Source organism: Anarhichas minor, unplaced genomic scaffold (genome assembly GCF_050575085.1).
Source record: "Anarhichas minor isolate MPS153535 unplaced genomic scaffold, ASM5057508v1 ptg000006l, whole genome shotgun sequence".
In the NCBI taxonomy this organism is placed as follows: domain Eukaryota; kingdom Metazoa; phylum Chordata; class Actinopteri; order Perciformes; family Anarhichadidae; genus Anarhichas; species Anarhichas minor.
The window spans coordinates 1,400,600-1,518,661 of record NW_027466452.1 but is presented as its reverse complement, the minus strand read 5'-3'; the positions used below and the strand labels follow the sequence as shown (position 1 = coordinate 1,518,661).

At 43.7% G+C, this 118,062-nt stretch overlaps 3 protein-coding genes and 1 pseudogene across 5 annotated transcripts; 2 read left to right on the top strand and 2 right to left on the bottom strand.

The window, feature by feature from the left end:
- Nucleotides 1-14,918: 14,918 nt before the first annotated feature.
- LOC142933824 (choline transporter-like protein 5-A) lies at nt 14,919-78,728 on the top strand. Its single transcript, XM_076078068.1, has 22 exons — nt 14,919-15,006; nt 40,791-40,839; nt 44,148-44,221; nt 51,065-51,149; nt 56,893-56,977; nt 58,940-59,068; nt 59,882-59,942; nt 60,223-60,346; nt 61,466-61,549; nt 71,796-71,908; nt 72,006-72,137; nt 72,676-72,775; nt 72,864-72,956; nt 73,122-73,209; nt 73,436-73,704; nt 73,810-73,904; nt 74,008-74,111; nt 75,074-75,147; nt 75,315-75,385; nt 77,357-77,445; nt 78,022-78,106; nt 78,631-78,728. Exons 1-22 carry the CDS (start codon nt 14,919-14,921, stop codon nt 78,726-78,728), a joined length of 2,190 nt encoding a protein of 729 aa, XP_075934183.1.
- A 2,304-nt stretch (nt 78,729-81,032) lies between these two features.
- atg10 (ATG10 autophagy related 10 homolog (S. cerevisiae)) lies at nt 81,033-87,666 on the bottom strand. 3 transcript variants are annotated; one of them, XM_076078941.1, is made up of 7 exons: nt 87,394-87,666; nt 86,510-86,616; nt 86,253-86,405; nt 85,921-86,107; nt 83,528-83,625; nt 83,338-83,432; nt 81,033-83,258 (listed from the first exon to the last, which is right to left on the bottom strand). In XM_076078941.1, the coding sequence occupies exons 2-7, from the start codon at nt 86,612-86,614 to the stop codon at nt 83,132-83,134; spliced, it is 765 nt and encodes a 254-aa protein (XP_075935056.1). In that variant the 5' UTR covers nt 86,615-86,616; nt 87,394-87,666; the 3' UTR covers nt 81,033-83,131. The 3 variants fall into 3 exon arrangements, with proteins under 3 accessions (XP_075935056.1, XP_075935057.1, XP_075935054.1); XM_076078942.1 differs by having other exon boundaries at nt 87,427-87,666; XM_076078939.1 differs by having other exon boundaries at nt 87,531-87,666.
- A 7,704-nt stretch (nt 87,667-95,370) lies between these two features.
- Nucleotides 95,371-100,891, bottom strand: fam110b (family with sequence similarity 110 member B). The gene is made up of 3 exons (XM_076078056.1): nt 100,769-100,891; nt 98,334-98,737; nt 95,371-96,913 (listed from the first exon to the last, which is right to left on the bottom strand). Exons 1-3 carry the CDS (start codon nt 100,889-100,891, stop codon nt 96,031-96,033), a joined length of 1,410 nt encoding a protein of 469 aa, XP_075934171.1. The 3' UTR covers nt 95,371-96,030.
- Nucleotides 100,892-105,655: 4,764 nt separating this feature from the next.
- Nucleotides 105,656-108,730, top strand: LOC142934052 (uncharacterized; annotated as a pseudogene).
- The last annotated feature ends 9,332 nt before the right edge of the window (nt 108,731-118,062 follow it).

Below are 118,062 nucleotides of genomic sequence, written 5' to 3'. Positions count from 1 at the left end.
TTGACATACTACATGCAACACTTTACTATATTAGAGGAGTAGTAGTAATAGTTAGAGATCACACAGGGAGCTGGTTTATGACAGCATCGGTCTCACTGGTATGTTCAGAAGGTAATGTGTCTTTTTCCTGTGGATGAAAAAACATTTTCAAACCCGAAGTATAGGTTTTTTGAAGTACTATGTATGAATTTTGCACTTAAAATATAATTTCCACATTAGTGGTCCTATCATTTACTACTACGTAATGGTGATATTATAAAGGTTATAATATATATGAGTCCATAACCTTTGTTTTAATTGACGATGTTCCATTATTAATATGTAACAGATTGCCATCATATGTGTGTGTATCATTTGTAGTTGATGTTTTTATACTGAACACAACTTCTGTAAAAGTCATTTTAACTACTCATCTATGGATATGGAATGGGTTTTAATTAAGAGTAGCATCTGTTGCCTTAAATCATGCAAACAGCTATGAAGTCATGAAGAAAGAGACCATGTGGAGATATGTATCTAAAGGTACATTTGACTGCATGTGATGTGTTTTCAGAGCTATCTCACAGTGTGAATGTAAACCATCTGGAACTGTTTGAGAATTCTGATCAATAAATTCCAATTTCAAATGTTTTACATCTGTGTTTTGGGTCTCTTGTTCAGCATTATGGCTGAAGTGAGTTATCTTCTGCTTACAATTTGTCAAGTCTTGTTGGGTCATAATTGAATTCAGTGGTGAATGATGAGGATTCATGGAGCACCTTGGTAGCGCAAATAGTTAAAGCGCCAACTACAACGTCTCAACGGTTAGTATCCAGCCGGGAACCTTTGTTGCATGTCATACCCTCCTCTCGTCTCTTCACTGTTAACAAAAGAAGAAAAGAAAATATTTGATTTCATGTGTTTACATTGTAATTTTACCGTTTGAGGTCCTCAATGATAAATTATTGATTTTATTTCAGATTTTCACTTTGATCAACAGCTTTTTTTTTTCACTCACTCACTTTTTATTTCGTTTTCAATAACATAACAACATGCGTTTTCAGATAATTTCTTTCTTTGTCCATTTTTCAGCTGTATGTAGTCTTGGTGCACATGGTATTCAGGTACAGTGTACAATGCACAGAAGGAACAACAAACATCAAATGGTGCTCACTCCAGGAGGAAAACAGGGGGAATAAGAATAGATAATTGATCACATGCATCAATAATAAAATTAAAAAATTTAAACAAGGGATGAAATAATAATAGTCCACTCCTGAATGTAGTATCGTAAGTGCTATATATCATTTTCAGAGAGGATGGTGTATAATGAGTGTATAGAGGGAGTTAACAGGTAACAGTTGGGGCTAAGTGGAGAGCAGGTTCGATCCCCGGCTCCGCTAGTCGCATGTCGATGTGTCCTTGAGCAAAACACTTCACCCCAAAAGTTGCTCCCGCAGCTGAGCCTACGGTGTGATAGAATCTGAATTGTAAGTCGCTTTGGATAAATGACTGTAATGTAATGATATCCATAGCCTCTGTTTTTTCCACATTTACCTTGTATCCTGAGTAGTATCCATACTGTGACATGAGTTCCTTTAGATGTGGTATTGTTGAAGCAGGTTGCGTCAGATATAATAATGCATCATCAGCGTAAAGAGATATGTTGTGCTCTTCTATATGTATTACAGTTCCTTTCATTTTGTTGTCATCTCGGATGAGCTGGGCCAAGGGTTCGATACTAATTGCAAACAGCAGGGGTGATAAAGGGCAGCCTTGTCTGCAGCCGCGTTCCAATGTGAATCTTTGTGATCTATGTCCATTAACTCTAACAGCTGCCTGCGGTGATGAATATAATGTTTGTATCCAATTTAAAAAGTTGGGGCCAAATTTGAACCGTTTTAGTGTTAGTAAATACTGCCATGATACCCGGTCAAATGCTTTTTGAGCATCTAGGGACATAATCATTGCTTCTGTTTTCTCTTCTTTCTGATGAGATATTATGTTTAATAAGCGTCGTAAGTTATCGCCATAGTATCTTCCAGTGATGAGATTGCTGTTAGAATGCGCAGGTCCCCGTTCAGCGGTGATATCGGTCTATAGGATTGGCACTCTGTGGGGGCCCTTCTTTATGAATTACCACTATAGTTGCCTCAGTCCAAGACGGTGCCATAGTTTTAGATTCTAATGCATGGTGGTATGCTTTTAGCAACAGTGGTGATAACATATCCTTGAAGGTTTTATAAAATTCATTAATATATCCATCTGGTCCTGGGCTTTTATTATTTTTGAGCGTTGAGATCACCTGCTTGATCTCCCATTCCTCAATAGGCTCATCTAATTAGCTGCTGATTCTGTCAGTTCAGTTAACTTTATAGGATTTAGGAACTCTGTAAGTTTTGCATCATCAGAGCAGGTATCCGTGTTTTTGTATAAAGATTCGTAGAACTCTGCAAAGGATTCTGCTATTTCATCTGGTTTTGTAACAAAGGTTTCTTTTGATTTTATTTTCTGTACCGTATTAGATGATTGCTGTTTTCCTAATCGAAATGCTAATAATCTGCTTGCCTTGTTACCGTGTTCATAGTATCTTTGGTTTGTGAATCTTAAACTTCCCTCAATCTGATCTGATAATAGGCTGTTGAGTTCTCTCCGGGTTGCATTTAGGTCGTTTAGGAGACTGTTTATCTTCTAAGTCTTTTATTTTATCTTCCAGTTCTCTCTGTTTAGCCTCTTTTCCTCTTCTCCTAGCAGAAGTAAATGAAATAATACGGCCTCTGATGTATACTTTGCCACAATCCCACAATGTAAGAGGTGTCGTTTCGGCCGAGAGATTGATATCCAAGTATTCCTTGAGTTCTGCTGTGATAAAGGAGGTAAATGCTTTATCATTAAGGAGAGAGATGCATTAAGTCTCCATTGTTTAGATGTTGGTCTTTGGCCTATATCCCATTTTAATGCCACAGGTGCGTGGTGGGATATAGTTATAGGCAGAATCTCAATGTCCACTGTCCTGTGTAGATCTGCCTTAGTGGTAAAGAAATAATCAATCCTTGAATAGGATGTATGTCTGCTTGAATAGAAGGTGAAATCCCTGCTTCTCGGAAACTTGCTTCTCCATATATCTACAAGGCCTGCTTCTAGGGATTGGTATTTGAGCATTCTACTCATTCTAGAGAGTGGAGCTTTAGAGGCAGGTTGTCGGTCCATTAATTGTGACATTACGCAATTCAGGTCTCCTCCCATAAGTAGCAGCCCTGAACTATATTGTAGGATCTTATTGAACAACGTCCTGATAAAGCCCGGCTCGTCTTCATTAGGTGCATATACATTTATGAGGGACACTTCTGTGCCATCAATTAATCCATTAACTAAAATATACCTCTGTGTCTTTATGTACTAGTGTTTGTGTGAAATGAATTTGTCTGTGTATGAGTGTGGATACTCCCTTTTTTTCTCCCTGACCGGTGTGAAGAGTAATATACTTTATCTGCCCAAGACCTTTTCAACTTTGCATGTTCCGCGTCAGATAAGTGGGTTTCCTGAAGGAATGCAATGTGATAGTTGCCTGTTTCATCTGATGCAGAATTTTCTTTCTCTTAATAGGGCTATGGAGACCTTTGACATTATAACTTATAACTTTTAGTGGGTCCATTACGTACGGTATGTAATTTGCATATTTTGGGAGTTTGTGTAGAGAGATGGGAAGCAGAAGCAAACAGGCATCACATGGGTCATGTATCTTGTTATGTGGAGTGTGGAGAGTTGGACTAGATAATGAAACCAACGGGGGTGGGGTAAAAAAGGATATTTAAAACCTCTATAGCCCGAGCGAGCCCCATTTGGGGTTCGAGTACCGGTACCGAAGTTCCGAATGGACTTTTCATCAAGAAATATGAAAAATGGTCCAGACATGTAAAATATCAAAAAAAAAAAAGAAAAGTCCGGGTAAAATCATCATGGAAGCCATTTTACACAATTATACACAGTTATACACAAACTAATTCAATACACTAGAAGATTTATCACAATATCAGGATTTAACTCCAAAAAATCCGCCAACTATGCATCCGAAATTCATCTTTCATCACAAAGCCGGCAGCTATAATGACGGATGGATACATGATTTCGCATGAGGGCTCGATACGGCGTCGACCCAGCGTGTCCAAATAGACCTCCGACAAAGCATTCAAAAGTCACAGGACAAACCCCAAGAAACCACACACTGCTCTCGAGAAAAACAAATTGAAAATCGACATACCTTTTGGCGATTTTCGTCCGGGAAAAAACAGTTAATCCAATGAAAGTTGCTGCAGCGCTGTAGTGCATTTCCTGCTCTGTCTGCCTGCATTGAAATGAACATGCTGTGACCTTTCATGAGAAAATGGGGCGCATTTTTCGCCTGGACCAATCTATTTTTCGCATGGGGGTTGAGCCCACCGTATCAAGATTTTTACTGACTAATGTCCCTCAAATTTACAAATAACACCCCTGACGGCTTTCAATGGACTATTCCGGACCTAACAACGTGTCATATGATTAAATCCGCCAATCACAGGCCTTACAAATCCCACATACACACTGAGTCAGAGCAGGTTTTTTTCATGGATGAGACATATGACATCTGGAAATAACTGAACATGGCTGAAAATGATTGCAAACTGCTTTATTACGATGTATTGAACACTCTTAGTGATAAAGCAAGTGAATATATAGTTAATATGTAGTTATATAGTATATAAAATTAGAATAGAGCAGTGCAAAATCTGGTTCCAAAAATGAAAATTTGGCTTGAAATTCTGTACTCGGACCTCATTTATGCTGGCCTGCTAAGTAAAATTAGCTTGGACAGACCACAAACCTTTTGTGCTATGACTGTGGAGTATTTTTAGGCTTCAATCTGCATTATTTCAAAAAAAATGTTCAATAAAAGTTTTTTTTTTTCAGGTGAACCTGAAACTTTTCAATTTGAGCTGTGTGCCATCTTCATTCACTATTAACCAGTAACATATACACAATATTTACACATCTGAACATGTCTCTCACAAGTTTTACCTGTATTATACCATCAAAATTATTAAAATAGACCTTGTAGTTTCAGATCTACAGTCTAAAAGGTATGGGTATGCAATTTTCGGGCAGAGGCCTAAAAATAGGGCTAGGGCTATAAAGGTTAAGATGTCCGCTTTCATTTGTTCAGCGGTCATACCTGAGCTTTCACTTCAGATGGGGGAAGGTTGGTCCGGGTCACCTGGCGGGCTTTGTCTCGTGGTTCTTGTTGGCCGCGATGAGCTACCGCCGGATTTATATTTGTATTTTTGAAGCTTTTCCGCCATTCAAAACAACGTAGCTTGCATCAATCAGCTTTTGGCCTCTTTGAGTTGTCCTCTGTGATCTTTGAGGGGTATTTCTGTAATAGTAGCTGTTTTTTGATAAAAAATATTGTCGGTTCTGCAGGAGCACACATACCTTGCTCACTAGCGCCCCTAAACATCCCCTTTAAACATGGGACTACACTTCTTGGTAACAGTCCCAACCGATCAACTGCACCCTCACACAGTAAAGGAAGTATTACACTCTCATTATGTTTATGTAAGAAGAACATCTGTTTTTAACCTGCTGCTCAAAGTTTTGAAATGCTTTATTTTTTAATAACAATTTGAAAGAAGAAAATAATAGCTATGTATATCTGTATGGCCTCTTAAAGGGCCATTCAAAAATGTGTATATCAGTTAAAAATGTGTGTAAGAAATACTGCAACCTTCTAATGTATATGCATGTAGTGTGCTGGAAATGAGTCAGAAAGCTCTCAGAAATTAGTCTGGTTCTCTCGTCTCGAAGTCAATGAAAAGGTTTTTTGGTTAGTTGCCTGAAATGAGGTCTGTGGTTAACACAAGCTGAAGAGATTTCAACAGACCGGTGTGATGCTAACTTCCTGTTGGCCTACAAAAGTATGTCAGCCCTGCAGGCCTGCATACTGTGCTGTTGGCATCCATAGAGCCAAGCAATCACATGATCAGCACTCAGCCAATAAAATGAGTGCTGATTATGGTTTCGACTCTAATTTTTTTGTCCCCTTTATTTCAAAATGATTCAAGATCCAAGATCATCCAAGACTGTTGCTTTCTTTCCTATCTGATTCCGGGTGTAGCCCAGTCTCTTGTGTCTGCCTGGAGATCCCATCGCCAGGTGCTTCTTGGCCGGCCTCTTTTCCTCTTCCCTTGTGGGTTCCATGTCAAAGCCTGTGTGGTGGTCTTTGACACTGGTTATCGTGAGTGCCTGATGCATTTCCATCATCTTCTTCAAATTGTGTCTGCTGCGGGTCGTTGTTGTGTCCTTGTCCACAGATCGTTGTTGCTGATCTTGTCTGGCCAGTGGATATGAAGAATTCTGCTTATGCAGTTGTTCAGAGCATTGAATTTACATTTGATTTGAAGATTCTTAATTTTGTATGTTGCTATATCCCTCTAGAGCGCCAGATGTGCTTGAGCTGTCCTCTGCAATTCTTGCTTTGACGTCTGCAACTCTACCTCCATGTTTGTCAGTGACTCTCCCCAAGTAGGTCAAGGACTCTACCACTCCGAGCCTGATGCCTTCCGGTTTATTTGGTTCAACCCTGGTTGCATTCATCCTCATGATCTTCGTCTTTCCCTTAGGTTAGGTCCTACTTGTGAAGACGTGTTGTGGTCTTATCGTGCATCTGATGGGTGTTGCGTGACAGTACAGCTGTACTGTGTAGTTTAGTAACATGTAGTGAATTTACAAGGAGGGTCTGAACAGTGTGACGGTGCATTTGGCAGTGAAAGATGCTCTCAGTTGGAGAGGCAGGCTCCACAGGCTCTCTGTGATTGAAACGTTACACAACATCATTTTGACAGTCTTTGTGTTGAGGCATCACGCCTGCACGACAGTGCTACTTTTAAAAGGAGGAGTAAAAAAATACTGAGTTGTTTCAATAGAGATTGATCCACTTGTTCATGTGTTATTCAATACTACTAAACAGTAAAACCATCTAAAGAATGGCACATTGCATAAATGTGTTGTTAAGTCTGGCCCAACCTTTAGAGCCCATACAACATCATATTATATAATCATCATAGGGCTCTAAATGTTGGGCCAGACTTAACAACACATTTATGCAATGTGCCATTCTTCTTCTACGCTCTTTGTACGATTTGACATAAAGCTTTCTGTAAATTCACCTGGAACAGTTGTCATAGCAGCAGGTCCTTAAACCCTGAAATGAAACAATGTAGCTAGTGGATCAGGACCCAGACAATTTGCTGTGAGCCACAACACATTGAGTGTTGATATGATCATGATTTTAGATAAGGAGGTGCAGGTTATTGTAAACTTACCATGATCTGTTCATCACAATTACATGTCCATATTGAAAACGTGCCTATCCTTATACTTGATAAAACTAAATAACATATACATTTATGAAATGAAAATAAATAAAAGTTGTAGTACAAAAAATAATCAAACTAAATATAGTTTGAGAAACTGACTAAAAAGACATAAACTCAACTAAATGATTGTAACTTAAAAACAAACAAACAATGGGGCCAGAACATATGGTATTTAGTTTGACATAGGTCATTCATCATTTGAAGCTAAAGCTACATGTCACAGTGTAAACGTGAACCACCACATCACCTGGAGATCCAGACAGACGACAATGAAATAAAGGAACAATTGTTCCTCTTTATTCACTGTTACAATCATTAAAAAGCAGAAGCAGCATGTAGACATTTAGAGTATACCTTCAGTAAAAAACCTTCAATAAAAATGCTAACGCTAGTTAATGATTTGCTAACATACTCTGCTAATGTTAGGTCAGCTTTTTACTTAGAAAATGTAAAAACGTATAAATCTCCTTCCAACCTCTCCGGGTAACGAGTATCACTATCACACGTTTAACCATGACGAGCTCCAAATCCACTACACCAGCCTGAAGATGAAGAACATCTGAAGCCACTGATGAGAGTCTCTGGAGCAGAGCGGGATAGTTGTTGGGCCCTGGTCGGAGCTGGACGATGCTACGTTATGATTGGCCAGTCTGCGTTCTGAGGGCAGGACTTAGCAAAGGGTTCGTTGTACAGAGAGCAGGAACAGGGAGTGAAGATTTAACTTTCAGTAACTGTCTGTTTCAAACATAAAGATCTTTATCCTTGTTTGATAAGTAGTATGGTAAGTAAGTAAGTAGTCTGTTGCTACACCAGTGCAATTTATTTTTCTGACAGACATCACTCAAAGTGGATCAGCCAATCAAAATGTGAACCATGTGATGGTTCTGATGTTAAACAGTTTTGGAAATCCAGTGTACACCTGGAGCCGGGACAGGGAGTGTTATTAGGCAAATTGGCTCATGAGTGGCACCATGCATGGATAATGAGAAGCTATTACACAGCCACCCACTACAGAGCCACATTACTAATGGTATTAATAAAGTATCGAGCTATATTTCAGAGCTGAGGTGTTCCTCATCCTGAGGTATGTAAACCATATGTGGTCCCTGCTGACTGAGAGCAGATGAAGAGGTTTGGGTGGGGGGTTACAGTCCCTCTGTCTCTCAGCTGGACTGCTACTGCCCTCCTGTGGAACCTTTTCCATAACAACCTTGAGCTGAAACATTTCTCTTGGCTCAGACCTGGGCATTGTAGGCCCGTCAATGGAAAATTAGGAATAAAACGTAAATAATTGTACATCTTGCACGGAATACAGCTGCATTACTTTTATTTTGAAGGCGACTGCTGCTGTTTTTTATCTCAATTTACATACATTAGTACGTTCGTGGATGTGTGCGAGCAGCAGCGTCACTGCAATCCCAATAATAGCAGTGTCGGCAGTCGGAATCGGGCCGGTGTATTTGGCCCGATTCTGGGGCGTCATTCATCCCGAGTCTCAGCCGAGTCAGCCCGACGTGTTTCTTCCGGCATGCCGAGCTTACTCCGGAGCTGGGTCAGGTCATTTCAGCTACCCGAGATGTGACGACAGATGCAGAGCGGACACGGACATCTGAGGCTTTGTAGCGAAGCTGCTAAAGCAACATGCTCAGAAGATGTTGGTTCTCTTTGGATCGACCTCCATATGTGAACAAACATTCTCTGTGAGGAAGTTGAATTAATCCAGATCCAGATCCTCTCTCACTGACCATCAGCTGTCAGCTGTCCTTCACATCTCCCCTCACACATTCAACCTCACTTCAGTCACTCCTTCACTGAACTGACAAACAAAAAGTGAGGTCATTGGACTACAACCAATAGTAATACAAGTACTAATGTATCAGAAACATGATCCCTGTCAGTGTTTTACTATTCTATATGGATATTACATATGTACATTTGTTTGGATCATTATTCCTGCTGTTTAAAGTGCAGCTCATTTTAACTCCTTTGTACTCTGTTGTTCAGTTTGGGTAGTTAGGAAGGGTTTGACAAATGATAATGTGCAAAGTAACTAGTACCTAAAGCTGGCAGACAAATGTAGTGGAGTAAAAAGTACAATATTTCCCTCTGAGATGTAGTGGAAGTACAAAGTTGAATAAAATAGAAATAAAATAGAGTACCTTGAATTTGTACATAAGTACAGTACTTAAGTAAATATACTTAGTTAAATTCCACCACTGATCATGATATTTACACTCACCACTCATAGCTTATCAAAACCAATTTACTTTTTTTAAAGAGGTGGAATAATATAGAGCAGTTCAGTCTGTTGGTCAGGCCCTCCACAACAGTCCCTGTTTCTCATGTGGCCCCTTGGGAAAAAGAATTGCCCCCCCTGGTGTTGGGTCAGCCTGATGTTTCGTAAGCTCATCTTTCTCCATATGAAGAGCTGACTACACACTTTGACTCAAACTGAGTGAATACCGGTGACAAGCGACAAGAGAAGATGTTATATCTAGTTAGATAATAACCTTATTAGCTCACTCTGTTTTTGGTTAAAATATGCCCATACAGCATGGAGTTTTGTCAGAATTTGTTTTTTTCTGTTTTCTTTTATAATTGCATTGTTTTGACATCAAATTAATTCAATGACCACATCTTTAACAGCTTTTTTTTTTTCATGACACTTTTTAAAAACTCTTCAAATTAAGCTTAGCACAAGTTTATTCAGGAAGACTTTTATGCTTCTCACTAATTCTCTCTCTCTCTCTCTTCCAACTGAATCAGCTGACTGGGCGCTCATGGGCCTCATGAAGGAAGCGATGTAAGAACAACTTTCTTCTCATTTATGTCCGTGTCCGCGGTTTGTTCTTATTTCCTCAGAAGTAATGGAAAGTGTCAGCGAGCTAGGCTCCAAATCTTGAACAGAATCGGTACACGTAGTGGAAAGGACAGAAGTAACAAAGCACCGGCACTCACAGATAAAGGTTTTTTGTTTATTGTGTGCAAATAAACAAAATGGGTTAAGAGGGTTGTCTGGTAACCGCAGGGTCAACGGTTCGATCCTCGACTGGGACGTGTCACGTGTCGAAGTGTCTCTGAGCAAGACAGTGAACTCCCGGCTCCCCGGGTGCCTCATTGGCAGCCCACTGCTCCATATATACAGGGATGGGTCAAATGCAGAAGGCAAATTTCGTGTATATGACAATAAAAATGGTTTCTTTCTTCTTCTTCAAAAAAAACAAAGCCATCATCAGCATTATGATCCATTTTTGCCCAAAACAACAACAAAAAAGACAATTTACCGGTGCCGGTGCTTTGATTCGTCTTGTTTTGTTGGTAGTTTCTGGGATTCACCAATGTTCTCTTATTTTTGATCTTCTCTTAGGTAAGAGAACATTGTGCGACTGGTCCAGAGCACTTTTTTTCTTCTTGGTTTCAGAGTCCACAAATTGTCCAAAACAAGGAAATATACGTTTTGAATTTGAGGAACATGAAAAAAAAATGCATGAATATAATACTATCAAATTTAGAGTAATGTAGGTTTTAAAGTAAATAGAATGCCTTTCTGTCTATTCATGGCATCTCTTCCACCTAATAATCATTTTATAACATTATAATGTAGTCTATACCTGCTGCATGGCAATATAGTTATGTTAACTCTTACTAAAGTCTCTCCTGATTGAACTCAAATTTAACCAGCGAATCCTTTTATATCTACAGTCCGCATGTTTATATACTATTGTAACCATTGTTAAAAAAAGAAAACATTCAAAACACAACATAGCTCACAGCTTAGACTGACTTTCTACATCCTGCTCCATCTACAAAGGAATACAAAATATAAATATGTCTAAATGGATCACAGAACTAAATGAGACATTACACGCAGGGATAATACAATTGATCATGAATGTTAAACTGAAGGAATTTTAAAAATATATTCACCATTTATTTATTTTTCTTGAACAACACACAAGTTAAAGACAAACTTAATCAGTAGTGAGACGGGTTTATTCCCCTTTCTTGTTTTCTTTTTTCTTTCTCTGTCTATTCTGTTTTATTCAGTAAATTATGTCAACATTGAAGCAGTTCCCTATTTTGTACAAATGCCAAACGTTTTGCAAGAATGCTTTCAATAAGGCAGCAGGTGCAGCACACCTTTTTATTTGAAAAATAAGCCATAACTCACTCAACATTTAACTTCTGTGTCAAAATTAAAGCTACTACGAGGAACTTTCACATTGTGCTGCTTTTGGCGGTTCTTGTGGACAAAAGCGGTAGTGTTTCTGAGCACCAGACTCCCTTTAGAAATCCTCTTAACTCACTGCATCAGGCTGTGACACTCTGCCCCATTCAGTCCTGGTTCTTGTTCCCTGCCCTCCAGCTGGTCCAGCAATAGGGCCTGGTCCTGCAGCAGCGAGGTGTCGGTGTTGGCTCCCAGCGGACCAGCGAGGAGAAGCTCTGCTCCTGGCCGGGGGAGGAGAGCTCTGCTGCCAGGAGCAGAGCTCTCCTCCTCCCACCGGAGCTGCGACTGCAGGTTGAAGGCGGCGGCAGCTTTTGGTGAATCTGCAGGATTTAATCTTATGTTGTGTGGAATCCGATCCCGGTGGCATCAATGACCAGCATAAAAAATGATTTTTTTTAGAAATAGCCAATCTTCTGGTTGATGGTCTTGTTTACTTATCGATGTCATGTAGAGGCATCAGTATTAAATTGAGACTGTTTCATAACCAATTAAAAGCTCCTCACAGTTACTTTGAAGAATGTGAAGGTGTGATGTTGTCTAAATCACTACATTCTGCATTAGAAGCCACATATCACACTTTGCCAAATTTAGCTTGTAGCCCTAGAACTGAGTTTTATAGAACTATGGCACAGTCCCTGAACAGACAACAGAGAGAGAAATGAGCCCCACAAATGAAAGAAGGAAGCTGTGTAACTATAGTCAGTACTGTATGTGTTAGTATGTGGTGTGGACTGAAAGCAGGACACCTGCTAGGGAATTACCCACAAATCATTGCAATGTGACGTTAAACACGGGGTAACCAGTGGACGCATGGAGACGTAAAAAAAAAGGTAAACAAAGAGGACGGATCACGTGTGTTCAGCCTGGAGTATTACATTTACTCAGAAACATTAAGGGTTAAAGATGGAACAAAAAATAAATATGAAATATACTGGGATGTTTGCTGAAATTGATAGTGTATTGATAGGATGGTCCTACCTAGAAAATGTCCCACCAGCCGCCATTGACTGCTTCCCTTTCCCGCTAGTCTGCTGTCTGATCAGGTCAGGCTGATCTTGGATCAGCTCTTTCACTGCAGTTTCTCTGCAAAAGCTCTCCTCTCAAACGGGTCTTGGAGGAGAAGTGCTCGCCTGTGGAGACTCGTCCTGAGGAGAACATGGCTGAATGTATTTGAGGACGCTGATTGGCTAAATTGTATGTCACACATTTATATCTTTAATCAGCAATTGGCTAAACTGCTTCATAGACCCGCCTCCTGTGGGCAGATTCTCCAGCGCCCCAGAGCAGCTGAGATGTGCAGACAGGCAGAGAGGACGAGGAAAAGCATATATTTTGCGCAGATATCATATTTTACTAATATTACTGGGTGCATTCCATATTTCAAAACCACAAATATTGACAATTTGTATAATTAAAAAAAAATTAAAAAATTTGTGGCTCAAGGGGGGGGGGGGGGGGGGCGGCGCCCTAGCGCCCTCTATTGGCCAGCCGCCACTGCTCTTGAGACCACCTCCTCCTGGTGGTCACAGGCAGCCTCTGCACCAGAGGAACATACTTGGTTGTTAACAGGATCAGGTTGGGATCAGACCTGCCAAGGGGGGGGGGGGGAGGGCAGTGGCACTGTATGCATCATTCGCATTTGCATACAGAAGGTCCAGAGTTGTATTGTTCCGTGTGGGGCAGTCAACATACTGGTGAAAAGTTGGCAGGGCTTTGTCCAGGGTTGTGTGGTTAAATTCTCCAGTAATTGCCAGAAATGCACCAGGATGTTGACTCAGCAGTCCAGACACAGTGGAGTGGATGGTGTCCACTGCTGCCTCTGCGTCAGCTGATGGAGGGATGTACACAGCCACAACAATGACGGATGACAATTCCCTCTGCAAATAATATGCACGCATCACCACGGCCAACAGTTCAATGTCTGGGCTACAGAAGTGTTCCTTCACCCACACAAGGTCAGGATTACACATTCCATGTAAAAAACAAAAGCAAGATATTTAATTTGTTCATCACCAAGAGTACCCTATATGTTACTGGTACACTCACATATTGAAAATCTGGGTAAAATCAATGAGAAACGCACACATAATATGATAGAAATCGATATTTGTATTGTCTCTACTGTTAATGCCATCCTGTGGAAGCTCTTGGCATGACACCTTTTGATCAAAACATTCTCCAAATAGCCCCGTCACGCGCTCCTTGTCTGGAGTGGATATCTGGAGTGAAGCCTTAGCAGGGGGAGAGATAGTAACGCTTTCATGTTCCACTCCTTCAGTCTACATGTGAGACCTTTATTAATATAATGTATGAATGTTATTAAATGTCAAATGTCTGTACAACAAAATATCTGTGATATTATTTTGAAAATGCCAGCTTCTTGACGAGGTCAAATTTAAAACTGATCTACATACACAAACTCTAAATATTTACAGGTAAATGATTTCCTGATAGACGTGGAGTTGACTGATCAATATAACGTGCAGCCTGACCTCATGGTCCCAGCGTCGCATGAGAAACGCAAGACACGAATGCAGAAGGAAGATCATTGCTGAGTGTGTTACTGATGTTCTGCCAGCAGGGGGCAGTGGGGCACTGCTAGGCAAGCTTCAAGGCTGCGCTGACGGGAGAGACGCTCGGTACAGTGAAGCATGATGGCTGAGTCTGTGACTTTAATGTGTCTTTAACATCACAAGCATAATAAGACACGAGGATGACCCAATCTAGCTACATGTTGATACACATCCATCTAACACAGCAGACCACGCGCCAAGCTGTTTGCACAAATACAGTGCTGAAGGAATGAATGGATCAGTCCATTTAAAGTATACTTGAATGTAGTTTTTCTTTTTAATAAATCACTAGTTCGTTTTAGTAATTAAGTAAAAATAAAAAATACTAGTTCAAATGTGAATTTTCTGCTTGGCTCGTGACTGGTTTCCGGTTTCTTTTTTTGTCAGATTTATTTATAATCTGAAGCCTGTCAAACATTGAGACCTGTATTGGAGGACCATTACGATACGGAAGCTGACTTTTTCTTTTTCTTTATCCAGGCAGTATCTAAAGTAATGTGCAGTGGAACTCTACGGGGCGCGCGCAGGTGCAGCCTGGCCAGGCACACTTTGGCGTGACGTCTCTGCAAAGGGAGCGCGAGTGTATCGGAGTAGGTCTCGCGGGTTAGAGAGGAGAGGAGGAGAGAAGGAGAGGAGCCGAGGAGCTGAGGAGCGCTATAAACTACTCCACCAGCCGACTGTGTCTTCATTCCTCTGTCCCTTTGTCCGCAGACAGCAGCGCGCGCCATGGCGCCCCGCCGGTACGCGCCGAGCCGCCGAGCCGCCGTTCAGAGCGAGATGGACGCTGGAGCTGCACTGCCGGGTCCCTACTACGGTGAGTACCCGGATTATAATGAGTAGTTTAATTAAGCTAATACGTGGACATTATTGTCTGCGTTACCTGACTAAATAAAAACATAACAGAAACCACAAACTTATGCTAATGTAGGCTATTGAGATGGGTTAGGGTTACCTGGTTTTATACTTTTGTTGTTTCTTTGACTAAATAGATTCATAACATGACAAAGAGGTTCGGCCACGACGTGCTATCTCTAGTGACATCTATGCAGACTGCAGCCATGCTCTGAACACTATGGATTATATAGTTATAGAAATAATATAATAATAATATTCTGTTAAAACACCTACTATGTGTGTGTGTGTGTGTGTGTGTGTGTGTGTGTGTGTGTGTGTGTGTGTGTGTGTGTGCGCGTGCGTGCATTTCTGGATCCCTTCACTCTCTGGATGCAGTAACGTTACTTTGTACTTTATTTTTTTTAGAGTTAAGTTTAATTTCTAGCTTTTCAAAAAAAAAGCTTCTGTAAAAGACTCAAACAAAGCAATTCACTGTTTGTTTTTTGACATAACAAAACAAGTCGACATTTGTTTTGTTTTTCTCGGTGAAACATGTCCAACCATCTTGTTACAGTAACCGCACCTTAAAGCAGGCTAACACGTGAAACTATCAAACCCACAAATAGGAGCAGATGTAAATAGCGGTGTTGCTCAAAGCCAAGGACGCTTCCTCGGTAGGACGGATAGTAGAAGTCACAGTAACGTCACACATTGGTTTGTGGACTACGGCTGAAAAGAGCCTCTAGTTCGGCTTTTTGGCAGCTGCCATCTTGTTTTTTTGCCACCAGAAGTGACATGAGAGGGTCGGGATAAGTACAACACAACAGTGAATACTGAGGTAATAAATGAAATGTAAGTAGAGTCATTTTCTCATAGACATCTATACAACCGGAGGAGTCGCCCCCTGATGGTCAGTAGAGAGAATGCAGCTTTAAGGACCGTTGCTTGCTGTCTGGTGTGGATCATGGATGCATAGAAATAACTGGATACACTGTTCATTGACTTCATTCCTATGAAAGTTGCTCAGTGGTGCATGAGGCAAAAAAAGTTTGACTTCCAAGTCTAAAAGTACCCGGATCTTGCAGCGATCTTCTGCATCCATTGGGCCCAAAGAGCAAGGAAAATAACTCTGGATTCAAACTGTTTGGACACTTTGCTTTAACTAAGAGTTATTCAAGTGTTCGTGCTGGGAAGTTGATCTACCTCAAGAGAAATCATCCGCTGAGTTACAGACGTCTCTTTCCAAATGTACGTCTAAGGGAAAAAGTCTTTTTGAGACCAATGGCATCACGTGATGGACCTGGAAGTTATAATTCCACCGCTTGGTCACTACGTACATTTTTCTATTCTAGATGGAATTTCTAGTAGGAATATTGATTTTGCATTCCTCAAAACAATATAGACAGATTCATAACACTCTCCTCAAAGCTACCAGACTCCATTGATAGAAACAGTAATTCTATCTCGCCGACTGTAAAACACACTTCATTCAAGCTTGACAGGAACAAAAGAAAAGGCATCAAAACTGTGGTGTTGGTGCTTCGTACTGAGCAGACTGTGGCTATTTTGGTCAGCAGCAGGATAAAGATTAGCCGAGTATTACTGTGCACTAATGCCATCAGCTGACCTCAGGTTTGTTTATTTCAACAAGGATGTTTCTTACTCATCCTGTCCTGTCTTGTTGTGCATTAACTGCCTCCTGTACACTGGTTTATCAAAAATGACTTCAAAAGATGTTGAGCAATAGAATAGATCCTGTGTGTGTGTGTGTGTGTGTGTGTGTGTGTGTGTGTGTGTGTGTGTGTGTGTGTGTGTGTGTGTGTGTGTGTGTGTTGGTGGGAGGATCTATAAGAGCGTAACAGATAAGTCCTTTATGATGAGACCGGGCTAAACTAACACTGTCAATTAGGTGTGTGTGTGTGTGTGTGTGTGTGTGTGTGCATTTAGATGGACTCAATACACTTGATGTTTGTGTACTGTTCACTGGTATTATTGTTCCATACTGCATTATACAAAGAAATGATAGAGCTACTCACAGCTTGAAAAATGTGCGCTCAGTGGTGAAACAACTCCACATAATGTACGTTAAGATTTATTTATAGAGAAATGACGGAAAAACTGCCCCACCTGTCAGTTCTCATAGATTTTTTGAGCAGTATATTCACAAACAGTAAGATAAAAATGTTCTGACAGATTTGATGAACGGCTGCTTTATTCCATAGCTTTTTTGATCTGGATGGACAACATGGCCAAAATCTTCTATCACCTCTAAGGATAAGTGGTAATAGATAATGATACATGGATGGACTGATGGATAGATGGATGGATGGATGGATGGATGGATAGATGGATGGATAGATGGACTGATGGATGGATAGATGGATGGATAGATGGATAGATGGATAGATGGATGGATGGATGGATAGATGGATAGATGGATGGATGGACGGATGAATGCATGGATGGACTGATGCAGTGTTTTTCAACCTTTTCTGAGCCGCGGCACATTTTTTACATTAAAAATATCCCGCGGCACACCAACAACCAAAAACGTTACAAAATGACACCTTTTAGCATAATACAGCATACTTTATATGCAGGGGAGTCAAACTCAATCCCAGGGAGGGACAACATTAAAAATTGTGACTACGTTGAGGTCCAAATAGAGTCACCATTTAATAAACAGGATAGAAGGGATATTGGACAAAGTGCAAAAAGAAATAGGCTACATTATTTTATGCATACGTACCAGAGCCAGATGTTTGGCATCTTTTCTTGGCTGCCAGTTCATTAATGTCTGGGGTTAGGTTCTGTGGAAACCCTCAAGATTGAGTGAAGGTGTGCAGCAGTGAGACAACTCCTGTGTGGGTTTTTGTTCCTCTTCATCACACAGAAAAGCTGCTCACACAGGTACATGTATGTGCTTCCAAACATGCAGAGCATTTGAGCAGCATGTAGGCGGAGTTAAGGCATCGTTTCGGGGGTGAAGCTTTGAAACTGTGCAGCGTCCTCAGAGTCATACTTTGCCTTGAGTGTGTCATCACACTGGAGGTCTATCAGCTCCACAGGTGCTCTTTCCACGTCAACTGCAAACGGATTGCTGAGCAGTTCAAATTAAAATTTCTGAGCTGCAAAGTTGACAAATCGCCGAGTGAACTCTGTGCCAAGTTTATCAGCAAAATGCGCAGTCAGGAACACAGCGGTGGAGACTTTTACTGCCTCACACATGTCTGTGATCACACGTCCCTGAAGCTGGAGGTTTAGAGCAGTGAGATGTTTCGTTATGTCGCACAAAAAGCCAGCTCACATCGTCACTTTTGGTCCCGGAGCTCTGTGGTGTGGCGGGCCAGTTATGATAAACATATGATATTTTCTGGCGGGCCGTTGTACCGAGGGCCGGATATATGTCTCTAAATGTGTTGATCCTTACGAGGCTTTTCATCTGGGTTATTTTGTCCAGGGCCCAGTTCAGAGTCTGCATTTTTCCTTTTCAAATATTTCTCCATCGCTGTTCGTCTTGTCACCACAACCTCTCCCATCATTTACTTCTACTGTTCTACGGTCATTATTGCGCTACCTACATCCACCCACTGGCATGGAAGAGTATTTATTACTTAGCCAGCTACTATATTGCAGCTCAGACGCTCAACATTGGCAAAGTATTTGCAGCAAATAAATAATATTTTATTGGACTCATTAAGTGAAATTGGACATTTTCCCACGGCACACCTGACGATCTCTCACAGCACAGCGGTTGAAAATCCCTGCACTGATGGATGGATGAATGGATGATGGACTGATGGATAGATGGATGGATGAATGCATGGATGGATTGATGGATGGATAGATAGATGGATGAATGCATGGATGGATGGATTGATGGACTGATGGATGGATGGACGGATGAATGCATGGATGGATAGATGGATGGACTGATGGATAGATTGATGGATGGAGGGATGAATGAATGCATTGATGGATGGATGGATGGACAAATTAATGGATGATGGACGGATGAATGCATGGATTGATGTATAGATGGATGGATGATGCATAGATGGATGGATGGACTGATGGATGGATAGATGAATGGACTGATGAATAGACTGATGGATGGATGAATGCATGGATGGATGGATAGATGATGGACTGATGGATGGATGGATGGACTGATGGATGCATGGATGGATGGATAGATGGATGGAGGGATGAATGAATGCATTGATGGATGGATGGATAGATAGATGGATAGATGGACTGATGGATGGATGAATGGATGGATGGATCGATGAATGCATGGATGGATGGAATGATGGGTGGATGCATGGACTGATGGATGGAAGGATGGATGAATGGATGGATGGACTGATGGATGAATGGAGGGATGGATCGATGAATGCATGGATGGATGGAATGATGGGTGGATGCATGGACTGATGGATGGAAGGATGGATGAATGGATGGATGGATGGATGGACTGATGGATGAATGGAGGGATGAATTAATGCATTGATGGATGGACGGATGAATTAATGCATGGATGGATGATGGACTGATGGATAGATGAATGCATGGATGGATGAATGGAAGGATTGATGGATGGATAGACTGATGGATGGATGGATGATGGATAGATGGATGGATAGATGGATGGATGGACTGATGGATGAATGCATGGATGAATAGATGGATGGATGGACGAATGCATGGCTGGATGGATGGATGATGGACTGATGGATAGATGGATGGATAGATGAATGCATGGATGAATGGATGGATGAATGGAATGATTGATGGATGATGGATAGATGGATGGATAGATGGATGGATGGACTGATGGATGAATGCATGGATGAATAGATGGATGGATGGACGAATGCATGGCTGGATGGATGGATGATGGACTGATGGATAGATGGATGGATAGATGAATGCATGGATGAATGGAATGATTGATGGATGGATGGATGAATGGAAGGATGGATAGATGGATGGATAGATGGACAGATTGAAAGTTCATTATTTTTATTTTTTTTCATCTGTGAAATAGGATCATTTTTCAAAGTTTTTGTCGTAATACTCATTTCTCCATGCGCTTTCAACACAAGGTATAAATATAAGTTATGTAAATTAAAACTCTCCTGGAAGAAAACAGGAATGCTTTTATCTCTTTTTGAAAACACATGTGAGAGAAACTATTTAGATCAGATTCAGAAAATGGATCACCAGAATATTTTTTTCTCACTTGTCTCTCAGGGCTTCTGTAATGCTGTGAAGTTTGAAGTGAGTTTAAAAATTTGGGAATGAGTTGCTCACACAGAGTCATGTAAAAGACGGTGGAGACATTCATTGAGTTATCAGCATATAAGAAAACTAAATTAATGACATCAATAGAATTATTAATGTCAGTAAGATTATTAACGATTATTAATAAAAAACGGGGCACCACCCTGCGAACAGGGACCAATAACTAAACTATAAATTAAGTCTCATAATTATTATTCACTCACAATGTCAATAGTCAAAATACTATTCCACATTCAGAGTGAAAGTGAAGGTTTAAGTTCGAGCACAGACCACATATCAGCTGCTCTTTAAAGTATAACAGAGTTTATTAAGTTCCAATAATAATGGTCAACTAATATCTAAAACTAACAACTATACATTCATGAGCACGCTATCTAAAATCAACAAACGGGGGTAAGAGGGAGATTGTGTGTGTGCATGCATGTGTGTGTATGTGGGGGAAGAGAGAGAGCACTGCTCAGACAACGTATGATGTAATCTAAACGTATAGCTACGTCACGTGAACTACACGTTGAAGGTAGGCCGAACTACCAAAATGGAGTTTGCATGTGACCACCTCGCAGGATCATAAAATGGCGCGAGACAATAGATATCGTTATCTGCACGTGTCTGAGCCGTTAGCTCACCCTGAGCTACATGTAGCTTAACGCTATATGTGTGTGTGGGTTAGTAAAAAGAGAGAAAGCAAATGAAACTAAATAAATCCTCCAAAATCAAAAGATCCCCCCCCCCACGGTGGAGTACGGAAGATTGTTCTCTCATCTACAAAAACACAGATGATGATCTTTGAGTCGCACAGCCGCGGGTCTGGCCTTTGAACTGATGAGAAACAACTTCCGGCCTCACTAACGGTGAATTATCTCAACACGATTGTAGCAGATACCCGGTAACTTCTACGCAACTTTAACAATCTCGATCACGTTATAAAAATGACACAGTAACTTAAGCAACACAAACAAGATACACAATAACCTAACTCTGCCCAGACTCTTTGTCTTACTATGAGTTGATTTCGTGGTTTGAACGGTCGGTCCTCCGGCGGCGCTACTCTGTGCGTCGTGCAATAAATTCTCTGCGTAGCTCATAACTCGTAACCGGCATGAATCGACTTGAGGAGAAAGGGACGTTGTCCTTCTCTTTCTCTGAAGAATCCGTTTCTTCACTGTCCGTTTCCTCTTCCAGGAAGCGAAACAAAAACAAAACAAACAAACAGTCCAGTAGATTCATCCAGCGAATATAAAACTGTTCAAACCTAGGATTTTCTTTTTAAAGACAGAAAAGTTGTGTTGTGCTTCCTTGCCCGACGGAGGTCGAGGGATAAGCGATGCGTTCAAGCGCGCTCAGTAGTTTTGTAAGTGAGTCGCTTCCGGCCGTGAAACCGGAAGTCCCGCCTCTGCATCCCTGGTCTTGTCCAATTAGATCGCAGTGTTGCATTTGGGTGAAGAGTTCACACCCTGATGTGAACTTCTTTCTAGTGGGGGTTTGAATGCTTATCAAACCCAAATCAGGCTCCAGGTTGCTCTGCAAAAAGGAAGGCCTGATCTCTGTGTCTCAAAGCACATGGCGAGGCCAAACACATGGGCCCAACATTTAATATTTAAACATTTCTTCTCACACCAAGTCGGAGGGAAAATATACAACACAGTACACTCCCAATGGGACCAGCACTTCGAATATATGAACATCACAGAGTCTTTATAGTCTGGTTCCCTTGACGTTTGAATTTAAAAAGTAACAAATGAAATATAGAAGAAAGGAGTTTTGAGAAGTAGAGAAAGTCAGTGCAGAGGTAAGAGTTGATGTACAAGTAAAATGCAATGCTGTGTATAATGGAGGACACTCATCAGAGAAGTGATAACGATGCTGAAACAGATTGAAAATTTTGTTTCATCAAACCAATTTATACTAAGTTATGGAGAAAGTGACAAAACTATTAATTATGGATTGTAATGTAATGAATTGCAAATAGTGCAATAAAGCAGAAGAGTGGGGAACAATAGAGAGACCGTAAAGGCCCAAAGCAGTAGGTCACATCAGCTGTGACTGTAAACGTGTGCTCTCTGCAGGGCGCTGTCTCTACACACAAACAGTGTGTATCAGGTAAAAGAGAAGTCTCACTGTTTAGCTCCACTGGACAACAATAAGCGGACTGAGTGGTCTTGCAGTCCCAAGAACTCCAACAGAGTGATAGGTCCTCCACCTAGCGGATCGCGTGACACCACTTCACATTATCTAGTTAAACTTTCATTCACATCGTATCAATAATTCAAAAGATGAGATGTTAAAGTGGTATCTAATATACAAAAATGACCTTTTCCTAAAATACTGCTGGCGTTGGCATTTCAGATCTGACTCATGCAGTGTGTCATAGGAGCATCAAATGAGGCGCTTATCGCTTTCAGAGCGCTTTTGGGCATTTTAAAGAGAAACAGTAGAACATAGATCATAGAAACAGATCATTTTTACATTTCTGGACAACTTTGATGCCATTCCATGATTGGAGTTATTCTCGTTTTGGCGCAAAAGGGATTTGGATTGTAAATAATACAAATTAACTTTCTTTATCAAGCACAATTCATGCATAGAAATTCAACACAAAGTCCTTTATATGAGAGCAAATAATTATAACATTTACACTAAAACAAGGATAAATATAATAAGTGTCATGGTGTTCATTTTTTGTTGGTACTAATTCTGGTTTTCCCTCACATAATCATCACTTATTTGATGTCATGTTTGTGTCCAAATGTAAATTCAATATTTACTCACTTTTAGCTCCGTTTTGGTCTCCACCAACTCATGAGAGAAATGTCTGTCTATTTAGCTGCTAAATGCTCCAGAGCTAGTCTCTAACTCAGTCTGTCTGCTGTGTGGTGCAGAGGAGGAACTGTGCAGTGGCCTTCTAGAGCTTCTATGAGAGGGGTGACATAGGGGATGGCGATATATCAAATATACTCGATGTACAGCATGTTCCATGTGGAATGTAGTGGCGTATTAGCAAGGATGTGCGTATGAGGTGTATTATTTTGTATCTGTAGGGAAAGAGTCTGGAGAGAGCGAAAGAAGGGAAGCGCCAAAGCAAGTGATGAATGATGCCCGCCTCCACTTGGAAAAAGACGGTATAATGACACATTTTCCTGTCGCATTTCCCCCCGTTGATGGAATGTAACGGCCGATATTTAATTTAAGTCCAGCAGCGAAGTTGCTTGTCGCACTTGTTAGCGTTCCTCTGGCAGGGTAGGAGCACGGGTTGCTAGGCAACAGAGCACTGCCATTCTGCCATGAGGTGGTTCGTCTCCCCTGTTCACGTAAACGCCATCGTCGACAACTGATGACGTGTCAGGGTCTCGATTGTCCCATTTCATAGGGGAGGATTTCAACCACTATTCTTTTTTTTCCCCTCGTAGAGTGGATCTCCATGGTGCTTACGCACCACACCACACTACCATTAGACATACGGAATACACCGTGTTAGCCACAGGACATTACACGCCCATTTTACTCAGCTTTTATTTGAGAATTGACCCTTCGCTAAGTCCCGCCCCTCAAACGCAGTCTGGCCAATCATAGAGTAGCGAACCGACCAGGGTCTAACAACTATCCCGCTCTGCTCCAGAGACTCTCATCAATGATTTCAGATGTTCTTCATCTTCAAGCTGGTTTTGTGGATTTGGAGCTCATCATGGTTAAACGTTATAGTGATATAATAGTGATGCTCGTTACCTGGGGAGGTTGGAATGAGATATGCGTTCATAAAACGTTACATTTCTGCATAAAACCGGTGGAGCTAACGTTAGCAGAGTACATTAAGACATCAATACTAGCATTAGCAATTCTATGCTACGCTAGCTACTGAAGGTATACTGAATATCTACACATGCTGCTTCTGTCTGGATCTCCAGGTGATGTGGTGGTTCACTTTTACATTGTGACATGTAGCTTTAGCTTCTATCTTTATCTTTTTAACATGTTTTCACTGCTGAATCAGTTTGACATTCTGGATATATCCTTCAAATGCATATTATAGACCCTTCTGTCCCTTTAGTGCAGTGGTTCTCAAACTTTGTCTGTCACGCCCCACTTTGGAGGAAGAAAAATGTTCATGCCCCACCGCCCCAACACAACTGTAACAAAATGGTCCATGTTGAACTTTTATTGAAATAACATTTTGTGACTCCTCCATCTGTGCTTTTTCAAATAACAGAATAAAGAAAATTGCAATCACTTTCAAGTCAACCAGATTGCTCCATCAGACAAAAACAAACACAATGTGCAATCACTTAGAACAATGCAAATAAAGTTCTCTCTGTGCAAAAAAGAACTAATATTTGGCAAACAACAGCTTATTGTGGCTGCAATTCAACTGTTTTACACTGCATATCTTTTCAAAACAACAATAACGTGCAACCTGTGAAAAACTAAACTAAATGAGTGCAGATATGTGTGAGCCATCAAGTTGTATCAGTATTAGTGGCTGCAATGAGCTGCTTTCAACTACAGATCTTTTTAAAACGGGGTTGCAGACTTGATACGACCATTCTCAATTCATGCTCAATGTTGAGCTTATATCTGTATTTTGTTTTGAGAGAGGCAACAGCAGAAAAGCCGATCTCACAGAGGTAGGATGTGGCAAAGGGAAGCAGAATGCCCACAGCCCTCTGTCCGATGAGTGGATGCTCCCTCTGCACACCGAGCCAGAACTCACTCAGTGTTTGAGCTGTAAACCTCAGCCTCCGGGTAGAGTCGGACGTCATCTCTATAATGTCTCTTCATTTTGCACACTAAGCTACAAATGTGAGTCGCCAACAATCTTAGCCGTCGCGCACGCGCAAGCGTAACCTGTATACGGCGTAACGTAAACATTTACATGAAAGTACAGGCATTACGCCATGTACGTATTAATGACTTAGTTTTATGTCCGTGTACTTTGTACTTTGTAATATGTGAAGTTCTCAATTAATTTCCCCCTGGCCCCACCTGTAATACCACTGCGCCCCACAGTTTGAGAAATACTGCTTTAGTGTGATACTATTTATTCAGGGAGTGTACTTAGTGACAGTGTGGCTCCGTGGCAGCAACATATTACAGTGTTTCACAGAGTTTCAAGCTACTCTCTTACTTTAACTGACTTCAAGCAGATTGCCGTGTCTGTGGGGTTTCACTGTGAAAACAGATCTGAAGGAAGCTGAACTGACACACACAAACAGTAGCACACAGTAGTAGTAGTACACTGCCCTTAGGTTTAACAGTAAACACTTGATTTGAGTGTGTGTGTGTGTGTGTGTGTGTGTGTGTGTGTGTGTGTGTGTGTGTGTGTGTGTGTGAGTGAGTGAATGAATGAGAACGATCTGAATTCCAGATTTCTGCCTCTGTATATGTTAAATAACGGATCTGCCACTGGAGATGGAAGGCTGTAAGCACAATGTGTCTGTGTCTATAGTGTGTTTGTGTGTGTGTGTGTGTGTGTGTGTGATGAAGAAGGTGATAGAAAGGGAAAGAGCAGACAGCTACACACAGTTCTACTTTCTGAAATACTGCCAATGAGTCATGGAATTGTATTAGTGCCACTTGAGAGGTCCCAGTTCGATTGACTGTGTCTCATAGAACAGAGGTTACTTTACAACCTCTCATGGCTCACACCTGTGGATGAAAAACAACTTTTCAAAGATGTGTATTTATTCATTGTGGTTATTTATTTAACATTTAACATAGGAAGTGTACAAGAGGAAACAAATCTATCGTGCAAATTCGGCGTTTAGGTGCAAAGCAAAGTGTAAATTATTTTCCTCAGTAGGAGGAGGTCTAAACTAGCACCACTGAATGCTGAAAATAGTCATTGTAAAACAGAAGATTCTATCTTATTATAGTGATTGAGTGTTTGTTGTTACACAACTAGTGAAAAGTGTGTTCAGATAGAGTCAAATACTCAAATACGTTGAGTCTGGTTCCTGTATTCCTCCTAGTGCACCTTCCTAGTGTGACACACTGTGAATAAAATCCAAACAAGAATTACCAAAGTGTTGTATGCTTCCGCTAACCAGTCATGATGCAGTTTACATCCATGTCTGTCCAAAATGTCATCCCTTCAACATTTTATCCTATTAGACTGTGTGAAAGTTCCTTAATTAGCATATTAATTATTAAGTTAAATAGATGGATGGATAGATGAATAGATGGATAGATGAATAGATGGATGGATGGATTTCCCTTGGACTCTCCAAAGTTAGACCTGTGAACACATATTGGCACACAACACAAGCAAACAAAATACATTAAAGAGTACAGAGGAATACAATACAGGTGATTCAAGTATACACATACACACCTTGAGATTAATCAGTGTGTAGTTTTTATGTACCCTCCACTTATTTTAGGCCACTGTTTAAATTGACATCTTGTCCCGGGACAAAGGAGTTCTTCAACCACTGACAACGTGATTTGTGAGGTCACAGTGAACTTCAACAAAAATTCTGTGAAACTACGACTGAACTGCAGGCTGCTGAACACAGAGCATTAAGGAGAGAGGCTGTAGGTAGGGGTTGTAAAAATGTAAATAGTTAAATATTAAAAGCACATGGAGTCTCCCCCCCCCCCCAACATTGGTAACACTTGTGGGCACTTGGAGAAATGTTGAATATATAGATTCCATTGGTTTCCAATTTTTGAAACTGCTTTGGGTTCAGAGAGACATTTTAAACTTATCGGTACAAATAAAATGGGGTTTTGTACCGTTTTTAACGGCAAGGTATTGCGATACTTTTCTAGTAACGGTATATCGTTCAACACTCGACACAGTTATGTGAAATACCGCCCTTCCACCTCTCTCTTTCTCTCTCCCTCTCCATCTCATGTACTCGTCCTCCTCTCTCACCCCATTTACTCCATCGCTCCTTCAAAGTTCTTCTCTCTCGTACTGCTGAATAACCTGAATATATCTACATTCTCTTCCTTTGTTTCCCTCTCTGTTCTTTCTGCCTTTTCATCAATTGTGTCTCTTCTTGGAAAAGTCCCCCTTCCCCCACACACTTGTAAGTCCTCTGTGATTCTCAGAAGGACCGTCTGACAGGCAGCCTCCTGGGCTCTCTACATTTCAGCTTCCGTCTCTTGTGCTTCCTTTGTAGACCAGTACTCACTCTAGGAAGTAGGTGTGTGTGTCAAACAGGAGTGCATCCAAACTCAAATGGTAGTCCCTCATTTCTCTCTGTATCTATTACCAGGCATCAATCAGACCCAAAAAACAGCCATTTTTAATATGGCCGTGTTGTTTCAAGAAGATTAAATAGAAGGAAGGGAAGGTCAGTTTTGAGTATCTGATCCAGGGGTAAGTATGCAATATTTAAAATGTGAAAGCTTGCCATGAGGTTGTGTCAGCGACACTTTTCGGGCCTTTATTCTTCTTTATGTGCTCCGGACGAATCATTAATGACAACAAGGTTTCTTATCATAGCTATGCTGATGACAACCAGATCTATATAGCCCTCTGGTCCCCTAGGATCTCTCTGTCGATGCATTGACCAAGTCAACAGCTGGATGTCTCAAATTTCTCTTCGTCTGAATAAGCACAAAACTAAAACAATTCTATTTGGGAAAAACAATGAGAGACTTAAGATTGCTAAACTACTCGACACAAAAGGACAAACACCAAAGGACTCGGGTAAAAACCTTGATGTCTTTATCGATTACGATCTCAGTTTTAAAAATCATGCAAAAGCGACGACCGTTTAGCAAACATAGTCAAACTTAAAGGCCTTATCAATTAAATTAAATTTCAATGTTTTTTATTTGAATAGCCCAATATCACAAATTGCCTCAGAGGGTCTTACAAACTGTACAGCATACGACATCCTTTGGCCTTGAACCCTCGCATCGGAGAAGGAAAAACTCCACCCAGAAAAGTTTTAAAGCATTATTTTGAAAAACTCGTTCATACTTTTATTTCAAGCAAGGTTGGCTTTGTCTTTTTACAGGCCTTCCTAAAACGACCATAAGACAACTTGTACAAAATGCAGCTGCTTACGAACACTAAAAAAACCAACCACCTTGCTACACTGACTTCAAGTCACAGAATGAACCTTAAAGCCCTGCTGCTGGTTTGTAAATCATTAAATCCTTCTGGCTACGAGTCTCCCCCATTTGGGGGCACTCGGGCTCAGCAGCCCTGAAAATATTGTTCGGAAAATAGCCTTATTGTTCGCCAGTATTGTGGATTTGTCAAGTTTTTTTTCCGGATTAAACAGCAACGTATGGGCAACACTATCATATAAGTCACTTCTTACACACTCCAAACACAACTATAGACTACTAATATAAGCATCTAGAAAACGTGGCATAAAAGCATGAAATCCTGGCCAGAAATCACTGTTATGTGTACGGCAAATCAATATTTGCACCCTGATGCTAGCGGCTACCAAGCATTGCAATGCATTTTATAGCGTTAGCACACGTGGCCGAACACATAAATACCTTTGGTTTTTCTCTCCGTCGAAGCAGTAGACAGCTGTGAGTGGACAAAGGTGCCATCATACTGCCCTCCGCCAAAACAAATCGTGGGTTTTTGGACCCGTTTTATGAAAAATGAGGACAATAACGTCGCAGATTATCCGTTTCAAAGCTGGAATCATTGTTGCCAACTGCATCCTGTTTACTTCCGAGCTGTTTCCAGAATAAGAGCGGTCAATCCAGCTTGGGCGAGCGGTCAGACTTCTGGCGAGCGGAAATTTACGCTCGGGGAGACGTGGCACTTCTTGCTACTTTACTGGTTGAAACTTATGTCAATCAACACCAAATTCGACACACGCCTTCCTGAGACTCTGACGCGTCGAAGGAGAGCTTATTGACTGAAATCGACCGATGATAGGCTGAGATACAGCCCCATACAAAAACATGAACTGAGAAAATCCTATAGATGACAGCCAGAAACATGCTCTAAGAGGACCATTGCTCTCAAAATCATTTCAAACAGCTGTATTTGGATGTATTGAATAATATGAGTGATAAAAAAAGTGAAATATATAGTTATATAGTATATAAAATTAGAATAGAGCATGAGAGAGAAATGAGAATTCGGCTTGAAATTCTGTACTCAGACCTCCTATTATGCTGGCCTGCTTCACTCAATCTAAGTAAAATTAGCTTAGAGAGACCACAAACCTGTTGTGCTATGACACAGGAGTATTTGTAGGCTTCACTCTGCAATAATTCCAAAAAAATGTTCAATGAAAGTGCTTTTTTTTCAGGCGAACCTGAAACTTTTTCAATTTGAGCTGTGTGCCATCTTCATTCACTATTAACCAGTAACATATACACAATATTTACACAATTGAACACATCTCACAAGTGTTACCTGTATAGACCATCAAAATTATTAAAATAGACCTTGTAGTTAGAGCTGTGGACTCTCTTGAGTATGGGTATGCAATTTTCGAGCAGAGGCCTAAAAATAGGGCTAGTAGTTAAAAGGATTATTAAATGGAGCAGGACCAAAATACCCCTCAGATATGTTTCAGCAGTACACACCTGCTAGACCCAGAGGGGAAAGTAGATGGAAATTTGTGCCAGTGCTACTACCCCAAACTTCATATTGGTCTCAGCTCATGTGCTCTGTTTTCATTTGACACAATATGCAAATGAACTAACTTTCCTAAAATGATAATAATCTGGTTTGTTTTTCTTTCGATGACATTAAATACATAACTAATAATGTTTTGATAAGAGATAAGTTAACATGTTGCTCTGTTTGTTTCTTACACTGGTTTATTCAGTAGGTATCATGGTAAGTTATATACAGGTGCTGGTCATATAATTAGAATATCATCAAAAAGTTTATTTATTTCACTAATTCCATTCAAAAAGTGAAACTTGTCTATTATATAGATTCATTACACACAGACTGATATATTTCAAATGTTTATTTCTTTTAATTTTGATGATTATAACTGACAACTAAGGAAAATCCCAAATTCAGTGTAACAGAGTCCCTGCTACCCGGTGGGTCTGGTGAGCACAAGGATGCCAGCACACGGTTAAATGACGGTTTCAAATGTTCTTTATTGTCATGGAATCTGACTAGCTTGGCCGTGTGCTCTCCTGCCTTGCCTCCGAGCACACGCCGCGGGAGGTTTGCAGTCCTCTCCCGTCCTGTCCGTTCCAGTGTCTCACTGTGCTCGTCCCGAGCTGTCCCTCTCGCCTCTGTCGCTACTGTTGATTAAATACAGCTGAGAGTGAGACAATCAGGATCAGTTTCAGCTGCGCCTAATTAAGTCTCTTCCCGGCACCGTTCCCTGAACCACTCCCACACTCCGTCCCCTCCACAGCTGAGCCACCCACGCCCCGCCACCACATTCAGTATCTCAGAAAATTAGAATATTGTGAAAAGGTTCAATATTGAATACACCTGGTGCCACACTCTAATCAGCTAATTAACTCAAAACACCTGCAAAGGCCTTTAAATGGTCTCTCAGTCTAGTTCTGTAGGCTACACAATCATGGGGAAGACTGCTGACTTGACAGTTGTCCAAAAGACGACCATTGACACCTTGCACAAGGAGGGCAAGACAGAAAAGGTAATTGCAAAAGAGGCTGGCTGTTCACAGAGCTCTGTGTCCAAGCACATTAATAGAGAGGCGAAGGGAAGGAAAAGATGTGGTAGAAAAAAGTGTACAAGCAATAGGGATAACCGCACCCTGGAGAGGATTGTGAAACAAAACCGATTCAAAAATGTGGGGGTGGTTCAGAAAGAGTGGACTGCAGCTGGAGTCAGTGCTTCAAGAACCACTACGCACAGACGTATGCAAGACATGGGTTTCAGCTGTCACATTCCTTGTGTCAAGCCACTCTTGAACAACAGAAAGCGTCAGAAGCGTCTCGCCTGGGCTAAAGACAAAAAGGACTGGACTTGCTGCTGAGTGGTCCAAAGTTATGTTCTCTGATGAAAGTAAATTTAGCATTTCCTTTGGAAATCAGGGTCCCAGAGTCTGGAGGAAGAGAGGAGAGACACACAATCCACGTTGCTTGAGGTCCAGTGTAAAGTTTCCACAGTCAGTGATGGTTTGGGGTGCCATGTCATCTGCTGGTGTTGGTCCACTGTGTTTTCTGAGGTCCAAGGTCAACGCAGCCGTATACCAGGAAGTTTTAGAGCACTTCATGCTTCCTGCTGCTGACCAACTTTATGGAGATGCAGATTTCATTTTCCAACAGGACTTGGCACCTGCACACAGTGCCAAAGCAACCAGTACCTGGTTTAAGGACCATGGTATCCCTGTTCTTAATTGGCCAGCAAACTCGCCTGACCTTAACCCCATAGAAAATCGATGGGGTATTGTGAAGAGGATGATGCGAAATGCCAGACCCAACAATGCAGAAGAGCTGAAGGCCACTATCAGAGCAACCTGGGCTCTCATAACACCTGAGCAGTGCCACAGACTGATCGACTCCATGCCACGCCGCATTGCTGCAGTAATTCAGGCAAAAGGAGCCCCAACTAAGTATTGAGTGCTGTACATGCTCATACTTTTCATGTTCATACTTTTCAGTTGGCCAAGATTTCTAAAAATCCTTTCTTTGTATTGGTCTTAAGTAATATTCTAATTTTCTGAGATACTGAATTTGGGATTTTCCTTAGTTGTCAGTTATAATCATCAAAATTAAAAGAAATAAACATTTGAAATATATCAGTCTGTGTGTAATGAATGAATATAATAGACAAGTTTCACTTTTTGAATGGAATTAGTGAAATAAATCAACTTTTTGATGATATTCTAATTATATGACCAGCACCTGTATGTGGGTAGGAGGAGGGTTAAATGGTGGAAATGCCACAGAATAATTTGTGAATGTTGACAAATCGTCTTTCACAATCATAACAATTCGTTTTATTTTTAATAATAAGAAAATCATAACTAAATTAATTGACGGCAGTAGAACAGTTTACAAGCTCCGTGTGTGTTGTGAAGTACAAATGTGCACAAACACCGTTATGAGTTACAGACGTCACATAGCGTGTTTGACCTGCTGTCATTGTACTTGTTTTTTTTTAGAATGAAACCACACTGCCAAAAACCCACAGCCCTCGATGTTAACTTCTGCTGCAGCTGACTGTCTGCCAGCTGCAGCAGAAGTTAACATTTGCCAGCAGTAGACTAAACAATGTTGGGAAGGCAGCGAGCACGGATTTAATACCTGCAGGTCTGGGCTGGACACAAACACACCGACACTGGAACACTTTAGATTCAGTTTTTAAGAAAATTAGAATGGAGCTCCTCAGATGGATTCCGTTTTCCTCAGTTAGGAAGTCGTTCTTCCGACCGAGCTTTGAGTCGGGTGATGGAAACAACGTGGACGCCACAAAGAATATGTGTTGTATTTTATTGTTTCAACAACACATTAGCTGTGTTCGACTTGTTGTTCCGATTTGAAGGGGTAGTCACGTGAATTATCCCGGTTTGGAGCTAATTATTCGGATTATTCCGAAACTACTATGAATGCAGCACAATTGCAATGTTCATGAATGGGAAACGTACTGTACAAGCAAGCAGTTAGTAAACCGGAGGTAACTAACTGTATGTTGAACAAAGGATAGCAGATGTGTTTTCTTGTGGGAAATGGGATCATGACAGGTTGTTGTAGTGGGTTTTGGGTTTTGAAAGGCAGTTGCTGTCCCCTCATCACGGCACTGAATCCTTTAGTGCTACAGAAAACTGGACCGTACCGGACTACTTTCGCCCCTGGTTAGACCTCTCAGAAGACTGTTTGTAATGCCTACTGTCAGACTTAACACGGTGTTGAAGCTTTTATCTTCCTGATTGTTTCAAAAGTGCACCAACTGTAGCGACTTTCAAATCTAGACTAAAAACCTGACAGTTCTCAGAAGTTTTTGCTAACTGAAAGAATGCACTTTGCTTTCTATCTGTTCTTTTAGCTGATATAATGCACTCTTCCTGTTTTCATGTGCTTTTTTTTTGCTGTTTGTGACACGTCGCTGTCACCGCCGTGGATCCTGTCAGCACAAAGAGTCCGCACACACTCAAATGGCGTTAGCAATGTTCTTTATTTAGTAGTAATGCAGTTACTTAAGCTCTCGGCCGTGCGCTCTCCTGCCGTGCCCCCGAGCGCACCGCCCTGTATGCGTCCGTCAGGCTCGTCTCTCGTCCTGCCGTCGCTCCGTCAGCTCCTGACTCCTGCTTACTCCTTTCTCTCTCGCGTCTCCGTCCCTACTACTATTCATATAGGGAGAGAGACAATCAAGGCCCCGTTTCAGCTGCGGCTAATCAAAGCTCTTCCCCGCACCGTTCCCTGAACCACTCCTCCCCACTCTGCCCCCTCTGCAGCTGCGCCCAACCACGCCCAGCCACCACATACCCCCACCGCCCGACTTAGGCCGGGGAGCCATCCGGCCTAACCTACTCCCCCCCCCCCCCCCCCCCCCCCCCCCTTGAGGACGGGAGAGGAAGTCGGCCACGACCATCTGCGCCCCCGGCCTATGGACCACCTTGAAGTTAAAAGGCTGTAAAGCCAGATACCACCGAGTGATCCGGGCGTTAGTATCCTTCATGCGGTGAAGCCACTGGAGCGGGGCGTGGTCCGAACAGAGGGTGAAAGGGCGTCCCAGGAGGTAGTAGCGCAGGGAGTCGACCGCCCACCGGATGGCCAGGCACTCCTTTTCCACCGTGCTGTACCTGGTCTCCCTCTCGGATAGCTTCCGGCTGATGTAGAGAACCGGGCGGTCAACCCCCTGTACCTGCTGGGACAAAACGGCCCCCAGCCCTCTGTCCGATGCGTCAGTCTGCAGAGTAAAGGGAAAAGAGAAGTTAGGTGTATGAAGGAGTGGTTCCCCACAGAGGGCTTGTTTTACCTGCTCAAATGCCAACTGGCACTGCTCCGACCACTGGACCGGATCTGAGGCACCTTTCCGGGTCAGGTCGGTCAAGGGGCTGGTCAGATCTGCGAAGTTTGGGATGAACCGCCTGTAATAACCCGCCAGCCCCAAAAACCCCCTAACCTCTTTTTTTGTCTTGGGTGGCGGGCTGGCTGCGATAGCAGCAGTCTTGTCCACCTGAGGGCGCACCTGCCCGCCACCCAAGTGGTACCCCAGATACCGTACCTCCCTCCGTCCAACTGCACACTTCCCCGGGTTGGCGGTGAGCCCCGCCTGCCTCAGGGACTCCAGCACTGCGCCCACCCGCTGCACATGCTCCGCCCAGGTGGTGCTGTGAATTATCACATCATCCAAGTAGGCGCCAGCATATGCAGCATGCGGACGCAGCACCCGGGCCATGAGGCGCTGAAAAGTGGCAGGGGCACCGAACAACCCAAAGGGAAGCGTGGTGAATTGGTATAACCCAAACGGAGTGGAGAAGGCCGTTTTTTCCCTGGACTCTGGCGACAGAGGAATCTGCCAGTAGCCCTTGGTTAAATCCAGTGTCGTAAAAAACCGTGCAGTGCCCAGTCGGTCCAGGAGGTCGTCGACCCGGGGCATTGGGTAAGCATCAAATCGTGACACATCGTTCACCCTGCGATAGTCCACACAGAACCGTATAGACCCATCCTTCTTGACAACAAGAACAATGGGGCTACACCAGGCACTGTTGGACTCTTCTATTACCCCCATCTCCAGCATAGCAGCTAATTCCCTCTGAACCACTTTTCTTTTGTGTTCAGGTAACCTGTAGGGTCGTAACCGCACCGTCACTCCCGGAGGAGTCTCAATTTGGTGCATTATGAGGTTTGTGCGCCCTGGCAGGGGAGAGAACACATCAGCAAACCGTTCCTGTAACTGTGCAATGTCTGTCCTCTGGGTCGCGGAGAGATGGGCTTCACAAAGGAGCGAGGTTGGATTGGAGGACTTTGGAACCTCCGGCCCCAGCTCCTCTCTCTCAGGTATCGTGGACACCAGAGAAACAGACTCCGCCTCCCTCCATGCTTTTAGGAGGTTGAGGTGGTAGATCTGTGTAGCTCCGCCCCTGTCCGAACGCACCACCTCATAGTCGACATCCCCCACCCGCCGTGTGACCACAAAGGGCCCTTGCCACTTGGCGAGAAGTTTAGAGCTGGAAGAGGGAAGCAATACAAGTACCTTCTCTCCCGGTGTGAATTGTCTCAGCTTGGCCCCTCTGTTGTACAGCCGTTGTTGACGTTCCTGGGCCTGGAGCAAATTATCACGTGACATTCGACCCAGTGTGTGAAGTTTTGCTCGCAGGTCCAGGACATATTGAATTTCATTTTTCCCGGTGCTCGGACCCTCCTCCCAGTTTTCTTTAATCAGGTCGAGCACCCCCCGTGGTGTCCTGCCAAACAGTAGTTCAAAGGGAGAAAATCCCGTGGAGGCCTGGGGAACCTCCCGCACTGCAAACAACAGAGGATCAAGCCATTTATCCCAATTTCGTACATCGTCGTGAATAAATTTACGGATCATGGATTTTAAAGTCTTATTCAGACGCTCCACCAGACCGTCGGTCTGTGGGTGATAAACACTGGTCCGAATAGATTTAATGCCCAGTAATCCGTAAAGTTCTCTCAGTGTGCGTGACATGAACGAGGTGCCCTGGTCAGTCAGAATCTCTTTCGGGATTCCGACCCGGGAGATGACCTGAAACAGAGCCTGCGCGACACTCTTTGCAGAAATGTTGCGCAATGGCACTGCCTCGGGATATCGTGTTGCGTAATCCACTAGGACTAACACAAAGCGATATCCACGTGCACTCCGGTGAAATGGCCCGATGAGGTCCATGCCGATTCGCTCGAACGGGACCTCCATTAATGGCAGAGGACGCAAAGGCGCCCTCGGAATGGCCGGCTGGTTTACCAATTGACACTCCGGGCAGGATGCACACCATCGGCGCACATCCCCCCGAATGCCTGGCCAATAAAATCGGGTCATTATCCGGTCCAGTGTTTTCTCATATCCCATGTGGCCAGCCATCGGGTTATAGTGAGCCGCCTGGAAAATGATTTCCCGACGGCTTTTCGGCACCAACAACTGGGTATTTTCCTGACCTGACTGAGTGTCACGACTCACTCTATACAGTCTGTCCCTAATCAATGAAAAGTGCGGGTATGACTGTGCTGCGTCAGGGCGCACCAACTGACCATCAATTCGTATCACTTGGTCAAAGGCTGAGCGTAGAGTATCATCCCGAGACTGCTCAAGTGGAAAATCTTCCATGGAGTGTAGTTCGGGACCCAGCAAAGTCTCCACGGGAGGCTCTGCTGGTTCCCCCTCCCCGTCTGCAGCGTCGGACAACCTCGCGTCACCGCTGAGCACAGCACACATACCGCATGACCCTGTCTGCCGTGAACGCACCCCTGCACCGTGCCCCACTAATTTATTAAATCCCGGCCAGTCTGTTCCCAAGATCATAGGGTGCGTAAGGCGGGAGCTAACCGCAGCCTTTACACTATGTTTTTTCCCCCTGTATCTAATTTCTAGTGACACTATGGGATACTCGTGAACGTCCCCATGCACACACCTAATTTTCCCCCATAATGCCTCCACCAATGCCCCGGGCCGAACCAGGCTCTGGTGGATCATAGACTGTGTACAGCCAGTATCCACCATTGCCTGATGTACACCCCCCTGGATTCTTACCGGAACGCGGTATGTCGCTCCTGGACCGGGGGAGGGTGTTGGAGGACCGGCAACCCGGACCACTTGGCCCACCTCCATAAGCGGACACTCCCTCCGGAAATGTCCGGCCTGCCCGCACCTCCAACACTCCTGCCCTGACGGTTGAGGGACCCCCTGTAGGTTGGGAAGAGTGCCGGTGTTTGCTGGGGTCGATGGATCGGGGAACTGACGGAGGGTTGCCAACCCCGGAGCTGGTGGGGCCCGCGCCAGGGCCTGCGGATGTAGCCTCCTCCGAGGGGCGGCCACTGGCCGGGCTGCAGCCAGCGGGCGACTATTGTCCCCCTGGCCGCTTGGGTGAACCGCCAGGTGGTCCTCAGCCAGGGTGACGGCGGTCCCCAGTGTCGTAGGGCGGTGGTATCGGACCCATGCCGATGTTCGGGCCGGCAGCCCCCCCACGAATTGCTCCAGGACCACCTTCTCTATCACCTCCTGCGCGTCTACTGGACCCCCTGGTTGCAGCCACCTGGTTGCGGCGTCCTTCAGCCGTTGCACATATGCGAAGGGCCGGTCCTCGGGCCCCAGCCTGGCCTCGCGGAACCTTCGCTGGTGGTCCTCCGGGGACAGGCCCAGTCGGTCCATAACGGCCTTTCGCACGTCCGCGTAACTATGCCTGGCTGCCGGGGGCAACCCCAGGGCCGCTGTCTGTGCCTCCCCTGTCAGAAGAGGCAAAAGCCGGACCGCCCGCTCCTCCACGGGCCAGCCGCACGCCTCCGCTGTTGCCTCAAACAAATCCAAGAATGACTGCACGTCATCTGCTGCAGTCATTTTGTGCAGAACCACCCCGGCCAACGTAGGGGGGCCCGGTACCGGTGGAGCTGCAGCGGTCCGTGCCGCGAGCTGTTCTAAGGCGTAGGCCTGCCTCTCCGCCTGGACCTGGAGCGCCCCCAGGAACTGCCTGTTCATCTCCGCTTGCTCCCTCTGCATGGCTGCGATCCCACCCAGCATCTGCCCCAGCGCAACGATCGGCTGGGTCGACCTCTCCTCATCCGCCATGTGCGTAATCCAAGTTGGGCTCCAGTGTGACACGTCGCTGTCACCGCCGTGGATCCTGTCAGCACAAAGAGTCCGCACACACTCAAATGGCGTTAGCAATGTTCTTTATTTAGTAGTAATGCAGTTACTTAAGCTCTCGGCCGTGCGCTCTCCTGCCGTGCCCCCGAGCGCACCGCCCTGTATGCGTCCGTCAGGCTCGTCTCTCGTCCTGCCGTCGCTCCGTCAGCTCCTGACTCCTGCTTACTCCTTTCTCTCTCGCGTCTCCGTCCCTACTACTATTCATATAGGGAGAGAGACAATCAAGGCCCCGTTTCAGCTGCGGCTAATCAAAGCTCTTCCCCGCACCGTTCCCTGAACCACTCCTCCCCACTCTGCCCCCTCTGCAGCTGCGCCCAACCACGCCCAGCCACCACACTGTTCTTTCATCATTTATGAACTGTGATCATAGACTGTGTATAAAAAGTGGACGTAGTCATCATGACGTCACACATTGGTTTGCAGACTGCTGTTTTGAAGCCTCGGGTTCGGCAATTTGGCCGTCGCCATGTTTTTTTTTGCAACCGATAAACGGAAGTTGCCATATTTGGAATGTGGAGGAGTGACGTAGAGACGCCGTATACAGCTCTGGCAGTGGCAGCGACCTGTCAATCACCGCGTATAGCCCGCCCTAAAGCATCCCCTGCTTTATGGTCTGTGTGACTCTAAATGGACCATAATGTACTAAATGAACATCATGCTGTATTGAAGAAGACTTGAAACTAGAGATTGAGACCATAAACTCATGTTTACAATGTTTACTGAGGTAATAAATCAAGAGAGAAGTAGAGTCATTTTCTCATAGACTTCTATACAACCAGAGGAGTCGCCCCCTGGTGGACATTAGAGAGAATGCAGCTTTAAGGCACCTCCGCATTGGCTTCACCTCCTTCATAAGAGGAGATCGATGCCTCGGAAGACAGGGTGGGCTGATGTTACATAACAAAGCATGACTTTGATTGCTGACAGGAAGCAGGGAAGATGAAATGTTTTTCTCCCTCTAAATATTTCCTGTGAGCCCTGAGATGTAAATTTGACAGGAAGTGTATGTGCGTACGTCTCTTTCCTTATGTGTGTGTGTGTGTGTGTGTGTGTGTGTGTGCCTGTGCTGTCTGTTAGTGTGCACGTTATTACTGATGTGTGTGTGTGTGTGTGTGTGTGTAACTATGAAGTATGATGCAGCTGATGTTTAAATCTTGACAAGCATCGTCTCATTTCCATATCTTCATCTTCAAGAACACTCAGCGTCTCTGCGAAGGAGGTGGGAAAAAGGTTCTGAAAGAGAGAAGAGAGAGAATAAACGACAGTCTCATTTACATGTTCAGCTGTAAACCTCAGCTGTCCAAAGGAAGTCTCATAGCACCACACATCACATTATGCACGGTGTTTGCACGTCCAAAAAGGCTGCTGGTGTCACCAAGTATCCTGCATTATACATACAGATGCAGTATATAACTTCAATTTAACTTCAGCTTTTGACTAAGTGTAAGTCTTGAGTTGTTGATATTATTTATTATTAATACAGACGGCCGACAACAAAAGCATGCATATCATTTTACATAATGAACCCCCAAATGTTCAACATTGAATGAATATAAAACACAAATAAACTATCACATGAATTAACTGTTTTAACCATATAAATAAACCAAGAGAGAATTAAAGAAATTATTAAAAGTCATTATCATGAAACGTTATTTCATCATTGCATTTCATTATAACTGAATTATAGGCTATATAATTTTTGTGACAGACGTTTTATTTTAAAATGCCCCTTTTCTGCTTTTTATTTCATTTCCCAATAAACAGTGTTAGCGTTGTTAGGTAGCTCTCATTGACTTGAGCATTCATAAAGTCAACGCTATGAAGGTAACTCTGATTTACTCTGTCTCTACTCTCACAATGTGAAATAATAAACAATATTAATGATGTATTTAATATTCAACACTTTATTGCTCCATGGATGTGCAAGTCTGTCTCTCCTTCCTTATTTCCTGTCTGTCCTCTGCGGTGACAACCATCTAATAAAGGTGAAAAATGCCTGAATGCTCAAAACACAATAAACAGGCTTTTCACAGCCTTTATGAGAAAGGAAATGCTCTCAACTTGTGTTTTAGATCTCAAGGATACACACATATCACAGCAATACAATGTGCCTTGATGAAGAACACTGGATGGCAACATGAAACTCCAAAGGGCACCTTTAAATGGCAATCGCTTTGTTTTTTCGATTAGCTTTGATCCTCTTTTTTTAACTCTTTCACCTCAACTAATGTAAACTTTTCTCCAATTATTATTATTATGTTACGGTTTTATTTATGCTCAATTACAATTACAAGTACCCTAGTTGTATGGTGTTCCATATTCATTTACTCACACAATACACACAGTAAGGACGAAGACGACTCATTTCACAGTGAAGAGAAGTTGACTTAGCCCTTCCTTATGGTTGTCAGAGAGTTGCCATAGCAACATTAAATTGATTTGCTGGCAGCAGGATTTGAGGTGTCACTGGTGGGATTTTCAGGGTTCCTAATGGAGGGATTAACAACAGGAGAAAGGTGCACACAGTAAGGTGCATATCTTTGCCAGGTGTGTCATGTGGCCATAAATGAGGACCCAAAACATTTTGCAGCAGTTTGTGAGATTAGCCGTGGACAGACACAGAGAGGCATGCACGCACGCCCCCTCTCACGCACACTACATGACCGATCTCATTATCTCCAGGCGGAGATATTAATAAGGAAATACTTTCATGAAAGTCTCAGCACCTGTTCACTATTTTGCTCTCCTTTTTCTTCTTCCAGGAGAACCACACAAGTTTGATCCTTCCTTCAGAGGTCCAGTCCACAGGAGGTAACTCCATACTTCCATCTTTACATGCAAAGCAGAAGCGATGCATTATTCTTTATAGTCTGTCCTAAAGTATGTATGTATATATGAATATACGGTATATGCCCACACTAAGCCATCCAATATTATAACACTGTGTCTTCACTAGTATTTCCAGGATACTCCAGGATAAAGCTAAGTAATGGCAAAACAGCTAAATCTCTTCTTCCTGGTCCTCTTTTCAGTCAGTAAATAACATAATTGTGCATAACAACCAGGCGGCAACTGCCTTAAAGCTGAATTCTCTCTAATGTCCATCAGGGGGCGACTCCTCTGGTTGTATAGAAGTCTATGAGAAAATTACTCTTTTTTGCATAGATTTCACCTTTGGTGAGCTCTCAATTTCTATATCACCTCGGCAGGTGTCACTCGCCTGCATTCACACATGTGTGGCCCTATTATGCCTTGTTCTGAATGTATCATCTTACATTAAGACATGAGGGATATGCTGATATTATTCGGGTTTTAGGAGCTGTCTTTGTACATAGCGCATTTGATATATGCATAACAATTGCTTTAGAGCAGGGGTGTCAAACTCATCTTCACTCTGGGCCACATCAGCATCACGGCCTCAAAGGGCCGGTTGTAAATGTAAGACTGTATAACTGTAACTACTCCTAACATATTGGTAAATAACTGTCTCTGCATTTGATTATTGTTTATTCAAGTGTACATATTGTACATGCAGTTATATAAATGTATAAATATATTTAACCACATTTGTGTTATTATAACTTAAATCCTTTTAATTTAGGGTTAAGAAACCCACATTACTCTATCAAAGATCAAACTATTAAAGAAAATAGCAAAGACAAATATCAAACAAGTTAATACAATAATTTTGTTCAATGCTTAAAATCCTTTCAAGGGTGCGTTTGCACAATCCCACGTGAAGTGTTTCATCTGTTGTAAAGCCACGTTTAAAGTAGTCTTCAATGTACTCACAATACATTTCATGTCAAGTGTACAGTAACCAGCCAAAGAGCTGCTTCTGTGACTGTGTGTTTAAGTATCTCATAGTTATGACTTTCTATCTCATCATTTTGACTTTCTATCTCATAACTTCGACTATGGGGATATTTTTATTATCAAGTCTATCAAGTCTTTCAATTTAAAACATTTTTTTTTTTAAACAATTTTCTTTTTTTTTGCTGGCGGATTCGCGGGCCACATACAATGACGTGGCGGGCCGGATTCGGCCCACGGGCCTTGAGTTTGACAGCCCTGCTTTAGGGGTTTACCACAGGGATGCATGCCTAAAAGAAAAGCCCACATTTCTGGTTGGAAGGAGAACACACACCTATTAGTAAACATTAGGAAAAAATGGACATCAACAGGTTTTTGGGTATGCACAAATATCGCAACGCCGACCTTTTAAAGAAGTTGGTTGAAGGTGTGAAAGAAGGAGGCTGTGTTCGCTAGCAGCTCATCGGAATATGCACGGCTGCATTTGAACAGAAATATTGGTGGAATATTCATTTTCATTAGCCATGTAAACATCTTAGTAAGAATATTGTTGTTGTCTTTCTTTAATAAGAATAAGTGCATGTAAATGTAGCCATTGGCAATAATGTTGAGTTGGCACCATTTGTGTTCATTTTGTTACATACTCAGAGTACACTGCCGGGGGAGGGGGGATGGAACTCCGCTGGCAGCAGCTTAGAAAGCGTCCGTTTTCCCTTCAAAACCTTTTTCAATAGAATTTTTAGGGTAGCAGACAGACAGCTTTATGGCTTTATGAGTGTATTCAGCAGCTCCAAAGACAAAAGATTAATTTAACATATAAGTCAATGCATTTTCAGTCAATTAGGCAGACTAATCGCGGCGGCACTAAGAACTCAGGAAACAATGTCACAAAGAGAGGCGTGTATGGCTCTTCTGCTCTAAACACCAAAATCCAGTCAACAAAACAACCATGTCTCAAGAAATTGAGACATCTTTACGCCTGGACAGTCTCAACCTTCCCTGTCATCAAAGGTCACTGTGGCCCTTTCAAGTTATTCAACAGATAATGTAACAGTGACAAGAACACCTTTCCTCACTGAGAAAGACACGACAGGATGTCCATGTTGACATGGTGTCTTTTTCCAAAGAGAGACCATAGAGACATTGGACTATGAAGACCAAGTCTCAATGTCTTGCACTGTGAAGTTGTCTAATAGTAAGATGATTTAATGGAGGACATAAGTGTATGGTTGTACCTGAGACATCACAGGCTCATAGATGGTATTTATATCATCCCACCCAATGATGTACAAGACTCACATTTTTAGGTTTAAGGACTTGTGATAGACAGATTACAAGGTCCCATATTGTAGAAAGTGAGATTGCCATGTCTCTTTTTCAATTATAAAGCAGGTCTAGGTGCTATATAGATACTGTGAAAGTATCCAAACCCTCCGCGTATACGGAGAAAAGCACCCAGCCCATATTCAGAACCCTTTAAACGAGCCCTCAGGACTTGGTTGAGGTGGTGATGTCACAGCTATACTGTCACCGGTGGAAGTGACGCTACACACTGAGTCCGCGGCTGCAGGTACGATGTGAAGACGACTACAACAGAGATATGGAAAATGCTGACTAATCAGAGCAAACTGGGCTTCTGCGATCTTAAAGAGACAGGTGCTAAAATGGAGCATTTCAGACAGAAGAACACTAACAATGACGATGACACCAGAATATTTGAAAATGTCCGTTACACATCGTGTTTGGAGGTCTCAAATGAAGCTAATTTCTGGTTAATCAATCTGTAGCGGAATGAAACTAGTTTTCCCCACATCAACCAGAAATCTGACTTCAGTCCTCGCAGTAATTAGCTTTCACACACACAACACACACATTCTCACAAACACACACACACGTGTAATTTTGATCTATAATTGCATCTTTTCAGCTGTGCGACTGGGAGGAAATCCGCAGTTGTTCCCTGGTGCTCCATCTATAACTTCTCCCTCGCTCCTTTCCTAGAGAGGAATAAGCTCTTCTTCATTAAACTCTGAGCTCTCTTTGTTTCTTTATCTTGCCCTCACCAGAGCCAGAGACACAAATCATTAAAGAATAGAGAAACACATTCTTCACAGTAGCAGCATATGTATCACATGTTCTTATCTAAACACTACGTTTGCCTCATGATGATTTTCAACGAGAGTCAAAGTTGTATCAAAATCTGTATAGTATATTGTATGAAGAATATTATTCCAAAAGTTACAGTTGTATAAGCTGTTTTGTGAATATGGCTGCTGTGGTTGACGCCTTATTTTCTGTCTTTTCAGAAGCTGCACTGATATCTTATGTTGTTTGATCTTCATCATTGTCATCCTCTCATATGTGGCCCTGGGGATAGTGGGTGAGTCAGTCTACACACACACACACACACACACACACACACGAACACACACACCCCCAGTGAGTGTGGGAGAAAGCGTCTTTGATCAGTCTCTTCTTGCAGTGCATTGTCTGGTGAATAAACACACACCGACAATCTCTGTTTTTTCTTGATCTCTCAAAATATTAGCCACACACACGACGATGCTGTGTTTGTATGTGTGTGTGCGTGTGTGTGTGTGTGTGTGTGTGTGTGTGTGTGTTTGCATGCAGCGAAAAACAACAACTCCCTATTCAGTCATGTAGGACAGTCGGTGGTGCTCTGCGGACCTCTAGGTGAGACGTTCTCTCAGTGATTCACTCACACACTGCAAGGGCGGGAGCTCATTATTCAACTATTGGGATATTCCTTTGTGGGGGAGCTTGGTGTTTAACTTTGGAGGGGTCTGTTGGTAATGTGTTTGTGTTTGTCTACACTAGTTGCCTGCTCATTTCTTCCTTCTTATGTTCAACGTCCGGCCGCTACTAGTCCACAAGTTAATTGATCGCGAATGTCGTTGTTCTGTCGTTTTTGTTAATGAGAACAAAAACAAAACAAAAATGTATTGTTTTGCAATCGCAAAAATACACTTCACACGAAGTTAGGTTGAGCCAACAAAACCACTTAGCTCGATTTAGGAATGACATTCATTTCTCAGGACACAAACAGCGGCCTGTGTTTGTTTGACCCATCTACATCTCTTACAAGAACAAACCCTTCATTCAAAACTATATTAAACTCTTTTTATCACAACACACAGACACAAAATAAATAGCTATTTGCACATGCCGACTGCACACTGATGTGCCTAGTATAAAACACTTTTATCTAGAGAGGCTTTTTCATGTGTAGCATGCAGTATAGACTATGAACACAAAGGAAATGTGTTCATTTTCAATACTCATACAGTATCAGATACAATTCAATACAAAGATGATATGAACATATTACTGTATTGTACTCTAAACTAAATACAGCTTATTATAATTACAGTCCTCTAACTCTCCACAATGAGCCTCCATTGTTGTTCACACCAGAGTAAACCTGAATCCTGTTGAAAGTGTTCAAGCTTTGTTTTCTAAGTGATCTAATTGGAGACAGGTGTTTTCACAGGTGCATTCTGAGTGCATGTGATTATTAATTGTGTGTGTGGTATTTCAGTGTTTTAGTTGTGAATGTGTCTAATTAAATGACAACACAGTGTGTTCTCAGTTTATGAAAGTTTTTTAATTAACTGTAATATTTTGTACGCCTAAAAATGTCTTATTCAGCGTTCTGTTTTACTTCTCCTCTCCTGTCGCTTCTGGTTGCCAAAAAAACAAGATGGTGACGGCAACAATTCCGAACTAGGGGGCTTCAAAAACAGTAGTTCATTGGGACGTCACAGTGACTACTTCCACTTCTTATATACAGTCTTTGCATTCTATCAACAATGTATCAAAAGCACCGTGTGTAATGGGAAAGGTGTTCCGTAGTGATGAACCCAGAGAGAATCATCACCGAGCTTTTTAGCCTATTTTGGACCACTGTTTAAGTTTTCTAGCTTGCAAACTCTGTTCTCATATTACATATTCTAATGCAGTGCCTCTGAAGTTATGGACCAGATGATTGTTGCTTCATGTAGAATTTCTCCGCTTCTGTCATTATCTCTGTCTTCCCGAACAATTGGTTTTCAACTGTTTCCCTGACTTATGTCCTCTATGTCCGTGCCCTGATCACATTGATTGTTTAACTGGCCGGTGGTTCAGAGGAGGAGATGAAAGGAGAGACATTGGGAAAAGAAAGAGATAAAGTGTAGAGGGAGAGACAGCACACTGCTGGCTTATCTGAGAGATAGAGCGAGGTGTGAGAAACCGAGGCCGTGGAGGAGACAATAAGCCAGCAGAAATCACAACAGAAATCTCTTTGTTGCCAAATGTTCAGCAGCCCCAGAAGTCACAGCAGGAAGTCGAGGGGGAAGCTGAATTGAAGCATTTGATGTTCTGGAGCACAGCTCCATATAAAGCACAGTCTTTGCTTACTCTGATACTGTTCAGACACTTTTAAAGCTACAGTAGCTTACATTATCCAAGGTTTTCCTATTGAAGCTACAGTTGCCCTGAAAGCTCAAATTACAGCCACTTTAAAAAACACATGCATTCAAAAGAAAACACAACCAAATACAGAAATCAATCTATACAGAAAACACATTGTCAATCTCGTACTAAACCAATTACAAACAAATACAGAAACACGCTTTAAATACAGAAAACGACGAACTCTACGATACTGTAAAGCAGCAGGCAGAGCTTCTGCTTCAGCAGTGGAGGAGTATGACATCATCTGTGTCCCAACAGGCAGCCCCTAAATCCCATTTACTAGTATGATATCACCCAATGGTGAGATCACTGGGAGCTTTCACATCCTGGTGCTGAGTTCATTTCTTACTTTATTTTATATTTATGTGCAAAAATGGCCCAACTATTCAATAATTGAGTGGAATTTGTCTTTTCAATATGCAAAGTATCTGAAACAGCTGATGTAAACCATCAGGGACAGAACTGATGGCATACATTTAGATGTTTAATAACCAGGCAGCAACCTGTGCTGGGCACCAATGGCCACCAATCAGTGCCCATGGAATGGCAGACCGGGGTGGTGGTTCCCATCTTCAAAAAGGGGGACCGGAGAGTGTGCTCGAATTACCGGGGTATCACACTACTCAGCCTCCCGGGGAAGGCTTATGCCAGGGTGCTGGAAAGGAGGCTCCGACCGCTTGTCGAACTTCAGATTCAAGAGGAGCAGTGCGGATTCCGTCCCGGCCGTGGAACAGTGGACCAGCTCTTTACCCTCGCAAGACTACTGGAGGGGCTCTGGGAGTTTGCCCAGGCTTTCGACCGGGTCCCTCGGGGGATCTTGTGGGGGGTGATGCGGGAGTATGGGGTGCCGGACCCGTTACAACGGGCGATCCGGTCTCTGTACGACTGCAGTAGGAGCTGTGTCCGCATTCTCGGCAATAAGTCAGACACGTTCCCGGTGGGTGTTGGCCTCCGCCAGGGCTGCCCTTTGGGTCCTGTTCGTGATTTTCATGGACAGGATATCTAGGCGCAGCCTGGGGGCGGAGAACGTCAGTTTCGGGGGTCTCGGGATCGCCTCTCTGCTATTTGCAGATGATGTGGTCCTGTTAGCCTCCTCGGATCGTGACCTCCAGCATTCACTGGGACGGTTTGCAGCCGAGTGTGAAGCGGCGGGGATGAGAGTTAGCACCTCCAAATCTGAGGCCATGGTGCTCTGCCGGAAACCGGTGGATTGCTCCCTCCAGGTGGGGACGGAGTGCCTACCTCAAGCGAAGGAGTTCAAGTATCTCGGGGTCTTGTTCACGAGTGAGGGTAAGATGGAGCGGGAACGTTCCTACCCTCACCTATGGTCACGAACTCTGGGTCGTGACCGAAAGGACAAGGTCGCGGCTACAAGCGGCCGAAATGAGTTTCCTCCGTAGGGTGGCCGGGCTCAGCCTTAGAGATAGGGTAAGGAGCTCGGTCATCAGGAGGGAGCTTGGAGTCGAGCCGCTACTCCTTCGCGTCGAAAGGAGTCAGCTGAGGTGGTTCGGGCATCTAATTAGGATGCCTCCTGGACGACTCCCACTGGAGGTTTTCCAGGCACGTCCAACTGGGAAGAGACCCCGGGGAAGACCCAGAACACGCTGGAGAGATTACATCTCCCAGCTGGCCTGGGAACGCCTCGGGATCCCCCAGAATGAGCTGGAACATGTTGCCGGTGAGAGGGAGGTCTGGGTCGGCCTGCTTGCCCTGCTGCCACCGCGACCCGACCCCGGATAAGCGGTGGAAAATGGATGGATGGATGGATGGCAGCAACCTCTGAAAAGTGGAGCCAATATTGAAGAGCTTTAAAGCTGCATTCTCTCTACTGTCCACCAGGGGGCAACTCCTCTGGTTGTATAGAAGTCGATGAGAAAGTGACTCTACTTCTCTCTTGATTTATTACCTCAGTAAACATTGTAACATGAGTTTATGGTCTCAATCTCTAGTTTCAAGTCTTCTTCAATACAGCATGATGTTCATTTAGTACATTATGGTCCATTTAGAGTCACACAGACCATAAAGCAGGGGATGCTTTAGGGCGGGGCTACTTTGTGATTGACATGTCTCTACCACGGTGTTGTCCTTTCACAGTGTGTTTTCAGTTCATTAAAAGTTAGTTGTAACATTTTGGTCCACCCTCTAGTGTCCCTACTGGTTGCAAACAACAAGGAGGCGACGGCCAAAATAACAAACTTCATGATTCAAAACTTCAGTCCACAAACCAACGGGTCCCGTTGTAACAATTCACCTAATTATATGAACCCAAAAAGGGAAAAGTACATACGCTAAAATGAAAGGGCACGGGCGGATCTGAATTGGTCAGGTATACAGACACTACATCTGACTGCGTAACAGTTGAAGGTACAGAAAACACACTATTATTCACTATGAGGACAGACCACATCAGACACAAAAGAAACCACACAGCCAGTTAAATATAACACAATATAATATAAATCAAATTCATTCGGCATACGGGATGCAGCAAAACAAAACAATCGTGAGGCTCCCGCTCTAGTCCGTGCCGAATCCCCGTGCAGAGTCCCGCTTTGTAATCCCAGGAAAGTTCCTTTCTGGTCCGTTGCTGAGCAGTCACCGGCAAATCGTTCTCTCCGAGTCCACTAAACACCGACGGCTTCCCCTGTCGGCGCGCACCTTCTCCTCTCGCGTCACTCCCCCTTGTCACCATTAATACAAACCAGATCAACTAAACTAATAACAATACCAGACCCTATTCATATCCTCTGTTAATCATTACAGGCAACTAATAGCATTCATAAATACAGCACTTTTAAATATGTGAAGGACAATAACTCATAGGTTCGCCATTCATTATTGCCGTACCCAAAGGCAGACTTTTGCGATCATTACACCATCACAATGACAACGTCCACTTCTTCTATCAGTCTATGATGATAACAGTCAAAGGTTTAAAAGGCTGTTAGAGCCAGAATTGCCTGGTGATACATACGTGCTAGTACTATTTCAATCTATTGATGCTTTTGCTTGAGCTGCTAGTGCTATTCCTACTACCACTCCTATTCCTGCTCCTATAGATGGGGCTCTTATTGCCACTACCTCTCAAATGTGTGCGTGTGTTACTGGGGGCTACTGGCTACAAGTGACATCACCCTATAAGGAGGGCATGAATCCACAAATCCCACTGTACACACAGACATGCATGCAATAACCACACGAGCCGTCACACCACACCATAGTGTGTGTGCACACACTCTTACACAAAGAATCACTCCACTCCACTCTGCTACTACCAAACACTGATGACATCATTCCCGATGACATCACCCTCTCTCTCTTTCTCTCTCTCTTTCTCTCGCATGCACCGTCTGCACCTTGTACTTAGCCCCCATCTCTTTTTTGTCTCATCCATCCTTATTTTCAGAGCCACACACACACTCACACTCACACACACACACACAGTATGAACACAATCTCCTTTCTCTTCACTCTCTTCATTGTCATTAACTACACCAACCACTGCGCTGTAGATATATGAATGTCACAATGATGAGACGGTTTACTAGTGAGGAAAGGCAGGTTTTCAACACAAGCTAATTCCTTTGTGTAGAAAGGATAGTCAACTTCTCCAATCCACCACTAGCATAGAAACAACACAAAACCGGGCTGTCAAACGATATGCACCTGTTCATTTTTTTGAATACTTCTTCCTTTCCAAAAATATGAAAAAAAAAGGATTGAAACAGTTAGCTTGAGGCACAGGTGCAAATGCCGACCAGCATCTGCACAAAAGAGAACGGTCGTATCTCTTTAAAGGTATAATGTGTAACATCTGGCCACAATTTCAGTTTCAAACATTCAGAAAACGAAGGCTGTTCACTTGTATCAGCTGGTCCCAAATAAAGGCCTACTGAAGTTCTCTCTGCAACTGAGGGGAAAAACGACCCTGGCCTTTATTTGAGAATAACTTTGGAGCACCACTTGATCAACTTTTAAATGCATCTTTATGCATATCAAATGACATTAGATTGGTATATACAACTAAAATAGGAGTCGTTTCTCGATGTCTTGCCCTCTGCTGCTAGTTAGTAGTTGTTTTGTTTTTTTATAACTTATGACTGTAGATTTAGTTTGTATGGACCTATAGTAGTAGAGGTGAGTTGCCGCCCCCTGGTGGCCAGACATTACATATTGCACCTTTAAAATCACTTTGTATTACATATTTATTTTACATTTTACATTGATTTCATGTTTCAAACGAGTCATAGCTTCAGCAATGATGTAATGCTTAAGGACAACATACAGATTATGTTGTAATGCACTGTAGTAATGAGGTTCATACGAGCATACTAGTACAAACTAGAAGATAACAGTAATACTAATGACTTAGGCAAAGACAAACCAAGTGCAGGAACTCAAAACCTAGTACAGTAAATCACAGTATTGAGATTTATTCTTCTAATTTTATGCCACGGCACTGTTTTGGCACAGAGGGATGACGGATGATTGAAAATAAGCAAACACACACACACACACACACACACAGATTCCTCCCATGGCTACTGGATGTCTTCGTGCCTCTCTGTTGTGTTGTACATCAGGGGTAGATGGATTTCGACAGCTAAAAAAGATTTTTCTTCGCAAAGCTACGAATAGTTTAAGGTCTTTTAGTAGCTTTAATATCTATATCTATATATACGTATATCCATACTGTTTCTCTGCTACAGTGAATGATCTGTCCGTCTTGTCTGTCTGTGTCGTCCAGCCTGGTTACATGGGGACCCCAGGAAGGTGCTCCATCCAACAGACAGCTATGGCCAGTTCTGTGGTCAGACGGGGACTTCCAACACGTAAGTCACTGTTACACTCTACACACAGATCCCTTTACACCTACAGTCCCCCACACGTTCACATGTAGTCACTCAAATGATCTTACTTCAGTGTTTATTTATGTTGCATATTTGCCTGAAAACATTGGAACATATTGGTTAATCATAATTTATTTTATCTGTTGACAGCATTGTTATGGAAAAAATATGGAAATTATTTTTAACCTAATTATTGTGTGTAAGATAAACTTGGAAAGTTATTGCAGCTAAAGAACTTACCAACGAACAAGAAAAGAAAAAAACACACATGTACCTTGCATCATGTGATGATATCAATGTGGGACAGTGCTGATAGGACGCACACTGTGGTTGGTCCCATCAGTGAGAATGTCTTTGGAGAACCTTTGGAAGCATGATCTCATCCCTACTTGTAACATTTTGCCGCTTAACTAATTACATTCATTTGTATTACCGTAACAAAGTCATGTTGTGTGTGTGTGTACTTGTACTTTTTAATTTCCATATTTCAAAAATTCATAACTTTTCTTCTATTCAGGACTTTTTTTTCAAGTATTGCACATCGCTACATTTGAAGTTGCATCCATCACAGAGAATACCAGTCACAACGAACAGAAAGACCTACGACACAGAACAACACGTTGTTCATGCTGCCAATATCATAGAATCGTTGCAGAGCGTGAACTGAAGAGGCTCAGGAGATTATTCTTTTTACAATTACTTGCCTTGTTTTTCGAGTGCAATATGAGCTGTTTGTGAACACACGTGCACACATTGAAGATCCTCACAGACTGACAGTGATGTCATTGTGTGCTTGTTTACAGCCCAGAAGGGTTCTAAGTCTGTACATGAATGTAGAAATAATCCATCAAATTCCGATGACCTTCACGTTGTAGCGCGCGGTGCCCCCGCACGCTTTCTTAATTTTATTTATTAAAAAATTATTTTTTCTCAAAAAAAATGTATTTATCAAAAAATAAAAAGCAATAAATAAATAGGAGGCCTTTTGTTTGAAATGAACAAAAGTGGAACGAGGATCCCTCAGCAGTGTATGAGCGAACTGAGAGGACCTCGCCGACGACGGGCAGACCCGAGCTGCCGCCAGGGTGACCCCGGATCCACGGGACTCGTGCCCCGCTGTCCGGTCGCCCCCTGCGAGCGCCCCTGTTGCAGCAAGAGACTGCGAGAAGGGGAAGAGAGGCAGAGTTCAGTTCTCTCTCTATGTGACTCGCTCACCTGACCTGAGGGAGAGTGGCTCCCGCTCACTTCTCCCTGATTTGCCTCCATTGCCTCCGCTTAAGAGAAACTTATCCCGGTAGCCGATTGCACTAAATAGTAATAAATCGCCAACAAAAGCACGATCGATAGCTCGTTTGCTTTCTTTTCCAAATCGCCAAACATTGATATACTAAATAGTATAATCGGTTGCTCGAATAGCCGTCGGTTTTATAAAGTCTTTTAAAATGTGTTCTTCCCTGCTCAGAGCCCAACAGATATAAAGCTCTTTCAAACTCAAGCGGGACTTCCCCTGGTCTCTCTTAACTATAGAAAACGGATGCTAGTATGTGTAGATGTGTGTGCGCATAAAGTATGCATCAGTCGTGTGCCGTGCTGGAGCTCCGTCAACTTACCACAGGGGCTGGGAGAGTCTCCTAATCGGAGGAGACCTCTCCTCTTTGAGTTCCCAAGACAGATGAAGAAAAAGAGTCGGTCGCAAAAAGTTAAATTGTTACTTATTTATTTTTGTCCAATTCAAAGTATATTCTTTTGGTCCAAATACAGAGAAAAAATTATTAACATAAAAATATAAAAATCAACAAAGAATTTAAAAACCCCTGAACCCTCAGTGAGCAGGCTGTTTTCAAATGTCCAGAGATTTGTAAAAAGTTAAAGATTAACCCAGCGCAGGTTCAGACCTGGTGGAATTTTCCCCCGACTAAGCCCCGATCCTTTAAAACCGAGAATATTTATACTCCCCTGTGGGTCATGACAGCGTCATGTTAACCCCCCTTAAATTTAGTCATACATGGATGAACATACTGTCCATCCAGGTCAAATTTATATGTCAACAATGACATCTGCTGGTACTCAGGACACATGACACACCTTGCTCACTGATTGATGATAATATTCAGATACATATACATGCGTATTCAGCGTATGTTCCAACCGGGTACAGGGATACATGATAATCCAAACAATACATGATATAAAACATAATACACCTTTTTTGCCCAGCGTAAGATTAATACCAGGGTATTCTTATATATATGTTCCCATTTGCGTAAATTGCGCCTATGTCCTTAAGGGATGCTTACGCATTAAGGGGCAGGAATGCAGACACGGTCCAATGACCCCACCCGAAGCTTAAAGTAACCATAAAGGATAATAAGTAGCTCACGTGAGTGCCGAGATGTGATCAGGCACCGGTGCTTAAGGCAGAATGCCAATAACGTGAGTGCAGCTGTGCAAACATCACTTCACCTCCACCTGTCCCCCTGAAAGTGGGTCACAACTCTGGGTCACTGTGTCACGAAAGTAGGTCATTAACCCAATCACCAAGAAATCGCCACCTGGATAGCCTCACGAACGTGAGTGTGTGTGTGTGTGTGTGTGTGTGTGCACCCCCACCCACACGTCCGTGCGCAGAGGGTGTGTGACAACAGAAACATGTCTATGCAACAGGTACAATTTTACAAGAGTCACAGCTCCCTATGTTTCTCTCGATTTCATTTTTGTTTTTCTAAATTTTTTATTTGTTGTTTTTAAGGTGCTTGTTAACACCTAATAACCAGGGCATTCCGTGTAGGGCCATCACAATTTCGCAAAACACTCCAACCTGTCTAACAACGTCTAGAAATAACATTCAGCTCTTGTTCCCTTGTAATGCGCACAATCATAGATGTTCTAATGTATATATATTGACATAACTCCATTATATCCCCAACATATTGGACACATATTTTTGATACATTTAAGATGATACACTGTGATTTGAGGCTCTAGCCATGATGGAGATGGAGAGAAAATGTTGCAAGTAGTTTAGCGTAGCCTTCGGCTAACCTTCTCATTCATAATGGCTGCTGCACTGAAAAAGGCAAAACTATTAGAGAGAAGAAAGAATGGCCTGCTGTTGGGATCATTTTCTGTAACCAGTGTAGCATGAAAGCACGGTGGAATTAGCTCGATGGTCCCACCGTGCTTTCATGCTACACTGGTTACAGAAAATGATCCGAACAAAGTTGTCACTTATCTGCCGATAGCAATGTGCTTTCCTACACTGTGACAGTGTGTAGATAACATGGCCCTGTTGGTTTATATATTTGTGTTTGTACCGGGGTGGTATATCACGTGTCTTATACATTTAGTATGATGGCTATTTACTGGGAGGCCTTTATTGAGTTCTTTATTATGGTGGGTGTAGGTTTATACTCCTTTAGATCCCATCATCATCTCTATTCAGCTTTCTGTACTTTTTTATGTAATATTCATGTAGCCTTGATACTGTCGGTGAATATATTTCATGTTGTGGTTATCACAGCTCAGGGGCGTTGTTTGGCCTGATGCGTAGCTGTGATATAATCACAACATATCGCAGTCAGCAGTGAGCTCAGAATGGCAATATGAAAGTTATAGACACATTACAATCCAAGTCATTTTTGTATTACTATCTAATTATGTTCACAATAAAATTAGCAGCTAGCATATTTCTTTATCATTATTTTGATGTAATTATTGTTCATTATTATGTATTTACAAAATGTGTATGTTGCCAGTTATTGTGCAGCAACTGAGAAACTGACCAGCGTCGATGACGATGACTTTGATAACTACTTGTACAAGGCTCGTCTTTATTTGTCGGGTGGAGATGTGTTGCTTGGTTTTGGGATGTTGCTTCACTTTCTCCTGTCCCTGTCAGAGTGTTGGTTGCCAAAATCTCCAGAGAGAGTTTTTACATTTGCGTCTACTTAAAGCCTTATCTATCTGGTGTCAAAACCTGCGTCAGATAGTTTCAGTCTTTGTGCTACAGAGGCAGCAGCTAGCTAACATTAGTGTCAAAAATAACATTCTCAGCCGCTGGGTGATACTGTAATAGGAGTTAGATATCATGGTATGTAGATACTTTATCATGGCTATGAACCAATCTGATTGCTTGGTTTGAGCTACCCGTTTTGTAGCTAGATATACTGTTTCCATAAAACTTCCATTTATCTGTATCTGTCTGAATAACATCACCAGGCTCCATTTAACAATTCAAAGGAATACTGTGCAAAGGATTATGGGATACCGAAGGCTGTTATTATTAAACTAGTTCGGTGAATGATAGCATGTACCTGAGCAGGCTGCAGGAGAATGATGAGAGGATGTGTCTGTCAGTCTCAGAGGATTCAGTGGGATGAGTGGCTGAGACCAACACACAGGATGCTTTTCTTGTGTGTGCTGCCATCTACTGGTCATTCATTGTTGCTACATGCTGACGAGTTCTGTTCTGTCTGTTTATTCATATCATACAAACAATATGTGACACAGAAGAGGAGCCCACTGACATTAACATTTTTAAACCTTGTCTTGATTCTTTAGGTTCACTCCCTCACACATGCATGTACATACATATGCATATCCCTCTACTACACTATCACTGGATTACTTTGACACTGAAGAAAAATAGAAAATGTGATGATTCTCAGTCAAATTCTGGAATCTTAAGGAGCGTCTTTTCAATGATTTCTTAGCAGATTTATTGATGTTTATTTGCCTTTAATGGACATCAGAGGTAATGATAGCTGGGGCTAGGGGCCACCTGCCTATCAGACTAACTCATTCACACACCGTAGGCACGGGAGTCATTTTGGGGTTAAGTGTCTTGCTCAAGGACACGTCAACATGCGACTAGATCGAACCGCCGATCCTCTGATTGAAGGACGACCCTATGAGTTGTGTATGCACAGAAGAGGGTATTAAACTTACACAAATACAAGACCAAATACAGTTCTAACAACTGAAGTGATTGGCATGAAAAAAGAAATCTACGGAATAAAATACTTAATGAAGGCTTGGAAAGAGGGTTGAGGAGTAATGTGGTTACTTTATTTAGTTTTTGTGGCTGGTGTTCTTAACTAAGAAGGTGCAACGTTACACTCAGATAGTTGCAGTGTGGTTAGAGCTTAGTGTGAGAGCAGGTCATGAGTCATCTTCATTTTACGTACATCTCCAGGAAACCACTTCCCCCCGTGGATATTCCAGTTTCTACACTCACAGTATGATCAATATAGTCAGTATGGGCTGTCAAATACAGCATGTTGCACCAACTGTCACAGTTTTGTCGAGCAGGCAGCAGGGGAAGGACCCAAGCGCAGACCAGCAATAAAGATAGTCGACTCTTACACTTAGTGAAATATATTCAAACCCAAGACTCAACGGTTATGTTTTCACCACCATTCCATCAAATGGAAATAGAGCTGCATCCATCATTTTTAAAAGCTTTAGGATCTGCAGTAAAAATGCTAAATCTGTTGGTTTGAACAACGGACAGCTGCAAATACAAGTTAGTGAGGTGTAGCTACTGAAAGGATTTCAGAATTTCATAATTGAAGTAAATAGAGCAACAGGGACCAATGCACTTCGACCCAACAATCTTTACTCTTTGCTTCAAGGCATTCTGGAACATGAAATCACTAACTGGAAAAGAAGTGCACACTGGAGAAATGTGCACTATCTGTGTGATTTTGATTTTTTTTTTTTGCAGGAAGAAACCCATCCTATTCTATTTCAACATCTTGAAATGTGCCAACCCGGCTATACTCATCAACCTGCAGTGCCCCACAACGCAGGTACTCCATTTACTACGACTGCTGCAGTAACACAGCATCACTTTATCTTACGCCTGCTGCTATGCATTTATCGTGTCAGTTTAGAACAACACTGAGATATATTGAATTGAATACATTCTCACTTCCAACTCGTCAAATGTAGATGTTTGCTCAGAGGTCCTACGCTTCAAACTGTGACACTCTATGTTTCCCTCTAGCCTTTGAGAACAGATTGTGATTGGGGTAAAAATAAGTAATGTTTGTTAAGTAAAATAAGTTTGCTGGTTACTTGAAATAAGTATACTTGTTACATAACTTAAATATGCGATGTTAGCTAAGAATGTAAGTTACATAACAAATGTAAAAGAAGCAAACATTGGCTAAGTTTCACAGCGATCTCCTGGGTGAAAGTCCTGTGTTTGTTTGACCTATCCATCTGCCCATCCTTACACTGACTCTCTCGCTTATTATACTGTCATTGCTCTCAGCATCTAATAATTCTTTATGTCATAACAGATGGGTTTACATTGGAGTTAGGTAAAAGCAGCAAGGCCTTCTCTGCTGGCCCTGACAAAATCACAAAATTATAGCTATTTTATAATTTCATTATTTTTCATAAATACACTACATGCATTCTAAATATTTTTCCCATTAACTTATTATCTCATTGCACAGCTACTGTCTTCCTCAGTTGCGCTTTTAAGTAGAGCTTTTATCCAATCAGATTTCGCTCTCCAAAAAAAAATCTGCCCGAGGCCTTCAGAAGTGAATCTCTTTGCAGAAATAAATGGGGACGATATTGTTGATTGTCATAGTCTTCAACCAATCAGCTCTTTAGTTTGACATGTTGGGCGTATTCTTTGACGTGTCAGAGCTTCTAGCTGGCCTACAAGTACGTCATCATTAACGTGCGGCTTGATTGGTCAGTGGGCTAGCGTGACTGTTGTGAAGTTAGCTAGCAGAACTTTGTAGTAGTAAGAGTTAAAGTTTAAAGATATGTAAGACGTTTTTACGTGACATTACATTTTTAGTATTTAGACATGTTCCCAATATCTGCTGCCTCTGTCGAGGGGACATTTTCAGCCCTCAAACGCATTAAAACGTATTCAAGAAATACAACTGGGGAGGCTCGACTGTCTTCACTGGCGTCCATGAATCGAGAAAGACTTCTTACTGGAACTGAACCGCACCGATGTTCTGTACGACCGTGTCATTGAACTCTTTGTAATCAAAGAAAGGAGGATGGACTTTGTCTTTAAGTGAACAGCAGCTTTGGTAAGTGAACTGCTTTTGTGTTTTTACATCTACAGTAGTGTTACTACTGTGTTCATTTTTATATCGTGTCGTTTTTATGATATGGTTAATATTGTTCTCTCTGATGTGAATAATATTTGAATGGTGCTCTTGAGTGTGTGGATGAATGCGTGTTTTCGTGCCGCAGTTTTGCTGGAATGTGCAGAGGCCTGATGAATCGTGTTATTTGGGTTTTATGTTATTCTACATGCTTTGTTGTCATATATGTGACTGGTTCTTGTGAGTTTGTTCTTGTCATTGTGTTAATTACATTGATTTTGACTCTATGTATTCTCCATTAATGACGAAGCATCCCATCATGCTGGCGTCATAATGAGGTTATTAGGAGGTGGTTCACTGAAGGCCCAGGTATAAAACACACGGGTAAAAGTCTGGTTGATATCACACGACGAGGGGCACTGACCAATCGTTGGTATTTGACGAGTTGGAAGTGAGAGTGCGGTGGTCACGGCGTACGGGTTAGGGTTACAAAAAGTGCCACATATTGTCTAGTGCTTATTAACTTAGACAAGATTGCAGTTGTTAATAAAAAAAAGTATTTGTAACTGAGATTGATGTTTACTAGCTGACTGCAACTTTGCGTTGGCATTGATGAAGGTTAGATCCACATGTCCATTAACAGTAGTCTATCAAATCACAAACGTAATGTCAGTGTGCATTTTCTTCCAGATGTGTGTGTCAAAGTGCCCGGACAAGTTTGCCACCTACACTGAGATGCAGCTGCAACACAAACTCAGCAGGAGTTACTGGGAATATTACAGACAGTTCTGCAAGCCTGGCTTTAATAACCCTGACAAGGTACCAACACTGACGCATTGTATACATTTATTACTAGAGTACTTGATGTGGTTTGATAAGCTGTGATTAGGTGAAGACCAGTATTGTGAGGGTCAAAGAGGATCCTGCTTGAAACTTTAATAGACAGAATCTTAAGGTATTGCCAAGGGGCTAAAAAGTGAAGCCAAACGCCTAATGGACCTTTTAAAGCCGGCGTCTTTAAACATTTGTATGCATGTCGGCAACAGAAGTGGCGTTTTGCCTCAGCCATCCAGATGTCTAACCGAGCTTTAAACATTGAATTAAAAGGTTTACCAGCATCAGAATGTCTGGTTGTTAAGTGTTCGCTTGTCAGAATCAACATTCCAACAGCGGACCCAAGTTCTACAGAATTCTAAAAAGGATCACAACCGTTTCAGAGTAACAGGTGTTTCAGTTTCATGAGTGACCATGTTTATCTGGTGACTTTCAGCCAAATGCTTCCATTGTGGCTCATAGTAACTTACGTAATACATACGAGTATGTATTTTAAATTGATGGAAGACCAAGATGGCAACGTCAAAAATGCTGAACTTAAGGCTTCAAAATCATAGTCCACAAACCAATGGGTGACGTCACGGTGACTACATCCACTTCTCATATACAGTCCATGGGTGCAGTCCAGTATCGGACTCTCAAATACATCTCGAATACATCTTGATGAAACCTGAATTCCCCCTTTTCCAAAGTTCAAACTAACTTTGTGTGTGTGCTGACCAAAAGTCTTCACCAAGAACCAGAACTCTCATACAGGCTGTCATTGTAACCCTCCTGTCTCTCCGCTGTTTCTTCCAGCCAGTATCTCAGGTTCTACGAGATGAGGACTGTCCCTCCATGATTGTACCCAGTAGACCATGTAAGGATGAGATACCCCCCCCCCCCCCCCCCCCCTCCCACATCCTACCTAAAGTTAACTAGTTTTGTCAATGCTTCAATTTTAAAGTAGGTTGTATAAGTCAAATTAGATGTTTTTTTCGCAGACCAAAGTCATAAAAAAATAACGTGTCAATGGGCTCATCATATAAATCCCATTTTATTTACATAATAGATGGAGTGGATAATCAGTTGAATTGTGGATATTAGTCAGTGGAAAGCCACGATGCATGTGTGTGTGTGTGTGTGTGTGTGTGTGGCAGTTCTCCAGAGATGTCTACCAGACTTCATCACTCAGAATGGGACTGTGACTGTAGCGAACAGAACCAGCTTTAAAGACGCTCTGGAAATGGCTCGTAGTGTAACTGAACTCCAACATGCTGCCAAGTACTGTAACTTCTACTACTTCTTGTTTTTCATGTCTGTCTTCTGCTGTGTCCACTTGTCAAAGATCACTCAACAGCACTAACGAACTAACTGCACTTCGTCCAACCGACACTTTTCCCTCCCCTCCACCGTAGCTGTGCCTACGGTATATCAGTGGCGGGCCGTGCATTTTATACCTGGGCCTTCACTGCTGTCCTGCAGCTGAAATACCACCTTATAACCACATTGTGGCACCACAGCTATTATTCATTTTTAAGGCTGTAACTATGAACATCTTCGGCCCGCCACTGCGGTATATGAATGAGTTAGTCCGATAGGCAGGTGGCACTTAGCCTGCCATCAGTGTGTGAATGGGTGAATGATGACAAGTAGTGTGAAAGCGCTTTGAGTGGTCGGAAAGACTAGAAAAGCGCTATACAAGTACAGTCCATTTACCATTACAAGAGGGTGACTTACCTTCATATGTTTTTCTGCTAGTTTCTATTTTAACTTCTACATGTTTAGATATTATCTGCAAAAATGAATGTCAGACTTTGAGTGTGGCAGTGAGGGGATATTTCATATGATGGCGTGTAGGGCAATAGAAACAACAAAAAAATTGTTTCCGAGATTATAGTCGTAAATTTACAAGAAAAAACTTGCATATTCTCTGAGATTGCAGTCATAAATTTAAAAGAAAAACACAAGACTCTGAATATAGGAAGTGCTATAGGAAAGGCATTGCATATCTGTAAATCAAAATGTAAATTTGTCAGTTTTTTCTTGTATGACTTTGTTTTTTCTCTGAATATTCCCCCCTTCCCCTGCTACCTAATTTTGATTATGTATTACATTTTTTTCTACATTTGCCCTAATAGGCCGTCGTAGTTTCATTAGAAATTTTTTATTTTTTATTTAAGCTATATACAGAACAATAGCTCATCAAGACCTGGGATTGAAATGTGTATAGTCAAGTGTTAGCATCTGGCTGATGGACAAAGATCCTACAAACCTGGCATTTCTCTGTATCTTAGTGTCTTTGTCTTTGTCTCTGATGTAACATTGAAAGAACCGGTCTCTGTTTTCTTACTCTGCTTCATTTCTGCTCAAATAACTCCTCCCCCCCTCTCCTCCATACAGGGGTATAACAGGACTAGTGGACACTAAGGAGCTGGGCATGAAGATCCTGGAGGATTACGTCAAGTCATGGGCGTGGATACTCATGTAACTACACAAACAGCACACACAGAAAAGCCACAACACGTGACTCAAAGATATTTAGCTACCGTTTAGCCTCACAGCTAGTTGTGTCTAGACATGAACAAGTATCAGTAGCAGCTATGCTAAGTTTTGAAAACGTTCCTGATCAGCAGTTTGTTGTTGTCACCATCACTTACCTACTAAATAACATGCACATTTACTTGATTCATTATTATTTGACGGTTCATTATTAATGTTACCACTCCAGTAAAATGAGCCTAAAACGCCTATCCAAGGCATACCCAAAGTAAATTGAAAGCTGTTCTTGAACCATTTGGAGTACATGCATGGTTTTGGTCTCTTTTGAAAGGTAACACTCTGAAGTTTCTTCCCCAACAGAATCACTGTAAGTGCTACTGGTATTGAGTAATAGAAGTTTGAACACACTGAAGTAGAAGGTTTTTATTTCCGCCTGAATATTCTTTTGCAAACAGATGCCTGCAGATGACTATAGCTGGAACTTATTAGCTAGAAAACACAATGGGACCGCAGCATGAAGCCTTACCTAGTCCAAGTTCAAATTTTATAACAATACCACAGAAAATTAATATTTTACACATGTTTTACTAAGGGTATGTCTAGGCGCTTTCCAAAAAAAAGACATTTGGGAACCCATGATTACCATGGTAACATACCTAGGCTGTGTAGAAATGTGTATTCATAATTAAAACTATAGCTTATTTTTGTCTAAATACAGTTATCTATAAGTTATTTCACCATTATTTACTCTCCTAAATTCTCCAAAACCACACTTTGCATTTATCGCACAGACACAGCGACCTGACTCGCGGTTTCGCAGGCGACTTCCACGTTCTGCCTCTAAATCCACCCCCTGAAGCTGCATATCATTGTTTTCGAAATTTTATTGGCTATACAATCAGTTGCAATTGGCTCGAGCGTTACACGAAAGAAGAGGGGCAGGCACTTTCATTCAACACGGACTCTTGTTGGCTATTGTAGGCTGTGGACAGGACAAGGAAGCTCCTAATAGGTCAAATGAGGTGTCAATCAAAAGGTCAGAGTGCAGCTGTCATTTTGAGACACAGAGTTTGCATGCAAACTGAAGTTACGTTCGAAAATACATAGATAGTTAGGCATATCTGCCGGCTAATTTGAAATGATGCAACAGCAGTCCATGGGTATTTATGGATGTAATAATGTGTTTTGGACTAAATATTTTACTGGATTGGATCGTCTGGACCTTTGACAATGTAACAAGACCATTTTTGTTGGAATATTATCGAGAGGTAGACTTCTATAAAGCTTCATCGGTGAGTTGCCTCGATTTTGTAACTGCTTGTTTGTGGGTTGGTGGTCTGACAGAGGCGTTGAGTGTACCTGCTGTTGTGATTGTATCTTGAAATGGTTTGCATAAATCGAATCACAAGAATCGTAGCTTTCCAAAGAGATGTCTCATCAGAACCTACCTATAAATAGCGGTTGTGTACATGTTACAGGTCCCAGCTTGAAGTTAAAGCCTGATAACAGATTTATGACTGAGAAAAACAGGAAATAATAAGACAGGCAAACGTGTGGCTTCTTCATTCAGCGTCTTCTCAAGCTATTTTATTTCACACTTCAAGTGAAAACAATCTCCTGTATATCCATCTATCCATCCATTTTCCTCCACTTATCCGGGGTCGGGTCGCGGTGGCAGCAGGCCAAGCAGGCTGACCCAGACTTCCCTCTCCCCCGCAACATGTTCCAGTTCATACTGGGGGATCCCTCCAGTGTGTTCTGGGTCTTCCCCGGGGTCTCCTCCCAGTTGGACGTGCCTGGAAAACCTCCAGGAGGCATCCTAATTAGATGCCCGAACCACCTCAGCTGACTCCTTTCGACGTGAAGGAGTAGCGGCTCGACTCCAAGCTCCCTCCTGATGACCGAGCTCCTTACTCTATCTCTAAGGCTGAGCCCGGCCACCCTACGGAGGAAACTCATTTCAGCCGCTTGTAGCCGCGACCTTGTCCTTTCGGTCACGACCCAGAGTTCGTGACCATAGGTGAGGATAGGAACGTAGACCGACCAGTAAATTGAGAGCTTTGCCTTCCGGCTCAGCTCCCTCTTCACCAAGACGGTCTGGTGCAGCGCCTGTTTTACTGCTGCAGCCGCACCGATCCGCCTGTCGATCTCCCGCTCCATCTTACCCTCACTCGTGAACAAGACCCCGAGATATTTGAACTCCTTCGCTTGCGGTAGGCACTCCGTCCCCACCTGGAGGGAGCAATCCACCGGTTTCCGGCAGAGCACCATGGCCTCAGATTTGGAGGTGCTAACTCTGATCCCCGCCGCTTCACACTCGGCTGCAAACCGCCCCAGTGAATGCTGGAGGTCACGATCCGAAGAGGCCAACAGGACCACATCATCTGCAAACAGCAGAGAGGCGATCCCGAGACCCCCGAACCTGACGTTCTCTGCCCCCGGCTGCACCTATATATCCTGTCCATGAATGTCATGAACAGGACCGGTGACAAAGGGCAGCCCTGGCAGAGGCCAACACCCACCGGGAACGTGTCTGACTTATTGCCGAGAATGCGGACACAGCTCCTACTGCAGTCATACAGAGACCGGATCGCCCATGGTAACGGGTCCAGCACCCCATACTCCCGCAGCACCCCCCACAAGAACCCCCGAGGGACCCGGTCGAAAGCCTTCTCCAAGTCGACAAAGCACATGTAGACTGGTTGGGCAAACTCCCAGAATCCCTCCAGTAGTCTTGCGAGGGTAAAGAGCTGGTCCACTGTTCCACGGCCGGGACGGAATCCGTACTGCTCCTCTTGAATCTGAGGTTCGACAAACGGTCGTAGCGTCCTTTCCAGCACCCCCAGTGGTTACCCCGGTAATTCGAGCACACTCTCCGGTCCCCCTTTTTGAAGATGGGAACCACCACCCCGGTGCCAGTCCATGGGCACTGATCCCGACCCCCATGCAACATTTAAGAGGCGTGTCACGCGCACATACAAGTCTTGGGTCGCAAGGCGGAACCACAACGCTGCACTGGGCATAGATAGAAATACGCTTCTAAAGGAAGTTTTATTATGATTAGCAAATCACAGACATTCGTTCAAATATAATGAATCAAATATTCATCAAATAACAAAAATGTGACCATACGTTTTGTGTGCGTCACATACATAACACAGATGTACAGTTACCCGGGCCGTCGGAGTGGTAACAGGTTTTAAAGTGTATTCCATTAAACAATCAGTGCCTCACAAATCTGTCACAACTTGAAGGGTAACTTTGTGTTAGAAAAATTCGCTCGAGGCCGATGTAAAAATCATTAAATCACAGGACATTTAGAGACAGAGTTGAAACACATACAGAACATGGATCAAGGCTGCTCAGAGGTTTGTCTCTGAGTCTCTGTCATATATATACTGCTAAACACAAGCAGTGTGGTGGTACAGGGTAATTTACGATAAGCTTGTCACACACGGATAACATACACACGTATTGCTTTTCACACAGCGTAATCTTCACAAAACCTGGAACAACACTTTAACAGTTTGTTCTCGTACAAAGGTCATTCTATGAAATCAGGAAGTCTTGGTAGCAAATCAGCTCTGCTCAAGTATTGACGTCTTCAACAGTTTTATTGTCTCTTATTTAGGACAAACATCTGCTAGCCCCCAAGAGGAAAGATATCTGAGACGCTTGGTGTCAGAGGAAGTTTCAGACACCCAGACATACGAGGACACAGGCCTCGAAAGTTCACATGAGGACATAAGTCTTTGTAAGTCAACATACTTCTTTAGTCATTAGATTTTTCCAACACTTTGGTATTTTTTTCAACCTTGACCCATTTCCCATTTCTTTGTGTCCAAGTGACTGATAGGGATTGTTACACATCACAGTTTTTTAAACCGGTCCAGAACACTATAGACAGCAAAATAACAAACAGAAAGTTAAAAGGTAAAAGAAAAAGGTTTTATTTCTGTGGAGGGTTCTTTCCATAATGCTGTCAGTCACTTAGAACAACATTTTGACAGTCAGTGACAAAAACAAGCACTTTTATTAGAACATTGACTAAGCTGAATTGCCCCATTAGGATTACGTTGCAGCCCGTTTAGCGGCTGCCGTCAGCAACAATATCTCTCAAGCCCATCAGTCAGTCAGACACAAAAACATTACAAAACAGGGTCCAGGTGTCAGGATCCCTGTCTGACCCATTGTGTGTTAACCTCTGTTTCCCCCCAATCTCCTCTCCTCATGTGTCTGTCTTTCCCCTGTTTGTTTTGTTGTGCCATGTGCTTGGTGTTGTTTTCTCGGGCCTGCCTCCAGACACCTCCCATTGCCACCGCCCTGATGGATGCACAGCTGCGGACAATCTGGCTCGTTACCCAGCAGCATATCAACCCTGGTCTTGCAGGCCTGGGTTGTCAGTCCGTATTGTCTTCTGCCTCGGTAGCCTCCACCGCCGTTCCGTAAATTGAACCCCGTTGTTTCTTCCTGAACTAATCTCTCTCCTCTCTGCTACGGGGTAGAATACTGGTCGATCCGCGTACTCTCCGGTGTCGAGCCACGGGACTCACACCGTCAATCCGCCTGCCCTCCGGTGTCGGACCACGGGCTCCACACCTTCACACACCTTCAAAATAAAATCTGTTACATCGGACTCTGTATCCTGTGGTCTTGCGTTTGGGTCCTATCCGTGAACTCCCGCGACAGAACGGACTGACCAAAAGATGGATTCAGCGGCCACAGGAGCAGCTATGCTGGCCGGACATAGCACACTGCTGGAGGAACACCAGCGGATGCTCATGGAGATGCATCAAGCACAGCGATCCATCGCAGCTGAGGTCTCTCAGATTGGCCTCATCGTGCAGGAACTGGCTCGGACAGTCCAGCCTCAGCCGGCTCCAGCACCGGACCTCGCACCTGCACTCCCCTCTCCAGTCCTCGCCCCCGCCGGTTCGGGAGTCCCCCGTGCCATCTCCGGATCCCTATGACGGTACGCTGGGGAGGTGCCGGGGCTTCCTGTTTCAATGCAGGCAGGTGTTTGACCGCCAGCCCCAGACTTTCGCCTCGGACAGGTCCAAGGTTTCTTTCGTGGTTGGCTTACTGCGGGGAAGGGCTTTGGACTGGGCCACGAACACTTTGAGTGTCGACCAGCCTAATTTCGTGGATTATGTGAACTTTGTGGAGGATCTGAGGAGGGTTTTCGACCACCCGGTGGACTCCGAGGATGCAGCTCAGCGCCTTCTCCGCTTACGACAGGGCCAAGCGAGTGTAGCGGAACACTCGGTGGACTTCCGCATTCTCGCCACCGAGTCCGGGTGGGGAGAGACGGAGCTCAGGGGAGTTTTCCTTCATGGACTATCCGAAGCCGTGAAAGATGAACTGGCAACCTGTAATAAGGCCGGCTCATTGGAGGAGCTGATTAAACTCGCGATCGGGCTGGATAATCGGATGCGGCAGAGGCGACGTGAGAGGAACTATAGGTTCCAAGGGGCATCGCCCGTGACGTCATCCTCTTCCAGCTTCCGCCCTCGTGCTCCTGCGTCAGCCTATCAGGACGAGCGGATAAGTCCTCAGGCTTCGGGTTCGTCTCCCTCTTCCACCTCGGAGGTGGAGCCTATGCAGCTCGGCCGTGCTCACCTTTCGCAACAGGAGAGAGATAGGGGGATCAGAGCAGGCGAGTGCCTGTACTGTGGCCGCCTGGGACATTCCATTTCCTCCTGTCCAGTTCGGTCAAACTGGGGCGCTCGCCAGTAATGGTTGGGATACTGGTGAGCGGACCCGAGCCTTCTCTCAACTCTCTACCAAGACTGTTGTTGCCTGCGTCTCTCTCTCTGCACTCTCGCTCTCTCTCTCTCTCTCGGCTCTGGTGGACTCTGGAGCAGAACAAAATTTCATGGACCCTGAATTTATAGCCAGAGCCCAGATTCCCTTGGAGATGCTAGAGTGTCCGCTAGTGGTCAATGCTCTAGATGGCAGCTTCCTGGCCAGAGTCACTCACCGGACCCAGGAGCTACAGCTCATCCTGTCTGGTAATCACAGAGAGGGACTTCAGTTTTACGTTTTTCCTTCTCCGCAAAACCCCCTAGTTCTGGGCCACCCTTGGCTCAAAACCCATAACCCTCAGATTGACTGGGCAGCGGGGAGGATTACCGCATGGAGCCCCTACTGTCACGCTAACTGCCTAAGATCTGCGCTACCCCCTGGAGGACCTCCTCAGGGCTACCACGAGCCTTCACCAGATCTCTCCTCCGTGCCCACCGCCTCCCATGACATTGGGGAGGTGTTTAGCAAGGCTCGGGCCCTCTCCTTACCACCTCACCGCCCCTACGACTGCGCTATTGACCTACACCCGGGCGCTTCGCTCCCTTCCAGTCGGTTATATAACCTGTCGAGACCTGAGAAGGCGTCCATGGAGGAGTACATCTCACAATCTTTGAAAGCTGGAATCATTCGCCCGTCATCACCACTCGGAGCCGGATTCTTCTTTGTCTCTAAGAAGGATAAGAGCCTCCGGCCCTGCATCGACTATCGGGGTCTGAACAGCATCACCACCCGGAACAAATACCCTCTGCCACTGATTAATTCTGCATTTGAACCCCTGTCTGGAGCCACAATCTTCACCAAGCTTGACCTTCGCAACGCATACCACCTTGTGCAGATCCGAGCAGGGGATGAGTGGAAGACAGGGTTCAACACCCCCCTCGGTCACTTCGAGTACTTGGTCATGCCGTTTGGACTAACCAATGCCCCAGCAGTTTTCCAGGCGTTGGTAAATGACGTACTCCGGGACTTCCTGAACCGTTTTGTGTTCGTATACATAGACGATATCCTCATCTATTCTGCGGACCTTCAGGAACATCAGCGCCACGTTCGGTTGGTCCTCCAGCGCCTACTGGAGAATAAGCTGTTTGTGAAGACAGAGAAATGCGAGTTCCATGTGACCTCAGTTCAGTTCCTGGGATTCATCATTGAGAAGGGTCAAGTGAGGACGGATCCAGAAAAGGTCAAGGCTGTAACTGAATGGCTCCCTCCTCCCGGAAACAGCTCCAACAATTTCTGGGGTTTGCCAACTTCTACCACCGATTCATCAGGAACTACAGTAAGCTGGCGGCCCCACTCACTGGGCTCACCTCTTCCAAGACCATATTTGTATGGACACCGGAGGCCGGTCAGGCATTCCAACTCCTCAAGGAACGGTTCTCCTCTGCCCCCATCCTTATCCAGCCCGACGACACCCGACAGTTCTTCGTTGAAGTGGACGCCTCTGACACAGGCGTGGGGGCCATCCTGTCACAACGTTCGGACTCGGACTCTAAGCTTCGCCCTTGCGCCTACTATTCCCGCCGGTTGAACCCAGCAGAGAGGAATTACGATGTTGGGAACCGAGAACTGCTGGCAATTAAGCTGGCTCTCGAGGAGTGGAGACACTGGCTAGAGGGGGCTGTTCATCCGTTCGTGGTCTGGACGGACCATAAGAACCTGGAGTACATTCGGACGGCCAAGCGGTTAAACTCTCGCCAGGCTCGGTGGTCACTATTCTTCCGACGTTTTGACTTCTCCATCTCCTACCGCCCAGGCCACAAGAATACCAAGCCTGACGCTCTCTCTCGCCAGTTCTCTCCCGAGGGTCACTTCTCCAGTCCTGGTACCATCCTCCCTGCAACCTGTGTGGCAGCCTCTCTCACCTGGGAGATTGACTCAGTGGTGCAGGATGCTCTCCGGACCCAGCCAGACCCCGGAGGCGGGCCTCCCGGCCGCCTCTTTGTTCCCCTGTCCGCACGCTCCCAAGTGCTCCAGTGGGCGCACACCTCCCGGTTCTCCTGTCACCCTGGCGTCAGACGCACCATTGATCTGCTTCGGAGAACCTTTTGGTGGACATCGCTGGAGGCAGACACTAGAGCATTTGTCCTCGCCTGCTCAACCTGTGCCCGCAATAAAACGTCACACCGACCTCCCGCTGGCTTGCTGCAACCCCTCCCGACGCCACATCGTCCCTGGTCCCATATCGCCCTGGACTTCATCACAGGCCTGCCACCCTCTCAAGGAAACACGGTCATCGTTACGGTGGTTGACCGCTTCTCCAAGGCGGCTCACTTCCTCGCTCTGCCCAAGCTCCTTCAGCTCAGGAGACGGCTGACATCATGGTCAGCCAGGTGTTCCGTCTGCATGGGATCCCTGTGGACATTGTGTCAGACCGAGGCCCGCAGTTCATATCGCAGGTCTGGAGAGCCTTCGGCCGGGCCCTCGGTGCAACCATCAGTCTGTCCTCTGGGTTCCACCCCCAGTCCAACGGGCAGACAGAGAGATTTAATCAGGAGCTCGAGGCCTCCCTCCGCTGCGTGGCAGCATCGAATCCCTCCAGCTGGAGTACTCACCTGCCTTGGGTGGAATATGCCCACAACTCCCATACATCATTGGCTACTGGTCATACTCCATTCGAGGCCTCCCTGGGTTACCAACCACCTCCGTTCCCCGCCCAGGAGATGGAGATAGCCGTTCCCTCAGTTCAGCTCCACCTTCGTCGCTGTAGGAAGGTGTGGAGGGAGACCCGGGCCGCTCTTCTCCATATGGCGGAACAAAATAAACGTTTGGCGGATCGCCGCCGCATCCCTGCTCCACATTACCAAGTCGGTCAAATGGTGTGGCTCTCCGCCAAGGACATCCCTTTAAGGACCGAATCCCAGAAGATGTCCCCCCGGTTCATCGGCCCTTTTGAGGTCCAGGCCATTATCAACCCGTCCGCGGTTTGTCTGAAACTCCCCTCATCCATGAGGATCCACCCGACATTCCACGTGTCACTGATCAAACCAGTGTCCACCAGTGCCCTGTGCCCTCCGGCCAGACCCCCACCACCCGCCCGACTCATCGACGGAGGCCCGGTGCATACGTTCAACAGACTTTTGGATGTTCGCCGCCGGGGTCGGGGTTTCCAATACCTCGTGGACTGGGAGGGATACAGTCCTGAGGAACGCTCATGGGTGCCCCGCTCTAGGATCCTCGACCCCACTCTAATTCGGGATTTTCATCGACTGCATCCGGACAAGACTGGCAGACCGCCTGGAGGCTCCCGTTGAGGGGGGGGGGGGGTACTGTCAGGATCCCTGTCTGACCCATTGTGTGTTAACCTCTGTTTCCCCCCAATCTCGTCTCCTCATGTGTCTGTCTTTCCCGTTTGTTTTGTTGTGCCATGTGCTTGGTGTTGTTTTCTCGGGCCTGCCTCCAGACACCTCCCATTGCCACCGCCCTGATGGATGCACAGCTGCGGACAATCTGGCTCGTTACCCAGCAACATATCAACCCTGGTCTTGCAGGCCTGGGTTGTCAGTCCGTATTGTCTTCTGCCTCGGTAGCCTCCACCGCCGTTCCGTAAATTGAACCCCGTTGTTTCTTCCTGAACTAATCTCTCTCCTCTCTGCTACGGGTGTAGAATACTGGTCGATCTGCCTACTCTCCGGTGTCGAGCCACGGGACTCACACCGTCAATCCGCCTGCCCTCCGGTGTCGGACCACGGGCTCCACACCTTCAAAATAAAATCTGTTACATCGGACTCTGTCTCCTGTGGTCTTGCGTTTGGGTCCTATCCGTGAACTCCAGGTTGTAAAATACCAACATTACCCTTAAACATGTCGCAGATTTGTGAGGCACTGTGACAGATTGTTTTGTGGAATAAACTTTTAGAATTAGAAATAACATATTTTATGTATAATAGCAAACTTCAGATAGACATTACTGAGTCTGTTCACTGACTTTATGACTAGGACTGCCCCCTTTTAGTCGATTACTCCATTAATGGGTTGTGTTGGTCTTAGTCGAAGATATCTTAGTGGATTAGTCATTTTCAAATGCTTTTTCATGCTAAATAACTTTTTTCCAAGCACATCTCTGTTAAACATAAGATTTAAAGTGGTGCTTTTGAATGATTCTTCGTGGAGAATCTCAGTTTTACACATCTGTCGATTAAATCAACTAATCGATTAGCCGACTAAGAACTTCTTCGGTCCAGGACAGCCCTATTTACAACTCTTCTCTGCTTGTGTTGCTATAACACTACATCTTAGCGTCCATCCTGTAGTAGCTACTTGTGACTACACACAGTAGCTGCTTCACAGTATGTGATGTCATAGTTCTTTTCTCTGTGCTTTTAATCACTGTGACAAACCTCAAATCATTTCGTTTTAGAACCAGTGAGACAAGATCCGGGTGATCTATGTGTTACCATATTGTTGTGAACTCTCGTGTCTGTGACAGAGGCCTGCTGATATCCTTGGCTGTCAGTCTGATCTTCATCCTGCTGCTGAGGTTCACAGCTGGGTGGCTGCTGTGGACTACCATCATCACCATCATACTGCTGCTGGCATACGGTGCGTTGTGTCGGGATGATTCACATCTTAGCTCGTCCTTTACTGCCTTGAGGAGAACAACTTCCTTATTTCATGAAGTGTCCGTGTGTGTGTGCAGGTATGTGGTTCTGCTCCGCGGAGTTGTCCCGGCTGAGACACAGACCAGGCTCTGATGTCACCATTGTAGAGGTGGGGCTACAGACTGACCTGCAGGTCTATCTGCAACTCACACAGACATGGATCGTACTATGTAAGTCTGTCTGCTTTGGGAGATTTCACAGGAAGTCATTAGAACATAGATTCTGACTTTTGAATATATTCTTGAGTTTTCTTCTCCTAAATGTATCACTTTAATCTCAGAGAATAGCAGATTTTTTTTTTTTCCCTAAATGTACGACTTTCCTCTCATGAATATGTTTTTTATATATACCCCCTTACACCGGCTCCTTGATTTATTTTTTATTTATTGTTTACATACAAATGTTCCTAATACATAGTGTGGGTCTAATTCAACCAATTGGTCAAATAATGTGTGCTTGTGTACTTTATAAGGGAACTTAATGTTGTATTAATATCATTGTGTACTTTTTTTATTTTGATGATTTGGCAACATTGTTTTTTTTTTACTTTCATGCCAATAAAGCCACATTGAATTGAATAGTAATTCAGACTAAGAGAATCAGAAATAATTTCTATACATTTCCAAACTAATCTTTGGGGGATTAAGAAAGCAAAAAGGTAAAAAACTGAACATATAACGAGCATGACCTCTTGTTTGTGTTTGTCAGTGGTGTCTCTGGGGGTGACAGAAGCTTCCATCTTGTTGATGTTGATCTTCTTGAGAAGAAGAGTGCGAGTGGCCATCGCCATGCTCAGAGAGGCCAGCAAGTATGAACTCTACAGACATCTGCAGAAATCAGATAATAATAAGAAAAAACAAAGAATTGTATGATGACAGGTTTCTCTGTTGTTGCAGAGCCATCGGTCACATCATGTCCACGCTTTTCTTTCCAGTCATCACCTTTCTCCTCTTGACTGTTTGCTTCTCCTACTGGGCGGTGACTGCCGTGTATCCTTCACTTTGACGAGAAACAACAATGTTAACTTCTTGTAGAGCAGAGAGTTAAAATATGTATCTGTAAAACTCTTCAGTGTCCAGAGGATAGGAAATGTAATTTCTAGTTCATCAACCAGCTTGTTATTTGTGTCTTTAACCAGCACTCTGTGGGACCAGTTACCTAGCGTCCTCAGGTGAAGCTGTCTACAAAGTCATGTCTCCTGATGTCAGCTGTCCCCATGCCAACAGTACTTGCAACCCAGAGGTACAGTCATACAGTAGTATTACTGTAGTAGTAGGTGTATTGACTTAGGTTTTAGGGCATTGTGGGGTACTAATCAGTCAGCTGTTAGCTCTGTTACCCAAACACACTCTGCTGCTAACTAGCTCTCCTTCTACTGACATAAGACGGCGTCGTTTTAGTTGCGCTCATCATTTGCGAAGCAGAGATAACAACTCTCCTCTGTTCTTGCCCCTCACTTCTCTGTCAGACCTTCAACAGAACCAACATCTCCAAATCAGTGTTGTGTCTGGGTTCTCAGTGTCTGTTCGCCTTCTACGGTGGGGAGACGTCCTACCACCGCTACCTCTTCCTGCTACAGCTGTCCAACCTGCTGGTCTTCCTCTGGCTGGTCAACTTCAGCCTGGCCCTGGAGCAGTGCACCCTGGCCGGGACGTTTGCCAGCTACTACTGGGCCAGGAGGAAGCCTCAGGACATCCCGCCGTGTCCACTCTTTTCATCGTTCAGCAGGGCCATCAGGTCAAGACCGAGCCTGGGATTCATCATGTGTCACATTGTATGCAAAACAACACAGACAGCCTTGTGCGTAGCAACGTATTGAGCTCTTTCTCTGTCCTTCTTCAGGTATCACACGGGGTCTTTGGCATTTGGAGCTCTAATTCTTTCAGTTGCCCAACTGGTCCGGATCATACTAGAATACCTGGAGCAGAAACTAAGAGGTTTACACGCAAGCGCACTAACACGTATACACAGTGTGACTTACTACTACTATAATTACTACCACTATCACTGTACCAATCTTGTACATGTGTATCCATGTAGGTGTTGACAACAGCCTGTCCAGGTTCATGATGCACTGTCTGCAATGTTGTTTTTGGTGTTTGGAGAAATTCATACGCTACATGAACCGTAATGCTTACATCATGGTGAGTTGATTAACTGCAATGTTTAAGATGTGGCCAGAGGTATCTACTGAAATGAGCATGCTAACCAGCTAACCCTGGCCTGTCCTGTCTTGTAGTACCACTAGTACCTCGGGAGGCGATAGTGAGTGACTATAGCGTCCAATCTGTCCTCAGTCCACCACGAGAGGACCAAGAAGTAGAGCTGCCCCGAGGGCTTGTCAATCACATTTAACGTTTTAATAGCTTGTTTATTCGATTAAATCCAACTCGCTCCCTTCGCTTGTTCCTCCCGGCCACCACGACACAAGTGAGGAGAGTGTGTGATGGCTCTGGGAGACGGACCCACAGTCATCAGTTAGCTTGAATTCAGCCAGTGAAAACCCCAGCTCTGGTTCTGATCACATGGGACTGCCTCGACTCTCTGCCGCAAACTTGCTGTTGCTGAGGTCACACAGCCCAGACCCAGCGTTCCACCAGCCCGCTGATCCGAGCCGCCACAGCCACCAACTGAAGCTCTGTCCCCCGGTGCCGCCGCACGTTCCCCGGGGAGATCAAAATGAAAACATGAGACGTTCCCTCGTCTCAGCTACCCTAAACCCAAGCCAATAAACACACTGTCAAAGCTACACGGATCGTTCAGCCCCGGTTAGTGTCACAGTAAACACACAGATGGCTAACTAAACCACAGGCCGACACCACGTGAAAATTATAAGATGGCAGTGTTTTATTGATTGTCTCTAAGAGTTTCAGCAGTTTGGTTGAATTTTGCGTGGTAGCTGTTTTTTTTGTTTTTTTTTAACTGATGACTGTACTAGAGGTGAGACTGCTGCCCCCTATTTGTTTGAAGCATGTGGCCACATCTTACACATTGCTCCGTATATAAAGTGCTTTTCTTTCTAACCAAAGTCATATGAATATCACTGTTGACACTGTCAACAGCCCTGTGTTGTTATGAGAGCTGTGTTCTGTCTCTTCTCCACTAGGTGGCGATCTATGGTAAGAGCTTTTGTACCTCGGCCAGAGAAGCCTTCTTCCTGCTGATGAGGAATGTGGTCAGGTGAGGCTTTTTTCACAGGCTTATAGTTTGGATACATGTTTGTGATGTTATTATAGTCTTCATAAGAGAGGCTGTTTATGATCATTAAACCCTGTGAACACACTCTGTGGCTGACTGTGAGCAGCACTGGTACTCTGTTCAGATGAGAGGTGACTGTGTCTCCACAGGGTTGCCGTTCTGGACAGAGTGACGGACTTCCTGTTGTTTCTGGGCAAAGTTCTGATAGCAGGAGGAGTTGGTAAGTGACAGTGCACGGCTCAAGTCTGAAGGCCTTCACAAATGTAGAAGGGCGTGACGAATAAATTACCTGAAAATGTGAAACACTCACCAACAAATATGTTGCATCAAAACTATTCATACCAGCTGCAATGCGAATCAGCAAGGATCCCGTTGACCCAGAGCAGCTTCTTTATTGACTTTCCTTTTAGTGAAATGAGTTTGAGTTCCCTCTGGTTAACAGTTATACAGTGGGTACGGAAAGAATTCAGACCCCTTTAAAATTTTCACTCTTTGTTTCATTGCAGCCATTTGCTAAAATCAAAAAAGTTCATTTTATTTCTCATTAATGTACACTCGGCACCCCATCTTGACAGGAAAAAACAGAAATGTAGAAATTTTTGCAAATTTATTAAAAAAGAAAAACTGAAATATCACATGGTCATAAGTATTCAGACCCTTTGCTGTGACACTCATATTTAACTCACATGCTGTCCATTTCTTCTGATCCTCCTTGAGATGGTTCTACTCCTTCATTGGAGTCCAGCTGTGTTTAATTAAACTGATTGGACTTGATTAGGAAAGGCACACACCTGTCTATATAAGACCTTACAGCTCACAGTGCATGTCAGAGCAAATGAGAATCATGAGGTCGAAGGAACTGCCCAAGGAGCTCAGAGACAGAATTGTGGCAAGGCACAGATCTGGCCAAGGTTACAAAAGAATTTCTGCAGCACTCAAGGTTCCTAAGAGCACAGTGGCCTTGGTGAGAGGTAAAGAAGAACCCAAAGATCACTGTGGCTGAGCTCCAGAGATGCAGTAGGGAGATGGGACAAAGTCAACTATCACTGCAGCCCTCCACCAGTCGGGGCTTTATGGCAGAGTGGCCCGACGGAAGCCTCTCCTCAGTGCAAGACATATGAAAGCCCGCATAGAGTTTGCCAAAAAACACATGAAGGACTCCCAGACTATGAGAAATAAGATTCTCTGGTCTGATGAGACCAAGATTGAACTTTTTGGCGTTAATTCTAAGCGGTATGTGTGGAGAAAACCAGGCACTGCTCATCACCTGCCCAATACAATCCCAACAGTGAAACATGGTGGTGGCAGCATCATGCTATGGGGGTGTTTTTCAGCTGCAGGGACAGGATGACTGGTTGCAATTGAAGGAAAGATGAATGCGGCCAAGTACAGAGATATCCTGGAAGAAAACCTCTTCCAGAGTGCTCTGGACCTCAGACTGGGCCGAAGGTTCACCTTCCAACAAGACAATGACCCTAAGCACACAGCTAAAATAACAAAGGAGTGGCTTCGGAACAACTCTGTGACCATTCTTGACTGGCCCAGCCAGAGCCCTGACCTAAACCCAATTGAGCATCTCTGGAGAGACCTGAAAATGGCTGTCCACCAACGTTCACCATCCAACCTGACGGAACTGGAGAGGATCTGCAAGGAAGAATGGCAGAGGATCCCCAAATCCAGGTGTGAAAAACTTGTTGCATCATTCCCAAGAAGACTCGTGGCTGTACTAGCTCAAAAGGATGCTTCTACTCAATACCGAGCAAAGGGTCTGAATACTTATGACCATGTGATATTTCAGTTTTTCTTTTTTAATAAATTTGTAAAAATTTCTACATTTCTGTTTTTTTCTGTCAAGATGGGGTGCTGATGGGGGGCTTTTATTGTGAAAGGTAGGAGTGATCTGGTCTGCACTGCCTTTGTCTAGGTTGAAATGAGTTATACATTTTGCCTTCTTGCCTCCATATTGTTGTACATTTTGATTATGTCCCTTCCACACAACGTTATTGTTTGATGTCTTTATTCAAGTGAAATCTCAGAAATAAAATTGACCTTTTTCAGAAAAAATTAGGTTTTTGGTGTAAAAAACTTTTCATGTTAAATGTTTCACACATTTCAAGCAACCTGCAACTTATTTCTGAATATAATGATATGGTTCAGAAAAATAGTACAGAGGTGTGTGTGTGTGTTTCAGGTGTGATTGCATACCTCTTCTTCACGAGGAGGATCCCTGTTATCCAGGACGAAGTGCCCAATCTCAACTACTACTGGGTCCCCCTGCTGGTCAGAGTCTCTCTCTCACGCACACGCACACACCCACACACATTGTGCATACATGGACATGTATGATGTCTTTTGGCATTATTGTTAAAAAAATGTGTAATTCTCGAAGCACCTCAAAGGGTGAAATGCACCTCTAACTTTGCTGCCAAGCAAATACCATCTTGGTGCTCCTTTTTTAAAATTTGCTCCTTTTTTTAAATTCACACAAATTTAAATTATGTAATTGGGTAAAAATATCATCAGTGCAATATCATTAGTGAGTGGGACTTTGAGACGGGGCAGATAGTGGTTGCAAATTATGCGCAAGTCATGGTGCTATCAGCGGCTGCTAACCATTTTTTATGAACTCACCCCTGATTTGGGGACAACTTATTAGCTGCAACTTGTGTCAGGGAGACACCCTAAATCTGAACAGTAATCAACAGGATAATGAATGATACCAACAAGCAATGAAAATACAAAGAATGCATATATAAAAAATATACAGTGGATTGTTAAGACAGTCCGTTTTTTACGTCATTCTTTCGTCTAATCAAATCTGCTGTAGTTGTCCAACACATGTGTCTCTCTCGTCAGACGGTGGTGGTCGGTGCCTACCTGATCGCTCACGGCTTCTTCAGCGTCTATGCCATGTGTGTTGACACGCTCTTCCTCTGCTTCTGTAAGTAAACACGGCCATTACTGTGTTCAGGACTGGTGCTTTGTAAGACATCATAAAATAGTCCAGGTCAAGTGTACAAACCGTGGACGAACCCTGTGTCTGAGTTCGGCACACGGTGTTCACACAAATCAAATGAACTGGACTTTGGGGTCAAGTGTACTTGGATCAGAACCCCATCCCTTGATGTGAAAGCCTCGTCTGTCTCAGCTGGTCTTAAATTCTAGAAAATAATTCTAATTGCCACACTGTGTAGTGTGAATTCTGTGGTCACATGATGTTCATCTCCTCTGCATGTGTCTATTTAACAACACTAACGTCTCTTTCTTTTTGTCTCTACTTCCCATCCACACATCTCCATTTGACCTTTGGCTTCAAACTTGAACTCCATCCTGGACTTGCTCGCCCTGCGTCATACCCATCCCTCCACACGTTCATCATAATCCATCTACCCATCATCCATCCATACCTACTTTTTCTCCCACGCTTCCATTTGATCTGTCCCTCCATTTAATCGATCCAACCAGGTGATGACTTGGAGAGACATGATGGTAGTTCAGAGAAACCTTTCCTCATGTCCCCAGAGCTGCACAGAATTCTGGGAAAATCCAGTCAGTCGCGTTGATATCCGATCCTCCTACCCACTGTGTCAGCAGCCAGTCTAGTCGGTCTTCATCCAACAGTCCTGCACAGACGTCACCTGGCCCATGTCTCCACAATAGAAATTAGAGACTACAGAAGGACGACGGGTCTGATCCTCTGTGGAGACCCTGTATACTACGTTCACTACCAATAAACCTGTGTTGACAGACAGGAGAGCAACTCCTCCTGAAATCTAAATGTGAACAATGTATTAAACCAATACTTCAATCAGAAAGGAAGACTTTTTAAAACACAACGAAGTCAGAACCAGATGAAGGTTAAATGAGGCTCTGCTGGATCCAGGGGGTTCTGCTGGACCGTTTCCCTCTGCAGCAGATCCCTGCTGCACCAATGCACTGACTTACTGCCTGTGTTTTTAACGCTGTGCCATTCTTGGTCTCATGTAATATTTAAAACCTCAAACAAGTAAGTGAGAAGAATGCTGTTTTGTATGAAGATTCAGGAGTGAATTCACAAAAGGATTGTTCTGCGAATAAGACGTAAAGAAACTGTGTAGTTCTCAAAGCACCTCTAACTGTGCTGCCAAGCAATAGTGTGTCAGTGCTCCTTTTTTTATTTATTCAGACATATTTGATTTTTATTTAATAGGGATAATGTAATTTAACAGTTTCAATACAAAGCATGACACTGATGTGCTACAGAGAGTTTAACCCTATTTAATTTTCAAACTATTGTCCCTAGTTGGGTTTTCACGTTCAAATGTAATTACAATATATATTCACACTATTGGAGCAAAATTGGGCCCTTTTTATGCAAATGAGCTTCAGTGCAAAAACAGTCCAATTCACAAAGATCAGCACTGATAGACACACACACAGTTACAGTGAAATTATTTGCGTCTTTAGGAAGTTTGTGATAATAGAAGCACATTTATTTGTGGGATGCAGTGACAGTTGTATCATGAAAAATGAATGAATAAAGCGAAAGACACATTTATAGTTTCTCCTGCGCTGGGATCGCCGCAAATGTTTAATAAACTCAAACAATGTACTCTTAAAAGAAGAGATAAGTAAGTAATCTGTTTTCCTCGTTAATGGTGTATTATTTCACCAACCAGCATATGTGTGAGAGGCGTATACAGGCACAATGGAAAGAAAAAAGTGAAATGAGCCCATGTCCGACCCGAGCCCGGCTCAGTCGTCTGGTGTGGCGTGGCCTGGACTGTAGATTCACCTGAGACCAGAACACAGTACAGTGCAGCTGGAGCTTCAGCCAGCCATACTGAAGACCTCAATACACACACAGTCACAAACTATCACTGTAACATTCCTCACTTGTGTGACAATAGTATTTAATATTGAATCAGTATACTGTATAACAACATCTCTCTGAAAACCAAGAGTCAAACCCACGAGGTCTTTAGGATTTGGTCAAATTCTGGATTAGTGCTTCCTTTTCAGTCCAGTCTTGATATATCCGTTTTTTATGATGTAACAGAGGAAGTTCTGCAAACATTTTATTTTTATTTAAAAGGGACCATCATAGCTTTAAGCTAATTTGCATCTGTAGTCCCATGGCAGGTCAAAACAAGGAAAGCACCATAGCAAACAGTACAAGGTAAAGACATGATACAAAGATATACAAAACAACACACAAATGTATGTTTGTCAGATAAAAGCAAGTCATAAAGACCATCAGACTCGAGGTCAGTGACTACTAAAGATATGGATTTACACAGGGCGATTGTGGCTAAGTGGATAGCAGGGCCGTCTTTCAATCAGAGGGTCGGCGGTTCGAACTCCGGCTCCGCTAGTCGCATGTCGATGTGTCCTTGAGCAAGACACTTAACTCCAAAATTGCTCCCGTAGAAATGTGATAGACTCTGAATTGTAAGTCGCTTTGGATAAAAGCGTCTGCTAAATGACTGTAATGTAATGTAACACAGAGACAACAGGTCTGCTGTATTATGAGGAAAACACTGTTCACAATGAGTTCAAAATGTTAAACCACGGTCTCAAGCAATGTACACTCCCTATTCATTTTTATAAGATGGATTCATTTTTGTATTTGCAATGTGTTTCTGTTTTTATTTGTAATTTCGGACACAATGCAAATATCATTGATTTACAATACAAACAACTTTGGACCCAGCACTGAACCTTGTGGAGCCCCGTGTGTGAAGTCATTTATCATTGTTTATTTGCACATACTGAGCTTTTCACTGCATATCTTTTACTAATGTCGCAGTACAAGTTTGTTTGTTTCCTCAGGATTACAATGTACCACAGAGAAGAGCATAGTGCTGGAAAAGAGGAAAAGATCGATGTATGATTTAAAAGCGGAGGAGTAACCTTTAATTCTAGTATATCAGAGTTGAAACTCTTCAAAGGATCACACAGGTTCAGATCATTTACGAATTAGTACAATCAGATATCAGACATCTACCTTGTTTATCATGTAGATCTGTGAATCAGGATCATCACCCTTTGGGTTTTCTAAAGATACTCAACTAATGTTTTTAAGGGGACAGAAAAGAGAATCGGTGCGTAACCCATCATAACAAACTAGAATACCAGCAATAGCTACAGGACAGCAACAAAGCTCTTCAAGTAGAAACGATACCTTTCATTAGTTCAAGTTAAGCGTTCACATCGTCTGGTAAGTCACTGACGAGCCCGCTAGGTTAGCAGATCTTTGACAAACGCTTGTAGGGTCAGCGAACATGTGGGTTTCCCCTCGTGATACCACCTTCATTTAGCAGTTTAGATGAATCAACCTTCAGGGCTTGTTCATCTTCATCAAAGAGCTTCCTCTTCTTGTTAGGTTCTGTGGACAGGTCTTCTAACCTACCTGCATGACTCGGATCTTGTCTTGATTATCATGATTTGCAGAGCTGAGGATTGCAGTGCACCCGGCGGCCTTTGAGACCTTTGAGATAATCAGTGGAGCAGGGAAGGTCTCCGGACCCAGGATGTCAAGTAGTCACTTTTCCAGCAAAGCAACTGAATTGCCCTTTGGGATTCAAGAGTCACGAGCGTCAATTCCAGTTGTCCAGCTCATTTGTTTTGGATGGGAGTTCAGACACCTGTTTCTACACCCTTTATTATCGTTTTATCGTCCTCTACGTCATCATCTAATTTTCTGCCTGCCCCAGTCTCTCTTTGATATCCAATTTGACCCCATTAATTGGAGTCAGAACTATTTGGAGCCAAAGTTGTCCTTCAGGGCTGCGATTGGCTCTCCCTGCTGTTGCCTAAGTTTGTGCTTCTTAGCATATTCTCCTGTTTACTGTTGGTCAGCCCCGTCCTGAGCAGTTTGAAACCATTGAGACGACATATCACTCATTTAATGTAGGAATTCAATCGTTTTTAACACAGGAGAATTGTTCAATTTAGCAATTGTTCAACTGGCTGAGAGATTTTGCAGCTGCTAGTTACATCCCTCCTTCCCCTACTCTGGTGTGCTTTAATCACCTCATGCGCTCCAGTATACCGAACACTGTGTTCGTTCTTTTTTTTTTAATCTTCCTCCTCTGTCTATCTCTTCCAAACACTTATCCACACTCAGGAAATGACAATTCACAACAAAGTCTGACATTAATCTGAGTAATAAACTACACCTGTGTGGGGCAGATTAAGCATGAAGGACAATATGTCCTCCTGAGACCTGATCACTGAACCAGACAGATTTACACAGCTCATGCTCAGCGATCATTACAATGTGTGCAAATTCTGTTTTATCTCAGTTGATGTGGACATGGTGCAATTATTCTGTGTTGGCATGAAGGGTATACAAAACATATTTAAACGAATTTGCTTCTTCAAAGGTTCTCTTTACGGTATTCAGAGAATTAATATAGAATTAAACAACTATTATCTATGTGAACATATAGAGAGTAATGCCTCTCCCTCAGAATCACAGCTTCTCTGTGCTAGGTTTACACAGCCAGGCCGGCCGCGTGTGCTTTTAGTGCATGTTAGTGCATGTGATCGTGCCCCAGGTAAACACTGTCAGCACTGTTAGCGTTGCTTGAACAGTTAGCGCAGTTATCACCGTTAGCTGCTTGACACCGGCTCAGCTATCGCCATTGAGAGCTGTGTGGAGGCAAGAGATATTCTCTCATTTCTTTAGGAATATGCCCCATGTACACATAATATCTTAAGTAATACTAAAAGTATTGAAACTCGTTTTTGACACAGGGGCCCTCTACAAAACACAGCCTCCAGATCAGGTACAAACGCAGAAGATACCCAAGGCCCTTATTACTATTTCAGGTTTTTTTGTGAAATGAAATGAACACAAAAAAATATGACACACTAACAACCCTGTGCCTTCAGCGCTTCTGAGGATTTCGGGCACCGGGGCAGTTGCCCGGTTCATAATCCAGCCTCAGTACAGAGAGACTCCACGGGGATGCCGACAGCCTTAGTTTGGCTCGGTGCTGCTGCCGGGCGAGGCTGCAGGACAGAGCTGGGTGGAGTACTTCAGAGGGACGTCCAGACCCACCACAGGACCCACAACACTGAGCCACGACAGCACGTAGTTCACCGGTCTGCAAAGACACACAGAGACAGATATCTGATAAACACTTTATGATGTGAGGAACCCTCTGCAACCGGTTTCTTTCCTACCTGTGTTGGTCCTGAGCCTGCAGCACGGGCCTCATGAACTCCTCTGTCCTGCAGGGGTGGAGCATGAAGAAGGGCTGACCCAGCAGAGGATGCTCCTGACACACAGACACAGAGCGGAGAGGTCAGTGGAGCTCTGAGGAGGGGGGGGGGGGATTGAAACAGCTGACGGCTGCGTGCGTCCTGGTTTTACCTGCAGAGTGATGGTATTCAGAGGGCTGCTCTGAAGCCGAAGCCTGAAGCTGGGATGGACGGAGCTCCACACCTCCTCCAACGACAGGCTCCTCCCCTCTGACGTGGTGACACGCGAGGAAGAAGACGAAGCACAGATATCACTAAGGGCATACACAGAAAATACTGTACACAACGTGTTTTACAGAAGAAACTGATGGGAACGTTTGTCTGATGTATGGGTCTAATCAATGGCGGGCTGTGCATTTTATACCTGGTCCTACTGTGCTGTCCTTGTTTCTAGGGGTGTAACAATACACGTATTCGTATTAAACCGTTCGGTACGAGGCTTACGAACCGAACAATACGTTTGAATAATACCAGTGCATTTGGAAAATGCAGAAGCTTAAATTGTGGAAAATGTAATGTTTTCGGTGGACTGCGCTCACGTAACAGACAACGGGCTGTGACCTCTGAACTCGGAACAAAAAAAACAAAACAAAAGACAGCTGAGGCACCGCACTTCTGAGAGGCTACGCTAAACTAGCTTAACAAACAATAACTCCACTCATGACGGTATACTTCGTAATTAACGGATAATGCATATAGTCCAAATCTATATAATTAACACGACAACAACAAACTCACAAGAACCAGTCACATATGAAGACAACAAAGCATGACAAAACCGATTCTTCTCCTCCTTCAGCCATCGAGTGTTAAAAAAACAAAGCTAGATAAAAAAAATAAAATCTACACCAAGCAAAATGCAAAAAATGTCATCATTTCTTCCATATCTTTCAATTTGAACTCTTACTACTCCGACTAAGCCTCTGATGGCTACTTTAGGTTTCGTTTCACGATAGTCACGTGCTCGCCCACTGACCAATCACAGCACATGCTGCACCTCACTGCAGAGCTGCACCTTAAAACTGAGCTGCACGTAATGATGACGTACTTGTAGGCCAGCTAGCAGGCTCTGACACGTCAAAGAATACGCCCAACATGTCAAACTAAAGATCTGATTGGTTGAACACTATGACAATCAACAATATCGTCCCCATTCACTGAAACTGCAAAGGGATTCATTTGTGAGTCTGCAGGCCTCTGCCTCTGTTCTTACCTAGAGACACAGAGGTGAAATCTGATTGGATAAAAGCTCTACTTAAAACAAGCTGCACTGGAAGCAGAGCAACTGAGGAAGACAGTAGCTGTGCAATGAGAAAATAAGATAATGGGAAAAATATTTTTATAAATTATAATACATGTAGTGTATTTATGAAAAAATATTAAATGATAAAATAGCTATAACTTTGTGATTCTGTTTAAGCCAGCGGAGAAGGCTTAGCTGGCCCTGACGGCCCACCACTGGGTCTAATAAAAAGAAACGCAGCGTTGTGTGTTTATGTGTGTGTGTGTGCAAGAACTGTGCAGTTCTTTGTTTTGCTTTGTGGTTGTAACCGCTGTGGAGATTTTGTATATTAATCATTTATAATCAGTTGTATGCACATGCTGAAAAGTGTCGTCTGTAAAAAAATGAATATATCGTTGGTTTGGACATTACATGGAATCAGTAATCTCTTTTAAATCGCTTCTTAAAGGGACAGTGTGGAGTACTGAGGCTGCAGATTGCAACCGACTGAATACCCCTCTGCTCACTCCTCCCTTTCCAAGAGTTAATGTGAGCCAACCGTGGCAACGCCGTTTGCCTCACTCAAGAGGCCGTCCATACCGTAGTAACACTACTATAGGAGCAACAGAAGTCAGACGGAGGCTGTCGGTACCACGGTTTTACACTCTTACCGCAGTTTAACGAGCGTGTAGAGAACAACATAAAACTTAGAAATCCGTAAGGCTCTCTCTAGAGTCAGTGTTTGGTTTGTCCCTTCTGGGCTACGGTAGAAACATGGTGGTGCAACATGGCGGACTCCATTAAGAAAACCAGCTCTACAGGTGAAGGGCTCCTTCTCAGTAAACAAAAACAACAAGACAATGATTCTTATTTTCAGGTGATTATAGACGAGTGAAAAGATAGTTATGAATATTAAATTCCAGTTCTGCTAATAGATCCCCCGAAAATGTACACACTGGCCCTTTAAAACCCATTTTATAGACTTGCTTTTATGTGACATCACTGTCTTTGTGTTTTTTGTCTTTGTGTCTAAATTTGACTTTAGTCGTGTCCTGCTTTTGCTTTTCTTTGTCTGTCACTTTGTAAACTGTTTTTAAAGGTGCTGTATGAATAAAGTTGTTATTAGAGCTCTGTGGTGTGATTGTAATACATTGATATCATATAGCATCATCATATACTGTACATTATGCATTCATATTCAATACACCATAAACTTCATCTCACACAGTCAGAGTAGCAGTGTGTGTGTGTGTGTGTGTGTGTGTGTGCAGTGACTGTCTCACCCTGAGTGAAGGCTCTGAAGTAGAGCACAGGAGCAGCATAGCTGCAGGAGTGCAGGATGTGATACTCGTACTGAAGCACCTGGCTGCTGCCTCCAGACACTGTACAGACCCCGTCATCTTCATCATCTTCATCATCATCTATGGCACCTCTAACGCGGTCAGTATCTACTGAGGCAACAAGAGCAGACTGGAGGAGGTGGTGAATGGAATAAAGTTAATGATTGTGCATGTTATTCGTTTAACATTTTAGTTAAAGGTTCATTTTAACACCACTGAAGGATATAATTCCGTCATATTTAGTCAAGGCAAAGATAAATGTTGGCATGTTTCACCTCTTCCTTCTCCCGTCCCTGCTGATCGGGACAGGACTGACAGGAAGTACGTGGCTCCGAGTCCGAACCAGATCCTTCCTGGTCACGAGCCGGGCTCGGGTCGATGACGACCGACCTGAGAGCGGTCTTCCTCAGGTAGCCCTCCTCCGAACCCTGCAGCCCCGGATCAGAAAGCACCGTTAACCACGTTCAGGGGGGTCCACGGCAGGCTGTCGGGGCCTCTGTCTATGACATGTGACAAGTCCAGACTTCCTCACCTGGACGGCCTTCCAGCTCCAGCCGTCTCTCAGCTGCTCCGACCGCTGCAGGAGCAGCCTGCAGCAGAGACGGAAGCTCTCCTCATCCAGCACACAGCGGCTCATCTCTGCAAGGGGACACGGTGGAGGGGGGGAGGTACATGAGTGGTATGACTAGTAACACATTACCGTTGTTATATGATATACATACAGTTTTACAGTTACATTTCAACAAACGCTTGTATGTGTCTGTCTTTGTGTGTGAGTGTCTGTAACATGTTGATAACTATTGCTCAGCAAGATATACCTTGTCTCTTCCTAATATATATGTATATTACATCTGGAGATATCTCTTTGAAATCTGGTATTACAGAGTTGAATTTGTCCAAATAGGTGTTCCCTACTTCAGTGAACATTTGACATTTCAGGAGGAAGTGCGTCACTGAGCCTGTACTCGGTGAGGATCTGTCCCTGCATTCTATCTCTAACAGCAAAGAGACATTCTGATGATTCATCATCTTTTTTGTAGGCCCATACAGTATATAAACCTTCTTCTACTGCGTTTGACAGTAGAAGAAGGTTTTACTTGTTTTGCTCCAGTAAAAGTAGTCATTGTGCAGAATGGCCTCTTTCATAGATATTATATTAATATTGAAGTACAGGCAGCACTTTAGTATTGTTGCTGGCGGAAGTGTAGCTTATTTTAAATACTTTAAACACTGTTGCGTATTTATAAAATATATATATTTCATAAACTGTTCATTTTTTCTATGTGCAATCTTAATCTGAATAGTAAGCAGTACTGTGCAGTCAGATAACTGTAGTGCAGTATAAAGTACACTATTTCCCTCGGAACTGTGGTGAAGCAGAAGTATAAAGTAGTAAAAATACTCCAGTACAAGTACCTCAGAATGCAGTTCAGTACTTGAGCAATGCACCTTAATCTCTGCTACCGACGGGGAAATGTGTGTGTACCGATGAACCCTTAACGTTACACGAAGTCATCAGCGCATGCGTAGAACGTGACGCGGCGTGACGTTACCGTGTGGCCGAGGGGAGGTTCCGACCCAAATGAAGCTCTTCAAACACACAAACACAGAGCAACAGACACCGGACAGTTTGTATTCCACTCGTACTGCTGGACGAGTCGCACGAAGGAACAGCAGCTGCAGAACCAACGTTTCACTTCCGGGTCGGGAGATCACGTGACTTCACCCTTTAAAATGATTATACAGATCTGTCAAATAACAGATTCATTAGGGAAGGACTGTCAAAATTGCCCAAATGTTTAAAAACCTCTTTGTATAATATAGATTTAATTCAATGTATCTTGTGTCATTCGTTGGTCTTCGAACTGTCGTTTGTCTTGTTTGTCGGTACAACCGCTAGATGGCAGCAAATAGCGCATTAGAGCTGCGGCTCTACTGTAGAAACATGTCAGCGCCAGAATGTGTCGTCACTTCACAAGATGGATTCACAAACAATAAGGCAATCATTTCAATGATGAAGTTATCTAACTGAGCAGATACCACATTAACACATTCACACACACAATAACACAATTTTAAAAATGATTATATGAGTATAATAAATCCTAAAAATAAAAATAGTTTTCTGGTAATATATAGAACCTTTTGGCATATTTGGATTTCATTCATTTCAAGGACTATATAGAGTTGAGTTTCATAGTAGCACATGCAGAAGGGTGGAGTCTTTAGAAATGTTGCCTTATGAATAAAGAATTCAGCTAAAATTACAAAAACATATATCCTTTGGTCGATTATTTTCTTCACATAAAACAGTAAAATAATGCTACTATGATCAGTATTTCTGTGGATTTGCTAATTAATCATTCCCATAATTTTTTCCCGGAATAACTGGGTTTTGGAGCATGCAACAAAGAGAAGCTGTTTCAATATCAACTTTACAGAAAATAAACTCATTACTCTCAAAGCCGAAAAATTCACCGGAAGGGTAAAAATCATTGATTATCTTCTAATGAACTTCTTTTGTTTTGGGTGGAACATGGTGTTTGAAGAACTTTGTTCTCAGTTAAGATACTGTTAGTTGGTCAAAGGGTATAAACTGTTTGTTATTACAGACCCGGTGAATATGTTGGGGAACCTTTTATTTAAAAAAATGAATTCCATATATAAATGTGGGGATATGAGATGCGGACTGAGAGCACACTGATATTTAGGCAGAATAATTGTTCATCTTCAGTGGATTTCAATGCACATCTAATCATGCTGGTAAGGTAACAAAATGTAATTTTGAATATATAATACAAAACACCTGAACTATCCCTTTAATACTCACTACAGCCATCATGTCTCACATTATATTACACATAATACAAAACAAGTCTTATTTAATGTGACGTCACCAAAGAGGTCCTAATTTGATACAAAACGTTTCCATACAGGTTTGTTGAGAAGCACAATGGATTTCTGCTCAAAATCTTCCTGATTATGACCATAAGTAGTTTCACTGTAAATTGAGTTACTGGAAAATGGATTGGAACCCATTATCGATTTGCCCATATAAGAAGTTATATTATATATAACTTCTTTATGAGGTTTGCCAGTTTCAGATAGTTTGCCAGCTCAGACATGAGGAAATCAAAATGTGTTACTGTGCCTTTCCCTTCAATTTTCACATTCAATTTGACATGGTCATAGTCAGGGTCATTTTATTTAATGACAGTTCAAATATGACAAAATGATGAACGTGTTCCAATGCATTTTGAGGTGACTTTCCAGTAATGTAGTGAAATGACTTATGGTCATAATCAGTAACATTTTGAGCCAAAAACCACTGCACTTCTTAGCAAACCAAAGGGTCAGCGGGTTTTTGGTTCAATGCCTGAAATAATCTCTGTGTCCACTATCAAAAAAGTAATGTTAGCAAAATGGATTCTATGTTGGTTGTTACTCTTTTTTTGTTGTAATATTTTCTCATTTAACACAAACTATTTATTGTTTTGTTCTACGATATAAATACCTCAGTAGACACGCCCCTCATTCATTTTGAAGCTTTTAAGTGTCTTAAAAAAATGAGACTACAAATCCTATAACGTTAGCTTTTTGCTGCTGCCCATTGTATTCAAAAATAAAAGAAGTGGTGGTCATTCGTGAAAATGATCTTACTGAACTAATGATCAAAAATCAGATGGAAAAATCCAATTGGCTTTTTGTTGTGGGAACTTGGCCTTCATAAAGAAGGCATCCCTGCACCACTGTATTGGGCAGAGGAAGAGCATCAGTGTATGTGTATGTGTGACTTCAAACATACATTGAAAAAACTCAACAGCAATGTCTCTTTCCAGAACCCATGAGCTGGTTACTGAAGACAAACCCACAGACCTTGTTGTGAGCAGTTTGGTGTAGGAACTTCTTTCTTTCTACCAAACAACCGTATCACTGGGCAGAAGGAAGTGTGCATCTACTCCGCTGGCTAACATCACAGCCCAGCTGAGGATGAGCTTCTCTAGATTGATAAATAACACTACAGGTAAGATGAAAAATATATATTTTTTGATTTTAGGGTGAACCCCTTTTTGTGCTTTGGTAAAGTAAACCTCAGGGGCTCAGGAGAATCCGTCCTGCCTCAAGAATATCTTTGAAAATAAAGATGAATTGAATGTTCCGTTAAATTGTAGTTGCCTCTTGCGGTCACAGCGGTGGCTGTCCAGCAAAAGTCACAGTCTCACTTTAGGGGACGGACACAAAAGACCTCAGTGAGAGACATGGCAAAAGAAGCCATTTATTGAAATAGTCAAAAGAAACTAAACATGAACACTTTTTTCTTTTTCTCAATCAAGCAAAATGTAACAGTTTCCACGTCGAAAAACACGTCAACACTACGTCTCTGAGACACTCCCGCCCAGTTTGATCAGGCAGTTCTGTACCGAGGGCAAAGAGCAACACAGCAGTTTTTTTGTTCGGAATCTTTTGTAACACATAAACCTTCAGACGGAGAAAACAAAACTGAAATCCAACACGTCTTTTTAAAATCAAATATATACATTTGTTCTCACAGCATTTACACAGAGAAGAAAAAATAAAAACAAAAGCAAGTACCACAGAAGAACTCTATCTGTCAATCCAAAAGTTCTAAAAAAAGTAAACAGGCTCACCATGTAGAAAGAGGAGAAACTGAAGCATGACGAGACTGCCAGAAGAGTTGGACATTGTCTTTATTAATGCTGACAGCGAGAAGCAGGAGGGTTTATCTGGGTTCCAGAAGTAGACGCATGGGAAGGACACATCGGGGTTCTGGACAGGAACATGCTAGAACAACCCTGAGCTCAGAGGGGGACGGGACGGTAGGTTCACTTAACTTCAGTCTATTTAGCAAGGAAGGGATGCGTCAAAAAGGTGAAACTTCCTACAACTCCCACAATGCCATTTTACCCAATCATGCTTGATTCACTCTTATTTGAACTAGTTGGCTTGTTCATGGTAGGTCTGTAACCACCGTGTGAGACACTTTAAGGCTGGTGTGAAGCCACGCTGAGGCTTTTTCACGAGTGTAATTACGTATGACTTTCATGAGGATTTCATACTTGTGCTTATAACGAATTGTTTTAACAAAAAAGGATCATTTTTGGCCATAAAGGGCCAGTGTGTAGCATTTCGGGGGATCTCTTGGCAGAAATGGAATATACAATTCATAACAAATTACTGTATAATCACCTGAAACTAGGAATTGTTTTAATTAGATTAGAATGAGCCCCAGACAAACCAAACACGAGAGAGATCCTTCAGCGTTGGTTTCGTTACCTGAAGAACACCATAGTTCTCCGATACGCTTGTTAACCTGCGATTCTGTGAGCCGCAGAGTGTGAAACCGTGGTACCGCCGTCTGACTACCGTTACTCCTAAAGTGGTGTTATTAGAGCCCAGTATCATGTTAGGTTGTGAAATGGTCAGGTAATGCAATCTATTGGTTTCATGTACAGACAAATTGTCTTTTTCATGGTGGACACAAATTAAATGCATCCATGTGACTAAGCAACAGTCAGAGCAAGTGAAATAGTTTTTAATATCCAAAAAGACCACTTTTGGTTTGCGGGAAGGGAGCTGGATTGGTCCAACAAACATAGGACTTCCAACAACAAGGCCGCTTTTCAACACTGCTTTGTGGTTTTAGGGTTATGGTTGTGTTACCTAAACCTAACGTTTGTTGTGTTACCTAAACCTAACGTTTGTTGTGTTGCCTAAACCTAATGTTCGTTTTGTTGACTAAACCTAAATGTACTTAGTTATTTTAAGCCCAACCATGATGTTTTTCGAAAACTTAATTAAGTGATTTTATTGCCTAAAACCTAAACTTTCATTGTTAACATAATGTGGTCCAAAAACAAAGTTCTGAGCGCCACGGAAAATACAGAATATTCATGTTTCTGTACATAAAACCAATAGATTGTATTTTGTATTCGTATTTCACGAACTTCTGTGAGGCTGTGTTGGTTATTATGGTATAGATGGCCTCTGAGCGAGGCGACCAGCATTACTGCGGTTTTGCACTCGGCGATTCGCATCAACTAGGTCTCAGAAAGGAAGGAGTGAGCGGACGGGTATTCAGTTGTTTGCAACCACACCACTAGATGGTAATCCTACACACTGTCCCTTTAAAGCCTTGAGCTAAGTTTAACTAGATCATAGCGGATAGGTGAATCAGATGTCTTGGGTCTTTCTGAAAAGCTGAAACATGTTACTTTTCTGTCCATATTCTCAGCTAAATAGGTATTTATTATGCATGGAAGTGAAGTAAGCCTAGCAGAGTTGCTGCTGTTGACACACTTGAGGGTGATGGGAAGGGAGGTGGCAGACAGACACACTGACAGTTTGCTAGACGCTGACTGAGGCGCTGCATTCACACCTATATGGCTTCAGGCCTTGAGACATGTCAGCAACGTGCAGACATGTTGACAGACTACGAGGGTGAGGGTAATCCGGCCCCCCCTTCATTACCAGGGAGACACATAGGGTGAAGACACAGGTTTTGGACAGATAGAGAGGCGGATAAAGACGAAGCAGAGCCGAGGGCATCGACAAGAAATCGTACCGTAAACGCAGCACGGAGTGTTCTTTGACGTAATAGACGAGCACTCCCTTCCACCCTCCTATGCCATACAGTGCTGTAAGATTGAACAGACAGCTTCATTATAGTATTGCTCTCAGGGTAGGTATAGGGCCTGGTGGTCTACATAATCAACACTGTTTTAAAAGGAGAGTTTTGGTGTCCTGCTTGAGGTGTTCATTCCATCGCAGATTGCCATCTCTGTTAAAGGAAACTTCAATGCTCATACAACTCGAGACTTTCTGGTTCTTTGACCTTTAATTCTCCCACAGATGTGCGTGTGAATGTCTGTAAAACATTTCATGTTTTACAGACTGACTGGTAACTCCTTCATTGGACCATTTTGGTGACTTCATCCCGTATCACCGCGACACGGTGCGACAGAGGAAAATAACCGTGGGATTGGAATCAGGTCTTGCTGCACTTTACCGAACCAGGTTGGTGTATTCAATTGATATGTTTCTATTTTTTGCACTGTGGATGTGAAATTGTTTAATGTTATGCACCACACATATGTGCAACATACCTTCGCAAATAAACGGTTCTGATCTGATAATGAGCATTTTTAGCAGAGGCTGATCACTTACACCTCAATCATTGGCACTCTGAGATTTTTTTAATGAAAAGTGCGTTATAAATAAAATGCATTATTAATATTATTATTATTATTTATCCCTTACATCTAAATCATTCATGTAGAAGATGGAGTGTTGTCTTTTTGAAGAGAATAAAGGCACTCCATCGATCAAATGTAATGATGAAGAGTAATGCTTCATCATCAAGGAAACCACCCTACATTTTCTTACATACATAATGCAGACACCAGCATGCAGAGAGCACACTGAGTGTCATATAGTAGTTTGGCAAACTCGCACTTTATAATAATTATTTACTGCTGAATAAACCTGTCAGCATCAGTTGCAGTTGGAGACATTGGCGATCTAACACGTTCAGTTAAGAATTTTTACAGCTGGTTAAATCATTTATCATTTATCAATTCATCTCTGACAATTTGATAATTACATTCTTTCAAATCGTAACAGTAAAATATAAATTATATCATTAAATTTGATCATTTGGTAATTTTCGAAATAAAATCTGGTAACTTTGGCGGTCGCAGGACTGTAATGAGCTTGTCCAATTTGGGCTGAATGAAATGATTGATTATTTTGGGGGAGGGGCGTCGGAGGGAAGATTTAGCATCTTTTGGAGATCATGCTGCTAGCTACTTTCATTGGAAAAGAGTTGGCATAACTGGGCTGACTTTAGTTTGGATCATTTTAAAATCGAGTGTACTCTTGCTCAGCACCATTAGTAATAACATTTAGTGCAATGGACCATTTGACCAAATCTCATAATTTTGATGAAAAAAAATCCCCCAAATGACATGTATTACATCATTGAATTCTAAATGGCAGGGTTGTCGGCAGTGTGGAACGGCCTCTGAATGACCACATCCCATCACAGGAGATTAAATATCTCCAGTGAAATAGTTTGTTGGTTAATAAATCATCAGCATAACGATTTGATGTTACCTCAATGCTGTACGGATAAGTATGCTTGAGATTATATACCATATTGTGTGTGTATCTGTCCAAATCATTCAGTGTCCTCTGTTTCCTTCATCACTCAGTCGTCATCACACACTTCAAGGCCTTCATTCAGCAACTACAACATCTAGCTTAACAAGAGCTAAAGCTAGCTTACTACCGTTCGTGTTTCATGACTTTCTCAACATTTGACTCATTAATAACCAATTTGTAACCCATTGAGTTGAATTGATCAAATGTTCCTTTAACAGTCAATATCAACTTCATCACGGTCACACGGTGTACCAGCGTCACTGACTTTCCAATGTGAATTTTGACAGAAAGAGTTCGGTATCTGTTTTGCAAAGATGTCAGGACACTTTTCAAGGTTGGTTTAAATGGAGACATCAACAATGTGACATCAGCCTTTCTCAAAGTGGACATTTGACTTGCAGTAAAAACACAGGTAGAACAGGTAATGTTGATGGTGGCCCTGAACAACCAGTAGCATGTTTCAGTTAACAGCTATGGAGCCAGTTGCTATGAGGAGTTAACGGTTAGGGCTGTCACTTTTTAATTCCAATCGCAGGTAAAATGTTTTGATCTGATCTATTGGATGCATCTCTTAATTGTCACTCTGACCTGTCAGTAAACTAGGCTAATGTTGTTCTCTCTTTGCAAACGCAAAATGCAGGTAACCAGTGAGCTATGGTGACCAGATAATCATGACACCAACTATCTGAGAATTAACGTGAAGAAGAAAAAAGTAAACCGTAAAAAACACTGCAGTGCCAAATCATGTATTATTAGTACTTTTGCTAATGTCAAAGATCTGAGTAACGTTACTTCTTCCACCTCTGCATTAGAAAATGGTGTCTTTTATGGGGCGGAGAAATGGGACAGTGGCATGAAGGGTCGCTGAGCCGCCAGTGTGGGAGGGGGGCTACATAGAAAATAATAGACAACAAATAATTGACAATCGACGTTAGGCGGTCGTGTGTTTTGGCCTTTACAGTAATTACAACAAATCTGAAAACAACTGTTAGCTCGTCACTCAGCGATGCAGTGGAGGCACCGCAAATCAACAGAATCATGTCAATTCTACAAAGTGACAGCCCTAACATTGGTCAAAGAAACATGCGTTTTTAGAAGTGTTTTTGATGTCCGCCTGACTCATGAAACATTCTATCAATCCACACTGACTCAGAGACAGATCAGTACATTCATACTGTGTGTCTGCATGGTGAAGACAGTTGGCCTAGCTAGTGTACTCTCAGCTCCCCAGGAGCTACTGAGAGGACAAAGATGGCAGAACCAAGGTTGGAGTTATTGTCGACTGAACAGATAGAAAGCTAGGTAGCTAGCAAGCTATGTAGCAAGATAATCCCATTTACAATGCTCTGATTAGTCAAGCCAAAATGTTCTCTGTGAGAAAGGCCTTTAACCCTTCGATGTGAGGCGGTCACTTGATGAGTCATTGGTAAATCGCAGTGCATTTCGCTCCTCTTGTTACTTCAGCAAATTGACAGACTGTCTGTAGGATTATCCATAGAGAAACAATTAATTAACTAGTTGTTCTCAGACATGTCCCATGGTTGTTTGTCTCTTCAGACTGAGACAGTTTGATCATATAACTGTCCAAGTTTCATTCCTTTCTGGTCATAGTGTTCATGATGTTCTAAACATAAGTGGACTGGAGTCCTTTTCCTCATCCCTTCATTCATTTCCTCACCAGGTTTGTTAGACACGTCAGGCTTTCTCTTGCATCCATTCATTCATCCATCTCTGCATTTTGACAAATCTTCTGTTCAGCGACAAGATCACAGTCTGTAAACCTGTGAGAGATGCTGGTCCATCTATCCCTTCTGAAACATGGGGCAGTTTACCTGTAGTTTAAAGTACATCCATTCCACTGTAGTGCTTGCCCTAAACATGTGAGACTTTTTGCGTCTCTCTTGCCTGTTTGATGCTGTACAGCCACTTAATGACTCTTGCATTTCGCTCCACAGCCGAGATGCCGTATGGAACACGCTCCCCAGCCTCCTCCTCCTCGTCCTCGTCCCCGTCTGACAGCCCATCGTTAGAAGATCGGCGCGACCGGTCACAGTCTGAGGAGATCATAGAAGCTGATCGGAAGTTCAGGCTGACGATGTCTGAGTTGGCCCGCGCAAAGTTCTCTGGACCAACTGCCTCAAGCTCCTCTGGGTCGAGGCCGCAGTAGTTAAAAAAGCGTTCCACGTCAGCTCCCGCCCGGGCATACCGGTCTGACAGGTCTGATTTAGATCTGTGTAGCGAGGAGCGACGAGCCATGGATGAACCAAGCTCAAGCTCCGGGGTGGCATCGGTTGAAGTATTGGAAGTATCTCCGAAATCGCAAGGTAGCGACTGGGGGGCGGTGTTGTCGCAGAGCAAGGGGGATGGAGTTGGACGAGGGGGCGGCAGCGACAAAGACAGAGCGGGGGGAGGTAGGGTGGCAGGGTTGGGTTTTGGAGGGAGGGGCGGAGCTGAGGAGCTGCTGGATCGCGCCGTGCGAAGTGGCTTGCCATTGCACAGTCGCAGGAGGTCGGAGGAGGAGTGGGAGGTGAGAAGAGGTGGTAATGGGGAGCGAGAGCGATCTATAATGCCTTCACTTCGTCTGCTAAGGTTGAGGTTTCCTCCCTGTAGTGGACTGCGACGTCCCCCACTGTTGATCGGAGGGACCTTCAGGGAATGGGAGAAGGATCGGAGGGAGTGTGAGGTGCTTGGACTGGGAGCTGAGTCTGGTGGTTGCTCATTAAGTGTCATTGTAGATCGGTAGGTTAACGGCACCCTAGGAACAGAAAATAAGAAGATAAGTACAATGCAGTAGAATTTGGTAGGAAGACAAAATCAAGTATGTGGAGTTACGTAGTTGTGGACATAAAGAGTAATTTAACAACCTTGGATATGGCCCCTTCCCAAATTCAAAAAATGCATTCAAAGCCAGATACCTAATCCCATGGTTCCCCCTTCACCAATCATTGTGCCACTGCCCCCACAGCTCTGTTAGATCGTTGTTCCAGCTCCAGGAGACTCGCACTACTCCGCCCCTGATTGGTTTACCCTGATATTCCTACCCTCACCCTTACCAATCTGACTCCTCATGCCTAAACCTAACCAATCCAAACAATGAAGGTACCGACTACTAGCCAATCAGAGGCCGAGTAATCATTATTGCTTAGATAAACATCCAGGGTTATCCAAATTCCATAAAACCAAGTCACATGCGGCTTACGGTTTCACTAGCTCAACATGAAGCACCTTTTTTACTTGCAGACACTGAAAGCAGTGACAGTGTCCCAACCTTCGATTCTCCACCATCACGGACCGTCCAGATACTTGTATGAACTGCTAGCTTAGCTTAGCAATGTTTTAGCAGAGGCAGTGGAGAGTTACAGAACAAGGGATGTGAATGAGTGGTAAGAACGGTGTAAATTTGCTACCAAAACTCTAACATTGATCGACACCGTAGTAGTAGTAGTAGTAGTAGTAGGATGTGGGGTGAATGTGACTTGTAATTTGGAGGTATAAAGTACAAGGCAAATCAGGACATTTTTCACAGATATTTCTTTCTGGAGTTTGGTACAGAACATATAAATAGAATAGGCGTAGAACGGACATGGAACTATTTATTGTTGTAAATTGTTAAGGTGAAAACACACGTCAGTGGGTCCTTAAAGTGTTATCATAGGTCAACAGGAAGAGAGCAGACGCAGCTCTGGAGAGTGATAGCTAGCTAGTTAGCTACATAGCTTGTCGTGGTTATAATGACGCTAGTGAGGTGGAGGGACTGTTACACCCAGTGCTGCCACTGGCTGTTTGGCTTATTTGCTGTAACTAGTGCAGCATTAAAGCATAGTGAAATTAGAAAGCTAGCTAACTTTCCAGCTGTCTGCTAGCTAGCTTGCTAATTCCACCATGCTTTAATGCTAAACTGGTTACAGAAAATAAGCAGAACAAAGTCACTCATCTGGCTAAAAACGATTTATTACTATGGAGCTTTTACATCAAACAAACTGATATTTCCAAGAAAAGGCAATGGATACACAGAGCCAATAGCTTCATTAATGCAGTTTTGTTCAAACTATGGTGACTCCCCACAAGCCTGTTCGGGATAATTTAGGAAATATCAGTCAAGGTGACCTACTTGCAGTAGACGTGTACACAAAAACGACTCATAACCATTTCTAAATATTAAATTAGTAAATTACCCCGATGGCGTCCAACTCCTGGCCATTCCCCCTGATGACCTCATCAACACAGCACTTTTAGCTCCACCCCCTAGTCCTTCAGATCCTGCTCCTGAAGAGGATGAGTTAAGCAGATTTTTAAGGATCTCAAGGTTTAAATTCCCCCGTTTGCTGCTGCCGCTGCTTGTTGGACACATGTCTGCCTTGGCGTTGTTATTGGATGCTTTGAAAGGTATCCCGCCTCCATTTCCTCCTCCACCAATCCCAGGGCCTCTCAGGAGGGTGTGACCAGCGGGAGGCTTAGCCAGCACGGGTGGTTTGATTGGCTCCTGCTTGGCGTTAATAACTTCCTGGCTCTTGACATACTTGGCCTTGTCAGCTTCTAGTCTCTCAACAGCACTGAGGCGCTTTGGGTTCGGTTCCATCTGAGACACAGATTCAAAATTAAATGTTAATGAACACAACACTCATTAGCCATTTTCTGTACATGTTTACCCTACATGCTCCTCCCTGCTTACCCAGGGTTATAGCAAACCCAACTTCAAGAGAGAGCCAGGGACCACCCAGAACAGCTTGCAAACTTTTCAGGGCAACAACTTCTAGACAGACCAACTATTGAAACTAACATTAAAACCTTCCTTAGAGGCTCACCTAAACATGCAAGTCTTTGGACAGTGGACACGAGTGCACCACAGAGACATGAAGAGACAATGCAAGGACAGATGGTCAGATAGGGCGCAAACCCGAGGATCTACCCGCTGATTTGACCATTTTTCCTTGATATTTGTGCTTCTACCATACAGTACGTAGGCTAAGTAAGTTACCAATGTAGTTAAATGGTTTCCTTTTTGTCTGTTTTAACTGTGTTTATTGTTTCCTACTTTGTTTTCCTGTAGCAGACAAAGTTAATACTGTTAAAAGTCCAGTTATGAACAACATGGATCAAAGATTTGTGGTTGCGTTTTAGTTGGGTGGAATCACTAAAAAACGTATTGACATGAAACAGGCAGAGGAGAAGACGGCCAAATCAGCTGGTGTAGTGTGGGCGGGGCATCAAGGCCACTATGGCTGTAGGACATATCATTTTTTGAGGGGCCAAACTGATGGGGCGCAGCAGCCATTGCCATAATGGCCTTCGTGAAATTTCTGCTCTGATTGTGTCATACGTACGCAGAGTGCATTTTTTTGTTTGAAATGGACAAGACTCCTAGTTAGCTATTATGCCAATAGACTTTTGCCATATAAGTAATAATATAAGAATTATTACTTATATAATAATACAAGTTTTGTTGGCTACACATTTTCCTGTGATTTTAGATTAATCAGAAGAATAATAATTTTTTTTGCATCTAGTGCAGTCAGAGGCATTAATTCAAATCTAGTAACAGATAAGATGTCAGCTTCTATGATAGAACAAAGACTTCAACATGAGGTGTAGGGGTAGCAAATTATCCAGTTTCAAAATCATATCAGAGAAGATATAGGGAGTGTTGTTTTGAAACAGATTTTTAAAGCTGACTTTACAAAATTAAACAGATCCCTTTTCAGTCCAGCATCTTTCATGATGCTTTAGTTGTGGGCACAGCTTGCATAGGCAGCGGGATGTATTTACCGGTGAGAGCTTCTCCCCTCTGGGAGGTGCTATAGAACACTGTCTACAGAAACAAGCAGACACCAGAACAATTTCTTCCCATAGGCAGGCAAAAGGGTTACTTCTCCCTGCTCTCAAGTGTTCCTGATCAATGATCAGTGCGTGGCCCCGCCCCCATATTTAAGGGAGGCTGGAGGAGAAAGATCCATCTTCCAGACAAAGCAGCCATCTATCTGTCGTGTAGTTTTCTTTTGCTTCTTGCTTTATATTTGTTCATTTACTTTTTAATAAGGAGGGTAGTTCAGTTTTCATGGCTTTGTTTGTAGTTTAGTGTATTCACTGTTTTGATAATTTAGGGGGGCTCAGACTTCCCCCATTCTTTTTTTTTTGCCCAGGCCTCCTGTTAGTTTTGTTTAATTCATGGCGTTATCTATAAATTAAACCCAATCGTCTTTTTTAGACTGACTCTTGGTTATGGCTATCTTTGTGTATGTAGCTGGTCACACGGTTGAGCCGAATGTTTTCCTGTTGTGGAAGTGAAATCTTCACCTACGGGCAATTAAGAGTCGCCAACTAACCTCACCTGAACGTCTTTGAACAGTGGGAGAATTAGGGTGCTCACACTCCACACTGTCTAGTGTCTTTTAATTGTAGAACTATCTGTATGGAGACTGGTGATGGGGACCCTGGTATCACTCGGTATTGAATGAATAGGGGATATTGTCCACCACTTCTCCACAACAAGCACTCTGTTTTGGATATGGTCTTAGTGGTTTCAGTGACAAGGTTACACACACACACACACACACACACACACACACACACACACACACACAGCTGATTCCACAGAGTGATGTAACAGTACCTGTCTCCTGAAGTAGTCGGGGCCCTTGTTGAGGATGCGGAGGGGTACGGTGGAACTGAAGGCTGTTGCGGGGCCAGCGGCCTTGCTATCTGGCAGGGCTGGAGCCAGTGTCTCTGTCGGCATGGCAACGAGGCGACTGGGGTGGCCGGCCGTGGTGGCGTGGTGCGGGGGGGTCGACAGAGGGCGGGGGCACCGGAGGACCCCCAAAACATGAAGACACAAGGTGGAGAGGAGAAGGTCTAAAAAGAGACAAACCCCCTGGCCCTCCTCATCGCCTGTGGGACCCTGTGGAGCCGAGCCAGACTTTGGGCTGGGTTTGGGGTGGGAGGGGGTGCTGGTGAAGTACTGTATTGAAATACACTACTGCGTCGCCATAGTAGGATGATTAGCATCTAAACAACTGATCTGTGATGGTCTTTACTGAGAGGTCTCTACTGGTTTGCAGTACTTAGCAAGATGGATAGAAAGAGAGAGAACAAGCTCAGTGACAGGAGAGAAAGGAGGACACACAGTGATGGGTGTGTTCCAGTGCAGTGGTGTGGATGAGTGCTTCCACGGGGGCCGAAGGAAAAGCAGAGGACGGTGGAAGAGGAAAGCCCCGACGCCTCTCCACGCTCGCTTCAGCTCTCCTGTCAACTCACCACACTATCTGAAATAGGAAAGAAAGAAGACAGAGAAACAGCCAATGAGGTTCGAGTTAGACTGTCACATCATGCACCTAGCAACAATAGCAGGAATAGCTAGGACACACACACACACACACACACACACACACACACACACACACACACACCCACACACACACACACACACACACACACACACACACATTCCAAGGTACCACTGTGTAAAGAAAGCTGTCTGTGTAAAGGATGACATAAACATAAGGGTCAAACTCCAGAGAGAGCCCACTGGGGCTGCCCACTCAATCCCTTCATGGTCACTTTAGTGCTTTGCTCAAGGGCACCTTAGTGGTGCTATTCGTTGAGAGAGGACACCAGGCTGGACACAAGCCTACTACCGTCTGGTCAAAACTCTGTTTTCTTTTTCTGAAGACATGTAGTGCTGGTGCCATCATTCTCCGCTGTGCATTACATGTGGCGCTAATTAGCAAATGTTAGCTAACGTTAGCTCATAGTTTAAAGCACACTGGTGTTAAAATGCACCCTCTCACATGTCCGTAGACTAAAGAGGCATTCAGACCAAAAACAACCCTGTGTCATAAAAACCCCAGCACATTACAAAAGTTTCCATCCAAATGCATCAGAAATTTAAAGAGAATTTCGAGAAAATTGATGGAAGAAGATGCGAATGAATGGTTGTTCCCATCTTTATGTGATTATTAAGAAGTGCCAATTGTCCAGTCAGAAAACCATTTTACCAATGCAGAAGAAGAAGTATTTAAAGGAGCGCCAGTCAGACCTCAAACGATGAAGAACGATGTAGAAAACTGGATGGAAAAATTACATTTATTTTTGTTGATGCTAAATATCCATTTCCAACTTTTCCACCTTCAAATAATCCCCCCCAAAACTTTTATTTTTCTGTGCGATATTTCAATATTGTGATCATTTACACAAAACATGCCGAAAATGCATTGATACATTTGCATTGTCACTATTGTGACCGATGGGATTGATCATAGATCACATTATTCAGCGTTATGATTGTCTCTGTTGTTTTACATTGCAGTATACATCACTGACACTGACATACTTTCCCATATTTCTTGTTATATATTCCTAGTTTCTACCTTTAGAGAGGGAACTTTGTCTTGAAGCTTGCTGCTGTACTTATAAGTAACCATTCAAGAAGGGTGCTGCATTCAGCCGTGAGTGTGACTACAAACGAGGGAGGTGAGGAGGCGGATTGGAACTGGGCCATACCAGACCATGGCTGATGGGTGTCACTATTGTGAAGCCTTTGCTGTCTTCTCTGCTCACTTTCAAGCCCCTTACACATGAAATGGAAGAGCTTAATGAACAGTATCAATAATTGCAGTAGTTTCCCTTTGTATAACAGCCTCCTATAATCTGATGGAACACACAGCGTGGATTATGTCTTGTTTAATCTGGGGTGATGAAGCCGCTCATATTGGATTGAAAAATCTGTATGGAATATTAATTATGAATATGAAAGCAACTGCCTGTGTGTATTATCTATTTTCTTCGTGTGTCGGACTGACTAAAATCCTCTAATCTGCCAGCCGAATCTGTACCCTGTAGAGATGGTTTACACGCCCGCCCGCCCGCACGCACGCACGCACGCACGCACGCACGCACGCACGCACGCACGCACGCACACACGCACACACGCACACACGCACACACACACACACACACACACACTCTTTTGGAATATAATTCCAGCTCAGAAGCAAACTGGGGAGCATTTGCATTATTTGCTCAAACACAGCAAGAACCCAGCAGAACAGCAAGGTTCTTTTTCAAACTTCGTTTCGGTGTTTCACTATGGGGAATCGCCTCGGCGTGACCAACTATGGAAGCTCCAATGACACCACGTCTGTCAGTGACAGACAGGTCGGCTGTGGGAGGGCCCCGCCCCCGCCCCGCCCCCGCCCCGCCCCTACCTATTATTACAGCCGGCTGCCTCCTCGCAAATCATTCTCGCTTTCTTCCCGTGAAGAAACTATAGCTCCCTCAGCGCATCTAGGCTAGCTTGGATTGCTGCTCTACAGTTCACAGACGACCCGTTAGGAATCCGTCGCCGAACGCAGCTCCGGGCTTCAGTCAGGAGTGTGCTGAGTAAGTACTTCGGAGAAGTATAATTAAAACGTTACACAGAATATTTCGAGCAGTGTCCGCGTCAAGGCGAGCTGTTCCCCGACTACCCGGTATCTGTTACCGGTGTGGTCGGTGACTGTGTGACAGTATTTGCGGTGGCTAACGCGTTACGGCGAGCACCAGAGTTCGGTTAGCATTAGCTTGGTAGCCGAGCGGAGTACCTGGAGTTCAGCTAACGTGTCACGGCGAGCGAACTCCTTCGATAAGCTATTCACACGGGCTAAACCCCGTGTGCTAGCACAATTGGCCGACAGACTAACGCATTTCGGCGCGCCCTGTACGGCTGATTGTTTACGTATTTCCCTCCCTTTCCAGTCACCATGTCGAAGGCCGCTACCCCCACCAGAGGGTCGGAACCGAAGACCAAAGAGGCTGTATCCCGCCGTGCCCTGCGTCATGCGGGGCGTCCATCTCGGGCAGGGACCCTCATCCTTTGTGCATAGCTTGCATGGGCGCGAAACACGCTCATGCAGCGCTGGCTGACCCCCAGGCATGTTTGCACTGTGCGTCAATGCCAGAGAAGACCCTGGAAAGGAGATTGAGAGTGGTGGTATCCAACAAACAGGACCCGGTCCTGTCAGGAACCACCACAAAAGACACCCATCTGCCGCGAGCTCCTTCGAGCTGGGCGGACATGATGGATGCTGAATGCAGGGAAATACCTCCACTTTTCGAGGGGCTCCTCGATGTGGAGCCGGGCTGTGAGGACGCAGAGGGCGATGCCAACTCTGACTTCCTCGAAATGGATGATACGGAGGAGGAGGAGGATGACTCCACTTTTCCTCTCAAACAGCCCAGACCCCCTAGTGCATCTGACGCTGTTTCCCCGATGCACAGCGACTTATACGAGGTCTGCAAACGGGCCGCGTCCAAGTTGGGCATACTATGGCCAGCAGCCCAGGATGCTACAGGGGGGGAGAGAGACCTGTATGACGGTAAGAGGCTCCCACCAGCCCAGCTGCCATCAAAACAACTTCTGCCGGCAGTACCCCCTTGTATGAAAGAAATGAGCAGGTCCTGGTCCAGCCCGTTGAAGAGTAAGCTTCCCACGAGGGGCTACTCAAAGCTGGAAGTCGAGGGGAAGGAGGGACTGGGGCTGGCTGAGCCCTCAGCAGTGGAGCCTTCAGTGGCTTATCACCTCCACCCAAACCGGCGCTCTCTCTCCGCTTCCTCAAACATCTCTCTGCCAAATAAAACAGATCGCCTCACCGCCTCTGTTTTCCAGAGAGTGTATAAATATGCAGCGCAGTCTGTGTGCTCGCTAAATGCTTTGACTCTCCTGGAGCAGATGGGAGGTCAGCTGGACACAGGGGCACCTAACCCGACCCTATGGGATGAGATTTGTGTTGTTAACGATCTCATCCTACGCTCATCACGGGGTGCAGTGCAAGGCTGCGGTCGTGTAATGGGCCTGGCAGTCTCAGGTGAGAGAGCCCTGTGGCTAAATCTCTCAGGCCTCGGGGATGCTCAGAAGGCAGAGGTCATGGATGCGGCATATGACCCAGCCAAAGGTCTGTTTGGTCCAGCTCTTGAAAAGATGAGAGAGACCAGCACCCTCAGAAAACAAGAAGGCGAGGCCTTTGACCTCTGCTTGCCACGGAGACACATCCCTCGCACTCCACAGACACAGAGGGCGGGCTCTGCGGCTACAGCCACAGCAACGAGGTGGAGACAGGAGGGTGCCAGACCGTATAGACAGGCAGCTGGTCAACAGACTAAACAGCAGCCTCGGTCAGACAACCCCAAACCATGGGGCAAACACTCCTTTGCTGCAGTGGCAGCAAGAAACCGCCCTCCCCACCCTGGGGATGGCAAGAAGAAGCGTACGACCTAACCAGCCTTGCTTCTCCCTCTCCTCCTCCGTCCAAGAAAAGGAAGGAGATGAAGGTGAAACAGAACCCCCGAGTTCATGTTTCAGGAGGGGAGGAGCCTCAGAGGCGAAGGGCAGTACAGTGTCACCAAGCACTTCTACCCAGTTCAGCAAACAAATAAATAAAATTAGCATTTTTGCAGCCAGGCCAAGAGCCAAGGGCAAAATGCTCCCCCAAAAACGAAATAAAAACAAAACCATGTCATGGCCCCCATGTCACGCTCCTCCGAGGGAAGGCCGCTCCCTTCAGGTAAGGGAGGTGACGTCACCGCAGGGTGTGTGCAGCCCACTCGCTGTCCGGGCGGATCAGTGGCGCGCATGCGCAGTGCACCCCTGGGTTTTGTCCACTATTTCTCGGGGGTACAGACTACAATTCGGTACGAAACCACCCAGATTCAACGGGGTGTTGGTTTCAGTAGCCGAGGGGGATTCAGCTCACGTCCTGGAGGACGAAGTAGCATCCCTGTTAAACAAACGAGCGATCAGGGCTGTCCCGAACGAGGAAGCTCAGCGAGGCTTTTACTCTCGTTACTTCCTCATCCCGAAGAAGGGGGGCTCATCCCTCCGCCCCATTTTAGATCTCCGTGTGTTAAACAAACACCTACGCAAATACACGTTCAGGATGTTAACACACAGAGGGCTCTGTCGCTCGATTCGTCCGGGGGATTGGTTTGTAACAATCGATCTCTCGGATGCTTATTTCCACATCGCCATTTATCCCGCACACCGGAGGTGGTTCAGGTTTGCCTATCAGGGCAGAGCCTACGAGTACCTAGCCATCCCGTTCGGGCTTTCATTAGCCCCGAGGGTGTTCAGCAAGTGTGTGGAGGCGGCGCTGTCTCCGTTGAGGAACAGCGGCATCAGAATATTCTCGTACATAGACGACTACCTAATTTGCTCCCACTCACAGGAGCAGGCAGTCAGAGATTCCGCCACGGTGATAAAACATCTCACGGATCTGGGGTTCAATATAAATTGGAAAAAGAGTCGGATAGAACCCACGCAATGTACAGAATACCTGGGTCTCAAAATAAACTCGCTCTCTTATCGCGTCACGCTGACAGAGGCGAGAGTATTGTCCCTAACTCATTGTCTATCCCTATTCCGACTGTGGAAAGCCGTGTTGTTCAGACTATGCCTTCGCCTTCTCGGCTTAATGGCGTCAGTGATATCTGTGGTACAGTTGGGGCTCCTGAAGATGAGAGCTTTTCAGCGCTGGGTCGCGGCGTTACGCCTGTGCCCTCGCCGTCACCTCAGCCGCAGAGTGAAAATATCACCAGCGTGCGTAGTCGCGCTCCGCCCGTGGGGGGACTCTACGGCTCTCACATCAGGGGTTCCCCTGGGGACAGTGTCATCCAGGGTAACCTTGACAACGGATGCCTCCCTCTCTGGGTGGGGAGCAACCATGTTGGGCAGAACAGTGAATGGCACCTGGGACCCGAGGCAGGCTCAGATGCACGTAAACCTCTTGGAGCTCTGGGCAGTGTTTTATGCACTGAAGCATTTTCAAACATTTCTCCAAGGACGCCATGTCCTGGTGAAAACAGACAACACTACGGTGGTAGCATACATCAACCGCCAAGGCGGCACTCGCTCACTGCAGTTGCACAGGGTGGCTCGGAAGATAATTGTGTGGAGCAGCACCAGGCTCCTGTCCCTTCGAGCAACGCATGTTCCGGGCGTTTTGAACAGAGGGGCGGATCTTCTGTCCCGGGGAAATCCTCTGTACGGAGAGTGGACTCTCCACCCGCAGGTGGTGAAGCAAGTTTGGCAGAAATATGGCCAGGCAGACGTAGATCTCTTCGCATCGCGAGAAAACGCGCACTGTCCGCGGTTTTTCTCCCTGTCGGACGTGAATGCACCCCTGGGGGTGGATGCGCTGGCCCACTCCTGGCCAAACGTGCTGCTTTATGCATTCCCCCCTCTCAGCCTGATCTCCCCCACTTTAACCAGGGTGAGAGAACAGGGCTTGTCACTAATCCTGATAGCCCCACGATGGCCGTCCAAGCATTGGGTAGCAGATATAATACAGCTTCTAGCGGACGAGCCGTGGCCCCTCCCCATACGCAGGGACCTTCTGTCCCAGGCGGGCGGGGAGATCTACCACCCTCACCCAGACCGGATAGCTCTCTGGGCTTGGCCCGTGAGAGGTGGAACTTGAGCGCAGCAGGCCTGCCTGCACGGGTCATTGACACCATTCAGATGGCCAGAGCCGCGTCCACTCGCTCTCTTTACAGTGGTAAATGGCGGGTCTTTGAGGAGTGGTGCCAGCTGAGGCACACCATTCCGTTTCAGTGTTCAGTGGTGGACCTGCTGGGTTTCTTGCAAAGTGGTAAATGGCGGGTCTTTGAGGAGTGGTGCCAGCTGAGGCACACCATTCCGTTTCAGTGTTCAGTGGTGGACCTGCTGGGTTTCTTGCAATAATTAGTGGATAAGGGTAGAGCCTTTTCTACTATTAAAGTTTATTTAGCGGCTATCTCAGCCTGTCATGTAGGCTTTGGGGAGAAACCTGCGGGGCAGCATCCTTTAGTATGTCGTTTCATGAAAGGTGCACGCCGTAAACTCCCCGTTTCCAGGCCACTGGTTCCTCTGTGGGATCTCTTGCTGGTGTTGGAGGCTCTCTCTCAACACCCATTTGAGCCTATGGAGACGGTGGGTATGAAGTTTATTTCACTTAAAACAGTGTTGCTCTTAGCTTTAACCACGGCAAAGCGTGTGAGTGACTTGCACGCTTTATCCACTCGCCCTTCCTGCTTGCAGTTCGCTCCAGGGCGGACTAAGGTCTGTATGCGGCCCAACCCGGCTTTTGTGCCTAAGGTGGTGGAGCCGATCTACAGCTGTCCCACGGTGGAGCTTTCAGCTTTTCACCCACCTCCATTCTCCTCAGAGGAGGAACAAAGGCTTAACACGTTATGCCCGGTACGAGCACTACATGTGTACGTGAGTAGATCGGCAGGTTTCAGGAAAGGGGATCAGCTGTTTGTGTCCTGGGCCTCTCCCCACAAGGGCAAGCCACTGTCCCGCCAGAGGCTGTCCCACTGGATTGTAGAGGCGATATCTCTAGCCTATAGTTGTAGGGGTTTGCAGCCCCCACAAGGTTTGAGGGCTCATTCCACTAGGGGTATGGCCACTTCATGGGCCCTGTTCAAGGGTGTTTCAGTGAAAGATATTTGCGCCGCAGCGAGCTGGGCGACGCCGCACACTTTTGTAAGGTTTTACAGGCTCGATGTCTCGGGGCCTTCCTTGGCACAGGCTGTGTTGGAGGCAAACGCCCCAGAGTCCCTGTGATAGTCATTACCAGGCTGACAATAATTGGCTTCGGGTAGTGTCATGCAATCCGGGAGTGGGCTATATCCCCATAGTGAAACACCGAAACGAAGTTTGAAAAAGAACTTTGGGTTACTTAACGTAAACCCTGGTTCTTTGATAACAGAGTGAGGTGTTTCACCGTCACAACCCTCCTTGCATTTACACGGAAAAGAAATCGGTCTAGAATGATTTGCGAGGAGGCAGCCGGCTGTAATAATAGGTAGGGGCGGGGCGGGGCCCTCCCACAGCCGACCTGTCTGTCACTGACAGACGTGGTGTCATTGGAGCTTCCATAGTTGGTCACGCCGAGGCGATTCCCCATAGTGAAACACCTCACTCTGTTATCAAAGAACCAGGGTTTACGTTAAGTAACCCAAAGTTCTGTTTAGGTAGCTTTATGTGAGCTGGATGAACCTTCCTGTGATGGTCAGTAGCTATTCATCTCTGATTGTTTGCTGATGTGGTGCTTACATGTGCAAACTAGGGATGTTAATAATTATACGTTTAACCGTTTACCATCTTTAAGAAATTTGAACGATTAATGCTATCTGTTGAACAGTTAAAAGAAATATTAAAAATCTAGTGCGTCACGCTTAAACTGTGGCAACGTGAGCCGCAGAGTGTAAAACCCTGGTACCGACAGCCGCTGTCTGACTTCTGTTGCTCCTATAGTACAGTTATTATGGTAAGGATGACCTGTAAGTAACGGGAACGGTGTTACTGCTGTTTTGCACTCGGCAACTCCCGTTACTGCAGTCTTGAAAAGGGAGGAGTGAGCTGAGGGGTATTCAGTATGTTGCAATCTACAATCTCACCATTCACCAAATCCTACAAACGGTCCTTTTTTTAAAGTTATTAAATCCAAAGTGTGCCTAAACATTTATAGAAAAAGATGACCTACAAGATAACTCTTATTTGTTGTAAAAATAATATACATATACTGCAGGTAGGAGAGCGTCCGGTTTGTGGACCTCAGGTTAGCATCCCACCTCTTTGCAGATGATGTGGTTCTGTTGGCTCCTTCAGAACGCGACCTTCAGGGGGTTTGCAGCCGAGTGTGAAGCGGTCGTGATGAGAGTCAATACCTCCAAGTCTGAGGTCACGTTCTCTGCCGGAAAACATTGGATTGCCCCCTCTGGGTTTGGAGTGAGTCGCTGCCCCAAGCGAGCAAGTATCCCGGGGTCTTGTTCACGGGTGAGGGTAAAAATGGAGCGTGAGATGGACAGGCGGTTCGGTGCTGTGAGGGGTAGACCCAGAACATGCTGGAGAGATTATAGATCTTGTCTGACCTGGGAACGCCTCGGGGTTTCCAGGTGCACCAGCGACCCGGCCCCGGATAATAGAAAGATGATGGATGGTTAGATTTGCGAGTCGATCCAGAATTGTGGAAGAAGAATTTTTGTATGTATGGAAAAGTTAACTTTCTACAGTTTGAGGATTGTAAATGTAGACTTTTTAAGGATCTGTGAATGCAATGTATCATGTGATTACTCTGTGATTCATGTAGTGAACAAGGCCATATGTTTCTAGTTTACCACAAACACACAACACAGATAAACACACACACACACACATTGAAGGACTGATTTCATTTGGATTAGGAACATGTGTCTTGCTCATTTCCTGCACAACTCACTATCAGACAGAGGAAGGAGAGAAAAGGTGGACAAACATTAAATCTCTTCTACTTGCAATATCCTACAGACATTTTCTCTCTTCTTTTACACCTGTAACCCAGACTGACTTCAACTCTTATCATGCTCTAGCAGACTGGCGTGTCTACGTTTCGCCTGCTTTCAAAAATCAAAGCGAAAAATCAGCCCACGCGCACACACACACACACAGACACGCCCTCTCTCTCTCTCTCTGTGTAAACACATGACAGTCATGAGAGAGAGAGTAGGTTCCTGCCCTAAATGCCTGCAGTACTATTCTTTCCCTGAGAACAGTTGGCTGTTCATTTAGAGGTGCAACGGATCACAACACTTACGGTTCTGATCGGATCACGGATCAGAGTCACTGATCGGATCACAGATCGGATCAGCACAAAAGGAAAAAATAGAGCAAATATAACTTCTAGAGATCCCTGATCATGTTTCTTTTTGCCGTCGATACTAATTGCCAATCATTGATGTTGGATTATAGCAGCTGGTCTACAAGGCTCCAGACTACATTTTTGGCCACCGTCTCAAAAATCATTTCAACCACTCTTAAGTCTTTAAACCATAACATGTTGTAAATATTGTCCTTTTACTTTACTTATAGTGTTTTTTTCTTCATAAAAACACACAATTCAAATGATAAATTAATACAATATTGTATATTTATGGACTAAAACAAATCTTGTCATTAGTTGTTTTAATTATTGTGCTTAGAGCTCGTGTTACAGATCATAATTCCACTGGCTCCCTGTAGCATTTAGGATACACTTCAAAATTCTCACCATCACTTACAGAGCACTTCACGGTCAGGCTCCTACTTATGCAGCTGATCTACTTCACCCATATTCACCCGCCCGCACTCTCAGGTCAAACGCTCTAGGTCTTCTGTCAGTTCCACGCACACGATTTAAGACCCGTGGTGACCGAGCCTTTGAGGCAGTGGCGCCGAGGCTATGGAATGCTCTGCCTGCGACTCTACGCCTCGCAGATTCCGTGAATACTTTTAAAAAACAGCTCAAAACCCACCTTTTTAGGCTGGCGTTTGAGTAAAAACCCATGTCCTAGACCTACTCTTAAAATATGTTTTAATTTTATTTTTTTAAATTTTTTTTCTCTCTGTGTATGTAATTTATTGACCCTAGGGTCACATTGTGTTTTTTATGCTTTTAAATTTCTGCTCTGTTAAGCACTTTGTGATTTTCTGTCTGTGAAAAGCGCTCTATAAATAAATTGTATTATTATTATTATCATTATTATAATTCATCTCTAATATCTATTTTATATTCATGTGAAAACACCTCCTTCATACTACTGGATTTATTCACCAAAACTACATTTTACAGATTACATGTGACCACATCATGATAACATTATAATTTACCTTCGCCCCAATACTCGTTTTCACTGAGCAGAGCCTGAACGCATCATAATGTAAGCGAATGGAACCTTTGTTCTCCTCCTGTCAATTTAAACACGGATTGGTTGTTTACAATGTAACATAATCAGAGATCAGCGACTAGAAAAGCATAAATGATGTCCTGATCTCACATTTTACTGAATATTAGTGGATAACGATCATCAGTAGTTCATTTCAGACTGTTGGTTAACGTTAAACTGTGTAATTAATCTGTGAGGGGGATCCGTACGGTTCAACAGTGGTCCGTTAATGAACTGTAACGTCTTATTGTTGTGTTTACCAGGATAGCTGGTACTCACATTGGCTGCTGAAAAATGATGCAGTAGGTGGGGTTAAGATTGCATGGTTTCATCCTTCAAACCTCTGTGACCCCCTTCTCAACTAGCATTAAAATGTGTCTTGGGCGATTGGATCACAGGTGGACAGCGACCACCACAACGCACTTGCAGAGGTGGTCTGGGACACATTTGACCACATAACTTTTGTAGTGTAAACGTTGCCGACAAGCACATGAAAGGAATACCGCGACTTTCCTCCCTTCTCTCCAGCTGGTTCTGAAATCGCTAAGCTGTTGTAGCTGAGGGTTGTAAATTCTGAACCGAGACAGCATTTTTATTACTCTCACATTGTCAACGGCAGCACATTGAAACTTCACTCTTTCCCTTCCTACCTTTCACAATAAAAGCCCTAGACAAACACTCTGCATCACTGCTTGCAGAAGGAACTTAAATTCACTCTAAGAATTTAGCTAAGAGCAACATCTGAACATTTTGAGAAGTCCACAGAAATATAGTATAAATCGGATCAATTGAGACCCATTCTAATACCAGGTGTGAACAGGGCCTATGTGTCCTCTATGTGTTTCTGTTAGCATGTAGCATTTTCTATCGATAGAAATAGAAAATATGGGACAATCCAGGTGAAAACTAACACAGTGCTGATACACTGTGATAAAGGCTTTTGGTGCCTTTATCACAGTGTTCCATGTCCAGTGGCAGCCTTCATTCTGCTTCGCTGAAACCGACCGCATCGTGTAGCTTAGTGTCGTTTACACGCACATTTGGACATCACTTGGTTTATTTAAGAGTTAGCATCTACAACTGTGCACGATGTCATTGTAGTGTCTCACTCCTCCACTCTCCACCTCCTCTCTTTCCTCTTGTTTTAGGTCTCTCTCCCATGTATCAACCCTGGGCATACAGCCAGGAATCAATAGCAAACACACACACACACAGACACTCTAGCTCTTTCAATTTCCTGTGTAAGCAGCATGTTGAGCAGAGGCTGCAGAGTACTGCTCGGAAACCAACCACGCTCTCGGCAGCAGGAGGCGGTTCACTTCACGTCCCACCAGTATTCATCATAGTTCAGTGTTCCCCTTCAAAGGTCGAGCTTTCCATTTATAATCACCTGGTTTGGCACAAACACTGTTGTACTATCACAAAGAGACATGTACTGACAATTAAAGTACCCATCAACTATCTGATGTACTTCATTCAGCTGAGTGATGTGGTTTCTTTACTGTGAATATTTACAGTATTTTGCTTGTAGAGCTACAGCTCAAGTGTTACTAGCAACATTAATGAAGCTCCGTCACATGACAGTGTACTAGTGAGTCCAATGAGTTAGCTTACACAACACCAGGACCCTGCAACTGACTCACTCCAATGGAATGCAGCCATTATTGATGTTTTTAGTTTCATCTGTTGTTTTTATGCTTTGACAAGTCCAAATGTCCAAAAGGTCAAAAACATAAGACACCACGGCTCATTCTTATGTTGACCTTAATAATTATTAATACCACCAAATAATACACTGAAGTGTATTATTCAGGTTGGAAACCCATGGGTTTATTAATTTTTCTCCTTGTTGCATTTAGTGTTGCTCGAAATATGACCAATGCGTTTTCACTGTAGCTGAAGTTGTACTTTTATAAACAACTCATTTCCAAGGATTCCAGGAATAATGTTTCTCTGCTCCAGGGACAGAACATGTCTAATGTTATGGAAAAATATGAATACCTAGCCCATACCAAATCGCTATTTTCCAAGCTATTGTATCTGTCATTTTTGATAATGCTGTGTCGAGGCTTCCATCATACGGAAGTGGGCGTGGTTTCATCTCGCAGCCATGTTTCAAAATGATGCAGTAGGTGGGGTTAGGCTAAGACCTGGGGGTGAAGTTACACCGACAGCTTCAAAGCACAGTAACCCTGAAGGCCTGGCTGCTATTACTGGTTGATGCAAACTGCATGCTGGGCATACTTGGCAACCCTGAAGTCCAGACACCACGTGGTGACAAGAGCTGAGATTGGTTTTCTTGGGCTGCTCGCTTTTTAAAAAATGTCCAATGAGGGTGAAGCTTGTTGAGGCTTAGTCTAGCTTACACACATCTGGCAAACACATCTCTACTGCCCCCATCACGGCTCTCTACCCCAGTGAACTGAACATTAGCACAGCGACTGCACAGCAAATATTCAGTAATGAAACACTTGTTTCAAGCAGGCTTCCAAACTAATGTGAAAATGATTCTATTGCAACACAACAAGATACACTCATTCAAACATCAGTCACTATGAAAAACTACCCGATGACTCTGTATTGTCTGATGCAATAAAACATTTCTTTTAAATGAATTATCTATCTAATTAGCTCCACCAAGGACGTTATGCTTTCAGCTCAGTTTGTCTGTTTGTCAGCAGTATTACGTAAAAACTACAGTCCCAATTTTCACAAAACTTAGTGGAAGGAAGTAGCATGGGCCAAGGAAGAACCAATAGAAATTAGGAGAGGATCCAAAAAACGGGGCGGATACACACGTCATTGTTAACCTCGTTAAATGTTCAATATAGAACATGCAGATTCTGGGCCGGGATGCCTCCCCACAGCTCTCACCTCCGACGTCACAAGCGAACATGGAGGTTGAGCTGAAATGGCGTTCTCTGCTCAGGACACCAATATTAGTCTATATCTTTTATATAGCAAATAGTTGTTCATTGCTATATTCAGAGGTGGGTAGAACAGCCAAAAACTGTACCCCACTAAAAGTACTGTTTGCAAACACAGTACTCAGTAGAAGTAAAAGTAGTCATCGAAATTAGGCCTGCAACGATCAAACGATTAGTTGTTAACTATGAAGTTGATTGGCAACTTTTTTGATAATTGATTAATCGGTTTGAGTCATTCACGAAAAAAAGTCAAAATTTTCTGATTCCAGCTTCTTAAATATGAATATCTTGTGGTTTATCTGTGACATTGAACAGAACATCTTTGAGTTGTGGACAAAACAAGACATTTGAAGACGTCGTCTTGGGCTTTGGGAAACAGTGGCCGACTTCTTTCACCCTTTTCTGACATTTTATAGGCCAAACGATTAATGGATCGATCGAGGAACTAATCAACAGATTAATCGACAATGAAACTGGCACACTACTGTCTTTGTTTACTGTCTGAGTTTAAGAAGTGAACATACACTTAGTGATGAAATGACAAGTCTTCATCTCCTGATTAGATAACCTGCCCCATATACCCCAGACATTATTCTGTAACTCTCAAGTGTGATCGCTAAATATTACTTTTATATTATACAAAATCATTTTCTTAATTTATATTCTTTGCTTGTTGTCTCCTATATTATATTATTATTTAGCAAATAATTAGTTAATTGTGTGCATTGTAGACCGTGTCTGTTGTGTCCAAAAGTAAATCACAAACTCCTGCTGTGGATCCAGCTGTGATGCTGTGAACAGAGAGGCATGTGGAGGTGTGTGCCTCTTAATGGATCATGAATGCATAAAATAAAAATAACAAAATAAAGTCGGACGTATACATCCAATAGTAACGGAGTAAACGTAATAATTCTTTTCTAAAAGGTATGCTGCATTAAACCTACTCTGACAAATGCAAAATTCTCCTAAAAGTTACTTGAGTACATGTAAAATGAGTAAATGTAAAATGAGTAAATGTAAAATGAGTAAATGTAAAATGAGTAAATGTAAAATGTACATGTAAAATGAGTACATGTAAAATGAGTACATGTAAAAGGAGTACATGTAAAAGGAGTACATGTAAAATGAGTACATGTAAAAGGAGTACATGTAAAAGGAGTACATGTAAAAGGAGTACATGTAAAAGGAGTACATGTAAAATGAGTACATGTAAAAGGAGTACATGTAAAAGGAGTACATGTAAAATGAGTACATGTAAAAGGAGTACATGTAAAATGAGTACATGTAAAATGATTACATGTAAAATGAGTACATGTAAAATGAGTACATGTAAAATGTACATGTAAAATGAGTACATGTAAAAGGAGTACATGTAAAAGGAGTACATGTAAAATGAGTACATGTAAAATGAGTACATGTAAAAGGAGTACATGTAAAAGGAGTACATGTAAAAGGAGTAAATGTAAAATGAGTAAATGTAAAATGTACATGTAAAATGAGTACATGTAAAAGGAGTACATGTAAAAGGAGTACATGTAAAATGAGTACATGTAAAAGGAGTACATGTAAAAGGAGTACATGTAAAATGAGTACATGTAAAAGGAGTACATGTAAAATGAGTACATGTAAAATGATTACATGTAAAATGAGTACATGTAAAATGAGTACATGTAAAATGAGTACATGTAAAATGTACATGTAAAATGAGTACATGTAAAAGGAGTACATGTAAAAGGAGTACATGTAAAAGGAGTACAAGTAAAGGGAGTACATGTAAAAGGAGTACATGTAAAGCGAGTACATGTAAAATGAGTACATGTAAAATGAGTACATGTAAAATGAGTACATGTAAAAGGAGTACATGTAAAATGAGTAAATGTAAAATGAGTAAATGTAAAATGAGTAAATGTAAAATGTACATGTAAAATGAGTACATGTAAAATGAGTACATGTAAAGGGAGTACATGTAAAAGGAGTACATGTAAAGCGAGTACATGTAAAATGAGTACATGTAAAATGAGTACATGTAAAATGAGTACATGTAAAAGGAGTACATGTAAAATGAGTACATGTAAAAGGAGTACATGTAAAATGTACATGTAAAAGGAGTACATGTAAAATGAGTACATGTAAAATGAGTACATGTAAAAGGAGTACATGTAAAATGAGTACATGTAAAATGTACATGTAAAATGAGTACATGTAAAAGGAGTACATGTAAAATGAGTACATGTAAAAGGAGTACATGTAAAAGGAGTACATGTAAAATGAGTACATGTAAAATGAGTACATGTTTTGTGAGGATGCTGATAGTACAACCAACTTAATGGGAAATGGGATGAAATTGAAAAAAGACATGTGATCTGTAAACAATGTGCTAATCATAGCCTTTTAATATATTACAAGAGATAGCTACTCATCTGTAGAGGTATTGTCATGGTTACGAAGCTGAAACTGAATAAAAAAACTAATATATTTTTTAAGACGGACAGTAATTGAAATGTCTTGTTGACTTTCACTTCTTTCATTTGGTCTAGATCAGAGGTCTTCAACAGGGGGTCCGCGACATTTTTGGTTGATTAGACAATAAAAAAAAAAAAGTTTTTTCTCTAAACATGAATGTGTCCATTATTTTAATAGTTCAGTATTGTATGCAAGATAACAGGTATCTTTATGCATGGCAGTGGCACTAATAGGTCATCACTCATTTTTCGTTTCCACATTTATGTTTAAAATAAAACATCAATTTGAATAGCTTGTATGCATGATTATCATGCTATTGACAGACAATGTTGATATTGGCATTGGTATCAGCTGACAAGGTATGTTTATAAAAGGCAGTGGCACGGCCTCCCTACTCACATGCACATGTTTAAAATAAAAACATGAATATATGAACCTGTGTATTATTTGAATAGCTTAGTATGCACAATAAAGAGGTATACATGGTACTAGGCCCATTTAATATAAAACACAATTTTATACAATATATATAGTCGGGGGTCCCTGCTACATCTCTCTATCAGTTTGGGGGTCCTTGGCCTGAAAAACGTTGAAGACCCCTGCTCTAGATTTAACTTTGGAGAGCATCTCCAGTTTTTTCATAAATAAGAAAAAGTCATTACCAGTTTGCAGCTGTCATATTGGCTAGCCCGAGGGGCCACTTCTACTCTCCAAGCTTTTTGCTATTAGCTGTCGGAGCTGGACGCCTCCCCCCTCTCCTCCATGTGCTGCAGGTCGACAGTGGGTGCCACAGCTGTCAATAACAGAAACCATGACAAAGTAT

Bases quoted from the DNA above. Each gene is read 5' to 3' on its own strand.
- atg10 (XM_076078941.1), bottom strand. From the start codon at position 86,614: ATGAGCCGCTGTGTGCTGGATGAGGAGAGCTTCCGTCTCTGCTGCAGG. The intron at 86,108-86,252 runs GTGAAACATGCC...CACCTCCTCCAG, and splicing joins AGGGACGGGAGAAGGAAGAG to TCTGCTCTTGTTGCCTCAGT. The intron at 83,259-83,337 runs GTAGGAAAGAAA...GTGTCTTTGCAG, and splicing joins CAGGCTCAGGACCAACACAG to ACCGGTGAACTACGTGCTGT.
- LOC142933824 (XM_076078068.1), top strand. From the start codon at position 14,919: ATGGCGCCCCGCCGGTACGCGCCGAGCCGCCGAGCCGCCGTTCAGAGC. The intron at 40,840-44,147 runs GTAACTCCATAC...CTGTCTTTTCAG, and splicing joins AGAGGTCCAGTCCACAGGAG to AAGCTGCACTGATATCTTAT. The intron at 77,446-78,021 runs GTCAGAGTCTCT...CTCTCTCGTCAG, and splicing joins ACTACTGGGTCCCCCTGCTG to ACGGTGGTGGTCGGTGCCTA.
- fam110b (XM_076078056.1), bottom strand. From the start codon at position 100,891: ATGCCGACAGAGACACTGGCTCCAGCCCTGCCAGATAGCAAGGCCGCT. The intron at 98,738-100,768 runs GTACTGTTACAT...TCTGTGTCTCAG, and splicing joins CCGACTACTTCAGGAGACAG to ATGGAACCGAACCCAAAGCG. The intron at 96,914-98,333 runs GTAATTTACTAA...TTCTGTTCCTAG, and splicing joins AGGAGTTGGACGCCATCGGG to GGTGCCGTTAACCTACCGAT.